A 127938-nucleotide genomic window follows, 5' to 3' on the forward strand; every position below is an offset into this window, starting at 1 on the left:
GGCGCACTGCCCCCCTCAAGGATGCGCAGATTCACCGTATTAAACATGTGTGATCTGGTCCCCCTGTATAGTGCTCTAATGCCCCTGGGCCAAGCTCGCGATATAAAAAACTGCAAGAAGAAAAAAACAGATATAAAACGTACTTACCTTTAATTCTAGATAAATCAATCTTGTTTTTTTATGAGATAAAAAACAAAAAAAATTATTAATAATGTGGCTTTTGCCACGCACATTTGGATGCGGGACAAGGTGCGGGCCATGGTGGAGCGGGGCAAGGTGCGGGCCGTGGTGGAGCGGGGCAAGGTGCGGGCCGTGGTGGAGCGGGGCAAGGTGCGGGCCGTGGTGGAGCAGGGCAAGGTGCGTGCCGTGGTGGAGCAGGGCAAGGTGCGTGCCGTGGTGGAGCGGGGCAAGGTGCGGACCATGGTGGAGCGGGGCAAGGTGCGGGCCAAGGTGGAGCGGGGCAAGGTGCGGGCCAAGGTGGAGCGGGGCAAGGTGCGGGCCATGGCCACGCGCAGTGGGGAGCAGGGCAAGGTGCGGGCCGTGGCCACGCGCAGTGGGGAGCAGGGCAAGGTGCGGGCCGTGGTGGAGAGGGGCAAGGTGCGGGCCATGGTGGAGCGGGGCAAGGTGCGGGCCGTGGCCACGCGCAGTGGTGAGCGGGGCAAGGTGCGGGCCGTGGCCACGCGCAGTGGGGAGCGGGGCAAGGTGCGGGCTGTGGCCACGCGCAGTGGGGAGCGGGGCAAGGTGCGGGCCGTGACCACAAGCAGTGGGCAGCGGGGCAAGGTGCGGGTCGTAGCCACGCACAGCGGGGCAAGGTGCAGACTATGGCCACGCGGAGCGGGGCAAGATGCGGGCCGTGACCACGCGCAGTGGGGAGCGCGGCAAGGTGCGGGCCGTGGCCACAAGCAGTGGGGAGCGGGGCAAGGTGCGGGCCGTGGTGGAGAGGGGCAAGGTGCGGGCCATGGTGGAGCGGGGCAAGGTGCGGGCCATGGTAGAGCGGGGCAAGGTGCGGGCCATGGTGGAGCGGGGCAAGGTGCGGGCCATGGTGGAGCGGGGCAAGGTGCGGGCCGTGGCCACGCGCAGTGGTGAGCGGGGCAAGGTGTGGGCTGTGGCCACGCGCAGTGGTGAGCGGGGCAAGGTGCGGGCTGTGGTGGAGCAGGGCAAGGTGCGGGCCGTGGTGGAGAGGGGCAAGGTGCGGGCCATGGTGGAGCGGGGCAAGGTGTGGGCCATGGTGGAGCGGGGCAAGGTGCGGGCCATGGCCACGCGCAGTGGGGAGCGGGGCAAGGTGCGGGCTGTGGTGGAGCGGGGCAAGGTGCGGGCCGTGGTGGAGCAGGGCAAGGTGCGGGCCATGGTGGAGCGGGGCAAGGTGCGGGCCATGGTGGAGCGGTGCAAGGTGTGGGCCATGGTGGAGCGGGGCAAGGTGCGGGCCAAGGTGGAGCGGGGCAAGGTGTGGGCCATGGTGGAGCGGGGCAAGGTGCGGGCCAAGGTGGAGCGGGGCAAGGTGTGGGCCATGGTGGAGCGGGGCATGGTGCGGGCCATGGTGGAGCGGGGCAAGGTGCGGGCCGTGGCCACGCGCAGTGGGGAGCGTGGCAAGGTGCGGGCCAAGGTGGAGCGGGGCAAGGTGTGGGCCATGGTGGAGCGGGGCATGGTGTGGGCCATGGTGGAGCAGGGCATGGTGCGGGCCATGGTGGAGCGGGGCAAGGTGCGGGCCGTGGCCACGCGCAGTGGGGAGCTGGACATGGTAGAGACACAGTATAGCTGCAGATTCATTATCTTTTGAATTCTCCCCAGGTGCCAGAATGGATCAGGACATTTTTCAGCTGTACCCCTGTGTGCCGGGGAAGGCGTCGTATGGCTCGGCGATGACATCAACTGCAGTCACAACGTCAGTGGAGCTGGAAATCCGCTTCTGCGCCAAAACGCAGAGTCATTATAAAAACTGGTTGCGGAAACAGAGTGCCAAAAAGATCAAATGTCTTTGAAGCATTAATAAAGAAGAGACATCTATTGGTATGGCAATAGCATACATGTTTTTTTCAAAGAAAACCCCAAATGAATTAACAAATCACAGGGTTACATGAAACCCTGCTGAATAACCAACACTTAAAGGAAGAAAACCTTACACTCTAAAGACCATTCATCAAAACTCTTTGAAGCTATAGTCCATTCATCAGTGGTAAGGAGAGGCATTGCGACAGCAAACGAAACCGATAAAAAGAAGACCAAAAGCTGTTTGTTGAATCACACCATTACATGACACACTGATTGCGCCAATACAAGGCAGGATGATACCAAGCAAGGACTTTCAAAGAAAGAACAAATGAATCAATATTGCCCACTGGTGTGCAATCCAGCGTGAAAGCGAAAACACTCCCGCCCTACCGACCACCCACATTTGGAAATGGATGGTATGGACACACCTAAACAATCCTATGTGGCCAGGCTAAGAGGTCTGTTGAGTCCCAACATAAGGTGAGATAGTGATCACTGGTATATAAAACCAGTACTGAAAAGGGTATAATGATGCTCGAGGGTTACACTCGCTGGTGAGGTCAGAAGGGTGCGACCCACAGACTTTTCACTTATATATGGTTCCCTCGAACCATTTGAGCTGACGAGCTCGGATAACGCATCTTCGTGCCATGAGGGGTACCAGACCTGTAACTACTTCGGCAACCTACCCGGCAAACCCTGAAGAAACCTACACTCTGCTGATGAGGAACAACAATTCCGAAACACCGGTGTACAGACTTGGTGCTGCAACTTTGCCTTTACACTTCCAGAGCTACGAAAGGCGTACACGCCTTGAAAGACTGCATCTACCATGATGCTCGAGGGTTACACTCGCTGGTGAGGTCAGAAGTGTGCGACCCACAGACTTTTCACTGAAAAGGGTATACCCCTTACCGCATAGGTCATTCGCAGAGAGCGGAGAACGGGCAGGGAGGTAATGAATCTGCGGCTACACGGTCTCATCCAGATATTACGTTACCGAAGGTAAGTGATTTTTACATCTGATAGAGACATCTAGCCGCAGATACCTTAACTTTTGAATTAAATACCACAGCTATACCCCACTGGTGGAGGGTCTGCGAACTAGTCCTAAAAAAGTTCTCAACGAGAACCAGACGGTCACAACCGACCAAATGTACGGAGGAATAGCAGAACAAGAGATTGGCTCTTAATAGAATCCATGATCACTGTCACATAGGAATACAAATGTACCCTACAGGCCAGAGAGAATCGGCCCTTGAAGGAAAAGGGGGAAAAAGAACCATAAAGAACCTCCTGTCAGCTAACAGACTTTACCCTCCATCTCCGAAGAGAAAGAGAACTTGTTGACCAAAAGGGTTGACTGCAAGACAAAAGATATGTCTGAATTCTGCACAACAATAATGAAATTTCAGAGAAAAAAACTGTCCTGATAAAACCCAAAAGAAGGACTCTCAGAACTTTTCCCATTATAACAAGATGAAATAAAACCTCCACCCTACTGAGAATTTTGTTTGAATAAAATGACCACTCAAAGGTTACATAATGCAATGAAAAGAGACTAAAATTACACTAATAGGTTTGAATGTAATATTTATATTCATCAATTATGCCAGTTGTAAAAAATGTATTTATTTATTTCCACAAAGGTGTATCACCTGGACCTATACATAATATATATAAAAAATTGTTTCACAATAGACTCCGAGTGGTCTAACAACATGTAGAGCATCGCTGGCCCACAGTTACTGTCGGACCGCAGGCATCAACGAAGCCTGCGTCTGCATAGCCTTCAGCGTCATGGTCCATAAGTCTAAAAATGACTCCGAGCCGTGGGCACGTTCAAAATGGTAAACAGCGTTTACAACGCAACTTTTACCACGCACTACCTTTACCACGCAACTTTTACAACGCAATTCGTTACAACGAATTGCGCTGGGGGGCGCTGTAGGATAGGTAATAGTTTAATTTACTATCCAACACCTTCCCTACTATCCACAGGGACTGGAGTTGGAATAGTAAATTAAACTATTCACTATCCAACGCCCCCAACGCAAGTCGTTGTAACGACTTGCGTTGTAAAACGTGCGTTGTAAAGGCATGCGTGGAAAAAGCATGCGTTGTAACGACATACATCCGTTCGAAATACCAAGGGAAAGCGAAAGAAGAAAGGGAGATGATATGTAAAAGGAATCCTTGTTAGCAACAAGCGCATGCACCAACACTTGTGATACGAAACACAATTTGATCACAAGTCCGCCTCAAGAAGAAACAACCATGGACTTGTAAAGAGAAAATAGATACATACCCAAAGACACAGGTAGTGTATAACCTCCAGACAGATGCAAAAAGCACTGTGGGAGAATAACAAGAAGAGCTTCTTATAAAGCCTAAAAACATCAACCATACATTTTATGACTGAAAACAGGTAATGAAACTGCAGCTAGAAGTCTCCATCGGATTGTTTCCGACACTACCGATCACACAGCGTAAGATACAGAGTTCACCCCATCATGTTCCAGGAATGGACAAAGGAATTATATATCCCCTCCACCAGAAACTCTGAGTTTACTCGCACAATTTTCCAAAAAGTGAAGCACATATAATCAAAATGTAGATATGCAGCCCGCCAAGAAAGAGAAAACAACCTGCGCCATACGAAAACAGTCCGAGAAGACTTTAATGAAGGATGAACCACAAGAATACAAGCGTGGGCCCTGAATCCATCATCGCCATAATCAATCTGCACACCACAAGAGCAGTGAGGACATACTACGCTGATTACTCTAACGAGTAAAGACCAGAACGTCCCTATATACCAGACTTACAACTGGCACGAGCAGTCAGGCTTATCGTAGAGGCAGTGAGTGAAGGATTTGCACATAACCCACAGTAATATAGTGAAGGCACCACAAAAGGACACTACACCGGTTAGAAAAACATCCAATATTTTTATATATCTACAACAAGACCAAAAACGATAAAAATCCACCATACAGTTCTCAGAAATCTTCAGCAATCAAAATTGACTTGAAATACAGTCCCTTGAAGTAGATAGCTCTGTCTGGGGGTCATGAACGACAAATCCAAACAGTTCTGGCTGACCGCAGCGTCGCGGGCCAGCTATGGTGTCGAAAAGAACAGTAAAACAGTACCTTTAGAAATGTAGGGCGTGGGCGACCTTTCGATGAGCCCAAAGGGCCGGCGTCGGTTCCAGAGGTCAGTGCAGGAGTCATCGGGCCCTTGAAGTCACACACGTTGCAAATCAAACTCCTCGCAGTTGAAGTCTGGAGCGCTGGCGTTGGCATGCGTCGGGGCTGCGGTGTGAAGTCCAGCAGTGAGGCGTGTGGAGCCCTCAGGTCACGGTGGAGGCAGCGGCTCGGTGACAGTCATCCAGCAGAGTTGGTGAGACCAGGGCTGCGGTGCGAAGTGATGCGGTGTTCGTCGCGGTGCTGGCAGGTCATGGTGAAAGCAAAGTCTTCGTCCTTGCTGAAGCGCTGTCGTCGGCTGACTAACTTGAGTCGACGGCGGGCCAAGGCTGCGGTACGGTGCATCGTGTAACTTACGAGCGGTGCCCTCGAACCACAGTGCAAGCAGCGGCATTGATGTTGGCGTGGAACGGCGTCATTGGGGATACCAAGGCGGTGGCGTGCAGCGAGGCGGTGAGGAGTGCAGTGCCCTCAGTTCACCGTGAAAACAGTGGCTCAGTGGCGGCATCAGGTGGCGACGTTGGGGACACCAGGGTTGCGATGCCGCGGTGCTCTCTGCTGTGCCTTCAGGACACAGAGTCGCAACGGCGTAGTAGATGGCGTTGGGTTGTTTTTTCTTCTGTTGCAGCACAAAACACACAGTCCCTAGTGCTGATGGCAGAAGAATTTGAAGTTGTTGTTGTTCCTGAGACTTCTTGAACAGGGGGCAAGCTCTACCTCAAGCCATTAGATAAACTGAATAAAGAAGTTGTAGAAAGTTCAGTCCAGTCCTTTCACTGCCCAAGACAGAAGCAGCCACTGCAGGCCAACACAGCACAGTACTCATCAAAGTGGCATTTCTTCCTCACAGCTTCTCCAGCTCTTCTTCTTGGCAATCTTCTTGGTCCAAAAGAGTTCTAAAGTTCTGGGGTTTGGCCCCAATATTTATACTCAAACTTCGTTTGCACTTTCAGGCACAGAGGATCTGTGCTTAGTCCAAACCAGTTTGGTCCTCTCTGGCCTAGCTTCCCAGCAGGAGGCGGATGTGAGAAGTTTGCCTGGCATATGCTGTCCACTAATTAAAGTGGGCACCTTGCACCAGTCCAAACAACCCTTATTGATGATTAGGTTAAAGACAACCTTTATTGAAAGCTATCCTAGTGGTAGCTATGGAGAGCAGCCTTCAGGCTAAGTCTTGAAGGAATGTAAAGGAGCTTGTAACCTCCTGAATGACCAAATGAAAGGAGAACCTCACAAGTGTTAATATAAAAATATGTATTTATTACTAAACACTCACTAATAATCTCTTTATGAGATTAGAGCACAAGATACACAATATTAAATCACTAGAACAACAGTAAATAGCACAATACACAGCAGGCTCCAGGGGGAGACCGAACCATATACTAAGAAAGTGGTATAACAAGCACGACTTGACTAGACACAGTGCTTAGAGCACGTAGTATCGCTGGGACCCCAAGGAACCACCCAAGGTAGTGACACAGGGTACCCACAGAGGACGTGTGCAGTGTGAGAACACAGCCACAAGCTCCGTAAAACTCTATGGGAAAGTTGCGGTCTGAATTTGAAAGATTAAGGACACTTAGGAGAGGACTTTGAGCAAACCCTTTCAGACTTAGTAGGTTCTAAGGCCAGCACCCATGTGAGCACCGGAGTACTCGTGTTACCCAAACTCATGGAAGCCGGGTGCATATGTGTCAAATGGTGTCAAGAATCTTCGTCGTTTTCAATGGCGTGAAGCTGCAAATTGCTGCTGCCGTGAAGAGGAAAAGTGTCCAGTGTGATCCAAGTCTGGATCAGAGCTGAGAAGAACCTGAAAGGAGAGGGGACAGAGTCTGGGGCATTTGCCAGGGGCATGATAGACAAATGCCCACCGATGTCGGGTGTTTCAGGTGAGAAGAGGTGAATCTTGACACTGCAGCCACGGGGACCAGGCGACGTCGAGGTCGACCAAAGTCCGCAGATGAGCTTTCCCACAAAGGATTTCGAGTGCACTGGGGGGTGGGGGGTGTCAGTGTCCGGATTGAACACCAACGAGCCTTGGCAACTGTAACCCACGCAGTCAGAGGAAAGATGCTTCGGTGAGGACCAGCAAGGTCCTGGGGACTCTCCAAGCTATGGAGAGTCAGGGCACATCTGGAGCAACCAGGAAAGCCCACTGAAAGTCAAAGTTACCTTCACAGGGACCCACAGGCCAACGGACCAGGGATCGCGAAGGGATCTTGAGAGGAATCACAAAATACCAGCCCACGGAACACTCATGGAGTGTAGGCCGGTAATCTTCGGTGGAAACACTGCTCGGGGTCAAGACTACAAGTAGCCCTAAGCACAGCTTCAGGGGTCGCCGGAAAGCTGATGCTTCCGCAAATGGACACAGTGCCCAGGGGTTCAGGTTGCAAGGTCCCCACAAGGGATATGGGTCTCAGGCTTTCTGAGAGCACTAGTCGACCTCGGGACGCTTAGAAACCCACCTCCTGTGTTGCAAAATTCTTCAGAGTCCTCGGGAGATGCAAACCGGTCAGATGCGTCTTGGTGCCTGCCTTGCAGGGGAGTAACTCCTTTACTCCAAGGGAGATTCTTCAGTTGTCCAGCAAAGCATAGATCGTAGAAGGATACTTGGTTTTTGTAGCAGAGTTTAGTCCAGGTAAAATCTAAAGTCCTGTAGTGAGGGGTTCCTACTTTATACCCAAGGAAGGGGTGGGGCAAACTCTGGGACCCACCTATGGGAGGGTCAGGACAGAGGGGTGGCTAATGTCTCCTGCAACCGGGTTGAGCTGGACTATGCACAGGGACACCAAATGTGCCCCCAGTGCAGCCATCAAAGCACTCGGAGAGTGCCCCCACCCAGCTCCAATACACAAGAGCCTGTCTGGGAGGTGGTCACACCTCCCTGTGACAGGAAACCTATTGTCCAGGCCTCCCCTGCCGGAGTTTCGTCCAGCAGCAGGAGGGCAGACTCATATCTGTGGCTGGCAGCACCCATCTTGTGATGCCAGGGTCGAGAAAGCTGGTACCGGGTAGACCGGTGCCCCACATTAGTGGTTCGAAAATGGAGGAATCATACCTCCCACACCAGTTACTGGTGTGTAGGTATGACACCAAATATGATGTGCTTCTGTGCAGCCGTTTTAAAGTTAGCATTTACAGCAAGGTTATAATGCATAAAGAGAATATGGTTTGGCTGCATCACTAAAAACTCCGGACGATACATTCCGAAGGCTGCAGAGGGGCTCTGCTTATGCATGGGCACCCTCCCACATAAAACCCAACACCCTGCATTCAGGATTGAGAAAGCCTGCCATAGGGGTGACTGATAGGTTTCTATGTGAAGTGATATAAGGGTTTTATAGAGAACCTATATCTCAGTAAGGGGTGCATGCACCACCTTACACAGGTTGCAGTAGCAGACCTGTGGTGTCAGTTTGAGTGGTCTCTCCGGGGTGGCACAATACATGCTGCAGCCCCTGGGAGGCCTCTGGGGTACCTATGCCCTAGTTACATAGTATATCATATACTAGGGACTTATAAAGGTAACGCAGAATCCAATCTGGAGTGTACCTAAAGTACAAGCAATCAATTTAGAGGAGAAAGCAGCTAAGCTGGGGGTCCTGGATAGCAAGATCCCAGCCAGTCTAAGTTGAAAACAGTGAAACATCAGCAAAAAGTGGGGGTAACAATAAGAAGCAGATCCAACTCTCCTACAGCGGAGACAGTATTGTATGCAGCAGACCAGTCCCATTCAGGTGCAAGGAAATCTCCTCCCACTACTCTAAACGAAGCCAAGGTCTATTCAGCCCAGCCCTGACTTATCCAGACTCTCTGGGGCCACTGCACATCCCCAGCCCCTGTCACTCCAAAGCCAGACAGTTAATACACATCCTAGCAGAGGCACACAGGATGGCTAAGCAAGAAAATATCCACCTTCTAAAAGTGGTATTTTCAAACACAGAATGTAAAAAGAACCTTTACTAAAAGATGCATCTTTAGATTTTGAGTACTGAAGAACCGGGCTTTTTAGTACCCAGCGGCGCCAGGGGCACGCCCAAAGTCTTCGGGTTCACCTGTCTTAGAATACAGAGACACGAGGTACTTCTTGGTGGCGTCAAAGATCGAATTTATTGGTTGCAGCCAGAAACAGAGGTCCACGAAGTACAACACCGCGTATATTCGTAGGAGACTGCTCAAATTTGCAAGAACGAGTCATCCCTTTTATGTCAAAAACCCACATTCTAGACAAACACCCATTATTTACAATTTGTCCAATCACAGACATTATTACAGAAGGTATCACATAACGACAAACCCACTTTTCGGTTGTCCAGCCCACCATCAATTATACAGATATACCCAACATTCCTTCTTACATAAGTCGGACAGTACCCATAATAAAAGGACCACAACCCATGTCATAAAAGAGGCCATAAAGCAAACAGATACAGAGCAAGATAAGGGATGTGTGTGTATATCAAACTTTACAATGTCCTGTGCTCTGATCCTTAATCTTGATCAGCTATAGGGCAAAGAACTGGTTCAGCAAGGTCAGCTTCAGGCAACGAGGTCAGTTCACTTGGTTCATCCAAAAGTCAGCACGAACTCGAGCCGACGTGTACGTGTTCCAAGGACTCGTTCGGCCGCAGTCGACGGCCTATGTGAGGGCTACCAAGGAATGGCTGCCATGCACAAAATGGAACCCATGGTCCGGAACGAAATCTCCAAATACATAGTGAATCTGTAGGTCTAGCATGACGAGATCACTCGTACTTGCCAAACTCACTAGTTACGGTTTGCTACTATCAAATTTGTAATGAAACCATGCTGTTTATAAAACGGGTTCAGAATTCACGGAACAACAGTTCAGGCATACAAAACTTTATTTTCCTATCTGGTCCCAATGGGAAGTTATATTTATAAGATGTTATAAATTAACTCCCATGCTTACCTATGGGCCAGATAGCCTTTCAATAGTGAAAAACAATATTGGCAGTATTTCACTATCAGGACATGCCACACACATCAGGGTATGTCCTACCTCCCACACACACTGCACCCTGCCCACATGGGTACCTTGGGCCTACATTAGGGGTGACTCACATGTAAGAAAAGGGAAGGTTAGGGCCCGGCACTTGGGTGCACTTGTCAAGTCGACATGGCAGTTACAAACTGCGCGCAGGCCCTGCAGTGGCAGGTCTGAGTTACCTGAGTTACCTTTTCGGTAACAATATATCTATAATAGATATAGATTAGTTATGGATTCCTCCCCTTAGAATTACCCCCAGGCGTCAGACTAATTCCGGAGAATTGTTTCTTCAGCAGTACCCCTGCGCGTTGATAGGTGGCGCCGGTCAACTCCGCGTTCGTCGTTGGAATCGTGGTCGTCACGGTATCTACTTAGATGCTGCCCTCGCGGGCTGACGTCAGTTCTTTACACGACGATCCACACCAGAAGCGCAGAGCCATGGAAGACACTGACCACAGGTGCACAAGAGTAGCGCCCTGAAAGGGAGTCCCTTACTCCAGAAGTCAGTTTGCAGAACGGGGAGGATAGGTGGGGCGGTGAGGAATCCATAACTAATCTATGTCTCTTACAGATATATTGTTACCAAAGGTAAGTAACTTGTTCATCTGAAAGAGACAATTAGTCATGGATTTTTCACCTTAGAATAGATACCCCAGCAATACCAACCCCAGAGGTGGGTCTGCAAACCAAGTTCACACTAGAAAGTCCTGGAGAACAGAACGGCCAAAGAAGCCTTTTCTCCGGACTTGGCTGCCCAGGCAGCAGTGTTTGGTAAACGTGTGCAATGAAGTCCACGTAGCTACCTGGCAGATGTCATGAAGGGGGACTCCACGTCCCAAAGCAGTAGTGGCTGTCGTTGCCCTGGTGGAATGGGTGTGCAGCCCCACTGCAGGTTCCAGTTTTGCTAAGGAGTAGCAGATTTTGATGCAAAGGACGACCCATTGGGCGATGGTCCATTTTTGCACAGCCCGACCTTTCTTGGCACCCACATAGCCAACAAAGAGCTGGTCATCCATCTGGAATTGTTTTGTGTGATCCAGATAGGAGGAAAGCACACGCTTTGAAGGATGCGGGGGCAGGAAAAAGTTGGGCAAAGTGATGGTCTGTCCTATGTGGAAGAAGGTAACCGCTTTGGGAAGAAAAGAAGGCCTAGTGCGAAGGACAACTTTGTCCGGATGAACAGCCAGGAAAGGAGATTTAGAAGAAAGAGCTTAAAGCTCACTCACCATGTGAGCCGAGCTGATGGCAACTAAAGAGGCAGTCTTAAGAGTCAGAACTCTGAGAAGACAGTTATGTAGCGGCTCAAAGTGACCGCATATAAGATAGGTGAGAACCAGATTCAAGTCCCACTGGGTCATTAAGAAAGGGGTTGGAGGAAACAAGTGAGTAATTACCTTAAAGAAGCGATTTACAATAGGGGACTTGAAAAGAAATGGCTGGTCAGGCAGCCAAAGAAAGGCCAAAATGGCCGAAAGATAGCCTTTGAGAGTGCCCAGAGCAGCACCCTGCTGGGCCAAAGACAGAATGAAGACGAGAACCTCTGAAACAGGGGCAGAAAGGGGATCCACAGCCTTTGCTGTGCACCATGCCACAAATTTGTTCCATCTACAGGCATATACCGTTTTGGTGAAGGGACGCCTGGCTGCCAAGATAACATTACAGACTTTGGGAGGAAGGTCAAAAGCTGTCAACTGTCGCTGCTCAATCTCCATGCAAGGAGGTGGAGGCTGGACAGGTTCGGGTGGAGGACCGTCCCCTGCTGCTGCGACAGAAGATCCTCCCGTAGAGACAGTCTGATCGGAGGATCAATGGCCATTTGTAATAGCTCGGGATACCAGACTCTTTGTGCCCAATCCGGAGCCACAAGAATGACTTGGGCCCGGTCGCGCCTGATCTTCTTCAGCACTCTGGGCAGAAGTGGTGTAGGCGGAAAGGTGTACAGAAGACTGCAACTCCACTCACGACAAAAAGTGTCGCTTAGCGAGTGCCAGCTTGGAAATTCGAACGCGCAGAACTGCTGCCATTGTGCGTTCTCTTCAGTGGCGAATAGATCTAACCAAGGCTCTCCCCACTGCTGAAAGAGACCTTGCACCACCTCGAGATGAAAACGCCATTTGTGATCGACAAAGCACTGACGGGTGAGTTTGTCCGCCCTGGCATTCAGGGAACCTGCCAGGTGTTGAACCACCAGAGATATGCCCTGATGTTCCAGCCTTGTCCAAAGGCGGTAACATAGGGTCCACGACCCCACCACCACCCTGTTTGTTACAGTACCACATGGCAGTGGTATTGTTCATTGTTAGATTTGAGGGTCTCTAGTTGGCACAGGTAGGTACTTGTGACAAATAGGGACCCTTGCATCTAGTCAGAGTGAAGGGAGGATACTCCTAAAATAACCCCTGTCCACCCCCTTGGTAGCTTGGCACGAGCAGACAGGCTTATCTCAGAGGCAGTGTGTAAAGCATTTGTGACCACACACAGTAACCCAGTGACAACACTACAGATGGACACCACACAAGGTTTATTTAAAAAATAAGTATACTTTATATAGATTTACCACAAGACCATTAAAGACAAAAATACACAATACTGTTACTTTAAAATGGCAGTTTTAGCTTAGTTCAGTTCAGTTCTTAAGATGCCACACTTTGCGTCAATGTACCTTACGGTGCGTTGCGCTTCCACGACAAGCAATGTCGCAGTGATGGAAATGCGGCAAAGTTCCGGTGCAAAGAAATAAAGACGTGAAGATCTTCCAGATGTGGCACGTTTCTCTGAGGATGCGAGGAGTCTCGCTTCAATGCGTCAGCTGCAGCGGCGACACCCTTGTTCCGCGATGCGACGGCAACAGCTTTAGCTGCGACACTCTTCTCCGATGTTGCGAGAAGCTTCCGCACGATGCGACAACTATAGCAGCGACATCCAAGATGCGACGGCAGCAGCTCCGACGGCGGCGCACTTCTCCGGCGATGCGCAGCGCTTTTCTCGATGCGGTGCAATACGACAGCTACAGCGCCGACATATACGATGTTAATGTTAATTGCATTTATAAAGCGCTGCTGCAACCAAAAGGTGTCCTGGCGCTGGGTAAAGTGCCTACTGAGGGAGACTAGGAGGTTGATTCTAAATACACCTAATTGGTGAAAAGCCATGTTTTTAAGTCCTTCCTGAAGGCCATCAGGTTGGTCAAGTGTCTTAGAGGCAGAGGGAGGGAATTCCAGGCTATGGCTGCATTAGCGATAAAGCTTCTGCCGCCCCAATTGGCTTTCTTCGTCCGGGGCATAACAATCAATTTGGCCTCCGTAGAACGGAGTGTTCTTTTAGGTGAGCACTATTGGAAGTGTTGTTTTAGGAATTTTGGTCCTCTTCCGTGCAGTGCTTTGAAGACCAAACACAAGGCCTTAAACTTAGTTTGCTTCCTCATGGGCAGCCAGTGTAGCCTTCTGAATGAACCTGAGATCAATGCATATTTAGGTGTTCCAGTAAGAAGTCTGGCCACTGAGTTCTGGAGAATTTGTAGTTTATTCATTTAGCCTTCTTGTAACTTGAGGTAAAGACCGTTACAATAGTCTAATTTAGACATTACTAGTGCAGTTATTACCGTTTGTTGTGCCTCTTTAGGAATTAGAGAAATACTTTTTTTGCAGGCTCTAAAAGTGAACGAGGTGGAGGATGCCACAGAGTTCACCTGATCCTTGAAACCAAGAGTGTCATCGATCCAAATTCCCAGGTTTTTCACTTTCCTGGTTGGGACTGGCAGATGTCCTAGTGAGTTTGGCCAACAGTTGGGTGTCCAAAAAGCTGGGTTGTTCCCAAATAGCATAACCTCGGTCTTACTGGAGTTTAACTTCAAGCAATTTTGTGCCATCCAGTTACCTATCTTATACATACAATCATAAAATCGGGCAGTGGTGTCTTGTGGTTGTTGTGGTTGGATAGTTACTACGATGTTGGTGTCATCGGCGTATGATGCTAAATGAAAACCATAGGATTCGACGGCAGCAACAGCGATGGCGACACGCTTCTTCCTCGTTGCGAGACTCTTCTCCTGATGTGGTGCAATACGACAGCTACAGCGGCGACACCCTCCCTTGGAGTTGCACCAGCAGCAGCAGCAGCGACACGCTTCCTCTTCGTTGCGAGACGCTTATCTCGAAGCGGTGCAATATGACAGCTACAGCGCCGACATTAACGATGTGACGGCAGCAGCAGCGGCGGCGGCACACGTCTTCCTCGTTGAGTCGCGCTTCCAGCTCCTTGCGACACGCAGTCCCTCAGAAGGCCCAAAACAGCAACAGGCACTTCCAAAGAACTCAGGGGAGCTGGAGGGTGAAGTCTGTTGTCCCTAAGACTTCAACAGGAGGCAAGCTCTTTTCCAAGCCCTTGGAGATCCTTCACAAGTTGAAAGCAAAGTACACAAAGTTCTTTTCTCCGCTCTTTGGCAGTCAGGCAACCACTGCAGGCCAATCCCCAAAGCAACACTTCCGCTTAGGAATAGTCTCTCCTCAGTTTCTTCAGGTTCCTCTCCTCAGCAGAGGTTTCTTCTTGTAGTCCAAAAGTGATCTAATTTCTTGGGATCAGGGTCCCAATATTTATACCCCAAAATCATTTGTTCTCAGAGGTGAGGGGAGAGGGGCCTTTGCCTAGTCCAAACGAGTTCTGGAGCATTCTGTTTACTAGACTTCTCCTTTCCTTTCACAGTGCAGGGCAGAAACATCGGACGCCCCACAGGAGGTGGAGCCAGCATTGTGGAAGGCAGGCACAGCCCTATTCAATGTTCAGGTGCAACTCCTCCCTCCCATCTAGATGCAGATCTCTCTATTCTCCACTGGGCTGACTCATTCTGTCTCCTGGAATCTCCAGCCCTGTCACTCACAAATCCCAGACAAAGGAATACACAACCTAGCAGAGGCAGGCTTGAAAGGTTAGGCAACAAAAAATACCTAATTTCTAAAAGTGGTATTTTCAAACACAGAATGTTAAAACCAACTCCTTTAAAAGATGTATTTTATCATTCTGAGTTCAGGCATACTCAACCCGAATCTCTACCATGTTCTCTGAGTCAGTTAGGATGATAAGAATGTAATAATCTAACTGCCCATTCTAGCCTATGGAGAACAGGTAGCCTTGCAATAGTGAAAAACGAAAATGGCTGTAATTCACTATTAGGACATGCCACACACATCAGGGCCTGTCCTACCTTATACTTACAATGCACCCTGCCCTTGGGCCTACTATATGGGTGACTGATATGAAGAGATGGGAAGGTTTAGGGACTGGCAAGTGGGTGCACTTGCCCAGTCAGCATGACAGTACCAGATTGCACACAGGCTCTGCAATGGCAGACCTTAGACACACTTTACAAGGCTGCTTCTGTGGGTGGCACAACCAGTACTGCAAGCCCACCAGCAGCATTTGGATTTACACGCCCTGGGCACACTTAGTGCACTAGACTATGGTCTGAAAAGTAAACCAAATAGCCAAACATGGAACTACTGATTAATACATCAATTTACAGTAGGGAGCACTTGCACTGTGGCACTGGACAGCAGTGGCACAGTGCCCAAAGCATCTAACACCAGCAAAAATACATGAGGCAACAGCAAAAATGGAAGGGAGACCCACGCCAATGGTGCCAGGTCTGACATCCATGAACACCTGCACTACTCTTCCCCAAACAGAGGGAAGGAATGCCTTTATAGCAAGAAGAATCGCCTGAAGCTCCAGAAAGTTGATGTGGAGCCCGGACTCCTCCAGAGACTAGACACCTCTGATCTCCGCCTCTCCCATGTGGTCGCTCCAACCCAGCAATGATGCATCGGTCACCACTGTGAACTCTGGTTGGTGGAAGGGAGAGGGAACTGCCGTTGCCCAATCCTGGTTTGTTAGCCACACTGCAATTGGCTTGCAGTGCCCTCCGAGATCTGGACGCAGTTGAAATATTCCCATGATGCTGTGCCCACTGGAACTTCAGGTCCCACTGCAGAGCCCACATATGCCACCTGGCATAGTCCACCAGCAGGATGCAGGAGGCCATGAGGCCCAGTAGCCTCAGAGTTATTCTGACCGAAACCCGGGATAGAGGCCGAAAGATCGGAATCATAGCCCGAATATCCCGGCTCGCTGCTCGGGAGGATAAGCCCGAAAGTGCACAGTGTCCAGAACCGCTCCGATGAAGAGAAGCTTCTGAGATATAATCAGGTGTGACTTCGGCACATTGATGGTGAACCCCAGCGAATACCGGAGGTCGGCCGTAGTTTAGAGGTGGGAGACGACAGCCTGGGGCGAGCCCGCCTTCAACAGCCAGTCATCGAGATAAGAAAAGACTGTAACCCCTGATCTGCGCAGATGAGCTGTGAACAACCACGACCTACTTCTGGGACAGGAATGTGCTTGATGGCTCCCTTGGCCAAGAGAGCCATAACTTCCTGTTGGAGAAGGGCCAGGTGATCATCCGGCATGTGATGGAATGGAGGTGGCATAGATGGAGGGGTAGTCTTGAAGGGGAGGGAGTAGCTCCTTCGGACTATCTGAAAAACCCACCTGTCTAACGTGATGTTGAGCCAGTGGGGGAGGTGATGGCGGATCCTGCCGCCCACTGGAGATTGGTGGCCCAGAAAGATCTGAGAAGGAGGGTTTGGAGGCTGCTGCGGAGGGGTAGCTGGTGGACTGGCCTGCCTGCTGGCCCCCTGACCCACGGCGGTGGGATCCACATCCCTGGCCAAGCAGAGGCTGGACAGCTTGCGCAGGCCTGTGGCTCTGGGCAGAATGTGGCGGGGCACCCCTTCCGTAGCCACAAAAGGGTCGAAAAGCAGACTGCGCAGGGAGGGAGGTGGAAGCGAGGCCTAAGGATCTGGCTGTAGCCCTAGAATCCTAAATGCACTCGAGCGCATTGTCTGCCTTGTCACCAAGCAGGCAACGGCCATCAAAGGGCATGTCCAAAAGTGTTGCCTGGACATCACCTGAAAAGCCAGTGGACTTCAACAGAGTGAGTTGGCGGTGTCCAGCCCACACCGGATGACGAACTTCACTGTGTACCTCCCTTCGGCAACAGCACAGGAGAGCACAGCGGAGGCCTCCTGCGGGCACTGTGCCAGCACCTGCGCAACCGTGTCCCACACCGAGGGGGAGTAGTGGCCCAAGAGACATGCAGTGTTCACCGACTGCAGTCCTAGGCTGGAGGAAGAAAACATCTTCTTCCCAAGGTAGTCCAGCTTCTTGGATTCCCTATCAGGTGGTACGTTAGGGAATGTGCCCATGGAAGTCGAGGCTTGGACCACCAAGCTTTTAGGGGTGGTGTTGGGAGAGCAAAATGGGGTCGCCCAGGGCCAGGCGGTGGCATCGGGCATCATCCTATGCAAAGGAGCCCCTGTGTTGGGCTTGGACCAGGTACCCAACAGGATGTCAGTGAGGGCCTCATTGAACGGCAGCAGGGGCCCCCCCCAAGAGGCCACTGCCGGCTGAAGCACCTCAGGAGGTTAGTCTTGACCGCCACCGTAGGAAGCTCGAAGTTTAAGGCCTCGGCTGCCCTATGCAACACCACTGAGTAAGATGCACCCTCAGTAGCCACGATAAGGGAAGAAAGCATGCCACGGTCTGGGGAAGTATCCAGACCACTGCCCTCACCCAACTCCTCTCTCCTGTCCGGTTCTTCCAACTGGTCTGCTAGAGGGACCACAGACCTCCTCTCCCAGTCCTCCCCACCCTCCTCTGGTAGCCACACGGGGCAATAGTGAACACCAGGGGAGAACAATGGTACAAAATTACCGGCCAGGCCCGTCCCGACATTGGCCCGGCTCCGTGTATACATTGAGGAGCTTGGGGTTGACGTCGCTGGGGTCACAACCGGCGCCGTAGGCGGCAGAGTTGTCGTCACCTGATTTGGCGCTGGAGGAGGTGTCACGAGGTCGACCGGCGCCGATCTGGATCCAGGCCTGAAACCTTGGGGGCCCTGTGGCGCAGAAGCTGCCGGCATCGAAAGCCTAGAGCCCCCAACCAAGTCCGCGGGGCTGGAGGGCGTGCCGGTGGAGTCGGGCTGCCAGAAGATGGAATGCAAGGCTTTGTAACAGCTTCGAAGCGGTGCAGGGGTCGCTCTGGCTCCCGTAAAGGGAGGGAAGGCCGACCCAAAAGTCTCAGCGGGCGGACCAGGACGACTACCATCCGCTATCCGCGTCGTGTCAGCCGATGGACGGGAGAACGGAAAGAGCGACAATGCTTAGTCGCCTTTTTTTGTGCTGACACTTACCAAAAGACAAAGGCTTGGATGAAGAGTGGTGGTGACGACTCCCCAACCGGTTCAGCGATCTCCCTCTCACAGAGCTGACTGCCGGGTCTCGAGAAGCTTTCGGGACCGCTCCCGAAAAGACTTCGGGTTCATGGCCCGGCAGTCGGAGCACAACTTGGGGTTGTGGTCGCGCTCCAAGCACCAAAAGGCACACAAGGTGCAGGTCCGTACCCGACATCAGTTTGTGACAGGAGTCACAAGCCTTGAAGCCGGTTCGAGGACGGGACATCCCTGTGTGCACCAGGAGTCAAACGACTCAAAAAGATGTCGACAAAAAGTCACTAAAAGGAGAGTCGAAAAGTGACTTGAGGTACCCCTCTTTCCGGATCTGCACTGGCTGGCGCGAAAAAAGAAAGAACTGACGTCAGCGTGCGAGGGCGGCGTCTAAGTAGATACGGTAATTTCATTCCAGCAACCATGATGCCAACGACGAATGCGGAGTCGACTGATGTCACCTATCGACAAGCAGGGGTACTGCTGAAAAAAAAATTCTCCAGATCCAGGCTGATGCCTGGGGGTAATTCTAAGGGGAGGAATCCATAACTAATTGTCTCTTTCAGATAAAGGATCTCTATCAAAGGGTCTGTGAACCTGTGCACTGTAGGAAGTGACACATTTAAAACTGAAGCCACTTTCTTCAACATGCCTGCAAGGGAGGAACTTGCCTTCATAGGAAGGCCAGGGAGAGAAAGAAACCATGAAATTGGTGAAGAATCCAGGACACTATCCTCCCCCAGAGCAGACAACCGGCTGCCCTCCATCTGAGGCACATTAATGTCGGGAATGGGGTGAAAAAAACCTGCCTCAATCGACACAGGTTGTCTTTCCACAACCTCTTTCCGAGAAGAAATCAAAACCTGTATATTCCCCTCAGTTGGAACAGTCGACTCCGTATCCGACGTCGCACGATGCCTACATGGAGGAGGAGAAACAACTTCGACCGACGCCGGAGTCAGTGTCGGCTGATCGAAGTCTGTCATCGTAGGTCGAGATCCTGAAGGACTGTGGAACGACGTCCCCCGGCACTGATCCACGGACTCCAAAGGCTCAATCATCACCGAGGGCCAACCCTCCGATGGCGCCCCACTTACTTCCTTGTGGCCCAAAGGCGTTCCAGAGGGAAATGGGGTCCCAAAGATGAGGTGCAAGGAATTATAATATTCCCTCATCTGAGCCATCCACTCCCGGAAACACGGGGAGACGTGGTGCGGAGTCGCGTATGACCTCCTCAACGTCACACGGGAGGAGCCATGGGAGACAATGTCTCCATGCGGCGAAGTCTGAAAATGCAGCAACTTCAACCTTCCCTTAGCTTTCGACTTCAACGGAGAACGATGACCTCCAGAACGGCTTCGACTCCTAGATCGATCCTGCAAATACTCTTACGGGACATTGAAGACCGAGTCTGGGAAGCCTCTGAGGACCATAACACGCACGTTGCCATCAACTTCAAATGCCGCTCATTTAGCGACTTTGGTTTAAGCTTCTGGCAGGAACCACAATCCTATGCAGGTCTGTTACTGACATATACAAGCTACAAGACCCACAAGTCTTGAAACCTGTAGACTTAGAAAGGCACACTGCTCCACCGACAACAAAGTTATCGAGGTAGGTAAAAAAAAAAAAAACATGACCCGAGGAACTGCTTCTCCAGATCTGCGTTACAGCACGGAAAAGAAGAAACTGACGTTGGCGCACCGGAGGGGACTAATTTGGCTCCACTGACGTAATGACCGGAACAGACGTCATTGTGGGGCCATACAACGCCGTCCCCAGGCACGCACAGGTGATGCTGAAAGATTTCCAGATCAAGACTGGCACCTGGAGAGAATTCAAAAGTTAAGGAATCTGTGGTTAGATGTCTCCATCAGATGCGTGCTGTGGCCATTCGCAGTGGGAGTGGGGAGAAGGACAAGGTGCGAGGTTTGGCCACACACAGTCAGTAGTGGGACAAGGTACGGGCTGTGGCCACGTGCAGTTGGGAGAAGGACAAGGTGCGCGTAGAGGGACAAGGTGCTGGCTGTGGCCATGCGCAGTGGGGAGAGGGACAAGGTGCCGGCTGTGGCCACGCGCAGTTGGGAGAAGGACAAGGTGCGCGTAGAGGGACAAGGTGCTGGCTGTGGCCATGCGCAGTGGGGAGAGGGACAAGGTGCGGGCTGTGGCCATGCGCAGTGGGGAGAGGGACAAGGTGCGGGCTGTGGCCATGCGCAGTGGGGAGAGGGACAAGGTGCCGGCTGTGGCCACGCGCAGTTGGGAGAAGGACAAGGTGCGCGTAGAGGGACAAGGTGCTGGCTGTGGCCATGCGCAGTGGGGAGAGGGACAAGGTGCCGGCTGTGGCCACGCGCAGTTGGGAGAAGGACAAGGTGCGCGTAGAGGGACAAGGTGCTGGCTGTGGCCATGCGCAGTGGGGAGAGGGACAAGGTGCGGGCTGTGGCCATGCGCAGTGGGGAGAGGGACAAGGTGCGGGCTGTGGCCATGCGCAGTGGGGAGAGGGACAAGGTGCCGGCTGTGGCCACGCGCAGTTGGGAGAAGGACAAGGTGCGCGTAGAGGGACAAGGTGCGGGATGTAGCCATGCGCAGTGGGGAGAGGGACAAGGTGCAGGGATTTGGGCAGTGGGGAGTGGGACAAGGTACTGGCTCTGGCCACGCACAGGGAGGAGCGGGACATGGTGTGGGCTTTAGCCACATGGAGTGGGACACAATGTGGGCTTTAGTCACACAAAATGGGAGCAGGACAAGATGTGTGCTTTGGCTATACCCTGGAAGCATCCAATATACCTCCCTGACCTGCTGTGCAAGGGCTTCTGTACCCCCCCGCAACCTGACCCTACTCCCACCCGGAGGCAGCTGTTCACAGTCAAAGGCCATGTGCAGTTTGTTAATAATAGAAAATGTCTAGTACGGGTGCCCAAGCCTTCAGATAAGGTGTGATGTAAGGGGTATGTGCAAGAAGAGAACACAGAAATGGTTGAACACGTCACTATATAACTTCAAAGGACTGAACATATTCCATCACTATGTGCAGTTCATTAGGTGAGTGGGAAATATACTTAATTTGGTATTGTGCAATTACGTTAAATTTTGGCAAAATGAAACAAATTGCAAATCCATTATTTACCGCCATACTTTAGCACGAAATGCGACCTTCCATCAATTTTTGATGCAAGAGCACATTTTGCGTAAGCGCATAAAACCAAAGCACTATGAAAAGCACCAGTTTGTGTTCTGTTGTTTCCATGCATTCGCAGAATGGCGTACAATTACATGAACGTGCATACTTATGGGAATTTTGCTTAACAAGCGTAGCATGAAATTCCTAGAAATCTGCAAATTACACTGGCGTAATTTAAATTTCACCCAGGCCTACAGTTGACGTGGTGGGGAAATGTGTTGAAGCCACACGCACATGACCATTCCACAACCATGATTTGAAAGCACCCACTGTGGTTCTGTGGCGTGGTACGGAGTAGGACGAGTAAGGAGTTATAAAGGAAAGCCTCAGATACGTAAGTACATTGTTAAGGTACTTTTGTGAGGGGGGAGGGTGGAGGGTCTCTGAAATATAATGAAATGTCAGGATTTAGTTACAAAAGGAGTGCTTTCTTCTCAAAAGACTCTGCAAAACAACAAATCTAGGACCAGATGTACAAAGCATTTTACAGTTGCAAACAATCCGATTCAGGGTCTGCACCCACAAACATATACTAATCCCATTTTATGAGTCTCTATATTTTTACGGACTCCGAAAATGGAATTGGGTCCCCAACCTGTTAAAACACACCCTCTTGAAATACCAAAATTCTATCACATATATCACTGTTCTGCAACAGAAATCAGACTGCAAAGCACTGGAAAATTACTATCTCCCAATAGGCTGTGGTAAGCCATTAGCAAAAGGGAAGGCTCTTTGGGAATGCCAATTGTTAGACCTGTCAGCCCTAGGGTGGTCTTTCCCTATTTTTTTCGCCCTTGCCTCATTTTTCCCTCCTTCTTTTTCGTTGGCCCTTCGGTCTCTGGGCACCATTCCATGGCCAATCCATGTTAAGGTGCAGGTGCTCTCTACTCCCAACATGGCTGCCACTGACCCCTGCTACTGCAGCGTGGTCTTTTTAGGCGCACTCTAGTAGCCAGGAACTGGCTGGAACCCTTAAACAATGTAGCAATGCCAGCCTGCCCATAGCTAGAATGAGGGAAGCTCCTGGAACCTTCTAGAACAGGGGAGGTGACACCCAACTGCCACTGCCAACTGCCAACTGTCGCCATATAAGGAAAGGGAGGGAAACTTCTAGTCAGTTGGGGCATCACTGACCTGGGGGACCCACGCAGGAGATTTAGGCGGGAGGGCCTAGTCAGGGACTTATGCCACTGGGAGTGACAGGATTTAGGTGCTGCCTCTTAAGCCGAGTGAGGTACTCTAGACTAGTCCCCTGATCTGGCCCAGCGGTAGGGGAACCCAGGGACCCTCTTCAGTGACCTGAGAGAAATTGACAAGCCTTCAATTCAAACCCCCCCCCCCCCCCCCCACTTCCAGAAATCACCTCACAAGGGCGCGGAACCATCCAAGCGCCGAGAAGACCACTTGCCCTACAACCAGAGACTGCTGGGGGATCAACCAGGTACTGCTGCTGTCTCCCCTGTGTGCCCCCAGCGCTGACCTGACTAAACTGCTGTATTTCTGACTGAAACGCCATACAAGCGCTGCAACCGGACCCCCCCCCCCCCCCCTGTCAAGCGCTGGGTCAAAGACTGCCTGAATTAGTAAGCGCTCCTACCCTGGGCCCTGCCGAGCTGCTGGGAGTGCCCCACTTCTTGTGAATAGCGCTTGCCTCAGCTGACTGAGCTGACGCCCGAAAACTGCCTCGAGCGCTTCCCTGCTGTGCCCCGCCAGGAGCGCTGAAAGCCCCCCTCAGGCGCGATCCTTGTCAAGCGCTGTGAGCCCTTCCAGCGCCTACCTGCCGCGTCTTGTGAAGCACCAAGGTTGCCCTTCAGCAGCCCTCGTGTGCCAGGAGAGGGCCGCCGGAATTCTCCTCAGGCCTCGTCAGGCCTCAAGTGACCCGCCTTCCGGCCCCAGCCCTCTGGTGTGGCCCGCGCCAGCATTGTGCCCCCTCGGCGGCCCCCGGATACCAGGAGAGGGCCGCCGCTCACTGCGCACTAGGCCTGAAGCCGGGCTCTCCCACATCACGTGAGCGGGAGCGCCGCCGCGTCATCGGCCGCGCCCCCGCCCAAGCTGCGCAGCCATTGGCTGCCACCGCCAAGCCCTTCTGACAAGGCCCGGTGCCCGGGGAAAGCCGTGACTCGTCGCAGAGGGGGAGCCCTGGAGCAGAAGAGCCCCCTCCGACTTGCCCCCCCACCTTCTACTGCCTCGCCCCCGGTGCTCCGTGTCAGCTCCCTGCACCGCGCCGGGCCGAGTGAGGCCCCTGGTCGGGCGGAAGCCCCGCCTGCCTTCCTAGAGCCTTCACAAGGGCCCCGGAGGGCCGAAGACACCAGGTAACACCCAGGGGAGGAGGGCGGAAGGCCGGTCGAGGCCCCGAGTTCGCCCCTCCCCCGGGGAGAAGTGAGACTGGGCCCTGTTGGCCCCAATGTGCCTCAGTGACTGAGGCCCCGAATTAACTGCCTTTGCCTGGGGTTAGGCTTGCCCTGGATTAACTGTTTAGGCCTGGTTACTGGTTATGCCTGAAAACACCTTAAATTATCCTGAATTGGTTCAGCCCAGCCCAAGGGAGTTATCTGCCTTAATGAGAAGAATTGCCTTAATGTAAAGAAGTGCCTGGATGAACTGTTTCTTCTTTTAAGATGCAATGGATTAAGGGTTGTAATGCTCATTCTTACTTCCTGTAATGTTAGTTCATGATTACGCAAACACTCCACTTCATTTGATGAGGAGGTTATTGCAATAGGCTATGGTATTTTCTGAATTACTACCTTTGCTCCTATAGGAAATGCTTTAATGAAATGCTTTAATGAAATGCTTCAATGAAATGCTCTAATGAAATGCTTTAATGAAATGCTCTAATGAAATGCTCTAATGAAATGCTCTTGCATTGATTGCCTTGATCTGAAGCCTATATAAAAGACATTGATTTTCAAATCACAAGTACTGGTGTGGTCTCCATTATTGCGCTCACTTAGTGTCTTAGTGGATGGATGTGTTTAGTAGCTGCTTTACACGAAAGCCCCTGGTTGCCTACCTGCTCGAGCCAAGCTACCCCCCGAAAGAACTGGCGGTCCCAGTTCTTACACCAATCAACTTTTTTTAAATTGATATTTCTTTAAGAAAAGCAGGCTGCATGTATCTATAATGGCCACCGATTGCAGTGACTCGCAATCTGCAATCTACTTCATTAATATTCATGAGGTAGGTCAGAATACAACAAGGTTTGTATTACTTTATCAAACTAACAGCAAGGATGAATTTTGTGTTCTTACCAGTGAAATATATATGTTAATCTATTATTATTATTATTATTATTGGGACATTTATAGAGCGCAGCGATTACGCACACCGGCGTGTCCACGCGCTAAAAGTGGGAGGGGCAGCTAGCAGGGGACACAAAAACTGCGCGGACAATCATTTAGTGTAGAGAAAGGTTTTAAGTTGATGATGATGATGTTATGGTGCTTTTTCTGTGTGAATGTTTTAAAAATAATTCTTTGTGTTGCAGTATCCAAAGTATGCATAATTGTTGTGACACCACTATTCCTACTGTTATATATTTGTATGCCCTGATGAAGCATCAACGAGTGTCACGAAACATGTTGGTAAAGCCTCCTTGTGGCATGAGACTCTGATGTAACAAAAAATTGTTTGGTGATTTGACCTAGAGCACTGATTGGAATTTCTTGAAGAAACATATTTCACAGTATACCCATAAAGTTTTTGGTGCCTCCAATAGCCGATTTCCAAATCTTCACACAGTCCAGCAATAGTCCACTTCGTAACTTGTTAACCTGTACCAGCTTGCCCAGATAGAATCCTCTTTCTCCCAAAAAGGTAAAGTCTCCTATGGATTCCTTCAGTGATCCACTACACCTTCCATTACCTTCAACGGTACAAGGAACCCCTCGGATCCCTATTCAGACATCAAGAACCATCACTACCCCAAAATCTCCTTAGCACAAGACCACCCCACGCTAATCTAGAACTGGATGTCACACATCTACAGTAACCCCTTCCGTGCGGGGGTAATTCCCCCGCTGTGCTGGGGGGCGGGGGGCGTGCGCAGCGCCCGCATGCTCATGACGAGCTCAGCTCGTCATGAGGCACGGCGCTCGTGTGCTCATGACGAGCTCAGCTCGTCATGAGCAGACCCGCTCCCGTGGAACGCTCAGCACAGCAGGGGAATTATCCCCGCATGCGAGCGTTCCACGGCTCATGACGAGCTGAGCTCGTCATGAGCACCGGAGCGCCGTGCCTCATGACGAGTTAAGCTCGTCATGAGCATCGATGTGGTTAAGCTCAACCTGGCAGAGACTGAATTCCTCATGTTCACTAATAACAACGTACAGATTCAAGCTTGCTTAATCAGCAATAATATAGACAGTCCCCTCTCCCCCCAGCAGCTGGCCACAGCAAAATCATCACACAATGAACACATCTAGTGTCAGGTGCCAGCGCGGTCTGCTAAAAAAACTGAAAGGCTACCTTGCGTAAAGAGATTTCAGAATAGTGCAATCCTTCATCGCCAACAATCTTTATGGAGCCAACATGCTGTTAAAGACCCTTCTCTGCATCTCCTTGGCATCCGGGAGTTGATCCTATCTGCTGCAAGATGTCCCATCAAGGGGATGAAGACGACTGACCTCATTACCCCAACACTGAAGAAACCATACAAAGGGTCCACTCCGAACCAATATCATCTTCAAGACTAACTGCACAACCTACAAGGTGACCCAAAAGAACACCCCTGCACACACCTGACCGAGAAAGTAACCTTCACACGGAGGGCCTGGCAATTTGAACTGGACTGGCCGTGATGGAGTAGGGTAAACACTGATTTGCAAATGTTTGGGTCCAAACTGAGGTGGCATGGGGCAAAAGAACAATGGTTTGGGGTGCTATCTAGAGTAATGGACAGTAGTGAGACTTATTGTAAACATTCCTCCCATCGCCTTTGGTGTGTTTGCTTAAGTAGGGGGGCCATCAAAGGCCTTGCATGGGCACTAAAAAAACATGGGGACATGGGAAAAGTCCTTGGGGACAACACAAGCCATAGCTGGCTCAGGGAAGGGGTTGTAAGATCACTTCTGTATCACAGTCTACCACCAGAGACACCTTGTTACTCCTACAATGACCCACACAAAGCTCCTGGACAGGTTTAGATTGGCCCACTCTTGTGTTCACCAGTGAAAACCCAGGTTTGAAAAGAGGAAAGGCCCGCATAGCAAGGAGCATGATCTCATCGCTGGAGCCTCCTATAAACTGCCCATTGCCACACACCCTGGAATAAAACATTGAGTTTCTCTGAAATGAAAAGCACACCATACGAGAGAAGAGTTTAATGCTCTGAACTGTTCTCAAGATTCTGCAGTCTTAAGGAGTAAGACTCGTTACAACCGTACAGAGACGTTTTGAGCATCGCAGGCAGATTTCGCTCCCTCCACACTGCACCACAGGCCGATGCCTGGCAGGGAAGGCGCTGGAGTCCACAGAACAGGGGGCTTAAGTCAGCAGCACCCTCCCAGGTGGAAGCAGATCCAAGTGTTCCGCAGGAAGGACTGGAGGAGCATGATATGTTCAGATGCCACAGTCGTTCATAGGGGAACTGCGCCTGTTCCAGGAATGCAGGAGAGAGTTGATTCTTCCAACACTCCTCTTCCTACTCCACAACACTCTTCTTTTACTCGCACTTGGAGAGATCAGGCATCTAACGCACACATGCACGCGGAGATGCACACACTGTGTGCAGAAACAAGGACAATCACACACCCGGGCCTGCCTGCCACTGGCTCTCAGGAACCGTCAGGACAGAACACTCACTCCACAGGAGAGGACAACTGAGCCCGATGCACAACATCGCCCAGGAGACGCTTCCAATGAAGGCACATAGAAGGTCTGCTCGCAATGCACTCACAGCCGCCAGTCAACCGCACGCGTCACACAGTGGGTAGACTCCTGGGTATTTAACGGAGCCACAGGGGGACTGCTTGACCTAGCCAGAGTCAGTGCAATACAAGCCTGCCCATACCTTCGACAAAGCCAGAACTCATATGTCTACGTGGAACCGAGCGCAAGCGGCCTACATGAGGTTTGCGCGCGCTGCGACTTAGAACCTTGGAGCACGCATACATGTATAGTCACCCAAGCACACCTGCTTCTCTCGTCCATCGGCCAGCATTAGTCTCTGCACTCCACGCAATCCCTGAAAGAACCCAGCACGGTGTGCTGCAACCTGGCCCCACAGTTTCACGCACAACGCTTCACAGTTAGCCAAGACGTAGAACGGCTGGCTTCAGTGCCTCCGGTGGGCAGTCAACAGGGGAAGTTATTTTGTGGGCAAGGAACGTTATAAATTAACATTGCATATTTTAAATATAAGAAGGAGGTCTTCTGAGTTGCTGGCGACATAATACTTGGCAGATCAGTGTCCTCACAGGAAGATCAAGCTCTCCTGAAGACCCCGTTGCTCCATCTAAGAAGAGAACTGCATCTTCTGGCACCTCACACCACTGGCACCAGTTCAGCGTTTGGCCCCATTTCAGTTTTCTTTTTGGCTGAGAAAGGAACGCGGTCAGTGTCCTCCACTGGAAACCTTGAGTGGGCAGTCCAACGCGTCCCTTCCACACACTCGCCAAACTCCAGGAAGTAGAGTCTTTGCGGACAGTGATGGTCAACCCAAGCGGCCTCTAAGCTTTCATCATACGCTGCTGTCGTCTAAGAGGGGCTTCTTGCCGTCAGAGCCGTCTGCTTGGGCACCGTGGGCATGGCTCTGGGACCCGTTGCTGTGCTTCTTGTGGGCTCCTGGTCGCATCGCCATGTTCGGGTGCTCCGGAATGAAGAGGGCGACGAGGAGCGAGAGGAGAACAGAGCAGGCACCGAAGACGAACGGGGGTCCCGGAATGATACTACTCTGTGAAGAGGAAATCGAACAGAGGTTAAAGAGTGTTACATGGAGTTGAACAGGGAAGAAGAGACAGGGGGTGCAAGAGACAGGGCTCTCTGGAAGGAACACAGCTACATGAAATGAAAACAACAGCCAAGGTAAGTCCTGGAGCGGCCACCCCCAAGTGGAGAGAAGAATGGTGCTGGGGCTACAAGAGGGTGGAAAAGTGAGGTGCTGGGGCCTGAGAGGCCAAACCCAGGAGTTCAAATGTTTGTTTCGAAAGAACTGAACCAGCCCAGCATCTGTTAGGGGTAGTGGAATGAGAAGTCCTGAGGCAGGGGAGAAATGGACCACAAGACGAGAGAGAATGAGGTGTAGAGTGGGCTGGAAGATCATCTTGGATAATCAAAATTCAACTAAGGGGTGCTTTTAGGGGGGTCTTGAAGTGGGAATGAGAGGAGAGAAAACAGAGAGGTGTGAAATATAAGGATCTGAAGGGAGTCAGTGCGCCAAGCAGTGGTGGAAAGAAGGGGACCAGATCCAAAGAGGAATAAAATGTAAGAAAAAAAAGGAGTGAATGGGGTTTGGGGAATGAGTGATGCTGTTCTGACCGCACAGAAGGAAGGAAGGGGTCTATCAAATGAAGAGTACAACACAGAGAATAGGAGCACAGCAATAGAGGACACGGTGTCAGGAGAAGGAGGCAGGGAAGGGCTGGAGAGAAGAGATTAACCGAATGCTAAATGTGAACCATTGATCGTACGTAGGGTTTGAAAAATTATATTTTGCTTGAGCGGGACAGGAATGTGTCCGGTATCTCATCAAAGGTGTAAACCAAGCTGGATTGGGCAGAATATATCAGAAGATATTTTGCCAGAGATTGGCAGAGCTACACAATATACCTCGTCAGACGGGTTCGCCATGTTGGGTTTCGCGGATTTCTCCTGGGTTTCCACAGCTTCCAGCTCGTTGAGCTCCACGTGGAAGAGGTAAAATACGAAGCCGTACAGCGCTGGGCCCAGCCCATTACAGAGGCCCCGGATCCCTGTAACCATGCCTTGCACCACACCTGCGAATGGAAAGAGAGGCGGCATGAGGAGCTCTTCCAGGAAAAACAGACAGAACGGACGCAAGCTGCTCTTAAGCCAACGCTGCACTCAAACATCTGTGTTCTTCTACCTCACTCATCTGCCCTCCTCATGCGTCACGCTTTAAAAACAGGGCCAGCTTTAATCCGGAACGGTATTTTAATGGGCATCGCTTCTGCAAACACCTTAATGTATCCACCGGTTCCTATCCTCTGGGACAGGTAAGTGCTCTAGTGTGAAAAAGCCCTCTCTGGATCACTCTACGAGTGACGAGCATTCTCCACCAACGATATACCTCGGTCTGGGAATTATTGCACTGCTCGCCAATTCAGATATGGGGGTGGCAGCAGGAGGCTCTCTCTGCTCCCCCTCTTCCAAGGAGAACCTTCTCCGCTTCAGACAAAAGACCTCAGGAAAAAGCCTGACGCGTTACTAGTGCTCACAAGAGGAATCCAATGTGCGCCCCTCTTGTGCAGAGGTTCACCTCACACTGAACCCATCTCTCTATGAATGGAGGCAGCCATACATTACTACCCTGCGCACACTGAGCCATACATTACTACCCTGCGCACATGAAGCGTTGGCCTGGTCAAACTGAACCCATCTCTCTATGAACGGAGGCAGCCATACATTACTACCCTGCGCACACTGAGCCATACATTACTACCCTGCGCACATGAAGCGTTGGCCTGGTCACACTGAACCCATCTCTCTATGAATGGAGGCAGCCATACATTACTACCCTGCGCGCACTGAGCCATACATTACTACCCTGCGCACATGAAGCGTTGGCCTGGTCAAACTGAACCCATCTCTCTATGAACGGAGGCAGCCATACATTACTACCCTGAGCACACGGAGTGTTGTCCTGGCAGCAGGTACCCACCTTGCTGGTCCGGCAAAGCATTCCTCGACACAATGGCGCTGATGGCTGGGAAGGTGATGCTGGACATCGCTGCGACAGCTCCAGCTGCCCACATCATCCTAGGAAAAAAGAAATGCAGTGGCATAAGCAGTTGTTGCAGGGATTCTGCACATATACAGAACTATGTGCAGGAAACCAGGACCCCGGTGAGTAGTGGTGTACCAGAAAACCAACCTTGGTGCCCAGAACCCCAATCCGACTAGCTATAGTGTCTCATTCGTTCTCCGTACTACAGCGACGCTACCAATGGTTAGAAATCCTAGAACATGTCACTCCGTCCCTCTCAGGAATCGCGGGAAGAACAACACTCTTTCGTTCAAACACTCATACTTGTCCACAACGTGAGTAAACAGACACAATATAGTTTAAAATGTTTATTTTAACTAACGTTCTCTATAATGCAGCAGACGAGCCAATACTAACAGCAAAATGCATAAGAACAATATTATCAGCATGGTTACAACTCCATAAAGCACAAAAGGGGAAATTATATTATAATGATACTGGAAACAGGACTACAGCGCCTCACCACTCTCCCGGTGCTATAAGCTAGTTTATTGTAAGTATAGAAAATCTCTAGGCTTTGTCAGGGGGTCCCCATACCTCCAGGTTTAGATGCAAGGAATTACACCTCATCTCATTTCAACTGTGCTTGCACCTTTGATACTTTCTCATTGGTCACTCAATACTGAGGTTGGTGCCAAGACAGGGGCACTGTGGCCACAATGGAAACCCGAGGCCTTCAGTACCAATACCCCATAATTCACTGCAGCTGCTTTCATACAGTCACTAAAAAACTCTCCTCATTAAGTACCTGCATACCTGGGGTTAAACGCGATATAAGAAGAAAAAACAACGTTCCGGCCCTCTATCAGTTTAGAAGCTCTCGTAAGTGCTCCAGAGCTCGCCACGTGGCTTTCAAGAGGACATACAGAAGAGTAGACGCACAAGAAGGGGATGGCTGGGCCAGCTGGACAGCACACTTACCACGGCTGGGAGCCAAAGCCGTACCAGGCCAGCTGCAGGATCTGGAAGCCCAGGCCCAGCAGGATGGTGTTCTTGTTTCCTATGGAGCGCATCAGAAGTCCGAGCACCACGGTCTGGAAAGAGAAGAGGAGCATTACAGAGGAAGAACGGATGCAGGAAACGTTACACGTGAGAGAAGGAAGAGAAGCAGCGGGGGCATCAAAGAAAGAGTAAAAAAGGAATCAGTGTCAAAGGGATGAAAGGAGGTGACAAAGGAAAATAACCAGTGGGGAGCAGAGGGAAGAAAAGAGCCCACCGAGGAGCAAGTGGATTTTATCCAATGGAAGCCGCTAGCAGAGTTTGAAGGGTGGGGACTGAACCCCGCCAGCGCCTGGACACCCATGATCTACTAGCTCGAGGATGGGGCCTTTGTCACGCACAATAAATGTAAATTGTAAATTGATACTTGTATAGCGCACTACTCACCCGCAAGGGTCTCCAGGCGCTTGTACGAATACCGCTGTGGAACCCATCCTGGCTTTCCCTGTGAGGTGTCCACTCCTGGGCACCCCCAAGGTGAGGCCAGGCATCCTTAGCGTTGTGGGGGCCGTTGTGGAGATTAAGCAAGCTATTGCCCAGAGTTGAAGAGTGGGACTCCATGATTGGAATAGGCACCGAGGCGAGAATTATCAGGTCCGTGGAATTTTGAGCCCAAGACCAGCCGAGGCGGGAATCGAACCCTGGTCCCGGGCCAGACCTCTGCATCAGGGTCTGCCACTCTAACCATTGAGCCACACTTCTCCACAGTGGTCTCTCTAACGCCCAGCAGTCGGCTGAAACATGTGAAATAGGATGATAAAGCTTGTGGAGGAGTGGTTGGTCCCAACTGTCTGCCTTCATGAACAGGGCTAACGTGTGAGAAGTGTGCGCTGGAAATCACTGGACAATGCACGCTTTAGCCACCTCACACTGTTCTTGTAGCGCTGCAGCTACAGGAAGGAAACAATATGTCGCTATTTGCAGCTATAGCGCTTGGAGATGGGTGGTTCATAAATAGCGCTAATGAAACGCAGGTAATCACAATAAAACACAGATGGAAGGTTTTATTTTTAGTTTACAGTCTCAGTCTCCTTGTTGATTATTATTGGTAACGATACAGAGGTGCCAAGCAGTCGGGAAGACGAAGATGTGGGGGACGATGGCAGCAGAGAGAGTGGACGAACCTGTAACTGGAGCACTGAGAGGGGGCGACTATAAGAGAGTGAAAAAGGAGCAAGTGTTCCCCAAAAGATGAAGGAAGGAAGCACAACTGTACCTGTGCAAGTATGGAGAGGATCCCGACCACACCGATGAAGATCGCCACCGTCTCCAGGGAAAACCCCAGCACCTGCAGCGGAAACAGAAGGAGAAGACTGTGAAGGCAAAGCTCCTGTCCCAAGAGAAGCAGCTCAGAATGAAGCCCATGGTCAGCACCTCAAGTAATATGAGCCTTGGGGTGAGTAGTTAAAAGCTGGGTTGGATTTGCATACCAGCAGCACACTCCATCCCATGCAGGAAAAACCCTAATACCACCCTTATCAGCCCCTCTCCATTCACACATCAGAGAAAGACAGAGATGAGAACCCCTTTCAAGGACGGGGAGGGGGGGGAATCACTGAACCAGGAGGCTTAAAAAACAATTTGAATACCCATCCATTTCACTGTCTCTGTGAGATCACCATCTCTCACTGTCTCTGCTTCCTGGGTGTGCATCCATCTCAGGGTCCCTGCCCCCTGGAAGCCCACCCTTATGTGTCCCTGCTCCTTGGGTGCCCATCCATCTCAGTGTCACTGATCTTTGGTAGCCCACCCATCTCGCAGTTTCTCGGATCCCCTGAAGCCCGCCCACCTCGCAGTTTCTCTGAACCCCGGGAGCCCACCCATCTCTCAGTGTCACTGATCTTTGGTAGCCCACCCATCTCGCAGTTTCTCGGATCCCCTGAAGCCCGCCCACCTCGCAGTTTCTCTGAACCCCGGGAGCCCACCCATCTCTCAGTGTCACTGATCTTTGGTAGCCCACTCATCTCTCAGTTTCTCTGATCTCCCTGAAGCCCGCCCACCTTGCAGTTTATCTGAACCCCGGGAGCCCACCCATCTCTCACTGTCACTGCTCCCTGGGAGCCCACCCACCTCTCACTGTCACTGCTCCCTGGGAGCCCACCCATCTCTCACTGTCACTGCTCCCTGGGAGCCCACCCATCTCTCACTGTCACTGCTCCCTGGGAGTCCATCCATTTCTGTGTTCCTGCTCTCAGGGGGCCCATCAATCTCAGGTTCTCTGACCCCCCTCAGTGTTCCTGCTCCCTGGAAGCCCATCTCTTTTCTCTGAGTTTCCCTGCAGCCCACACCTTCTACCCCACGGGCATCTGTACCAAGGGAGCCAAACGCGGAGCCGGGGAGACCAAGCATTCGTGTGGAGACATCCCTTCCAAGTGAGATCTGTCCTCACCTTCAAAGCTGCAGAGTGGGGTCTCACCAAAGAGCTCACAATGCAGAAGGGAACTCTGGCTGAAGGAAGCCGCAGTGCAAGGAAAGGCCAGGTCTTCCACCTCGCAGCCGGCTTCCTGACACGAGCGCTAGCATTCAATGACACAATGATCTACAGAGGTTAGCCCACAAATGAAACACACATCTGTTATAGCAAGGCATATGCCACGGGGACACGCCGGTGTGCGTAACCAGGCACTTTATAAACTTCCCTATTAATATTATTATTATAAGTACAGCGATCTTCACCTGTCTCAGGTAGAGGAAGAAGCTGGAATACTGCCCGGCTTCCGGAAGGTAGGAAAGAAACACTGTGATGCAGATGAGAAGGACTGTGGAGTCCTGGCCGACTTTCCGCAGAGACTGAAAACAAACAAATAAGAAACACCGGAAATAAAGCACTAACCAAACACAATTACAGCTTTTCATTTAAATAATGTAATACAAATGAAAAAAAGACTCCCCCCATCTGTCCCTCTCAGCCCTTTTATGGGGCAGAGCAGAACAGTCCCGGGGTCCAGATTTCTAAGCCAGGCCCCACACCTTCCCCCGCTTGCCTCGTCTAAGAACCAGCAGCACGCGGAAGCAGAGTCCGGGGATCACTGAATCCATTTGCTTGATAAGATCCTGTCAATGGATCAATTTTTCTCTGTCATTCTGAAGCCACCCTCTGCGGGAGGCGCTGAGCTGCAGCAGACCAGCACCATTGATCCACCAGCAGACGCTCAGGGCTGGATCTTTCCATCTCGGTCTGGCCTAGGTAGATAAAGCTGCAGCCGCGGAGTGTTGTCCAGGATGCGATAACATTATTGGATCGACTGTGTGTGCAGGTGCCCGTCGCTGCGCTTGGGTGTAAACTGGTGTGGTGAGCAAAAAACACGAAGGATTAAACCCAGATCTGTGACTGGAGGGAAATGTTTGATTTGTTCAGCATTCCGCCCATCATTTGTTCTTTTAGCACTGGTCACCTGGAGTAGACCGGGTATGCCCAGACACGGGTCTCTTGCTCGCTATGCGGCTGGACTCAAGCTAATCTGGCTGTTGAGCGGTAATACCCCGAAATCAGTGCCAAGATGCTTGTTTTCTTGTCCAACGAAGAGCTGCTCTGGCTGTTTGGGTTTGACTGTTCCCATGAAGAGCAGGGTCAAGGCTAATTTTCATATGGCTGAGTCCAAACTGGGGTGGGGTGGTGTGGCGAGGAGAAAAAAAGATGGATTAAACCCAGTTCTGTGACTGGGGGTGAATCTTTGCATTGTTCAGCATTCTGTCCATCATTTGGTCTTTTTACTTTTGTCGTCCTGAGCGGGAAGGGTATGCCCAGACATAGGTCCCGTGCTCACTGTGCCACTGGATTCAAGCTAGCCTGGCTGATGAGGGGTGATACTTCAAAACCAGTCCCAGGATGCTTGTTTTCTTGTCCAGGGAAAACATAGTCTGGCTGTTTGGGCTGGACTGTTCCCATGAGGAGCAAGGTCAAGACCTATTTACAAGACTGGGTCCAAACTGGGATGGTGTGGTGGATAAAAAAACGAGGGATTAAATCCAGATCTGTTGACTGGGGGTGACTGTTTGCATTGTTCCGCATACCGTCCATTATCTATTCTTTTTGCATCACAGCTCTTAAAGCATAGCACAGGGACAAAGGGGTGTGCAGAGATGAGAGCTCAATCATCTGTTTTAAGAGCCGCCCCAGCATCTGTCTGGCACAGACCAATGAAAGGGTCATGCGGTTTACATACTGAGAGCTTGAAGGCCTACTCACCAGGGCCTCCTAGCTGCTGGTAGCTCAGTCGTCTACTGCTGTAGGATTCAGCCACCTGCCCACGGGGAGCTAAGCAACCAGCCTAACATAGCCTTCAGCCGCCTGCCCACAGGGAGCTCAGGACCAGAAATAAATTTTCCTTTTTTCAGTAAGACAATGAAGAAGTGAATCTCTTCTTGGGGGTCAGAATAAACTCCAACCTTTGTGGACAGTGAATAATGGCACACCTGTTTAGTTTTTTGTTTTGTTTTTAGATCAAATTGTTAATTTTTTCAACAATTGGTGCCTATTAACTCATGTAATCCAAGGTAGCACGTGTGTGCACTGAGCTCCATGGTGTGGAAGTAGAATTAAGCTCTGGTTATCCTGGGTGCTGCAGGATGCCTACTTCTAGCAATATCCAAGAGCATTTGACCACATTGTTGGAAGGGAAGATATGAGTGACAGATGCAGAGGACTGAAAGGGAGGGTGCGTGGGGCTTCCCTTGAAGGGAAACCTGTGGTGAGTAGTGGAGAGGATTACAGAATTGTCAGTGACAGAGGAAAGAAATAGAGAGAGAAGTAGAGAGAGAGAGAGAGGAATAGAGAAGAGAGAAAGAAAAGAGAGAAGAGGAGAGAGACGAGAAGAGGGGAGGGAGAGAGAGAGAGAGAGAGAGAGAGAGAGAGAGAGAGAGAGAGAAGAGAAAAGAGAAGAGAGACCGCCAGCAAGGCAGAAGGTGTACGTATGAAGTGCAGCAGGTCGTCTGCAATGAGGAACTGTGCATCTCCGCGACAAGTCAAGGACTGCCATAGTTGACGTTGAGTGGCTTTTTGTGCGAGTGCATGTGAAAGACGTGAGGAGGCACCTCGGTGCAAGTGGGGGAGAGGTTATGGTCATGAATGCTGTGTGACTAGGAGGGAGCAAGGGTTCGGATGTCCTAAAACCTTGCCGCGGACCCTCGCAATGAGAGTCCGCACTGCTCAGCGAGACCCCTTCATTCCTAACGTGGACTACAGTGCTTCTGCTCCTAACCAGAGTTGTTTGGTCATCCTGCACTCCAGCACCCTGGACTCCTTACCGCGAAGGGGTCGGCCTGCTCCCAGGAGATTGGAGCGCCCCAGGACACAGGGCGCATCTCTTCTGGTAGGGACTCCGGGACCACCAGCACAATGAAACAGATGTCCAGCAGGGCCACCACCGAGGCCAGCAGCACCACCAAGGCATCGCCGTAGGCACGCGAGAGGCAGGCACCAATGGCTGGACTCGTGACCAGACTGGCAGCAAAGGTGGCCGACACCTAGGGCAGGAACAGAATGAATAATTGAATGAATAATTTATTTGATTCAGTTCTCTTACGAGAACAATAAATTTATACACGATAAAAGTTACAATTTTGCTAATAAAATTATCACATTAATAAAATTTTTAAAAAGACTTAAAAAAGTTATACATGTTAATACACACAAATTAATTGGATGGACCATTGGAGAGGGAAATCAACATCTGGACCGAATTTATATTATATATATATTATATTATATTATATATATATATATATTATATTATATTTTGATCGGGGTATTGTATCTGTTCCTGTCTGCAACAACGATCTCGCTTGGACATACAAACAGAACCTGTTCTAGATCGTGCACCCCACCTTTGCATAAGTCACAGAGATTAGTCCCTCCTAGAAAAATACTCATTGCATGTGAAAGAGATCCTGAACCCACCTCTGCTACTGGTGCACGACAGCAGCAATAACCAAACCATTACATGAACATTGGCTACAAATAGCAAGATACGTTACAAAAGGCTTTAGGACTAGCATTACAACCCATTAATGCTTCGCCATTTGTACCCCAATGCCAACCATGTGTGTTGGAGGTGCCATGGCAGACAAGGAGATACTTTACACAGAAGCTGGGAATGCCAAATCTAACACCCCACAGGGAGAAACTAGCAAACGCTCTAAAGTAAATATTGGGAGATCACACGAGATCTGATCCCCCGGGTGTGGCAGATGAGCTTGAGATAGAAGGGTCTTTCAAGCTCTGATGGGCATTTAGCACAGCAATGCAGGGCGCCAAGAAAAGGACGATTGCATGTCAGTGGAAGAGGGAAGTTGGCCCCCAACTGCTCTCCTGGCACTGGAGACTCTGGAATATCCTGTTTTTGAGTAATTAATAAGTAATCTTGCCAGAAATAATGCAGGTCGAAGGCACATGGAAACCACCGCTAGATTATTTGCTCCACGGTCTCGAACATTATCTAAATGTTGGACATGGCATTCTTAAGAGAACATCCCCAAAACTTATAGGTTTTTGCTACATTCTAGTCTTCGCCTCCTATCTGTAGTGACCCAAAAACTCAGAACCTGTTCTCACGGTACTGCAGTGGGAAGTTGCGAGCACCCTCCCCACAAGGGATAGGAGCGGGGTGCTTGAATAAAATTAGTAAAGTGTCGTCCCTGGGAGAGCCCTATGGAAGCATACACCATATACCCAAGGCGGGTACAGCATTGGCAAGTCAGGGGACGTGGCACTGATTATTATTATTATTATTTATTATTTAATGTTTTGTAGAGCGCGTAGTAACCCGTGAGCATCCCAGCGCTGGAACCTAGAAAATCAAGAGGGAGTGTCAGCCAAGAAGACGGAGAGATCAGGGAAAGAGAAGCGTTTTCAGTGATTTTCTGAAAAGGAGAAGATTCGATTCCATTCTCAATTTCCTGGGAAGAGTATTCCAGTGTTTAGCCGTGTTTACAGAAAATCGTCGTCCCCCCAGACCGGGCTTTCTTCACTCTATGGACAGTAATGAAATTCTCGTGGTCCGACCGGAGCGATCTGGTGGCTTTGTAAGGAGTGATGAGGTTTCTGAGGATGGGGGGGGGCCTTTGTTGTGAAGGAGTTTATGTGCCAGGCAGAGAGCTTTGAACACAACTCTTTCTCTGACTGGCAGCCAGTGAAGTTGCCCCACAAGACTCGCCGGCCCAATATGTCTCCTACTCAGCTTGGCGTCGGCACAGGTGAGTAAACCCAGATGGGGGAGTCCCCCTACCGCCAGTGCGGCCCTAAGGTATGTCCCGAGGGGTGATGCTTGGGGTAGGCAGGTTGCCAGGTAGGGGCCCGAGTAGGACTGCTGCTGAACAGGAGAGAGCCCCTATGTGGGCTCCCTCTACCGTCTAGGTCAGTCTCCCTCAAAGGGACACCTTCCATAGATAGGCCAGAGCCTTTCCCCACCCTGGGTGCAGTGTGGAAGGGCGCCATGTTTATTACATCTAGTAGGAACCAGAGCTTGACTTAGGGGAGTGAAATGGATCGTCCACCTGTCATGACAAGTGGTGGGTGCGCTAGCACCAAAGATGTGCTGGGCCATGTCCGGCCTGCGCCCTTGCACCAGTGATGTTTTTAGACCTCGGCCACCAGCCTGTCAGGATGGGAGGGTGTGTGCAGTGGCACCACAGGAGTGCCTAGCGTGAGTCTCCACCAACAACGGTCGGCTGGATAGTGCCCCGATACCACGGGTGTCTCGGAGACCCAGGACGCCGGCCTGCCACGTTAAGCCGGTGTGCGTGCTGGTTCTCGTATGGAGCCTTAAGGCTCCGGGCCCTTCCCCTATGTACTGCCGTGTGAAAGTACACACACCCTCCCAGCACATGCTAGGAAGTGGTGCGGACATGATGTTTGTAAACGTAGGCGGGCCTGCCATTGCAGCCTGGGTGCGCACGTACACCTCAGGTGAGGTTAACCTATGTGTCTGACCTGTTCTGGCAGGCCGGTGAGCGCACTCGCACGGACTGCATCTTTCGCCTCCACTAGGATGGAAGGTGAAGGGCTGGGCAGGCTCTTATGGTGTTTTGCTGCCCAGGTAGGAAGGAAGACCCGGGAGGGTTCCCCTACTGAGTAGGCTTGCTCTTCCCTTAAGTTAGCATAGGAAGGGGTCGCTTGTATCTCAGGCTGCACTAAGGGGTTGCAGTTGCGCAGCCTCATGATGTGTCCTATCAATGGATTGGCTAGGCCACACCCGCTTCAATCGTAATGGTGAGCTTGGCATATCTTGCGTGGAAATGCCACTTTATGGAAAGTGATACAGAAAAGGGGGTGGTGATGAACAGAGTGTCTGAATTAAGCAGACCACTCTTACCCAGTCCAAAGATCAGGGCTTGATCCATCACCGTTATTTATCTCACTGCCCCATCCCAGCTCAGAACCTGGCTATATGCAAATTAGTCTGTCCCTGGCCCAGTGCATCATGGGAACAGGGCAGACCAAACTACCAAGCCAATTCTTCACCAGAAAGGAGACAAGCTACCGGGGACCGGTTTCTGGCATTTCAGCCTCTTCGGCCCGGCTTGCTTGAATCCTGATGGAGCAGTGAGAAAGGGACTCATGTCGGAGTATACCCTGCCACACCTATAGTGGCCAAAAACGATACAGAAAAGGGGGTGGTGATGAACAGAGTGTCTGAATTAAGCAGACCACTCTTACCCAGTCCAAAGATCAGGGCTTGATCCATCACCGTTATTTATCTCACTGCCCCATCCCAGCTCAGAACCTGGCTATATGCAAATTAGTCTGTCCCTGGCCCAGTGCATCATGGGAACAGGGCAGACCAAACTACCAAGCCAATTCTTCACCAGAAAGGAGACAAGCTACCGGGGACCGGTTTATGGCATTTCAGCCTCTTCGGCCCGGCTTGCTTGAATCCTGATGGAGCAGTGAGAAAGGGACTCATGTCTGAGTATACCCTGCCACACCTATAGTGGCCAAAAACGATACAGAAAAGGGGGTGGTGATGAACAGAGTGTCTGAATTAAGCAGACCACTCTTACCCAGTCCAAAGATCAGGGCTTGATCCATCACCGTTATTTATCTCACTGGATCTAGCCCTGATCTCTTGACTGGGTGAGAGTACTCTGCTTAATTCAGAGACTCTGTCCATCACCACCCCTTGTTGTAAATAACTTTATGGAAAGTGGACATTTTTATTCATCAAACTGTTCATGTGCCAGGATATCTAGTGGTAGTCAACACCGGAGGCCAGGGGGAGCACATGTGTGCATTTCCCTGCGACAGCCTTAAACCATTGGGCGTGCAATTGAAGCAGCCGACCTCGGCCATTTGCGGGTCTGGTGGAATATATGGAGGGAGGCAGAGATTGTGGCACCCGGCCTCTGGAGCCAGATCATGGCCCCCCTAAAGATAGAGATATGCATTTCGAGGCCTCGTGGCAGACAGGACGCACATTTAGGGAACACATCTGTGGTTTAAAGTAATATCCTTTGAACCTTCCCCCAACTTCAAAAGCCCAAGTGGGTAGAAATACTGGGTGCCACCCCAGGAGGAGAAGAGATCAGCTTGTGGAGACGCAGCACCGGAGACCCTGGTCTGCATGGCGCACATTGCCAGAATGCTCTGTTGTACAGATGGAGGATACGCGTCTGCGTGCCTTCCTGAATAGTGGCTGGCATGGGCCAACGACCTGCTGACATGTGGCACCCTGAAGTGGGCTACCAAGGACCAGTCGGCTGGTCTCCTATTCTCTTGGAGGTCTCAGGGAGTTTACAGAACTCGTACGAGGGGCCCACACCACCTATTGGCGACATCTGGCGAGTGGTGCCCTCTAAGCGGCCACATTGCCTGCTGAAAGCTGGTAAGAGCTGTGTGAGCTTGAAACTACGTAATCCTGCCTGGATTCTGGATTGCCTAGTGCGGAGCTCAAGAAGTTTCCAGCATCTATGGCAAAGTTATTCCCGCTTTGCAGAACCCTTGGCAAGCATAACGGTCTTGTTGGTGGTGAGCAGATTTACTGGTTGCGGGATCCCACGTGACCTGCGTTGTCGACTGTGCCACATTTCTAATGTGTGCCACTCCGACTGCATGCGCATTGCGTGCGGTGTCCGATTTCCAGGTTGTGATTCTCGGAGGTGGGGGAAGCACCCTTTGCAGAGTTTCATTCTACCTCTTGAAACCTTGCTGCACTTGCGCCTGTGTGTGTGACCGGAAACAACTGTTACATCGGACATCAAGAGTGCCGGACCTAGAGCCCAGATTGTCAGGGCACAACCCAGGTCAACATGTAACCGACGGGGTATCCCCACAAGCCGACAGTTCACTACTTCTTCCCTCACTGCCCGCCTCGTGGTGGACCTACTACCGCCCGCCAATCTGGCCCTTCCGAAGTCTTTGTGGTGCCAGGAAGGAGTGAGAGGAATAGACTAAGCTGGAGGGATGATTCCGGGAAGGTTCGGGAGCAGGTCAAAAGACTGCATGCCACCCCCCTGCTTTGCAGAACTGGGCGGGTGCCAGAAGGCCCTGGCGGATGCCCGTTTGTAACAAATTGTTGCTCTTTGCACGTTTCTGGTTAGCAACTTATTGGTGAATTTCCGAAGTGGTGCCAAGACGTCGATGTTTACCTCTTGTTTATGCTTACTGTCACTCCCCACCAGGTTTCTGGGATCCCAGACCTGGTGGGACCTCAGCCATGAGAGGCCTTGTGTCCAGAGGGAGGGGCTGGTGAACTTTCATTCAGGGTGTCTGGGACAGTGGGGGGTGGTGGGGTGAGAATAGAGTGTGGCCGGAGGTTTGGAGCTACATGGTCTGTGGAGTGTTACCTATTTACCTGTGTGGTATCGGTGGCACCGAATTAGGGTGTCGGTGCGTGTGAAAGTACCCCTAAGGACCGAGCTGGTACTTGCCGCATTGCGTAGTGGTGCAAAGTGAGTATTAGTGTGCAGCAGTAACTGCCCGTGAAATCCCTTTGCTTCAAAACACCGGGCAGCGGGTTTGGTTTATGAGTTGTTCTGGTGCCCCTAGTGTGCTGGCTGACTGGTTCTGGTGAGCCTGCCACCACAGATGAGATTCTGACACCCAGGGGTGAGGGCCTTTGCTCTCAGGAGGTCAGGAACAAAGCCTGCTCTGGCAGAGGGTGTTTTACACCCCCTCCAGCAGGACCCCTAAATTAGCATTCCAAAGCACAGAGCTTCAAAGAGCCCACCGCCTTTGACATGCAAATTTGGCTTCCCTCTGAGGTGAGGGGATGCAACACCCCCTCCCCCGACCAGGGCCTATTTGGCACCTGGACAGGTGGGAAAATTAGAAGTCAGAGAGGCGTTTTCCTTCTCAGTCTTGTTCCACCCCAAAGGTGGGCTACCTGATGTGGACACGAAAATGAGGAACTATAGGAAAGGGTTTTGCCCACTTCCCACAATAAGTGGTCATATAGGGGGCATAGTGATGCCAGGATTAAGTAGACCATTGGCTACTACCCTACACTCCCCCAAATCTAGTATTCAGGGTGGCCGCCGGCACAAGGAAGTCAGGAAGGAGGACCCTGGAGAGCTGCAAAAGTGAGAACAGAGAACCAGCAACTGACTTGGCACCAACCTTGCTGGCCTGCCTGATGTTCCCGACAATTGCGCCAAAAAACAACTCGTCCTGCAGCTACTGTGCCTCCAAAAGCCTGGGAGGATTGCCAATCCTTCACCCAAGACAAAGGAACTGCCATGGAGGGCTCCGCTGCAGGCACCCCAGAAGACCGGCAAGGACTACAGATCGCTGAAAACCTGACACGGGAATGTTCCACTGCACCTGTACCTCCTAGCCTCAGTCTAAGTGGGCCAATGGTGCTAGTGTGGTCCCCAGACCCTCCAGTGACAAAGCTCACCTTGGGTTTGCAAACAGTGGACTATTTGTCGCCTGCAGCCTCTTTGTGCCGACCCACTCTACAGCGAGTGTCTCCGGTGGTGAAAACCCTCAGAATACCTCTGCATCCGGCCGCCTTGACCCGCGGATAGGAGAGCCAAAGGTGTCCTCATGTCCCGAGCATTGCGAGACCTGAGCCCCCTGTTGGTTCAGCCAGACTGCTGCCCCCCAGTCTCAGCTTGCCCCGTACTCACCTTAAGTCCAGAAAATTGGTCCCGTACGTCACTATAAAAGTACCTGTAAGCAGTATATGTCTTTAATCCATAGGATAACCTTACTGCTTCACATATAGCACGGTCAATTTTTTAAAACTGTTAAAATTGACAACTCGAAACGTACTTAACCGATTTTGATGATCTTGGTGCCTAAAGTAATATAAATCTTATTTTCATAGATTGGTTTGCATCTCCTTATTGAGGCGTGTGAGTCATTTATTGACTGTTTGTGTGCAGTAGACGTCTAACACTCCTCTAATAAGCTGAAGGCTGCTCGACCACACTACCCCTACGAGAACACCTTGGGATTGCTAAAGCAAGCCCCTCTCCACTTTTAAAGGATATCTGGACCCTTTGCACAGTAGATTTCTTTTTGGTACGCTACATAAAGAGCCAGTGTTCTAGGGATGGCAGGAGAAAAGGGGTTTGTAGGTATCTAAAGCTAAAATTCTGTGATATATATATATTACAAAAGACTTCTTCACATAAGGTAGGTCGCACACATGGGTCAAACAAAATTCTTGTATTTATTTTTTTGCAAATTCCATAAGGGCCAGAACGGGGGGGGGGGGGGGGAGGGGGGGCACCCTACGCATTTCAGTCTCACAGAGACCTTGTTCATAGGTGAATACTTACATGGACTGGCTCTGCCGCTTCGGGACCGCACCGCCCTAGAAGCGCCACAATATCCAGCGCAGGCGAGCCATTTGAGGAGTATGTATGTGTGTGTGTATATATATATATATATATATATATATATATATATATATATATATATATATATATATATATGTATATATGAAACAATCCCATTTTTCTCTCGCCTGGAGCCCAGTCACGGATACCTTTGGCGCAGAAATGAAGAGGAGACCCAAGTGCAGGTGAGCAGTTTTATTAAGTCGTGGGGAAGGCGCACCTCAGCATAAAGTTTCGGCCTTCACAGAGGCCTTGGTCACATGATATATATATATATACACACACACACACACACACACACACACACACACACACACACACACATCTGGCTATCGAAGAAGACCGCTTGGTCGAAACGCATCGCCAATAAACGATTCCTACACGAGTGCGAGTCTTTTGTGTTTCCAAAGATAGTTGTGGGGACCTTTTCTGACATATATATATATATTTATATATATACAGATACACACATTATATATAATGCAATATGTCTACTTTCTAATGCTTTAAACTTCATTAAAATACCTTTAGGCAAAAAGAGAAGCAGTTAGTCTTCTTCCCTCTTATTCCTGGGAGAACCAACATTTTCCATATCCCGCAGTGACCTGACACTTATGCACTCACCAAGCCGTATGCGGTGCTGCGCTCATGTTCCTGGGTGATGTCCGCAACATATGCAAAAATGACAGAGAAGGTGACAGCAAAAACCCCTGACATGGAGATGACAGCAAAGTACCACCTACAGAGAGAAAAAGAAAAAGACAATTGTAGATAAAGTAAAACCACCCTCCCAGAGCCTCATAGCCTGGCCCTGGGCAAACATGGGGCAATCCACAGGCGTCACACTCCACACAAGGCCCAGCACCTCCACTTCGGCCTCCCACTGCGCTTCTTTCCACTGTCAGTTCTTTATCCCTTCTCCAAAAGAGAAACTTTGTTCCCGTCTAGTTTATAGTTCGAATGACCCAGAGAGCAATCAGAAAACTGTACTGCAATGGTACCTTCAGTATATAAATAACTACTGTATTTTCTGGCGTATAAGAGCACTGGGCATATAAGACGACCCCCTACTTTTCCTTTTAAAATATAGGTTTTGGGCTATATTCGCATGCTTATTAAATGACACCGGCGTATAAGACGACCCCCAACTTTTGAAAAGATTTTCAAGGGTTAAAAAGTCGTCTTATACGCCAGAAAATACGGTATATATATATGTTCCGTAATAGCACTATCGGGGATTCCTCCCCCCCCCGTGTTTGTTACACAACATTGATCCAAATGTAGTAGCAGAGCACGTGTGTCCTGGAGAACATCTGGTGCAAAATGTACAATAGTCTACCAGAGAATGATGTGCATTGCTCAGGTCGATCTGCCAGGCGGGATAACTCATGATCCCCACATCCACCCATGGAAGAAGCCCCCTTCTCTTCATTCTACTGGGGGTTCCCTTTGGCAGCGTAGGGTTAGGTTTGCACCTAAGCGGGGTGTCTTTGCACAGTGAGCAACAATACTGCACCATTTACAATGCCCTGAACTGTGTGCACCGCTGCACTCACTCCCATAATGGCGCAGCAACCCCTGCTCTGTACAGCGGTGGGAAAACGTCCTCACGCTGTGCAGGTTTGGAACTTTGACCCCCCTCATGTGTGATGCAACCCTACTGTGTCCTGACTCAAAGCGCTGACATTGTGACTGGTGCACATGTCCTGCCAGCATTTGAGGCTACTGAAGAGGGCCACAGCCCGTCTGTCCCTAAGGTCAATACTCTAACTCATCAAACAGGTGTCTTCTTCTAGATTGTGCCCAGCAACCAGCCTGCCATCTTACAACCTGGAAAACAGGATCACAGGGGCTGCAAGGTCGCACACAAGACCACAAGGACTCCCTGCAGACAGCGAAGACGCCCCTGAAGACTACAAGGACTCATTTACAGACCACAAGGACTCCCTGCAGACAGCGAAGTCGCCCCTGAAGACTACAACAGACCACAAGGTCTCTCCGACTGAACCAGTCGGCTCCTTCATGGAACACAGGGACTCCTCCAAGGACCAGGAGGTTTCCCAACAGAATGCAAGGTCTCTCCAGCGGGACCACTGGCCTCCCCCGCGGGACCTTTGGCCTCCCCAGCGGGACCACTGGCCTCCCCAGCGGGACCACTGGCCTCCACAGCGGGACCAGTGGCCCCCACAGCGGGACCACTGGCCTCCCCCGCGGGACCACTGGCCTCCCCAGCGGGACCACTGGCCTCCCCAGCGGGACCACTGGCCTCCACAGCGGGACCAGTGGCCTCCACAGCGGGACCAGTGGCCCCCACAGCGGGACCACCGGCCTCCACAGCGGGACCACCGGCCTCCACAGCGGGACCACCGGCCTCCACAGCGGGACCACCGGCCTCCCCAGCGGGACCACCGGCCTCCCCAGCGGGACCACCGGCCTCCCCAGCGGGACCACCGGCCTCCCCCGCGGGACCACTGGCCTCCCCCGCGGGACCACTGGCCTCCCCCGCGGGACCACTGGCCTCCCCCGCGGGACCACTGGCCTCCCCCGCGGGACCTTTGGCCTCCCCCGCGGGACCACTGGCCTCCCCAGCGGGACCACTGGCCTCCCCAGCGGGACCACTGGCCTCCCCAGCGGGACCAGTGGCCTCCACAGCGGGACCAGTGGCCTCCACAGCGGGACCAGTGGCCCCCACAGCGGGACCACTGGCCTCCCCCGCGGGACCACTGGCCTCCACAGCGGGACCACTGGCCTCCACAGCGGGACCAGTGGCCTCCACAGCGGGACCAGTGGCCCCCACAGCGGGACCAGTGGCCTCCCCAGCGGGACCACTGGCCTCCACAGCGGGACCACTGGCCTCCACAGCGGGACCAGTGGCCTCCACAGCGGGACCAGTGGCCCCCACAGCGGGACCAGTGGCCTCCCCAGCGGGACCAGTGGCCTCCCCAGCGGGACCACCGGCCTCCCCAGCGGGACCACCGGCCTCCCCAGCGGGACCACCGGCCTCCCCAGCGGGACCACCGGCCTCCCCCGCGGGACCACTGGCCTCCCCCGCGGGACCACTGGCCTCCCCAGCGGGACCACCGGCCTCCCCAGCGGGACCACCGGCCTCCCCAACGGGACCAGTGGCCTCCCCAGCGGGACCAGTGGCCTCCACAGCGTGACCAGTGGCCTCCACAGCGTGACCAGTGGCCCCCACAGCGGGACGAATGGTGTCTACAAAGTGACGAACGGTGTCTACAAAGGGACGAGCGGTCTCCACAATGGAACAGAAGGTTTCTCCAGTCACAATACCCCATTCACCTTTAAAGTGCCCCATGATCAGAGGTTGTTCATATCATTCTAAAATGCGTCTACTTAAACAACTCAATAACATTGGTTAATCATTTGACTATTGATAAAGTTTACAAGCAGCTGACCACATCAATTGATTTTCTGTCTGATGACTTTACCAAACCACTAAGCACTGGTCTTGGCCATATGTGTTATTGTACATGTTTAATTCTCTACAATGCTGCAACAAATAACAAACAGGCACCATTCACTAAGGCCTCATCGTTCTCAAGCTTCCCAGAACCCTCCCAGTTTATCCAATCACTGCTCACAGCCACGCTCTTCCTCCTTTTCTTCCAATGGCTGCTGACTGTGTCCCACTTCTACCCAATCACTGCTCACAGCTCCAAAGCCCCATACCCACACTCTGCTGACAGACGCCCTTCACTTACCTTCATGTAACCAAGAATCCCTTCTACTCACCATGGGCTGATCTGCATCAGGGGGATGGGCGCGCAGGTAAAGAAGACAGTAAGTAGGAGGAAGGACTTCCTGCCCCAGACATCGGACAATGCCCCGATCAGAGGGGCACTCAGGAACGACAACAGGCCCTGGAGAGAGACAGAAAGCACACGTCATCGAGTTTGCCAACCCCAGTGTGTAAAGTAACTCTTGACTATGCTAGCACCTATAATCTGCCCCTCAATACCAGCTACTTCAGAGCTTTAAGGACCAGTCTCGAGCAGATGGTACAAGACACTCAAAGAAGCACAGACTTCGGGTATTTTTATAGCTTGAGATTACTTTGCATCAAAGTCTGAAGTGTGCCCACTCCTCTAGAAGTGCATTTCTACATACCACTGGGCATCTGATCACATGTGCCCACAGATGCCCCCGCGTAGGTACTTCAGGCATTACCTTGACTCCATGGATGAGGCCATTCATCAAGAAGGTGTGCCGAGGAAAGGTGGTGTGCAGCACCTGGGAAGGAACACATATCATCAGCCAACCCTTAGAGATTGCAGTGCATTATACCTGGGCATTTTAACCACACTCCATGCATTTTAACCACACTCCACGCATTTTAACCACACTCCACGCATTTTAACCACACTCCACGCATTTTAACCACACTCCACGCATTTTAACCACACTCCACGCATTTTAACCACACTCCACGCATTTTAACCACACGCCACGCATTTTAACCACACGCCACGCATTTTAACCACACTCCATGCATTTTAACCACACTCCATGCATTTTAACCACACTCCATGCATTTTAACCACACGCCACGCATTTTAACCACACTCCACGCATTTTAACCACACTCCATGCATTTTAACCACACGCCACGCATTTTAACCACACGCCACGCATTTTAACCACACTCCATGCATTTTAACCACACGCCACGCATTTTAACCACACGCCACGCATTTTAACCACACTCCATGCATTTTAACCACACTCCATGCATTTTAACCACACTCCATGCATTTTAACCACACGCCATGCATTTTAACCACACTCCACGCATTTTAACCACACTCCATGCATTTTAACCACACTCCATGCATTTTAACCACACTCCATGCATTTTAACCACACTCCATGCATTTTAACCACACTCCATGCATTTTAACCACACTCCATGCATTTTAACCACACGCCATGCATTTTAACCACACTCCACGCATTTTAACCACACTCCATGCATTTTAACCACACTCCATGCATTTTAACCACACTCCATGCATTTTAACCACACTCCATGCATTTTAACCACACTCCATGCATTTTAACCACACCCCCACATGAGCTGTTAACAAATTAAACAATTATTACTTGACTGTAACAAACATGTGCTGTTGGCTTGAGAAAAGTTAGCATGGTTTCCTTGGGGCCAATCTTTTTTTTTAAAGAAACAAACAATGGAATTTTATTTTAGTTGCATTTTTAATTCACTCAAATCAAGGCAAAGGCTACAAATGCCTCCCCTGGACAACAACTTCAACGGTCAAAGGTAGGAATCTTAAGCGACACACAAGGAGAGTTCAAAGTACCACGGCTTACAGGTGTCCAAACAAGAAAAGGAAAGATATCAGGTTGTTTCCTACAATCCCAAGGCTGACTGAACCTCTTCTTGGCTCAGTTGGTTTGCACAATGATGGACTATTAAAGGCAGCAGAATCACTGCATAAGAAAGTGAGTTTCCTCCTCATGCACAGAAGTGTTGCCATCCCATACATACAAGCACGTGTTGAGATCCCATGTGTACAAGTATGTGTTGCCATTAAACGCGTACAAGCACGTGTTGCAACTCCACGCGTCCAAGCACGTGTTGCAACCCCACGCGTCCAAGCACGTGTTACAACCCCACTCACAAGCATGTGTTGCCATACCACACGCACAAGCACACGTTGGCATTTCATGAGCATGTGTACATTATCATGGCTTAACACGCCACTGGCATCTGCATCATCCATCGGTTTTGCAATCGAAGTTTCTACCTCTTTGCCTACGCCTACGCGAGTTGCCCCTTGGTGGTCAGTCCTGCTAGTAAGGCTCAGGGCCCACATGTTCACACTCACAGGCTACAAGGTGTCCATATTCTGCATTTCAATGTAAACATCAAATTGTGGAAACCCACAAAGTGATTCACGGCTAAGATACTGAGTAAAAGAATAGCTTATGGAGAGTACAAGGCATCGCTTAATGTTTAACCGTGCCGTCTCTGAATGAACTTGAAGGCTATTCAAGGAAGAAAAAACCCCGACTAAGCCTCCTGAAGGTGGCATCAGCCATCACCACCCTGACCCAAACCCATGAACATGGAAGGGGGGGTTGTAATTGGCACAAACCAATGTTCTTTCCCATACAGGCCAAACATCTCAATGCAACACCCAATGAGCACTACTAATAAATGCAGCGCATAGTGCTGAAGTGAAATAAAAGGAATTCACAACTTTCTTCTTTGTCCATGGGTCCAGGCTCTCAGAATGTAACGGAAACAAATATTTTGCATTAATTTGACATATGGAATCTAAAAAAAAATGTTTTTACCTAAGAGAAGAGAAATCCCAATCCTACGCCAGACAAATCGTTTCTAAATTTGGCATAGATAAAAGAGAAACATTTAAAAGAATTATCACTTTATGTTAAGGCTGTGCATTACATGAAATGAACAGTCTTAACAGGGTCTGCTCTCTTTATAGCCCAGAGGTGGTTGTGCTTCGGAGTCTATCAAGCAAGGGGTTTGATTTGGAAAATAATATGGGAGAGTGGAAGAGCACAGACTTGGGCTGCGACTCCCGGCTTGCGGCCACGCGAAGCCTGCCCATGACAGCAGCACCCACTGGAAGTATCTTCTGGGCAGGCCCAGCATTCTATCTCCCCAGACCTGGAGCACCAGTGTGTGTACACACATTCCCAACTCCCATCGCCGAATACAGCAACCATAGTTTGAAGGGTCTGTAAGGCCTCCAATCTTGGACGCTCCACCACACAACAAATGCAGCCTCTGTGACAGTTTCTGCCAAAAGCTACAAGGTGTTGTTTGTAATCCAAATGTGTCCAAGTTCCCAAATATTCTCTTTAAATAGCGTCCAAGATGTAGCCGTGTGTGGAGCTTCCAGTTTAAATACTGCGGGTGTGAAGCCGGGCGACGCTGAAGCTCTTTGGATTGCAGGGTCCTCAATTCTCAGCGGCGTTGGTCGTCGCAGAGCCCATCTTGCTCGATTCTTACTTTTCCGAGGTCAAACATATGAACACAACAGATAAAGTATATGATATATTTTAGAATGATATGGAAGGAATTCAGGATAAAGGGATTGTGTTGAAGGTTCTTGGTATCCCTTGAGGAATAGATACATAGACAGACAGACAGACTGGATTCATGGCAGTGGAAATAATGATGGCCATATAACATGTCATTTACAGCAACTGTACTAATAAACATGCATTCACACATTTATTATGTTCTGAGTAAGCACTCTCAGCTCTGGGGGCCCTCCCTGTCCCTGCCTACCAGGTGAAGAGCCTTGGCTTTTGGCTAGACTCCACTCTGTCCATGAAGCCTCAGGTCGCCACGGTGGCCTCCTCGTGTTTTGCCGCTATGAGGTGGCTTAGAAAGATCCTGTGGATAATTCCGTTCGTTGCTCAAAGTACCGTCATCCAGGCTCGGAATATGTCCAGGTTAGATTATGGTAACATCTTATATCTAGGAGCGGACAAGTCCGTGATCGGGCACCTCCAAGTGGTTAGGAACTCGGCTGCCAGGCTCCTGTTACGGCTTCCTAAACACTACTCCGAGTCCGGCCGGCCTTCTTCACGACCTCCTCTGGCTCACCGTGGAGAAGTGTATCACTTTCAAGGCACTATGCTATATGCACAAAATGCACTCCAACTCCAGGCCTAAGTATATGCAAAACCTTGTCTCTCCCTACCACCTTCCTGACTCTCTACGTTCCAGTAACCAATCTCTGTTCATACAGCCAGATTCATCAACGGGAATTCGGCTCGCAAAGGGCCAGATTGCGGGCGCAATTTTTGCATTTTGCATTCATCATCCCAAATGCAAAAAACGCAAATTGCGAAATCGGTAAATTGCGAGGAATTGCATTTAAGGAATCTCTATTTGAGATTCCTTAAATGCAATTCATGAACCATTTTTGAATTGCGAAATCGCTATTTTTGGCCGCTATTTACCGCGAAGTCTGACTTCGTGGTAAATAGCGAAAACTTAGAAAAATGCACTTTAGTGCATTTTTCTAAGTTGTATGTTACACACACACATGTCCTTTGGACATGTGTGTGCGCAACATCAGTCTACATTTACATTTCAGGGGTGCTACAGGGTGTCCTTTGGACACCCCTGGCACCCTTGAAATCGTATCCTTATTTGCGATTAGCAAATTGCTAATCGCAAAATAAGAAATGACTCCCCATTCATTCCTATGGGCCTTTGGCCCATAGGAATGAATGGGGAGTCATTCCTTATTTGCGATTAGCAATTTGCTAATCGCAAATAAGGAAGCCGTAGAAATCGCAAATAAAATTGCGATTTCTACATGAATCCCGTTTTGCGAGTCTTTATTAGCGATTCCTTAATAATCGCTATTAAGGACTCGCAAAACGGGACAAAGATGAATCTGGGGGATAGTTCCTAGAGTCAGGTGCACCCGGATGGGCGGTCGCTCCTTTGGGGCCAGAACTATGGAACGCGCTCCCGGATTCTCTGCGATGCTGCACCGCTCACCTTTCTCAAGGAGCTGAGAACCTGGTTATTCTGAGGTCTCTTCTTAGAGCTCTCTTGCCCGCGGCTTAGCGCTGGGAAACCCTCTGGGTAGCCATGCACTCTACAAGATCTAAATAATATTAATAATTACTACAAGGCAAATGTCAAGTTGGAGTTTATTGCCAACAGTACATGAAAGGGACATAAGAAAAACTTTTTTTACTGACTGAGCGATTGGACGTAAAACTATTCAACACAAGGACATCGCCCTCCTAATAGTCAGATACCTGCTGAGTGTAATTTTAGAGTGAGGCACCATTTTAACCTTTACAGTCCTGGTTTTGGTTAAATACATTTGTAAAACAAATAAACATGAACAAATGCCATGGCATAAACCATTTATGCAGAAGCACAGAATACAATATGTTATTTATTGCCATGGACATAGGCAGGTCATCGTGACTCATTTGCGGCTTCGCCTCGCGAGTGCGGGGATGGGCCGTGACTCAAAATTATGGTGATGAATGGCACATTACACTCTGTCCATTTATGAATATAAATACATACAAACACAGCCTCGAAGCATGCGCTTAATGAGATGACAATACAACAAACTTCAATGTGAAATCTTGGCACTGTGGTTATAGCCATTCCGGCCTGTGTTTGACCAATGTCGCCACCACTAGACTAACAGAGGGGCGTGCAAAGTTAGCCCACGGCTGCCAGATCCAGGCCGGGTTTTCAGGTTATCCACATCGCATAGATTTACCAACCATGAATATTAATGGTAATCTAGGTTGCCATTGGTGATCTTAAAGTCTGGCCAGGGTTTGGAACTTAGTTGACCAAGACTGGAAACCATTGCGGAAGAAAAACCAAGCTGACCCTGGGCAGGAATGTCTGGATGCCTGCCCACGACACTAGGCAACAGAACCCTCACGCTTTATGACAAAAGAGAGAAAACAAACACTACTTACCGATAACATGGGGGTCGTAAGTAGACCCCAGGCAAAGAACTCCAAAAATATAACAACCACCGCATGGTAGACGCTGGGCTCGCCAATCCCCAGCCGCTGGGGAGGAAGAGGAGAGAGAAGCCATTAGTGCAATATATGGATTACAAGCGACATCGCTGAGCACAGGCAAGGTACACATAGAGCCCTTAGAGGGAACTCTTACAAGAAGCAAGGCAGCCACAAGACCTCTGCTCTGGCACTCATGTCTGGTTACAAATTCTAGTGTGAACCTCAAATCAACACAATGACTTATAAAATGTTTACATTCATTTAGGGAATTAGGCTCTCTCCCGACTATAGATAAAGTCTAACTTAGCAACCCCCCTCAGGTCCACACCTTGAGTTTCTTATGTCCAAGGGAGGTTTAAATACCTCAAAATAATATCAATTCAGCTGATCCCCCCCCATCACGATTTAAGCGTGACAACCTATGGCTAGAAAGCTGCCCGTAACTCCAGGACTTTCTCCCCAACTACCTGAAGACAGGTGAGGTGAGTTGTTCCAGCCTAAAGAGTCAAAAACATGCAGACAAAAAAGAAAGCTAGGGGCAACCATCAAAGTATTTTAAAGGTGATTACACACTCCAGGGGAGCTTTGAGAATTGACCAAAATCAGGTTTCCAGTATATGGGAGTTTTCAGTGTTTCAATGATGCTTGTTGCTGCTGAGCCCTTCCTGGGGTTGGGTGCAGGGGCCGATTCCGAGGTATGCCCCAGCCACTACTGCCTGACTGCGATGAGTAAGCTCTGAGTAAGTCATCCTGTCTTTGCTTTCACATGGAGCGGGCATCAAGCCAGAAAACGGTGATCAGACTGGCCCGGGCTGGTCAAGCACCCACAGCTCACTACATAAAATGCCAGTCCCATCAGCAGCAGGAGTGGGTCTGCTGCCCACACACACAAGGTGGATTGATTGATTGATTGTGGGTTTCTAAAGCGCTAGAATCGACTCCCGAAGGAGTATCTCTGCGCTGTAGACCGCTGGGGAACCCGTCCTGGTTTTCCCTGTGAGATGGTCCCTTTCTGGGTATCTCCAGGGTGAAACCAGGCATCCCCGGCGTCTGTGGGGGCCGTTGTGGAGATGAGGCAAGCTTAATGCCCAGAGTTGCCGAGTGTGATCCCTGGTTAGAGTAGGCACCGAGGCGAGAATTATCGAGTCCGCTGACCCTGATCCACGACCCTGCCGTGTCGGGAATTGAACCCTGGTCCCGGGCCGTTCTCTGCTTCCGGGTCTGCCGCCTCTAACCAGTGAGCCACACCACTCCACAACGTCAAACCTGGGCGTCCTCGTCTTTGTTCTTGCGGGAACAGGAGTCTGTCCTCAAGATAAACTCCCAGGGCGTCCATTCACCAGCGCCATGTGAGAGTCCGACCATAGCCGAGTCACATAAACTAATAATCTGTGGCTCCCGGTGACAGCCCAGGAACGTAGGGCTGGCACATGTGCAACCTTTATTCCCACAACCACTGAGGCCCACTGGAAGCTCTGACCGATTGCTTAGCGTAAATTCCTAGGGTAACTTCAGAAAGTCACAATAAACCAATGCAATTCTAGTACCAGGAGAGACAAAGACAAATAAGTAAAAAAATAATTATTTATTGATAATGATATATTCTGTATTTCATAGTTAAAACTAGAACAAACCACATCAGTCTCTTAATTCGTACTCAACAGTCATAATATATACATATACACCTGAAAATTCAGTCAAATCATTATGTATATGTCCGATATGTTTTTTATCTTTTCCTCACAATTATTGTTTAAACGTTTTCCATAGATGAGCCTTGTATATGGGCTTTCAATACAAAGGTGTGCATCTGTGTCGTGAAGCGTCTGCAGCGTCTGGGAGGTGGTATTAGAATTGCATTCGTTTATTGTGACTTTCTGAAGCTGCACTAGGAATTTACGCTAAGTATTATTTCCCTGCCTAGAGGTACTTCCCATTAGTAGCAGGGGGCCCTGTACCTTTACAGCTCTGACCGACTGGCCAGAGACCCACCTCGCCTTCACATTGGAGTATCTTACACCCACCGCTGTGACCTGCACACTGGCACAAGACCCAGACCAAACTCAACGCAGCAGGACACCTCCTTTCGGTTGTATGATCACACACCCTTCGCTACAACACTCACAGTTCTCGGAAATGACAAGTCAAGGGAAGAAACGTTGCCGTAAGAGCTGCCATAACTATTCTAGGGCATGCTAATGTAAGATGGGGATTTTTTATCCTCTCGAAACGTATTTACAGCCCGAGGTGGACCGATCCATCCAGCGGATGGAAGAAACGCTTGACATGAACGGGTCAGGCCTTCTAGAACTTGTCACTATTTACTCTACAGGCGGCGGAAGACCATGATAAGGCAGGAAGCAAGCTATCCGCTGGGAGAGCTGCAGGAGCAACTGGAGGTCCGCTGAGTGGCGGGTGAGCAATGACCAGAAAAACTACCCCCCAGATTCATCATTGTCCCGTTTTGCGGGTCCTTAATAGCGATTATTAAGGAATCGCTATTAAGGACTTGCAAAACGGGATTCATGTAAAAATCGCAAAAAAATTGCGATTCCTACAGCTTCCTTATTTGCGATTAGCAAATTGCTAATCGCAAATAAGGAATAACTCCCCATTCATCCCGATGGGCCTAAAGGCCCATAGGAATGAATGGGGAGTTATTCCTTATTTGCGATTAGCAATTTGCTAATCGCAAATAAGGATGCGATTTCAAGGGTGCGAGACACCCTGTAGCACCCCTGAAATGTAAATGTAGACTGATGTTGCGCACACACATGTCCAAAGGACATGTGTGTGTGTAACATACAACTTAGAAAAATGCACCAAAGTGCATTTTTCTAAGTTTTCGCTATTTACCACGAAGTCCGACTTCGTGGTAAATAGCGGCCAAAAATAGCGAATTTGCAATTTAAAAATGGTTAATGAATTGCATTTAAGGAATCTCAAATAGAGATTCCTTAAATGCATTTAAGGAATCTCAAATAGAGATTCCTTAAATGCATTTCCTCGCAATTTAGCGATTACGCAATTACCGATTTTTGCATTTGGGATGATGAATCCCAAATGCAAAAATTGCACTCGCAAAGGGCCAGATTCGCAGAATCTGGCCCTTTGCGAGCCGATTTAACAATGATGAATCTGGCAGTACTTCTCAAAGCGGGGTCCCCAACGTGTCTCACCAGCACTTCCTTTAACGGAGAAGTTAAGAGATGAGGGGGATGCAGAGTAAAACAAATTGTAGAAGATCCCTCAGTATAATCTATACGGGCGCCGGGGTCTGCCATCACCACAGACCTCCCCTGCCAAGAGTCTGTCATTCTGTGGCATTGAACTGCCCCTTCGCCAGACCTAGAACAGGGCCTCGCCTCCTAGACCAGCTCAGCGACTGAACCCAAGCACTCCTTGGAAGCCACCTCAGAGCTCTGCGTTGACCTATTTTTGCTCAGGATCCACCTCCCTTCATTTTTCTGTACTTTCTGCTGGCACCGCATGGTTTATGCATGAACAGCATAACAGCATCCACAAGACAAGGTGCTCGGCCATTACTGCAAGCACCAGTGGTGAAGCCCGCCGTCTTCAAAGACACGCCTTCGATCTCAATCATTCCCTGTGGCTTCTGCGGTGAAGCAGAACGATTGTAAGCTCTTTGTTAATTCTAACGAATCTGAAGGAAATGAGATGGGGCTTATCCCTCTGTTCTCATTTCCATCGCTCGGATGAACCCCGAGCACTACAGAAGTCGTGTGCCACCAGGGTGGCACCACCGAGCCCCCGCCACGGTGCCACACAGCATGAGGAGTCTCAGGAGTTGTATGCCTCACACAGCTGAAATGACACACTCCCTTGGTGTAAAGCCATTTCACCTCCTCTCGGTCACCCCTTTGTTCTTCTTCAATGCCTGGGAGTGATCGGGGGAGCAATATTCCAAAGGCCAGCGGTCATGGGGTACTAGTGGCCAGAACACCGTGCTGCCTGCTTGTCAGGCTACAGTCAACCAAGAGCAGGAGCCACAGATAGTACCTCATGGATTGGTAATCTACGAAAAGCAACTCGATGAAACAAGCTTGCAGCGCTCGAGTGCCCTTGGTGGCAGGAAGAAGTGAAGACAAAGCCTTGTGATCACAGGGGCCTAGAGCACGCGTGTGATTCACCTTTCGATACCTTTATGCTTTAATCAAGGATATAGGTTTAATAAAATTGGCATTCGAGTCCAGCTTTTTGCTTGTTTTGCAGCTTCTGCCAGGAACCCCAGGTCTTCCTTGGCTGCAGTTGGTTGTTAGGCCGCCCCTGTGCTGCTGCCCCCCAAAGCTGGAGGAGCATCAAACGAACTCCAGGGTAGACCTTCCCCAACCACTGCTTGAGGGCGGGCAGAGCCTCGCTGGGGCAGTCGCTCCAGAGGACAGAAGTGGCCGCCAGTCTGGTGAGGACGATGGAACCAATCCTGGACACAAGCAGCGAGTCTGCCCGAGCTCATGACCGAAGGGCTGGGAGGACCCCTGGAGATACTGAGACTGCCACAACGAACCCTATGCATGGGAAGCCATGTCCACGAAAAACAGACTTCAAAGCCGTCTTATAAGACAACAGCCTCCAAGGCTCAGACTGACCAACGCATGACCTACGAAATACTCCCAAACACGAGAATCAAGCAGTGGTGATTGCTAAGTCCAGCCAGGCGCACTTCTCTGCACCTCTAGCGTGCTCGGGGGAGGGGCTGGACAGGGAGAGTAAGTGGAGGCCAAAGGAGGTGTGGGGAAGCTGCTGAGATAAGAAGATCGAGGTTTTGGTCGTCTATGTTTCGAGGTCTATGATTTGCCGTCAATGAGTTCACGTGTTATCGATATGAGCAGATAATTGTACTTGGGGCCTGCTTGAGTAGAAGTCCAGCACAGCTGACAGATGGGACAAGGTAAGCAGTGCTGACTCCACTGGAGGCTGCACAGGTAAGAAGGGGGCTGATGGGAGCAGTGCTGACTCCACTGGAGGCTGCACAGGTAAGAAGGGGCTGATGGGAGCAGTGCTGACTGCACTGGAGGCTGCACAGCGAAGAAGGAGGCTGCTGGAAGCAGTGCTGACTGCACTGGAGGCTGCACAGCGAAGAAGGAGGCTGCTGGAAGCAGTGCTGACTCCACAGGAGTCTGCACAGGTAAGGAAGCTGCTGGAAGCAGCGCTGACTCCACTGGAGGCTGCACAGGTAAGAAGGAGGCTGCTGGAAGCAGTGCTGACTCCACTGGAGGATGCACAGGTAAGAAGGAGGCTGTTGGAAGCAGTGCTGACTCCACTGGAGGCTGCACCAGGAAGAGGGAGGCTACAGGAAGCAGTGCTGACTCCACTGGAGCCTGCACCAGGAAGAGGGAGGCTACAGGAAGCAGTGCTGACTCCACAGGAGTCTGCACAGGTAAGAAGGAGGCTGCTGGAAGCAGCGCTGACTCCACTGGAGGCTGCACAGGTAAGAAGGAGGCTGCTGGAAGCAGTGCTGACTCCACTGGAGGCTGCACAGGTAAGGAAGCTGCTGGAAGCAGCGCTGACTCCACTGGAGGCTGCACAGGTAAGAAGGAGGCTGCTGGAAGCAGTGCTGACTCCACTGGAGGATGCACAGGTAAGAAGGAAGCTGTTGGAAGCAGTGCTGACTCCACTGGAGGCTGCACCAGGAAGAGGGAGGCTACAGGAAGCAGTGCTGACTCCACTGGAGCCTGCACCAGGAAGAGGGAGGCTACAGGAAGCAGTGCTGACTCCACAGGAGTCTGCACAGGTAAGAAGGAGGCTGTTGGAAGCAGTGCTGACTCCACTGGAGTCTGCACAGGTAAGAAGGAGGCTGCTGGAAGCAGTGCTGACTACACAGGAGTCTGCACAGGTAAGAAGGAGGCTGCTGGAAGCAGTGCTGACTCCACTGGAGGATGCACAGGTAAGGAGGAGGCTGATGGGAGCAGTGCTGACTGCACTGGAGGATGCACAGGTAAGAAGGAGGCTACAGGAAGCAGTGCTGATTCCACTGGAGGATGCACAGGTAAGAAGGAGGCTACAGGAAGCAGTGCTGATTCCACAGGAGGATGCACAGGTAAGGAGGAGGCTGCTGGAAGCAGTGCTGACTCCACTGGAGGCTGCACAGGTAAGAAGGAGGCTGCTGGAAGCAGTGCTGACTCCACAGGAGTCTGCACAGGTAAGAAGGAGGCTGCTGGAAGCAGTGCTGATTCCACTGGAGGCTGCACAGGTGAGAAGGAGGCTGTTGGAAGCAGTGCTGACTACACAGGAGTCTGCACAGGTAAGAAGGAGGCTGCTGGAAGCAGTGCTGACTCCACAGGAGTCTGCACAGGTAAGAAGGAGGCTGTTGGAAGCAGTGCTGACTCCACAGGAGTCTGCACAGGTAAGAAGGAGGCTGCTGGAAGCAGTGCTGTCTCCACCGGAGGCTGCACAGGTAAGAAGGAGGCTGCTGGAAGCAGTGCTGACTCCACAGGAGGCTGCACAGGTAAGAAGGAGGCTGCTGGAAGCAGTGCTGACTACACAGGAGTCTGCACAGGTAAGAAGGAGGCTGCTGGAAGCAGTGCTGACTCCACTGGAGGCTGCACAGGTAAGAAGGAGGCTGCTGGAAGCAGTGCTGACTACACAGGAGTCTGCACAGGTAAGAAGGAGGCTGCTGGAAGCAGTGCTGACTCCACTGGAGGCTGCACAGGTAAGAAGGGGGCTGTTGGAAGCAGTGCTGACTACACAGGAGTCTGCACAGGTAAGAAGGGGGCTGCTGGAAGCAGTGCTGACTCCACAGGAGGCTGCACAGGTAAGAAGGAGGCTGCTGGAAGCAGTGCTGATTCCACTGGAGTCTGCACAGGTAAGAAGGAGGCTGCTGGAAGCAGCGCTTACTCCACCGGAGGCTGCACAGGTAAGAAGGAGGCTGCTGGAAGCAGTGCTGACTCCACTGGAGGCTGCACAGGTAAGGAAGCTGCTGGAAGCAGCGCTGACTCCACTGGAGGCTGCACAGGTAAGAAGGAGGCTGCAGGAAGCAGTGCTGACTCCACTGGAGGCTGCACAGGTAAGGAAGCTGCTGGAAGCAGCGCTGACTCCACTGGAGGCTGCACAGGTAAGAAGGAGGCTGCAGGAAGCAGTGCTGACTCCACTGGAGGCTGCACAGGTAAGAAGGAGGCTGCTGGAAGCAGTGCTGACTCCACAGGAGTCTGCACAGGTAAGAAGGAGGCTGTTGGAAGCAGTGCTGACTCCACTGGAGGCTGCACCAGGAAGAGGGAGGCTACAGGAAGCAGTGCTGACTCCACTGGAGTCTGCACAGGTAAGAAGGAGGCTGCTGGAAGCAGTGCTGACTACACAGGAGTCTGCACAGGTAAGAAGGAGGCTGCTGGAAGCAGTGCTGACTACACAGGAGTCTGCACGGGTAAGAAGGAGGCTGCTGGAAGCAGTGCTGACTACACAGGAGTCTGCACAGGTAAGAAGGAGGCTGCTGGAAGCAGTGCTGACTCCACAGGAGTCTGCACAGGTAAGAAGGAGGCTGTTGGAAGCAGTGCTGACTCCACAGGAGTCTGCACAGGTAAGAAGGAGGCTGCTGGAAGCAGTGCTGACTCCACTGGAGGCTGCACAGGTAAGAAGGAGGCTGTTGGAAGCAGTGCTGACTCCACTGGAGGCTGCACCAGGAAGAGGGAGGCTACAGGAAGCAGTGCTGACTCCACTGGAGTCTGCACAGGTAAGAAGGAGGCTGCTGGAAGCAGTGCTGACTACACAGGAGTCTGCACAGGTAAGAAGGAGGCTGCTGGAAGCAGTGCTGACTACACAGGAGTCTGCACAGGTAAGAAGGAGGCTGCTGGAAGCAGTGCTGACTACACAGGAGTCTGCACAGGTAAGAAGGAGGCTGCTGGAAGCAGTGCTGACTCCACAGGAGTCTGCACAGGTAAGAAGGAGGCTGTTGGAAGCAGTGCTGACTCCACAGGAGTCTGCACAGGTAAGAAGGAGGCTGCTGGAAGCAGTGCTGACTCCACTGGAGGCTGCACAGGTAAGAAGGAGGCTGTTGGAAGCAGTGCTGACTCCACAGGAGTCTGCACAGGTAAGAAGGAGGCTGCTGGAAGCAGTGCTGACTCCACTGGAGGCTGCACAGGTAAGAAGGAGGCTGCAGAGAGCTGTGCTGATTTCACTTGAGGCTGCACAGGTAAGAAGGAGGCTGCTGGAAGCAGTGCTGATTCCACTGGAGGATGCACAGGTAAGAAGGAGGCTGCTGGAAGCAGTGCTGACTCCACAGGAGTCTGCACAGGTAAGAAGGAGGCTGATGGGAGCAGTGCTGACTCCACAGGAGTCTGCACAGGTAAGAAGGAGGCTGCAGAGAGCTGTGCTGATTTCACTTGAGGCTGCACAGCGAAGAAGGAGGCTGCTTGAAGCAGTGCTGACTCCACTGGAGGCTGCACAGGTAAGAAGGAGGCTGCTTGAAGCAGTGCTGACTCCACTGGAGGATGCACAGGTAAGAAGGAGGCTGCTTGAAGCAGTGCTGACTCCACTGGAGGATGCACAGGTAAGGAGGAGGCTGATGGGAGCAGTGCTGACTGCACTGGAGGCTGCACAGCGAAGAAGGAGGCTGCTTGAAGCAGTGCTGACTCCACTGGAGGATGCACAGGTAAGGAGGAGGCTGATGGGAGCAGTGCTGACTGCACTGGAGGATGCACAGGTAAGAAGGAGGCTACAGGAAGCAGTGCTGATTCCACTGGAGGATGCACAGGTAAGAAGGAGGCTACAGGAAGCAGTGCTGATTCCACAGGAGGATGCACAGGTAAGGAGGAGGCTGCTGGAAGCAGTGCTGACTCCACTGGAGGCTGCACAGGTAAGAAGGAGGCTGCTGGAAGCAGTGCTGACTCCACAGGAGTCTGCACAGGTAAGAAGGAGGCTGTTGGAAGCAGTGCTGACTCCACAGGAGTCTGCACAGGTAAGAAGGAGGCTGTTGGAAGCAGTGCTGACTCCACAGGAGTCTGCACAGGTAAGAAGGAGGCTGCTGGAAGCAGTGCTGACTCCACTGGAGGCTGCACAGGTAAGAAGGAGGCTGCTGGAAGCAGTGCTGACTACACAGGAGTCTGCACAGGTAAGAAGGAGGCTGTTGGAAGCAGTGCTGACTACACAGGAGTCTGCACAGGTAAGAAGGGGGCTGCTGGAAGCAGTGCTGACTCCACAGGAGGCTGCACAGGTAAGAAGGAGGCTGCTGGAAGCAGTGCTGATTCCACTGGAGTCTGCACAGGTAAGAAGGAGGCTGCTGGAAGCAGTGCTGATTCCACTGGAGTCTGCACAGGTAAGAAGGAGGCTGCTGGAAGCAGCGCTGACTCCACCGGAGGCTGCACAGGTAAGAAGGAGGCTGCTGGAAGCAGTGCTGACTCCACAGGAGTCTGCACAGGTAAGAAGGAGGCTGTTGGAAGCAGTGCTGATTCCACTGGAGTCTGCACAGGTAAGAAGGAGGCTGCTGGAAGCAGTGCTGACTCCACAGGAGTCTGCACAGGTAAGAAGGAGGCTGCTGGAAGCAGTGCTGACTACACAGGAGTCTGCACAGGTAAGAAGGAGGCTGCTGGAAGCAGTGCTGACTACACAGGAGTCTGCACAGGTAAGAAGGAGGCTGCTGGAAGCAGTGCTGACTCCACAGGAGTCTGCACAGGTAAGAAGGAGGCTGTTGGAAGCAGTGCTGACTCCACAGGAGTCTGCACAGGTAAGAAGGAGGCTGTTGGAAGCAGTGCTGACTCCACAGGAGTCTGCACAGGTAAGAAGGAGGCTGCTGGAAGCAGTGCTGACTCCACTGGAGGCTGCACAGGTAAGAAGGAGGCTGCAGAGAGCTGTGCTGATTTCACTTGAGGCTGCACAGGTAAGAAGGAGGCTGCTGGAAGCAGTGCTGATTCCACTGGAGGATGCACAGGTAAGAAGGAGGCTGCTGGAAGCAGTGCTGACTCCACAGGAGTCTGCACAGGTAAGAAGGAGGCTGATGGGAGCAGTGCTGACTCCACAGGAGTCTGCACAGGTAAGAAGGAGGCTGCAGAGAGCTGTGCTGATTTCACTTGAGGCTGCACAGGTAAGAAGGAGGCTGTTGGAAGCAGTGCTGACTCCACAGGAGTCTGCACAGGTAAGAAGGAGGCTGCTTGAAGCAGTGCTGACTCCACAGGAGTCTGCACAGGTAAGAAGGAGGCTGCTGGAAGCAGTGCTGACTCCACAGGAGTCTGCACAGGTAAGAAGGAGGCTGCTGGAAGCAGTGCTGACTCCACAGGAGTCTGCACAGGTAAGAAGGAGGCTGATGGGAGCAGTGCTGACTCCACAGGAGTCTGCACAGGTAAGAAGGAGGCTGCAGAGAGCTGTGCTGATTTCACTTGAGGCTGCACAGGTAAGAAGGAGGCTGATGGGAGCAGTGCTGACTCCACTGGAGGCGGCACAGGAAGCAGTGCCGACTCCACTGGAGGCTGCACTGGGAAGAGGGGGGCTGCTGGAAGCAGTGCTGACTCCACTGGAGGCTGCACACGAAGCAGTGCTGACTCCACAGGAGGCTGCACTGGGAAGAGGGGGCTGATGGGAGCAGTGCTGACTACACTGGAGGCTGCACAGGTAAGAAGGAGACTGCTGGAAGCAGTGCTGACTCCACTGGAGGCTGCACAGGTAAGAAGGAGGCTGCTGGAAGCAGCGCTGACTCCACCGGAGGCTGCACAGGTAAGAAGGAGGCTGCTGGAAGCAGTGCTGATTCCACTGGGGGCTGCACAGGTAAGAAGGAGGCTGCTGGAAGCAGTGCTCGCTCCACCGGAGGCTGCACAGGTAAGAAGGAGGCTGCTGGAAGCAGTGCTGACTCCACAGGAGTCTGCACAGGTAAGAAGGAGGCTGATGGAAGCAGTGCTGACTACACTGGAGGATGCACAGGTAAGAAGGAGGCTGCTGGAAGCAGTGCTGACTCCACAGGAGTCTGCACAGGTAAGAAGGAGGCTGCTGGAAGCAGTGCTGACTACACAGGAGTCTGCACAGGTAAGAAGGAGGCTGCTGGAAGCAGTGCTGACTACACAGGAGTCTGCACAGGTAAGAAGGAGGCTGCTGGAAGCAGTGCTGACTCCACAGGAGTCTGCACAGGTAAGAAGGAGGCTGTTGGAAGCAGTGCTGACTCCACAGGAGTCTGCACAGGTAAGAAGGAGGCTGCAGAGAGCTGTGCTGATTTCACTTGAGGCTGCACAGCGAAGAAGGAGGCTGCTTGAAGCAGTGCTGACTCCACTGGAGGCTGCACAGGTAAGAAGGAGGCTGCTTGAAGCAGTGCTGACTCCACTGGAGGATGCACAGGTAAGAAGGAGGCTGCTTGAAGCAGTGCTGACTCCACTGGAGGATGCACAGGTAAGGAGGAGGCTGATGGGAGCAGTGCTGACTGCACTGGAGGCTGCACAGCGAAGAAGGAGGCTGCTTGAAGCAGTGCTGACTCCACTGGAGGATGCACAGGTAAGGAGGAGGCTGATGGGAGCAGTGCTGACTGCACTGGAGGATGCACAGGTAAGAAGGAGGCTACAGGAAGCAGTGCTGATTCCACTGGAGGATGCACAGGTAAGAAGGAGGCTACAGGAAGCAGTGCTGATTCCACAGGAGGATGCACAGGTAAGGAGGAGGCTGCTGGAAGCAGTGCTGACTCCACTGGAGGCTGCACAGGTAAGAAGGAGGCTGCTGGAAGCAGTGCTGACTCCACAGGAGTCTGCACAGGTAAGAAGGAGGCTGTTGGAAGCAGTGCTGACTCCACAGGAGTCTGCACAGGTAAGAAGGAGGCTGTTGGAAGCAGTGCTGACTCCACAGGAGTCTGCACAGGTAAGAAGGAGGCTGCTGGAAGCAGTGCTGACTCCACTGGAGGCTGCACAGGTAAGAAGGAGGCTGCTGGAAGCAGTGCTGACTACACAGGAGTCTGCACAGGTAAGAAGGAGGCTGTTGGAAGCAGTGCTGACTACACAGGAGTCTGCACAGGTAAGAAGGGGGCTGCTGGAAGCAGTGCTGACTCCACAGGAGGCTGCACAGGTAAGAAGGAGGCTGCTGGAAGCAGTGCTGATTCCACTGGAGTCTGCACAGGTAAGAAGGAGGCTGCTGGAAGCAGTGCTGATTCCACTGGAGTCTGCACAGGTAAGAAGGAGGCTGCTGGAAGCAGCGCTGACTCCACCGGAGGCTGCACAGGTAAGAAGGAGGCTGCTGGAAGCAGTGCTGACTCCACAGGAGTCTGCACAGGTAAGAAGGAGGCTGTTGGAAGCAGTGCTGATTCCACTGGAGTCTGCACAGGTAAGAAGGAGGCTGCTGGAAGCAGTGCTGACTCCACAGGAGTCTGCACAGGTAAGAAGGAGGCTGCTGGAAGCAGTGCTGACTACACAGGAGTCTGCACAGGTAAGGAGGAGGCTGCTGGAAGCAGTGCTGACTACACAGGAGTCTGCACAGGTAAGAAGGAGGCTGCTGGAAGCAGTGCTGACTCCACAGGAGTCTGCACAGGTAAGAAGGAGGCTGTTGGAAGCAGTGCTGACTCCACAGGAGTCTGCACAGGTAAGAAGGAGGCTGTTGGAAGCAGTGCTGACTCCACAGGAGTCTGCACAGGTAAGAAGGAGGCTGCTGGAAGCAGTGCTGACTCCACTGGAGGCTGCACAGGTAAGAAGGAGGCTGCAGAGAGCTGTGCTGATTTCACTTGAGGCTGCACAGGTAAGAAGGAGGCTGCTGGAAGCAGTGCTGATTCCACTGGAGGATGCACAGGTAAGAAGGAGGCTGCTGGAAGCAGTGCTGACTCCACAGGAGTCTGCACAGGTAAGAAGGAGGCTGATGGGAGCAGTGCTGACTCCACAGGAGTCTGCACAGGTAAGAAGGAGGCTGCAGAGAGCTGTGCTGATTTCACTTGAGGCTGCACAGGTAAGAAGGAGGCTGTTGGAAGCAGTGCTGACTCCACAGGAGTCTGCACAGGTAAGAAGGAGGCTGCTTGAAGCAGTGCTGACTCCACAGGAGTCTGCACAGGTAAGAAGGAGGCTGCTGGAAGCAGTGCTGACTCCACAGGAGTCTGCACAGGTAAGAAGGAGGCTGCTGGAAGCAGTGCTGACTCCACAGGAGTCTGCACAGGTAAGAAGGAGGCTGATGGGAGCAGTGCTGACTCCACAGGAGTCTGCACAGGTAAGAAGGAGGCTGCAGAGAGCTGTGCTGATTTCACTTGAGGCTGCACAGGTAAGAAGGAGGCTGATGGGAGCAGTGCTGACTCCACTGGAGGCGGCACAGGAAGCAGTGCCGACTCCACTGGAGGCTGCACTGGGAAGAGGGGGGCTGCTGGAAGCAGTGCTGACTCCACTGGAGGCTGCACACGAAGCAGTGCTGACTCCACAGGAGGCTGCACTGGGAAGAGGGGGCTGATGGGAGCAGTGCTGACTACACTGGAGGCTGCACAGGTAAGAAGGAGACTGCTGGAAGCAGTGCTGACTCCACTGGAGGCTGCACAGGTAAGAAGGAGGCTGCTGGAAGCAGCGCTGACTCCACCGGAGGCTGCACAGGTAAGAAGGAGGCTGCTGGAAGCAGTGCTGATTCCACTGGGGGCTGCACAGGTAAGAAGGAGGCTGCTGGAAGCAGTGCTCGCTCCACCGGAGGCTGCACAGGTAAGAAGGAGGCTGCTGGAAGCAGTGCTGACTCCACAGGAGTCTGCACAGGTAAGAAGGAGGCTGATGGAAGCAGTGCTGACTACACTGGAGGATGCACAGGTAAGAAGGAGGCTGCTGGAAGCAGTGCTGACTCCACAGGAGTCTGCACAGGTAAGAAGGAGGCTGCTGGAAGCAGTGCTGACTACACAGGAGTCTGCACAGGTAAGAAGGAGGCTGCTGGAAGCAGTGCTGACTACACAGGAGTCTGCACAGGTAAGAAGGAGGCTGCTGGAAGCAGTGCTGACTCCACAGGAGTCTGCACAGGTAAGAAGGAGGCTGTTGGAAGCAGTGCTGACTCCACAGGAGTCTGCACAGGTAAGAAGGAGGCTGTTGGAAGCAGTGCTGACTCCACAGGAGTCTGCACAGGTAAGAAGGAGGCTGCTGGAAGCAGTGCTGACTCCACTGGAGGCTGCACAGGTAAGAAGGAGGCTGCAGAGAGCTGTGCTGATTTCACTTGAGGCTGCACAGGTAAGAAGGAGGCTGCTGGAAGCAGTGCTGATTCCACTGGAGGATGCACAGGTAAGAAGGAGGCTGCTGGAAGCAGTGCTGACTCCACAGGAGTCTGCACAGGTAAGAAGGAGGCTGATGGGAGCAGTGCTGACTCCACAGGAGTCTGCACAGGTAAGAAGGAGGCTGCAGAGAGCTGTGCTGATTTCACTTGAGGCTGCACAGGTAAGAAGGAGGCTGTTGGAAGCAGTGCTGACTCCACAGGAGTCTGCACAGGTAAGAAGGAGGCTGCTTGAAGCAGTGCTGACTCCACAGGAGTCTGCACAGGTAAGAAGGAGGCTGCTGGAAGCAGTGCTGACTCCACAGGAGTCTGCACAGGTAAGAAGGAGGCTGCTGGAAGCAGTGCTGACTCCACAGGAGTCTGCACAGGTAAGAAGGAGGCTGATGGGAGCAGTGCTGACTCCACAGGAGTCTGCACAGGTAAGAAGGAGGCTGCAGAGAGCTGTGCTGATTTCACTTGAGGCTGCACAGGTAAGAAGGAGGCTGATGGGAGCAGTGCTGACTCCACTGGAGGCGGCACAGGAAGCAGTGCCGACTCCACTGGAGGCTGCACTGGGAAGAGGGGGGCTGCTGGAAGCAGTGCTGACTCCACTGGAGGCTGCACACGAAGCAGTGCTGACTCCACAGGAGGCTGCACTGGGAAGAGGGGGCTGATGGGAGCAGTGCTGACTACACTGGAGGCTGCACAGGTAAGAAGGAGACTGCTGGAAGCAGTGCTGACTCCACTGGAGGCTGCACAGGTAAGAAGGAGGCTGCTGGAAGCAGCGCTGACTCCACCGGAGGCTGCACAGGTAAGAAGGAGGCTGCTGGAAGCAGTGCTGATTCCACTGGGGGCTGCACAGGTAAGAAGGAGGCTGCTGGAAGCAGTGCTCGCTCCACCGGAGGCTGCACAGGTAAGAAGGAGGCTGCTGGAAGCAGTGCTGACTCCACAGGAGTCTGCACAGGTAAGAAGGAGGCTGATGGAAGCAGTGCTGACTACACTGGAGGATGCACAGGTAAGAAGGAGGCTGCTGGAAGCAGTGCTGACTCCACAGGAGTCTGCACAGGTAAGAAGGAGGCTGTTGGAAGCAGTGCTGACTCCACTGGAGTCTACACAGGTAAGAAGGAGGCTGCTGGAAGCAGTGCTGACTCCACAGGAGTCTGCACAGGTAAGAAGGAGGCTGTTGGAAGCAGTGCTGACTCCACAGGAGTCTGCACAGGTAAGAAGGAGGCTGCTGGAAGCAGTGCTGACTCCACAGGAGTCTGCACAGGTAAGAAGGAGGCTGTTGGAAGCAGTGCTGACTCCACAGGAGTCTGCACAGGTAAGAAGGAGGCTGTTGGAAGCAGTGCTGACTCCACAGGAGTCTGCACAGGTAAGAAGGAGGCTGCTGGAAGCAGTGCTGACTCCACTGGAGGCTGCACAGGTAAGAAGGAGGCTGCAGAGAGCTGTGCTGATTTCACTTGAGGCTGCACAGGTAAGAAGGAGGCTGCTGGAAGCAGTGCTGATTCCACTGGAGTCTGCACAGGTAAGAAGGAGGCTGCTGGAAGCAGTGCTGATTCCACTGGAGTCTGCACAGGTAAGAAGGAGGCTGCTGGAAGCAGCGCTGACTCCACCGGAGGCTGCACAGGTAAGAAGGAGGCTGCTGGAAGCAGTGCTGACTCCACAGGAGTCTGCACAGGTAAGAAGGAGGCTGTTGGAAGCAGTGCTGATTCCACTGGAGTCTGCACAGGTAAGAAGGAGGCTGCTGGAAGCAGTGCTGACTCCACAGGAGTCTGCACAGGTAAGAAGGAGGCTGCTGGAAGCAGTGCTGACTACACAGGAGTCTGCACAGGTAAGAAGGAGGCTGCTGGAAGCAGTGCTGACTCCACAGGAGTCTGCACAGGTAAGAAGGAGGCTGTTGGAAGCAGTGCTGACTCCACAGGAGTCTGCACAGGTAAGAAGGAGGCTGTTGGAAGCAGTGCTGACTCCACAGGAGTCTGCACAGGTAAGAAGGAGGCTGCTGGAAGCAGTGCTGACTCCACTGGAGGCTGCACAGGTAAGAAGGAGGCTGCAGAGAGCTGTGCTGATTTCACTTGAGGCTGCACAGGTAAGAAGGAGGCTGCTGGAAGCAGTGCTGATTCCACTGGAGGATGCACAGGTAAGAAGGAGGCTGCTGGAAGCAGTGCTGACTCCACAGGAGTCTGCACAGGTAAGAAGGAGGCTGATGGGAGCAGTGCTGACTCCACAGGAGTCTGCACAGGTAAGAAGGAGGCTGCAGAGAGCTGTGCTGATTTCACTTGAGGCTGCACAGGTAAGAAGGAGGCTGTTGGAAGCAGTGCTGACTCCACAGGAGTCTGCACAGGTAAGAAGGAGGCTGCTTGAAGCAGTGCTGACTCCACAGGAGTCTGCACAGGTAAGAAGGAGGCTGCTGGAAGCAGTGCTGACTCCACAGGAGTCTGCACAGGTAAGAAGGAGGCTGCTGGAAGCAGTGCTGACTCCACAGGAGTCTGCACAGGTAAGAAGGAGGCTGATGGGAGCAGTGCTGACTCCACAGGAGTCTGCACAGGTAAGAAGGAGGCTGCAGAGAGCTGTGCTGATTTCACTTGAGGCTGCACAGGTAAGAAGGAGGCTGATGGGAGCAGTGCTGACTCCACTGGAGGCGGCACAGGAAGCAGTGCCGACTCCACTGGAGGCTGCACTGGGAAGAGGGGGGCTGCTGGAAGCAGTGCTGACTCCACTGGAGGCTGCACACGAAGCAGTGCTGACTCCACAGGAGGCTGCACTGGGAAGAGGGGGCTGATGGGAGCAGTGCTGACTACACTGGAGGCTGCACAGGTAAGAAGGAGACTGCTGGAAGCAGTGCTGACTCCACTGGAGGCTGCACAGGTAAGAAGGAGGCTGCTGGAAGCAGCGCTGACTCCACCGGAGGCTGCACAGGTAAGAAGGAGGCTGCTGGAAGCAGTGCTGATTCCACTGGGGGCTGCACAGGTAAGAAGGAGGCTGCTGGAAGCAGTGCTCGCTCCACCGGAGGCTGCACAGGTAAGAAGGAGGCTGCTGGAAGCAGTGCTGACTCCACAGGAGTCTGCACAGGTAAGAAGGAGGCTGATGGAAGCAGTGCTGACTACACTGGAGGATGCACAGGTAAGAAGGAGGCTGCTGGAAGCAGTGCTGACTCCACAGGAGTCTGCACAGGTAAGAAGGAGGCTGCTGGAAGCAGTGCTGACTACACAGGAGTCTGCACAGGTAAGAAGGAGGCTGCTGGAAGCAGTGCTGACTACACAGGAGTCTGCACAGGTAAGAAGGAGGCTGCTGGAAGCAGTGCTGACTCCACAGGAGTCTGCACAGGTAAGAAGGAGGCTGTTGGAAGCAGTGCTGACTCCACAGGAGTCTGCACAGGTAAGAAGGAGGCTGTTGGAAGCAGTGCTGACTCCACAGGAGTCTGCACAGGTAAGAAGGAGGCTGCTGGAAGCAGTGCTGACTCCACTGGAGGCTGCACAGGTAAGAAGGAGGCTGCAGAGAGCTGTGCTGATTTCACTTGAGGCTGCACAGGTAAGAAGGAGGCTGCTGGAAGCAGTGCTGATTCCACTGGAGGATGCACAGGTAAGAAGGAGGCTGCTGGAAGCAGTGCTGACTCCACAGGAGTCTGCACAGGTAAGAAGGAGGCTGATGGGAGCAGTGCTGACTCCACAGGAGTCTGCACAGGTAAGAAGGAGGCTGCAGAGAGCTGTGCTGATTTCACTTGAGGCTGCACAGGTAAGAAGGAGGCTGTTGGAAGCAGTGCTGACTCCACAGGAGTCTGCACAGGTTAGAAGGAGGCTGCTTGAAGCAGTGCTGACTCCACAGGAGTCTGCACAGGTAAGAAGGAGGCTGCTGGAAGCAGTGCTGACTCCACAGGAGTCTGCACAGGTAAGAAGGAGGCTGCTGGAAGCAGTGCTGACTCCACAGGAGTCTGCACAGGTAAGAAGGAGGCTGATGGGAGCAGTGCTGACTCCACAGGAGTCTGCACAGGTAAGAAGGAGGCTGCAGAGAGCTGTGCTGATTTCACTTGAGGCTGCACAGGTAAGAAGGAGGCTGATGGGAGCAGTGCTGACTCCACTGGAGGCGGCACAGGAAGCAGTGCCGACTCCACTGGAGGCTGCACTGGGAAGAGGGGGGCTGCTGGAAGCAGTGCTGACTCCACTGGAGGCTGCACACGAAGCAGTGCTGACTCCACAGGAGGCTGCACTGGGAAGAGGGGGCTGATGGGAGCAGTGCTGACTACACTGGAGGCTGCACAGGTAAGAAGGAGACTGCTGGAAGCAGTGCTGACTCCACTGGAGGCTGCACAGGTAAGAAGGAGGCTGCTGGAAGCAGCGCTGACTCCACCGGAGGCTGCACAGGTAAGAAGGAGGCTGCTGGAAGCAGTGCTGATTCCACTGGGGGCTGCACAGGTAAGAAGGAGGCTGCTGGAAGCAGTGCTCGCTCCACCGGAGGCTGCACAGGTAAGAAGGAGGCTGCTGGAAGCAGTGCTGACTCCACAGGAGTCTGCACAGGTAAGAAGGAGGCTGATGGAAGCAGTGCTGACTACACTGGAGGATGCACAGGTAAGAAGGAGGCTGCTGGAAGCAGTGCTGACTCCACAGGAGTCTGCACAGGTAAGAAGGAGGCTGTTGGAAGCAGTGCTGACTCCACTGGAGTCTACACAGGTAAGAAGGAGGCTGCTGGAAGCAGTGCTGACTCCACAGGAGTCTGCACAGGTAAGAAGGAGGCTGTTGGAAGCAGTGCTGACTCCACAGGAGTCTGCACAGGTAAGAAGGAGGCTGCTGGAAGCAGTGCTGACTCCACAGGAGTCTGCACAGGTAAGAAGGAGGCTGTTGGAAGCAGTGCTGACTCCACAGGAGTCTGCACAGGTAAGGAGGAGGCTGCTGGAAGCAGCGCTGTCTCCACCGGAGGCTGCACAGGTAAGAAGGAGGCTGCTGGAAGCAGTGCTGACTCCACAGGAGTCTGCACAGGTAAGAAGGAGGCTGTTGGAAGCAGTGCTGACTCCACTGGAGTCTGCACAGGTAAGAAGGAGGCTGCTGGAAGCAGTGCTGACTCCACAGGAGTCTGCACAGGTAAGAAGGAGGCTGCTGGAAGCAGTGCTGACTCCACAGGAGTCTGCACAGGTAAGGAGGAGGCTGCTGGAAGCAGTGCTGACTCCACTGGAGGCTGCACAGGTAAGAAGGAGGCTGTTGGAAGCAGTGCTGACTCCACAGGAGTCTGCACAGGTAAGGAGGAGGCTGCTGGAAGCAGTGCTGACTCCACTGGAGTCTGCACAGGTAAGAAGGAGGCTGCTGGAAGCAGTGCTGACTCCACAGGAGTCTGCACAGGTAAGAAGGAGGCTGCTGGAAGCAGTGCTGACTACACAGGAGTCTGCACAGGTAAGGAGGAGGCTGCTGGAAGCAGTGCTGACTCCACTGGAGGCTGCACAGGTAAGAAGGAGGCTGTTGGAAGCAGTGCTGAATCCACAGGAGTCTGCACAGGTAAGGAGGAGGCTGCTGGAAGCAGTGCTGACTCCACTGGAGGCTGCACAGGTAAGAAGGAGGCTGCTGGAAGCAGTGCTGACTCCACAGGAGTCTGCACAGGTAAGAAGGAGGCTGCAGAGAGCTGTGCTGATTTCACTTGAGGCTGCACAGGTAAGAAGGAGGCTGATGGGAGCAGTGCTGACTCCACTGGAGGCGGCACAGGAAGCAGTGCCGACTCCACTGGAGGCTGCACTGGGAAGAGGGGGGCTGCTGGAAGCAGTGCTGACTCCACTGGAGGCTGCACAGGAAGCAGTGCTGACTCCACAGGAGGCTGCACTGGGAAGAGGGGGCTGATGGGAGCAGTGCTGACTACACTGGAGGCTGCACAGGTAAGAAGGAGACTGCTGGAAGCAGTGCTGACTCCACTGGAGGCTGCACAGGTAAGAAGGAGGCTGCTGGAAGCAGCGCTGACTCCACCGGAGGCTGCACAGGTAAGAAGGAGGCTGCTGGAAGCAGTGCTGATTCCACTGGGGGCTGCACAGGTAAGAAGGAGGCTGCTGGAAGCAGTGCTCGCTCCACCGGAGGCTGCACAGGTAAGAAGGAGGCTGCTGGAAGCAGTGCTGACTCCACAGGAGTCTGCACAGGTAAGAAGGAGGCTGATGGAAGCAGTGCTGACTACACTGGAGGATGCACAGGTAAGAAGGAGGCTGCTGGAAGCAGTGCTGACTCCACAGGAGTCTGCACAGGTAAGAAGGAGGCTGTTGGAAGCAGTGCTGACTCCACTGGAGTCTGCACAGGTAAGAAGGAGGCTGCTGGAAGCAGTGCTGACTCCACAGGAGTCTGCACAGGTAAGAAGGAGGCTGTTGGAAGCAGTGCTGACTCCACAGGAGTCTGCACAGGTAAGAAGGAGGCTGCTGGAAGCAGTGCTGACTCCACAGGAGTCTGCACAGGTAAGAAGGAGGCTGTTGGAAGCAGTGCTGACTCCACAGGAGTCTGCACAGGTAAGGAGGAGGCTGCTGGAAGCAGTGCTGACTCCACAGGAGTCTGCACAGGTAAGAAGGAGGCTGCTGGAAGCAGCGCTGACTCCACTGGAGGCTGCACAGGTAAGAAGGAGGCTGTTGGAAGCAGTGCTGACTCCACAGGAGTCTGCACAGGTAAGAAGGAGGCTGCTGGAAGCAGTGCTGTCTCCACCGGAGGCTGCACAGGTAAGAAGGAGGCTGCTGGAAGCAGTGCTGACTCCACAGGAGTCTGTACAGGTAAGAAGGAGGCTGTTGGAAGCAATGCTGACTCCACTGGAGTCTGCACAGGTAAGAAGGAGGCTGCTGGAAGCAGTGCTGACTCCACAGGAGTCTGCACAGGTAAGAAGGAGGCTGCTGGAAGCAGTGCTGACTCCACAGGAGTCTGCACAGGTAAGGAGGAGGCTGCTGGAAGCAGTGCTGACTCCACTGGAGGCTGCACAGGTAAGAAGGAGGCTGTTGGAAGCAGTGCTGACTCCACAGGAGTCTGCACAGGTAAGAAGGAGGCTGTTGGAAGCAGTGCTGACTCCACAGGAGTCTGCACAGGTAAGAAGGAGGCTGCTGGAAGCAGTGCTGACTCCACTGGAGGCTGCACAGGTAAGAAGGAGGCTGCTGGAAGCAGTGCTGACTACACAGGAGTCTGCACAGGTAAGAAGGAGGCTGTTGGAAGCAGTGCTGACTACACAGGAGTCTGCACAGGTAAGAAGGGGGCTGCTGGAAGCAGTGCTGACTCCACAGGAGGCTGCACAGGTAAGAAGGAGGCTGCTGGAAGCAGTGCTGATTCCACTGGAGTCTGCACAGGTAAGAAGGAGGCTGCTGGAAGCAGTGCTGATTCCACTGGAGTCTGCACAGGTAAGAAGGAGGCTGCTGGAAGCAGCGCTGACTCCACCGGAGGCTGCACAGGTAAGAAGGAGGCTGCTGGAAGCAGTGCTGACTCCACAGGAGTCTGCACAGGTAAGAAGGAGGCTGTTGGAAGCAGTGCTGATTCCACTGGAGTCTGCACAGGTAAGAAGGAGGCTGCTGGAAGCAGTGCTGACTCCACAGGAGTCTGCACAGGTAAGAAGGAGGCTGCTGGAAGCAGTGCTGACTACACAGGAGTCGTGTGGTAAGAAAGAGTACTCCCAATTAATTTCAGGTCCCGAGGGGGGAGAAACAAACCAAGCAGAGAAGTATACAACCTCAAATATGGACCTATATTTCTTTTAGCATTGAATAAATCTTAAAATATTAGAAGCGGATGCCAAAGAGGAAAGTTTCACAATATTATGAAAACATATATGTTTATTATTTTTTTAGAAAAATATTTCATTAAAAGAACTTACATGCATCTGTACAACTTAACATTTTATCGTCAGTCAGAAATAATATTTATTTCTGACTGACGATAAAATGTTAAGTTGTACAGATGCATGTAAGTTCTTTTAATGAAATATTTTTCTAAAAAAATAATAAACATATATGTTTTCATAATATTGTGAAACTTTCCTCTTTGGCATCCGCTTCTAATATTTTAAGATTTATTCAATGCTAAAAGAAATATAGGTCCATATTTGAGGTTGTATACTTCTCTGCTTGACTACACAGGAGTCTGCACAGGTAAGAAGGAGGCTGCTGGAAGCAGTGCTGACTACACAGGAGTCTGCACAGGTAAGAAGGAGGCTGCTGGAAGCAGTGCTGACTCCACAGGAGTCTGCACAGGTAAGAAGGAGGCTGTTGGAAGCAGTGCTGACTCCACAGGAGTCTGCACAGGTAAGAAGGAGGCTGTTGGAAGCAGTGCTGACTCCACAGGAGTCTGCACAGGTAAGAAGGAGGCTGCTGGAAGCAGTGCTGACTCCACTGGAGGCTGCACAGGTAAGAAGGAGGCTGCAGAGAGCTGTGCTGATTTCACTTGAGGCTGCGCAGGTAAGAAGGAGGCTGCTGGAAGCAGTGCTGATTCCACTGGAGGATGCACAGGTAAGAAGGAGGCTGCTGGAAGCAGTGCTGACTCCACAGGAGTCTGCACAGGTAAGAAGGAGGCTGATGGGAGCAGTGCTGACTCCACAGGAGTCTGCACAGGTAAGAAGGAGGCTGCAGAGAGCTGTGCTGATTTCACTTGAGGCTGCACAGGTAAGAAGGAGGCTGTTGGAAGCAGTGCTGACTCCACAGGAGTCTGCACAGGTAAGAAGGAGGCTGCTTGAAGCAGTGCTGACTCCACAGGAGTCTGCACAGGTAAGAAGGAGGCTGCTGGAAGCAGTGCTGACTCCACAGGAGTCTGCACAGGTAAGAAGGAGGCTGCTGGAAGCAGTGCTGACTCCACAGGAGTCTGCACAGGTAAGAAGGAGGCTGATGGGAGCAGTGCTGACTCCACAGGAGTCTGCACAGGTAAGAAGGAGGCTGCTGGAAGCAGTGCTGACTACACAGGAGTCTGCACAGGTAAGAAGGAGGCTGCTGGAAGCAGCGCTGACTCCACCGGAGGCTGCACAGGTAAGAAGGAGGCTGCTGGAAGCAGTGCTGATTCCACTGGGGGCTGCACAGGTAAGAAGGAGGCTGCTGGAAGCAGTGCTCGCTCCACCGGAGGCTGCACAGGTAAGAAGGAGGCTGCTGGAAGCAGTGCTGACTCCACAGGAGTCTGCACAGGTAAGAAGGAGGCTGATGGAAGCAGTGCTGACTACACTGGAGGATGCACAGGTAAGAAGGAGGCTGCTGGAAGCAGTGCTGACTCCACAGGAGTCTGCACAGGTAAGAAGGAGGCTGTTGGAAGCAGTGCTGACTCCACTGGAGTCTGCACAGGTAAGAAGGAGGCTGCTGGAAGCAGTGCTGACTCCACAGGAGTCTGCACAGGTAAGAAGGAGGCTGTTGGAAGCAGTGCTGACTCCACAGGAGTCTGCACAGGTAAGAAGGAGGCTGCTGGAAGCAGTGCTGACTCCACAGGAGTCTGCACAGGTAAGAAGGAGGCTGTTGGAAGCAGTGCTGACTCCACAGGAGTCTGCACAGGTAAGGAGGAGGCTGCTGGAAGCAGTGCTGACTCCACAGGAGTCTGCACAGGTAAGAAGGAGGCTGCTGGAAGCAGCGCTGACTCCACTGGAGGCTGCACAGGTAAGAAGGAGGCTGTTGGAAGCAGTGCTGACTCCACAGGAGTCTGCACAGGTAAGAAGGAGGCTGCTGGAAGCAGTGCTGTCTCCACCGGAGGCTGCACAGGTAAGAAGGAGGCTGCTGGAAGCAGTGCTGACTCCACAGGAGTCTGCACAGGTAAGAAGGAGGCTGTTGGAAGCAGTGCTGACTCCACTGGAGTCTGCACAGGTAAGAAGGAGGCTGCTGGAAGCAGTGCTGACTCCACAGGAGTCTGCACAGGTAAGAAGGAGGCTGCTGGAAGCAGTGCTGACTCCACAGGAGTCTGCACAGGTAAGGAGGAGGCTGCTGGAAGCAGTGCTGACTCCACTGGAGGCTGCACAGGTAAGAAGGAGGCTGTTGGAAGCAGTGCTGACTCCACAGGAGTCTGCACAGGTAAGGAGGAGGCTGCTGGAAGCAGTGCTGACTCCACTGGAGTCTGCACAGGTAAGAAGGAGGCTGCTGGAAGCAGTGCTGACTCCACAGGAGTCTGCACAGGTAAGAAGGAGGCTGCTGGAAGCAGTGCTGACTCCACAGGAGTCTGCACAGGTAAGGAGGAGGCTGCTGGAAGCAGTGCTGACTCCACTGGAGGCTGCACAGGTAAGAAGGAGGCTGTTGGAAGCAGTGCTGACTCCACAGGAGTCTGCACAGGTAAGGAGGAGGCTGCTGGAAGCAGTGCTGACTCCACTGGAGGCTGCACAGGTAAGAAGGAGGCTGCTGGAAGCAGTGCTGACTCCACAGGAGTCTGCACAGGTAAGAAGGAGGCTGCAGAGAGCTGTGCTGATTTCACTTGAGGCTGCACAGGTAAGAAGGAGGCTGATGGGAGCAGTGCTGACTCCACTGGAGGCGGCACAGGAAGCAGTGCCGACTCCACTGGAGGCTGCACTGGGAAGAGGGGGGCTGCTGGAAGCAGTGCTGACTCCACTGGAGGCTGCACAGGAAGCAGTGCTGACTCCACAGGAGGCTGCACTGGGAAGAGGGGGCTGATGGGAGCAGTGCTGACTACACTGGAGGCTGCACAGGTAAGAAGGAGACTGCTGGAAGCAGTGCTGACTCCACTGGAGGCTGCACAGGTAAGAAGGAGGCTGCTGGAAGCAGCGCTGACTCCACCGGAGGCTGCACAGGTAAGAAGGAGGCTGCTGGAAGCAGTGCTGATTCCACTGGGGGCTGCACAGGTAAGAAGGAGGCTGCTGGAAGCAGTGCTCGCTCCACCGGAGGCTGCACAGGTAAGAAGGAGGCTGCTGGAAGCAGTGCTGACTCCACAGGAGTCTGCACAGGTAAGAAGGAGGCTGATGGAAGCAGTGCTGACTACACTGGAGGATGCACAGGTAAGAAGGAGGCTGCTGGAAGCAGTGCTGACTCCACAGGAGTCTGCACAGGTAAGAAGGAGGCTGTTGGAAGCAGTGCTGACTCCACTGGAGTCTGCACAGGTAAGAAGGAGGCTGCTGGAAGCAGTGCTGACTCCACAGGAGTCTGCACAGGTAAGAAGGAGGCTGTTGGAAGCAGTGCTGACTCCACAGGAGTCTGCACAGGTAAGAAGGAGGCTGCTGGAAGCAGTGCTGACTCCACAGGAGTCTGCACAGGTAAGAAGGAGGCTGTTGGAAGCAGTGCTGACTCCACAGGAGTCTGCACAGGTAAGGAGGAGGCTGCTGGAAGCAGTGCTGACTCCACAGGAGTCTGCACAGGTAAGAAGGAGGCTGCTGGAAGCAGCGCTGACTCCACTGGAGGCTGCACAGGTAAGAAGGAGGCTGTTGGAAGCAGTGCTGACTCCACAGGAGTCTGCACAGGTAAGAAGGAGGCTGCTGGAAGCAGTGCTGTCTCCACCGGAGGCTGCACAGGTAAGAAGGAGGCTGCTGGAAGCAGTGCTGACTCCACAGGAGTCTGCACAGGTAAGAAGGAGGCTGTTGGAAGCAGTGCTGACTCCACTGGAGTCTGCACAGGTAAGAAGGAGGCTGCTGGAAGCAGTGCTGACTCCACAGGAGTCTGCACAGGTAAGAAGGAGGCTGCTGGAAGCAGTGCTGACTCCACAGGAGTCTGCACAGGTAAGGAGGAGGCTGCTGGAAGCAGTGCTGACTCCACTGGAGGCTGCACAGGTAAGAAGGAGGCTGTTGGAAGCAGTGCTGACTCCACAGGAGTCTGCACAGGTAAGAAGGAGGCTGTTGGAAGCAGTGCTGACTCCACAGGAGTCTGCACAGGTAAGGAGGAGGCTGCTGGAAGCAGTGCTGACTCCACTGGAGGCTGCACAGGTAAGAAGGAGGCTGCTGGAAGCAGTGCTGACTCCACAGGAGTCTGCACAGGTAAGAAGGAGGCTGTTGGAAGCAGTGCTGACTCCACAGGAGTCTGCACAGGTAAGAAGGAGGCTGTTGGAAGCAGTGCTGACTCCACAGGAGTCTGCACAGGTAAGAAGGAGGCTGCAGGGAGCAGTGCTGATTCCACTGGAGGCTGCACAAGTAAGAAGGAGGCTGCAGAGAGCTGTGCTGATTCCACTCGAGGCTGCACAGGTGAGAAGGAGGCTGCTGGAAGCAGTGCTGACTCCACCGGAGGCTGCACAGGTAAGAAGGAGGCTGCTGGAAGCAGTGCTGACTCCACAGGAGTCTGCACAGGTAAGAAGGAGGCTGCTGGAAGCAGTGCTGATTCCACTGGAGGCTGCACAGGTGAGAAGGAGGCTGCTGGAAGCAGTGCTGACTCCACAGGAGTCTGCACAGGTAAGAAGGAGGCTGCTGGAAGCAGTGCTGATTCCACTGGAGGCTGCACAGGTGAGAAGGAGGCTGCTGGAAGCAGTGCTGACTCCACAGGAGTCTGCACAGGTAAGAAGGAGGCTGCTGGAAGCAGTGCTGACTCCACAGGAGTCTGCACAGGTAAGAAGGAGGCTGTTGGAAGCAGTGCTGACTCCACAGGAGTCTGCACAGGTAAGAAGGAGGCTGCTGGAAGCAGTGCTGACTACACAGGAGTCTGCACAGGTAAGAAGGAGGCTGCTGGAAGCAGTGCTGACTACACTGGAGTCTGCACAGGTAAGAAGGGGGCTGCTGGAAGCAGTGCTGACTCCACCGGAGGCTGCACAGGTAAGAAGGAGACTGCTGGAAGCAGTGCTGATTCCACTGGAGGCTGCACAGGTGAGAAGGAGGCTGCTGGAAGCAGTGCTGACTCCACAGGAGTCTGCACAGGTAAGAAGGAGGCTGCAGAGAGCTGTGCTGATTTCACTTGAGGCTGCACAGGTAAGAAGGAGGCTGATGGGAGCAGTGCTGACTCCACTGGAGGCGGCACAGGAAGCAGTGCCGACTCCACTGGAGGCTGCACTGGGAAGAGGGGGGCTGCTGGAAGCAGTGCTGACTCCACTGGAGGCTGCACAGGAAGCAGTGCTGACTCCACAGGAGGCTGCACTGGGAAGAGGGGGCTGATGGGAGCAGTGCTGACTACACTGGAGGCTGCACAGGTAAGAAGGAGACTGCTGGAAGCAGTGCTGACTCCACTGGAGGCTGCACAGGTAAGAAGGAGGCTGCTGGAAGCAGCGCTGACTCCACCGGAGGCTGCACAGGTAAGAAGGAGGCTGCTGGAAGCAGTGCTGATTCCACTGGGGGCTGCACAGGTAAGAAGGAGGCTGCTGGAAGCAGTGCTCGCTCCACCGGAGGCTGCACAGGTAAGAAGGAGGCTGCTGGAAGCAGTGCTGACTCCACAGGAGTCTGCACAGGTAAGAAGGAGGCTGATGGAAGCAGTGCTGACTACACTGGAGGATGCACAGGTAAGAAGGAGGCTGCTGGAAGCAGTGCTGACTCCACAGGAGTCTGCACAGGTAAGAAGGAGGCTGTTGGAAGCAGTGCTGACTCCACTGGAGTCTGCACAGGTAAGAAGGAGGCTGCTGGAAGCAGTGCTGACTCCACAGGAGTCTGCACAGGTAAGAAGGAGGCTGTTGGAAGCAGTGCTGACTCCACAGGAGTCTGCACAGGTAAGAAGGAGGCTGCTGGAAGCAGTGCTGACTCCACAGGAGTCTGCACAGGTAAGAAGGAGGCTGTTGGAAGCAGTGCTGACTCCACAGGAGTCTGCACAGGTAAGGAGGAGGCTGCTGGAAGCAGTGCTGACTCCACAGGAGTCTGCACAGGTAAGAAGGAGGCTGCTGGAAGCAGCGCTGACTCCACTGGAGGCTGCACAGGTAAGAAGGAGGCTGTTGGAAGCAGTGCTGACTCCACAGGAGTCTGCACAGGTAAGAAGGAGGCTGCTGGAAGCAGTGCTGTCTCCACCGGAGGCTGCACAGGTAAGAAGGAGGCTGCTGGAAGCAGTGCTGACTCCACAGGAGTCTGCACAGGTAAGAAGGAGGCTGTTGGAAGCAGTGCTGACTCCACTGGAGTCTGCACAGGTAAGAAGGAGGCTGCTGGAAGCAGTGCTGACTCCACAGGAGTCTGCACAGGTAAGAAGGAGGCTGCTGGAAGCAGTGCTGACTCCACAGGAGTCTGCACAGGTAAGGAGGAGGCTGCTGGAAGCAGTGCTGACTCCACTGGAGGCTGCACAGGTAAGAAGGAGGCTGTTGGAAGCAGTGCTGACTCCACAGGAGTCTGCACAGGTAAGAAGGAGGCTGTTGGAAGCAGTGCTGACTCCACAGGAGTCTGCACAGGTAAGGAGGAGGCTGCTGGAAGCAGTGCTGACTCCACTGGAGGCTGCACAGGTAAGAAGGAGGCTGCTGGAAGCAGTGCTGACTCCACAGGAGTCTGCACAGGTAAGAAGGAGGCTGTTGGAAGCAGTGCTGACTCCACAGGAGTCTGCACAGGTAAGAAGGAGGCTGTTGGAAGCAGTGCTGACTCCACAGGAGTCTGCACAGGTAAGAAGGAGGCTGCAGGGAGCAGTGCTGATTCCACTGGAGGCTGCACAAGTAAGAAGGAGGCTGCAGAGAGCTGTGCTGATTCCACTCGAGGCTGCACAGGTGAGAAGGAGGCTGCTGGAAGCAGTGCTGACTCCACCGGAGGCTGCACAGGTAAGAAGGAGGCTGCTGGAAGCAGTGCTGACTCCACAGGAGTCTGCACAGGTAAGAAGGAGGCTGCTGGAAGCAGTGCTGATTCCACTGGAGGCTGCACAGGTGAGAAGGAGGCTGCTGGAAGCAGTGCTGACTCCACAGGAGTCTGCACAGGTAAGAAGGAGGCTGCTGGAAGCAGTGCTGATTCCACTGGAGGCTGCACAGGTGAGAAGGAGGCTGCTGGAAGCAGTGCTGACTCCACAGGAGTCTGCACAGGTAAGAAGGAGGCTGCTGGAAGCAGTGCTGACTCCACAGGAGTCTGCACAGGTAAGAAGGAGGCTGTTGGAAGCAGTGCTGACTCCACAGGAGTCTGCACAGGTAAGAAGGAGGCTGCTGGAAGCAGTGCTGACTACACAGGAGTCTGCACAGGTAAGAAGGAGGCTGCTGGAAGCAGTGCTGACTACACTGGAGTCTGCACAGGTAAGAAGGGGGCTGCTGGAAGCAGTGCTGACTCCACCGGAGGCTGCACAGGTAAGAAGGAGACTGCTGGAAGCAGTGCTGATTCCACTGGAGGCTGCACAGGTGAGAAGGAGGCTGCTGGAAGCAGTGCTGACTCCACAGGAGTCTGCACAGGTAAGAAGGAGGCTGCTGGAAGCAGTGCTGATTCCACTGGAGGCTGCACAGGTGAGAAGGAGGCTGCTGGAAGCAGTGCTGACTACACAGGAGTCTGCACAGGTAAGAAGGAGGCTGCTGGAAGCAGTGCTGACTACACTGGAGTCTGCACAGGTAAGAAGGGGGCTGCTGGAAGCAGTGCTGATTCCACTGGAGGCTGCACAGGTGAGAAGGAGGCTGCTGGAAGCAGTGCTGACTCCACTGGAGGCTGCACAGGTAAGAAGGAGGCTGCTGGAAGCAGTGCTGACTCCACAGGAGTCTGCACAGGTAAGAAGGAGGCTGCAGAGAGCTGTGCTGATTTCACTTGAGGCTGCACAGGTAAGAAGGAGGCTGATGGGAGCAGTGCTGACTCCACTGGAGGCGGCACAGGAAGCAGTGCCGACTCCACTGGAGGCTGCACTGGGAAGAGGGGGGCTGCTGGAAGCAGTGCTGACTCCACTGGAGGCTGCACAGGAAGCAGCGCTGACTCCACAGGAGGCTGCACTGGGAAGAGGGGGCTGATGGGAGCAGTGCTGACTACACTGGAGGCTGCACAGGTAAGAAGGAGACTGCTGGAAGCAGTGCTGACTCCACTGGAGGCTGCACAGGTAAGAAGGAGGCTGCTGGAAGCAGCGCTGACTCCACCGGAGGCTGCACAGGTAAGAAGGAGGCTGCTGGAAGCAGTGCTGATTCCACTGGGGGCTGCACAGGTAAGAAGGAGGCTGCTGGAAGCAGTGCTCGCTCCACCGGAGGCTGCACAGGTAAGAAGGAGGCTGCTGGAAGCAGTGCTGACTCCACAGGAGTCTGCACAGGTAAGAAGGAGGCTGATGGAAGCAGTGCTGACTACACTGGAGGATGCACAGGTAAGAAGGAGGCTGCTGGAAGCAGTGCTGACTCCACAGGAGTCTGCACAGGTAAGAAGGAGGCTGTTGGAAGCAGTGCTGACTCCACAGGAGTCTGCACAGGTAAGGAGGAGGCTGCTGGAAGCAGTGCTGACTCCACAGGAGTCTGCACAGGTAAGAAGGAGGCTGCTGGAAGCAGCGCTGACTCCACTGGAGGCTGCACAGGTAAGAAGGAGGCTGTTGGAAGCAGTGCTGACTCCACAGGAGTCTGCACAGGTAAGAAGGAGGCTGCTGGAAGCAGTGCTGTCTCCACCGGAGGCTGCACAGGTAAGAAGGAGGCTGCTGGAAGCAGTGCTGACTCCACAGGAGTCTGCACAGGTAAGAAGGAGGCTGTTGGAAGCAGTGCTGACTCCACTGGAGTCTGCACAGGTAAGAAGGAGGCTGCTGGAAGCAGTGCTGACTCCACAGGAGTCTGCACAGGTAAGAAGGAGGCTGCTGGAAGCAGTGCTGACTCCACAGGAGTCTGCACAGGTAAGGAGGAGGCTGCTGGAAGCAGTGCTGACTCCACTGGAGGCTGCACAGGTAAGAAGGAGGCTGTTGGAAGCAGTGCTGACTCCACTGGAGGCTGCACAGGTAAGAAGGAGGCTGTTGGAAGCAGTGCTGACTCCACAGGAGTCTGCACAGGTAAGAAGGAGGCTGTTGGAAGCAGTGCTGACTCCACAGGAGTCTGCACAGGTAAGGAGGAGGCTGCTGGAAGCAGTGCTGACTCCACTGGAGGCTGCACAGGTAAGAAGGAGGCTGCTGGAAGCAGTGCTGACTCCACAGGAGTCTGCACAAGTAAGAAGGAGGCTGTTGGAAGCAGTGCTGACTCCACAGGAGTCTGCACAGGTAAGAAGGAGGCTGTTGGAAGCAGTGCTGACTCCACAGGAGTCTGCACAGGTAAGAAGGAGGCTGCAGGGAGCAGTGCTGATTCCACTGGAGGCTGCACAAGTAAGAAGGAGGCTGCAGAGAGCTGTGCTGATTCCACTCGAGGCTGCACAGGTGAGAAGGAGGCTGCTGGAAGCAGTGCTGACTCCACCGGAGGCTGCACAGGTAAGAAGGAGGCTGCTGGAAGCAGTGCTGACTCCACAGGAGTCTGCACAGGTAAGAAGGAGGCTGCTGGAAGCAGTGCTGATTCCACTGGAGGCTGCACAGGTGAGAAGGAGGCTGCTGGAAGCAGTGCTGACTCCACAGGAGTCTGCACAGGTAAGAAGGAGGCTGCTGGAAGCAGTGCTGATTCCACTGGAGGCTGCACAGGTGAGAAGGAGGCTGCTGGAAGCAGTGCTGACTCCACAGGAGTCTGCACAGGTAAGAAGGAGGCTGCTGGAAGCAGTGCTGACTCCACAGGAGTCTGCACAGGTAAGAAGGAGGCTGTTGGAAGCAGTGCTGACTCCACAGGAGTCTGCACAGGTAAGAAGGAGGCTGCTGGAAGCAGTGCTGACTCCACAGGAGTCTGCACAGGTAAGAAGGAGGCTGCTGGAAGCAGTGCTGATTCCACTGGAGGCTGCACAGGTGAGAAGGAGGCTGCTGGAAGCAGTGCTGACTCCACAGGAGTCTGCACAGGTAAGAAGGAGGCTGCTGGAAGCAGTGCTGATTCCACTGAAGGCTGCACAGGTGAGAAGGAGGCTGCTGGAAGCAGTGCTGACTACACAGGAGTCTGCACAGGTAAGAAGGAGGCTGCTGGAAGCAGTGCTGACTACACTGGAGTCTGCACAGGTAAGAAGGGGGCTGCTGGAAGCAGTGCTGATTCCACTGGAGGCTGCACAGGTGAGAAGGAGGCTGCTGGAAGCAGTGCTGACTCCACAGGAGTCTGCACAGGTAAGAAGGAGGCTGCAGAGAGCTGTGCTGATTTCACTTGAGGCTGCACAGCTGAACAGGAGGCTGCAGGGAGCAGTGCAGATGTCTGCATTTTCAAATTAAAATCATAAAGCTTGTTTGCCATCTCTGGCAGGCATCACGAGACCGTTTTCTCGCCTGGGAAATTGCCAATTTGAATATAAGCACTTTAGTCATCTGCCTTGTGTCAATATTGACTGCTGGCAAGGCCAAAGGGGTTGTTTTATCTCCAGGGGAAGGACGCCTGTAATGTTGGAGAGATGCGACCTCAGATCGAGCCTTTCCACCCTATAAAAGTATTACAAAGTTTGAAAACCAGGGGGCAGATGTACAAAAAGAACACAGTTGTAAATGCTGCCATTCGCAAAATCACAAGGTTTGCGACTCTTTTTGAAATATACAAACCCATTTTACGAGTCAGAAAACTTTTTCTTGGTCATAACATGGGTTTTGCGACCCACACTTGATCACATTTTGGAAGGGGTGTGAAAGGGATATTCTTTACAAACTGCGGTTCGATAGGGTATGTTTGGATGGCTTGTGACCGCCATTCCGGTTGCAAACCATTGAATAAAGTTACAGACTACTCAAAGGGGGTAGCAAAAGATCCGCAAAGGGGAGGGGTCTGTTCTGTGATGCAATCACATGTATGGTGGTCTGCTGTCCCATGCAGGACACCATCCCTGCGTCTGCAAACAATACCAGGGGGCTGCAAATTGTGATCTACCTTATGAATATTAAGTAGGCAGGTCATTTTGAGAGCTTCTGCAGAGGGCGATTTTGTGTGCTGATCTAACACGACACGAGGCACTCTCGACTGGCCGCAAAAATCTTGAACACAATTTGCAACCACTATTTTTAGGATCGGCAAATATTTGTATGATTCAGCCTGTGTGCTATTACGCCCGTTGGTAAAAAGCAGAATTGCATTGAGTCAGAATCTGCTTTATCCAATTAACATGCATTAGGCAGGCTGCAAACCTTCAAATTGACCATAATCACAGAGATGGTAGCCCTCAAAGGGCTGGAACCAGTTGGAAATTGACCAAGCGAACATTGACACCGAGAAGCATTGCCGGGCCTGAGCGATTGTCGCCGCCGGTACTTGCATTTTTGCGGGACCACTCCAAGTATTACTGCTGGCCCATCTAAGCTTAAATTAAGTTAAAGATGGAAAAAGAATACCCCGAACAATTCAGACCTGCAAGGGATCTGCAGGATCTTGAACTCTCATTGGCAAATACAGGCACCACTGAGAGAACTCGACATTGCAGGAGTCCTTTTACAGGCCCACCTGCCAACATCAATCTCCACAGGTTAGCCGGGCTGGACTCACTAGGAGGCTGCCTTCCACCCCCACTTACCCCGTACGGTCCTGATGAAGACCCGCATAGACGCCTCAAGTGCGTTACTACAGGGTTGAAACGTCGACAATATCCCAGTGGACCAATTCTCTAAGGAATCTGAACTTAATACTGACGATTGTAGTTTACAGAAAACATTTGTTGTGATATAAATATTGGTCACATCCCTCCCTCTCTCCCTTCTTTTCCTCACCAATACTGAAAATTGACATTGTATATTGCACTGGCACAAATTGCACTGAGCACCAACTGGCACAAATTTTACACTTGGCCCACCGCTGTATAGAATTGACAGCCTTCTACTTCTTCAAATGAAAGAATTTATAAATGAAAATAATGTATAAAATATCTTGCAATATCGCAGATGGTTTGGATTCTCATCGTTTTTCATTAATAATTTTGCTCTGATTTTCTCACCCTACAATGAATGAATAATATTGTGTGCAAAAATATGAGATAAGTAAAGAAATATAATGCACCCGAATGAACCAACTGTTTATAATAACTGTCTTACTGCCCAGGTTCATAGGGTCACTGGGTTACCCCATTTGTTACTTAGCCTTCAAAAGGCAGCAGATCATAGCGTCTGTGATCGATGTTCAATAAATTTAACTATTTTTTCCTTAAAGGAATCGGAATACATTTTAGAAAAAAATGTATGTTTCTTCATGAGCAGGCAGTAGTCGCCTGGCCCACTATCCACTCTTCACCAAACTTTTTTTTGTTTACATTAACAAATGGCAAGGGTTTCCATAACGAACCTTTTGCAAATGGATTACCATCTCCTTTGGTGTATTGGTAAATTTTCAACGTTTTGCAACCAGATTTTAAAGTAAGTCAGTATATCTTTATTTGTACGATTTACTAAAACCATTACAAAATTCTCCATAAAAAGACAATGTAAGCAAATGAACTGAAAGCGATAATCTTGCAATTTGCTCCAGTTTATTAAAATTTCAATGTTTTTGTCCCATAATAAATCAAAAGACCTTTATCCATCTGTAATGAGTCAGCTGTACCCTGTGTTGACACTAAGATTTGTGTCACGGTAAATCATTTTTCTTTTTCTGCGACAGAAATTGAAACTATAATAAACTGGAGCAAATTGCACGATTGTCTTCGCTTTACACATGCATAGTGATATGTGATATATTGGAAAAAAAAGCCCTGAAGAAATCCATTTCACGAACGAAACGCGCTGACTAAAGGCTGTTTTTATGAATATGGATTAATAGAAGAAAAATAAAAAAGATACTTAAAAGCTGGACGTTTTGGACTAATTTTGTCTTTGTAGGCTTGGACTTTATAGTGACAAATTAAAATCTTCCAAAAAAGGGTCAAAAGTCAAGTCTTCTAAAACTCCATCATTCATGGAGATACGATGTCCTACAAAACTTAAGTGAACACAATAGGCATCAAATGTGTCTCCAAGCCGACAATCTGGAACAAGGAAATCAGGACCAGCCACTACTACAGCCAAGTAAAAGAATACAGACCCTCATAATCGGAAACACGAGCCAAGGTAGCAAGCGCTCCTAAGGCCGTCAACCGGACACAGGAAAACAGTCTGCATGATACAAAATAAGGAGAAGCCTGAAATTCTCAAAATCCCCTTAGACACTCGAAAGCAGCACCTGGGGTAATGTCGTTCAATACCACACAGAAAATCCCGCAATACCGGTAGAAAAATAAAAAGATCAGACTGCAACTACCAATATGCCTTTGCTGGTTGATGGTAACACTTGGCACACAAGAACACAACAACAAGATGTATACCGCTGGAATTTAAAAATCAATGCACGTCACAGGTTGCCATTTTCCAAAGGAGAGGGTCAGCTGCAGCTTTGGGAGAGAACTTGGACTATCAGGCCCTAGACGTTTGTAGGTATCAAGGGTTGTCCATCCTAGTGAAACCCAACCCCTCCTAAGTCCTTGGGGGTGTTTTGGAGACTCTATGTCATATAGACTGTCTAGGATCTTTTAAGTGATGCAGCCAATTTCAGAGGAGGCATTTAGCAAAGCACAGTGATGAAGGGTTAAAATCACGTTCTACCATCTGATCATCAAGAAAAGTATTTTATCAACCTTAATAGCATTAGGGCCATACGGCCCTAATGCTATTAAGGTTGATAAAATACTTTTCTTGATGATCAGATGGTAGAACGTGATTTTAACCCTTCATCAACAGACACTGAGTGTGATACATTCAACCTTCTAATGTGAAATTAGATGGCGAACGAAGACTGGGTCTGGCCCCACCCTGGTAGTGAAAATGACAGCTGTTGTATCTACGATATTCAATGAGGGACTCACTCAGAGGCCCTCTACACTTCTCAGGAAGTAAGTGTAGCCCAGTGGTTATAAAACCTTCTTTCTATCAGGGCTTACACACATGACCACACTGTGTGATCATGGCCCAAACTACTACAGTTGTCATAATTGAAAGGAACCAGAAACATCCCATCCTCGTCGCCAGTGATAAAATTCAGGCACAGGAAAGGTTAAAGGTAACTTTCATTGACACCCACCAGGGAGGCAAGTAGTCTAACCAAAGGCCAGGCTTCATCTGAACTTCACTTGACCAATAACATTCTTTCCCTGACCAGTCACATTCCTAATAAGGAATGCTCACCCTTAAAGGAGAAGATACAACACATACTACATTCCAAAACACTACAGGCCTGATTACAAAGCAGGCGAAACAAAAGTAACTCAAGTTTGTGTGCGTTCAATTTGCTCCACCCGCTTGGTAGTGGATAGTTTTTTCTGCACCTGGATTTACCGGATGTGGAAGAACTGGACCTGCTTTTCCAGCCGGAAAAATCAGTTTAGATTTTGGCAGCAGCCGCCAAGTGTGAGCTGCTTTTTATAACAGGGAAAAGCAAGCAATGCTCCCACTACTAGAAGAAAAAAGATGCTGGCTTCCCTCACACTCTGACATGCATTTACTACTTGCTCCGAGCAGGGGGTACCTTTATGAGGAAAACTTACATGGAGTGGCAAATTCCACGTGGTTTGACTGCCGGAAAAGTCAGCCATGCAAAGTAATTTCCCCCTTCCATGGGATTACACCCATAATTGCATGATAATTGGCTGATTTTACTGCAAAGTAATGGTAAATCCGACCAGTAGCATGCAACTCGTGAACGCCTCTAACCAGAACAACACGTCTTTAAAACGAAAGCTGTGACATCAGAAATACAAGAGTGTGTTTGACTTCGCCAGCTTCCATGGCCGACTCACTATTGCTTTAATGTAAGTTTAGCTCCCTCGCTGTGCCACACTATGTGATAGTGTGCACATTACTTCCTGTCTCTGTGTTTGAGGACCCAGAATTGTCAAAATCGGGAGTTAAAAGAAAGAGGCTAAGTGTCAGGAAGGTCCACTACATAAACAATCCCACTGGACAATTTACAAACCATTTGTTAAGATGTCCTACACCATTTTTTAGCATGGGAGGAAAAGGATATCAACCTTTTAAGGGAAAAAATATTTACTAGCGCCTTTTAATAACATTATCCTTATGCTAGGAAATCCACCCTGCCCTTTTAGCGGTTCATCTAGTCTCCCGTAGTCTAGGGCCGCATGTACCTTGCTGTTGACTCCTACTGACCCTCTACCCGCCTCGCAACCGACCCCAAAATGCCGCAGAAGGTTTCCCCTCCCCATCACCTCTTGACAATACCATCTGGCATCACACTGTAAGAAGATACTCCTGGTGCACCTTACCAGCCTACTCCAACATAACTCTCCCTGCTGTTCCCACATACACCATTCCACCCCTCCTTCCCAAACACACTTTCACCAACCCAAATCCCTTTGCTCCCACTTATGGTGACCCTCCCAGGATAACAGGACTATCTGTCCTGCACTCCTCACTGTCCCTTCCTGGTGACCCTCCTCTTTACTGTTGCTTTACAGCCCCTGCCTCTTTAGAGTAACTTCCCCAGGGGTGGCAAGTTGAGAGGATGGCCACCCTACTCTTTTGTCACCTTCGTGCTGACGCGGATACTTCTGCCCGTTTCTCTCTAGCCACTTCCCTGCTATGCTTCTACTTTGAAGAAGCCTTCTCATGCCAGCTCCTCATTTTACCAACCCTGAGCATGCCTCCCAGTGTTCCTGCCCCTCTCCTTGAAGGTTGCCTTCAGTAACACACAGAAGGCCAGCACTCTGCGTGCCAGTCGCCCTCATTTTTTTAGGAATCACCTGTGCCCCTCACTACCCCTCTTGCCTAATGATCCAATCAGAAGCGGTGCCAAGTGGCCCATGTCACATGTGTCACTTTCAGTCACCAACAGGGTACACCTAGGCTCAAGGCAGAAGTCCAGCCTTTCTGAGGGCTTCACATGGGACCACTTGGGAGTCCCAACATCTGCTCTTCAGGCGCCCCCCCTCTGAAGCTTTCCCACTCCTGAACCCTGCTCCCTCTTGACATGCACCAGCCCCTCTTCACACCTCCTCTGCAGTAATGCCCCCTTCCCTCCATCGCTGCCCCACTTGCCCTGAAGCTAATACCCTGACCCTCAATGGATCCGCTCCGCCTTTTATCCTATGATCCATGACTGCCCTGGCTCCTCTGTGAAGAGCCACATCCATCCCACAAACTACCCACACAGATGCCCCTTTGAGGAACTGCTCCCCACAAGATGCCTTCTTTCATACCCCGGCACCCCACGCACTGCCCTTGAGCTCCTCACCTCACTGATGCCCCATCAAACCATGTCCCCACTTATGACCCATCTGCCCCTGGTGCCCCATCTGACCCTGGTAAACACCTGACCCTGGCGCCCCACCTGCCCCTGGTGCCCCATCTGCCCCTGGCAGCCCACCTGACCCTGACATCCCATCTGACCCTGACACCCCACCTGACCCTGACACCCTACCTGTCCCTGGCGAACACCTGCCCCTGGTGCCCCATCTGCCCCTGGTGCCCCATCTGCCCCTGGTGAACACCTGACCCTAGTAAACACCTGACCCTAGTAAACACCTGACCCTAGTAAACACCTGACCCTAGTAAACACCTGACCCTAGTAAACACCTGACCCTAGTAAACACCTGACCCTAGTAAACACCTGACCCTAGTAAACACCTGACCCTAGTAAACACCTGACCCTAGTAAACACCTGACCCTAGTAAACACCTGACCCTAGTAAACACCTGACCCTGGTTCCCCATCTGCCCCTGGTGAACACCTGCTCCTGGTGCCCCATCTGACCCTGGTGCCCCACCTGACCCTGGTGCCTCATCTGCCCCTGGTGCCTCATCTGCCCCTGGTGAACACTGGCCCCTGGTGCCTCACCTGCCCCTGGTACCCCTTCTGCCCCTGGTGCCTCACCTGCCCCCGGTGCCTCATCTGCCCCTGGTGCCCCATCTGCCCCTGGTGCCTCATCTGCCCCTGGTGCCTCACCTGTCCCCGGTGCCTCATCTGCCCCTGGTGCCCCATCTGCCCCTGGTGCCTCATCTGCCCCTGGAGCCTCACCTGCCCCTGGAGCCTCACCTGCCCCCGGTGCCTCACCTGCCCCTGGTGCCTCATCTGCCCCTGGTGCCTCATCTGCCCCTGGTGCCCCATCTGCCCCTGGTGCCCCATCTGCCCCTGGTGCCTCACCTGCCCCTGGTGCCTCACCTGCCCCTGGTGCCCCATCTGCCCCTAGTGCCTCATCTGCCCCTGGTGCCTCACCTGCCCCTGGTGCCTCACCTGCCCCTGGTGCCTCACCTGCCCCTGGTGCCTCACCTGCCCCTCATCCCCCCTGTGATGACTCAGCTCCCTCCAGTCCTCCTCCTCTCTGGGGTCTCAGTGCCCCCCTCCTCTGGTGCCCCCCTGCTCTCAGTGCCCCCCTCCTCTATCCCCAGCCCCTCACCGCCCCCCCCGAGGATGAAATGCGGAGCTCTCTCTCACCGGCCCCCCCTCCTTGATGATGACCCTCCTCCCCAGCAGCGTGCTGCGGCTCGGCCTCTTCTTCTTCTCGCCGGTCATGCTGCGGGCCGGGCGGGGGTCATGCCGGGCCGGGGGTGGGGGGTCTGCCCGGAACGCCGAAGCCAGCTGCTGCTGCCGCTGCCAGGACGTCTCCCCTCGGACTACAACCGGAGCCCCGCCCACACGCCTGCCCCATTGGCTCCGCAGACGCTCAGTCACCTCCCATTGGCCACCTCCACTATCACTCAGACCAGCCCTCCGCGTCCCATTGGCTCAGGGACCGGCAGGTTTAGAGGGCCGCGGCTCCGCCATCTTGGAGGTGGCAGTGACGGGCACCTGTGTGAGGGAAGCCTGGGTACCGACCCCCTTCGGCCCCATCTCTGCCCCCACCTGCACGTGTCTGATCCCAATCAGCAGGGAGAATACCCCCTCTGATGACCCATGTGGGCGATGGCGTCCCAGAGGCTTCCATGCTAGAGCTTGCTGCCAGCTGTCAGTACTAGGCCCGCCCCTAGCTCTCCATTGGACGGCCAAGCTACGATCCTGCTCATCATTGGTCCAGGCCACTGCCATTTACAGTGATAGGACTCTGTACCCGGAAACGGTTACAACAGAAGTCACAAACAATGCGTAGGCAGGCCACGCCCCCGCCCAGGCTCCTCCCTCGACCTATGGGAGGCCCCGCCCTCTGTAGAACAGGCTCTCATGCATCTGCTGTGGTGTAGAAGAAGCCCTCCCTACTCCTCCTTCTTACAGGCTCTACTCACAGTAGTGTGCACGCCTGGTTGTGTTAAAGCTGCTTTCAAAAAAGAAGCGTTTTGCATTTTATCTCCCATAGGTTTTTTTTTGCTGTCTGCTGCAACAAACACTATGGAATGTAATTACAGAACACATGCCTTTATTTTATTTAATTTTTTTTTTTTTTTTTTTTACAACAAAAAGACAATAACACAGACCCCGTCTCTCCCTCCCCGGTCGAGCAGATCAGAAAAACAAGAAATTGGCCACTTGAAAACCATTGAAAGCTATACAAAACAATACTGAAAAGGAAGATTTACAGGTTAAGTTGATGCATTAACATTCAATTTCGTGAAATTGCAAAGTTGAGTTGCAGTTTAAACAAAACAAACTGGTTACTACTGTATAAATCATTGCATTTTAGACCATTCTATTAAGGGAAGCCAGATTTTTTGTCCTTTAATCTGACTCTTCCTGCCTTTGTTTTTGTATATCGCCATCTCTAAATTAAAAATTGCTAACAATCTTGCAAACCATTGTTGATATGATGGGGCTATAGGATCTAACCAAGCCGAGGCTATACATATTCTCATTACGGCCATCGAGATAAAAATCAATTCGCGACCGGCTTTGTGGTTAGCAGGGTTTGTAACACCCAAAACTACAGTTTCATCTGATAGATTAATCGTTATTCCAAGGATCAAAGTCAGAAAACGTGCAATATTTGTTTTAAGAGGAGTTAAAACGGGACAGGAAGAAAAAATATGTATACAGTCCGCATTTTGTAGATTGCATCGAAAACAGCATGTACCTCTCCCACTACCCCATTTGGATATTTTGTCCGTGGTATAATACATAAAAAAACATATTTTATAGAATTGGGTTTGAAGTTTAGTAGACATGAGAACCGTTTGAGATAACCCATATGAGTGTTCAAATTCCTCAGAGGAGATCGAGATTTTACTTTGCCACTTCTGGATGATTTTTTGAATATCATCCGTAAGATATCTCAGTAATAGAGAATATACCTCCCCGATCTTGAGCTTTTTCTGTGAGTGGCTTAAAATGTCGGCTATGTCTATTTTACACATGATACCCTCTCCCATTGTATGTCTTGACAAAAAGTCTCTAATCTGTAGATATTTAAAGAAGTCTTTCCATTCCAGATGAAACTCATCCCTCAAGGTTCCGAAGGAGTGTAGCCCCTCTGAGGAGAAAAAACATCCCAGATGAGCGATCCCAACCGCATTCCACCTATTAATACAGCTATCTTTAAAGATGTCCGGTAGGGGGTGATTATTTTGAGTTGGTGTATAATAGGATAAATGACCTAAACCTACCATCTTCCTCACAGATTTCCATACCTTAAACACTCCTATAAGCGTTTTTAATCTCACTTTTTTGTGATAGCTATCGAATAGATATCTCCACAGATAGCCTGTGCTGTTATCCCCCAATATTATCCGGTGAATTGATGGGGTCTCATTAACTTCCCCTACCTCTATCCCCTCGAGATGGTAGAGTTCCTGATTATATAACAAGACTGTTGCCCAGTAGTCTGTTTTAAGATTTGGGAGCGCTAGACCTCCTCTTTCTTTGGGGAGCGTCAGCAGTTTGTATGAACGGCGGGGTTGTTTGTATGACCAGATAAAGTTTGTAAAGATACGCTCCATTGCCTTAAACCAACGGTCTGAAATTTCAAGATTAATAGCTCTGAATATATACAGTAGCTTTGGAAAGTAGACCATTTTTAGTGCGTTGACCCTTCCAATCAATGAGAGGTGTAAATTATTAATACGGTGGAGATCTTTCTGCATTTTATTCAATGCGGGTTTCAGATTTAAGTCGACAAGTTTTTCTAAGTCAGATGTGATGGTCACCCCTAGGTAGGTAGCAGCTTCTATTATACGCGAGTCCGTCATATCACAGTTATTATTAATAATAATCTGTGTTTTTCCCTCCTGGTTTAGTGCATACCCTGAGATTTTTCTGAATATTTTGGCCTGTGACTCAATAGTAGGCATAGCCAAGTTTGGATTGGACGTAGCGATGGCAATGTCATCGGCATAAGCGAGGGTTTTTGTTAGGTAGCCTTGTGTCGATATAGGGGCTGTGTTCCTACTGCCTTCCAGTCTACGAATAAACAGATCAATATAGATGGCAAACAACAATGGGGAACAAGGACATCCCTACCTAGTTCCTCTCGTAATTATCAATTCTTTAGAAAGGCAGCCGTTAACCATTACCATGGCCCGTGGATTATTATATAGCTTTTGGATTGCCTGTATAAAAACCTGTTTGAATCCCACCCGGGACATGGCCTGCCAGAGGAATTGCCAGGAGACCCTGTCAAAAGCCTTCTCGGCGTCGAGTAAAATTAGCGCCATCGGGTCTCCTGCCACCTGAGTACTGTTGAATAAGCTGATTACCCGTCGTGTATGATTTGTGGTTTCTCTCCCGGGGATAAAGCCATGTTGGATATTGGATATGAATTTATGAATAATTGTTGAGATACGATTAGCCAGTAGTTTGGAATAAATTTTTGAATCAGCATTTATTAGAGTAATAGGGCGATAAGAGCCCAACTGGTCCGGGGGCTTGTTTTTTTTCGGAAATATCACAATTTTTGCCCTGGACCATGAATTTGGAGGCTGTCCTCCTCTAAATACATGTAGGCATAGATCTAACAGTATTTCTTGAAGTGGGTCCAGAAATGCTATATAAAATTCTAATGGGATAGCATCTAGTCCCGCTGCCTTCCCACGGGAGAGATCCTTCACTGTTTTTATTATTTCATCAAGATTGGGGGGCTCTTCTAGACTTTCCTGATCTTCTACGTTTAATTGCTTACAGGTATCTGCTTCTAAATATTCGGTAGTCATGTCTTGGTCTATTTCTCCCTCCTCTGTATACAGTACACTGTATAAGCGCCAGAATGCTTCTCTGATCTTCCCTGAGTCAGTTACTCTACCTTCTGTCGGGTCATCGATCTCGAGTATGACATTCTGTGCGGTCTGCTGTCTCATCTGTATAGCTAGCTGCTGCCCCATTGTTTCGCTAACTTCATACATTATTTCGCGATGGGCTGTAGCTTTTTTTACTGCCTTAATGGTGTATTCATTTGTGATTAATTCTCTGGCTATTGCAACCTGTTGCTGGATATTATCTATTTCCTCTATATTGGAGGGACCACTTGTCACCCTTATAAGATCTTCTTCCACCCTCTTGAATTCGTCCTGTAACAGTCTTAGGGATTCTCTAGCACGTTTGTTAATCCTAGAAGAATATTGTATAGTTTCTCCCCTAATTCCTGCTTTTAGGGCATCCCATACAAAGTTTACTGTTGTGCTTCCTTTATTTATTGCTAGGAACTCAAGAATCCAGCTTCTCCTGTGATTGCAGTATTCGTTCTCAAGTAGCAAAGATCTATCAAATGTCCAGCCTTGTTGTTTCTGGGTTAAAGAAGCTGTATCAACTGTACATACCAGGGGGTTATGATCCGAGAGGACACGAGGTAGCTTTTCTAGTTTAAATAACGATTTTAATGAGTTGGAGATTAAAAAGTAATCCAGCCGGGCATGTGTCTGGTGAGGGTTAGAATAAAAAGTGTAGCCAGGATCATTAGAATTATGATTCGAAATCTGCCTCCCATCTACCAACCCATGAGTGATACATAACTGCTTGATAGCTCTAAAGATCCTTGGTTTTCGGCCCCGATATTGCCAATCGTCTTTAGTTGACCAGTTATGTGGAAGATTTATATTGAAATCACCACATATTATGACTGGTAGCGGCCAATTGGTAAGCTCATTAGATAAATAATTAATTACTGAAGGGTCATCGTTATTATTTCCGTAAATTGAGCAGATGGTCATCGTTGAAGATTGCCCTATCTGAAATTCTGTAATAACCCATCTGCCAAATTTATCCGATTGTGTTCTGGTAAATTTAATCCCTGCACCTTTAGCTAGAAGAGCTACCCCTCTAACCCGGCCCCCTTGTGTAGTTGCACCAATCACGTTGTACCCAAGAGATCTCAAAATATGTGATTGTGACCCTTCAATATGAGTTTCTTGTAGGCATACTATGTTGGCACCCATTGATTGTAGACCCACTGCCACCATCTGTCTTTTTTTGATATCGTTTAAACCGCAAATGTTTAATGACAGTATTTTTAACATCCCCATCTATATATCTCTTTTTTGTGTTGATTTTGTGAGTTTTTTCCTTTCCATTCCCTAACTAGTTTACCCGAGATGTATCTGACCTGCCCAGCCTTCCCCCCTCCCGTTTTCCCTCCCCCCACCCACCACCACCTTTGAAGGTTACCTGGTCCTGCTTCGGCAAGGGGTGTGACGTCCGCGAAAGCGGGCCCTGTGATCTGGGCAAATTTTCTTAACATAGTTAGTATGCTTATCTAGTTACATTTAAATCATGACCTAGATAATCTGATTTTGTTTCAGTTTTTAGATTTACCTAACCTGGTCATCTAACTAACTAATTATCCACATTTCCCTAAAGAATATTTTTTAAGATCAATACATGACAAAAATAGTTAATTCCGCTTATCTATTTCTACTTTCAGTCCTTTTATCAAGTTTATCTTGTTTCACATGGTTACTGGATCCTGTCCCTGAGATTTCATGCAGGTAGTCCTCCGCTAGTATTTCACTGGTAAAGCTTCTTGTGGAGCTCTTATATATGACTTTCAGGCGTGCCGGGTTTTGCAAAAATACTTTTGCTCCAAGTTTCTGAAAGGGTTCAATTAGCTGGCGCATTTTCCATCTTCGCTCTACTGTTGCGTGTGCGAAATCCGGTCTGGCAAAGAATTTGAACCCCTTATGTTCTCGTTGAGTATTAGGCCTCGCAAGGTCATAAATTGTTTCCCGGAGAAGGAAATTGACGAAGTAGACCAGCATTGCCCTTGGATACTGATTTTACTTGTTATGACGTTTTGCTAGCATCATTGGGTATCGATGGACCCGCTGTATTTCCTTTTCCCAGTCCCAGGCTTCCAATTCAGGAAATGACGTTTTTAAAATGTTGATCATTGCCCCTCTTGCGTCTTCTCCCTCAAAGTTTTCTGGGATTCCAAGAAACCTTAGATTATTTCGTCTCGATCTATTGTCGTGGTCTTCCACTTTGGCCATGAGATCCCTTATTATTTCATCTTGATCTTTTTCCTTTTTCTGCAGCAAAACAACGTCTGTTTCAAGATTTTCGGTGCGAGTTTCCACCATTACCATTCTCTTGGACATTTCGGAGCAGATGCTACCTACTTTTTTCACTGCTCCTTGTAATCTTTCGATAGCAATATGATTCCTTTGGCTGTCTTTCTTTACATCCTCATGAAAAATTTTAATCGAGCTGAGAACCTGGCTCAGCGAGGGTTCTTTCGATTTTTTAGACAAGTCTGTATTCTCTTGTATTTCAGTATTATGGCCTGATGCTTCTCCCACTGATTTAGTCCTTGGGCTTTTGCGAGAAAAATTAGGCCTATCTTTGGTGTAGTCCGAGTTGTTACCAGGATCTGTGGTTTCTTCATTCAAAAAATGTTGTTCTTTTTTCTTTTTTGGTTTTTTTCTCCCCCCATTTCTTTTTTTCAGTTTTTCCCTGAAATTGATTTCACTATCTGTTCCTGAATCATTAGGACCAGAGATCTCCAGAGATACGGTGCCCCTTTGCGCGCTTGATTCTCTTGAATTGCTGGCTTTGCTAGAGTCACTTGAGATAGACATCCCTGTTTCGTATAGATCAGAGTCGGAGTTTTCGTCGGAGAGAGAGTGATGAGAGAGGCGCCGTTCATTCCCGGCTGAAGATACTTGAGTGTCGGAAAAGGGATGTGAGTCTATTTTTGGGTTCAAGTTTTTTTGGTCAATTTGTTGGTATTGCTCTCTTTGGTTAGACGTTATTATGCCCATTCCTGAGGGTGCCAATGTCTCTGTGCTGTTCATATTGCGATCAGCATTATTGATGCCTTCGCCTTGACCTATAGTAAGTCTTTCTTCCAGATTAGTTGGGGGAATACTTTGAGAATCCTTGCAGCTTTCATTCCCCTTATTAGTGTTCTTGGTCTGCCTCTGGTTCTGAGTCGACATATTTTCAGTTATTGGCACATCATTCTGAGAATCCCTGGGCAGGGGGCTGAATATGTTGGAGATTCTTGGCTGGGATGTTGCAGGTAGGACGGTATTCTTTGCAGTGGCTTTTACATTTTTTATAGTCTGTAGCCTCTGAGCTTTTTTGGCCAATAGTTCCAGTTTGGCATCTTCCTCTGTTTCACCCCCTGTCTCTTTATTGCAACCCGCCTCTTTCTCCTTTTCTTGGTCTTTCTCTTTCTCCCTCTCCTTTCGTTTAGCTTTTTCCTTTTCCAGTTTTTTTTCAACGTTTTTATCTTTGATTTTTCCTTTTTCTTGAGTCCCATTTCTTGCCTGGTCTTTTACCAGGTCTCTTTCTTTCTCTTTTGCTCTGACTCCTCTAGTCTCAGGGCCTCTATGTCTGCTATTTGTATGCAGTGTGGGTGCCAACTCGTTTTCCGTTTTTTCAAAATTCTGGCGGTCTCCTTGATTTATGATGTGCTCTTTATCTGTCTCTGTGTATGGTGCCTCTTGACGTGTTGGTGTCACTCCGGGTGGTAGAACACATGCCTTTAAACTAGAACTGTAATCAGTGTAGGATCTGCCATCCGTTTGGACTAACTCTATTCAGTAATTGTCTGTAATATTACAAAAACGTTACATTTTTGTGCTATTTTGGCAGTACAATGCTGCAAATGGAGTCTGTTTAGAGAAACGTATTTGGTTGGTAAAAGTCTTTAACCTTTTCCTTGCCATCTTGAATTTGCAAGATTGTCTGATTTTATGGTAGAAAACATACATATGTAGTGACTTGGGAAGCACGATGAGCATTACTGAGCTGACGAAAGGCAAGGGCAAGCAATGTGGAAAAAACGACCTGTCAACAAATTGAACTAATGGTGTCAGTGTAAGTCAGGTAGTTCAAAATTGCAAAATCACTCAAATTCACTCTTTTAGGCGCTAGTTTAAAATATGCTAATGCGGTTAAGGTGCCGTTTTAATTGAAAAGGTGTGTTTGAATTTGCTTATAACTGTTGTAGTATGTGACAAATCTACTCAAAGTCCAGCTGGCATTTAATAAATTTAGATTACTGTTGTTGGCTAATGAGGGGTGAAATCCCAAAACTGGTCCTAGGATGCTTGTTTCCGGTCCAGGGAGGACCTGGCCTGGCAGTTTGGGCTGGACTGTTCCCATGGGGAGCAGTGTGAGAAGTTGGCCTGATGTGCAGTGTTCACTATTCTAGTGATCACTATATATCAGTCCAAACAACCCTTATTGATGATTGGTTGTAAGTCAACCTTATAGACCAGCTATCCTAGTAGCATGGATACGAGCAGTCTAAGGCTAAGACTCTAGAGGGCGTGTTAAGCCAGCTGTTTTACCATCACATTACCCCTTGAACACCCAGTGAAAGGACACCACACAAGTGTTATGAAAATAAACAATGTATTTATTAGAATCACAACAACCCTGTACTCTTTATGAGGACAGGGTGCTAGGCACACAACAAAACTCTTACGAAAATACTTTTAAGTTAGCACGTTACACAAATGCCCGGGGGGCACGGAAAACCATATACACTAAAAGTGGAATGCGAATTACTAGCAGGTAAGTAACAGTTCTAATAGGCTTTGGAATCGCTAGGACTGGACTAGGGAATCGTTAGATTACTACTAGGAGGCCCAGGGGACTCGGGTGCAGAGTGTGCACTCTCACGCGGGATGCGGGACAAAGTCTATGGAGGCTAGTAAAGGCAAAGTTAGTGTTCACGGGCGAACCCGACCTGGTAGGAAGAAAACGACAGTGGATCCTGACCCTTGGATAGTGAGGCTATGCTGGGACACCGGAGTGCCGAAGTTACCTAGCCCAGGGGCTGCAGCTGCATAGGCCTGAAAAGACGTCGGGGATCTCGTTGCCGGACCGGGAGCCTGGAAGGAAGAAGTTGCTGGCAGGCGACCAGTGAAGGAAAGTTCGATGGATCCAAGCCTGGATCAAGGAAGAAGAAAACCTGAAAGCAGAGGGGACCAAGTTCTTGAATCACTAGCCAGTGATTAAGTGGGCACCAGGATGGCACCGGGCGAAGTCACCGCAGTCAGGTGAGTGGGCGCTGCTGGGCTCTGCAGTCTCTCGGACCAGGAGGCGTTGTCGGCGACCAGGATGGAGGTGCGAGCTGTCCCACGAAGGATGAAGTCGTTGGCGTCGAAGTTACCCAGGATTGGGCAACAAGCCTTGGCTAATTCAAGCCCACGCGGTGGACTCAAAATGGCGTCTTGAGTGGACCAGGAGGGTCCAGGGTGCTCCTCTTCTGGGAGGGAGCAAGGGCCAGTCTGGAGCAACCAGACCAGCGGCAGAATTGTCGTCGGGCGTCGTCAGGAAGGCCACAAGCCAACGGGCTAGTAACCAAACAACGCGGTGAGCAGCGGAAAGCAGAAGGGCCCCACGCAGATCGTGGAGATGCTGGGGGGCTGCACTTCGGAGCTGGAGCTGCTCAGAGTCGGGGCTTCTCGGACCCCAAAGCACTCACCAGTGGAATACTCGGCGGGCTTGCTGTGCAGAAGTCGTGCAGTCTTGGCGATGGCCGGTCCCTCGAGGTCTCGTCGCACCCACGGTTCTCAGCTGTGCTGTAGAGGTGGGTAGAGGTCAGAGGTGCCAGGGAAGCCGGGTCTCGTCGAGCTGGGCAGTCGGATTCCGGAGGAAGGACGTGCAGCAGACCGCAGTGTTCTGTAGATGGTGCCTGCGGGTGCAGGGTGACTACTCCTTAGTCACAAGGGAGAAATCTTAGGAAGAAGTCTTGAGTTCCTTTCGCAGAAAGTAGTTTCAGGATTCAAAGATGATCTGATTTGGAAGGGGGCCAGTCTCTACCTTTATCCTGTAAAAAGGGGCTGGCACGCGACTAAGTCCTGCCCTATGGGTGGGACTAGGAGGGGGGTGGTTACACCCACTTCCTTGGCGGGCTTTTCCCCAGCACAGGGTCTGGAGTGACCCTGGAACTGGTTCAAGCCGGCCTATGCACAGTGAGCACCGGGGTGCTACTTGCAGTCACCTTCCTCTAAAGCCCTGCCTACCTACAATACACAAAACCCTGTCTGGGACGGTGCTGGCACCGCCCCTGGCAGGAAACCCTTTGTCCTTATCTCCTGCTCTGGGAGGACTCCCAGCAGCAGGAGGGCAGACTTGTGTCTCGGTGGCAGCATCCATTTTGTGGATGCTAAGGCTCTGTCTGACGTTTAACCGGGTTATAGGTTACAGGCATGTCGTGTCCCTCTAGAAGGGTGGAATGCTAACCCCGTCGCCAGAATTGGCGAGGGGTTAGTATTCCAAGTCGTATGACACCTTACTCGACATGTTTTGATAAAGCGATACCAGAGTTGGCACATAACCGCGAGGATTATAATGCACTTAAGAGTATATGGTATGCGATATCATGGAAACGGCTAAGGGATAGATCCCGAAAGCCGCAGACAGGCTCAGCTCATGCCAGAGCACCATCTCACACGATTCCACGCACTCTGCCTTCAGGTTTGTTAAGGCCTGCCATAGGAGTGACTGATAGGAGATCTGTGTGTCCATTTTAGGGTTAGATATAGGTATACTATATCTAAAGCAAAGGGTGAGTACACCACCTTGCCCCAGCTGTCGTGCAGCCAGTTGTGTCAGATTTAGGTAGTCAATCCAGGGGTGGCACAATACGTGCTTCAGCCCCTGGGAGACTTCTGGGTGCACCTCAGCCCTGGGTACAGGGACTTGGAGAGGGCCCAGTGCCAATTCAGTACCTGGGTACAATTTGGATAGAGAGAACAGCTAGGCTGTGGGTCTGATTAGCAGGCCCACAGCCAGGGAAAGTCGTAAACCAGTGCAGCAAAAAGCAAAAATCTGGGTGATCATAGGATTGCAGACCCTACTCTCCTACATGACCCCCCCCCAAACTTTGGGACAATAAACTAACCTTGACCAGGTGAGTCTTCTTGCTCTAAGTGGAAATACCTGGAGAGCCCATCAGCATTGCTGTGATCAGTCCCAGGTCTATGCTCCACTGTAAAATCCATCCCCTGTAGGGAAATGGACCACCTAAGCAGTTTGGGGTTTTCACCCTTCATCTGATTTAGCCACAAGAGGGGCTTATGGTCTGTCTGAATGGTGAAGTGAGTGCCAAACAAGTAGGCCCTCAGCTTCTTCAGGGCCCAGACCACAGCAAAGGCCTCCCTCTCAATAGCTGACCAATTTTTCTCTCTGGGTGTCAACCTTCTACTAATGAAAGCAATAGGCTGATCATTACCATCAAAATTCAGTTGAGACAGAACAGCTCCCACACCCAACTCAGAAGCATCTGTTTGGACAATGAATGGCTTGGAGTAATCTGGACTCTTGAGGATAGGTGCTGTGCACATGGCCTGCTTTAGGTCATTGAATGCTTTCTGACAGCTTGCTGTCCACTGAACTTTCTTTGGCATCTTTTTGCTTGTCAGGTCATTAAGGGGGGTCACTATGGACCCATAATTTCTGACAAACTTCCTATAGTACCCAGTCAGGCCCAAGAAAGCTCGAACCTGAGTCTGGGTGATTGGAGGAGTCCAGTCCTTGATGGCCTGTATCTTACTCTCCAGTGGCTGAACCTGGCCTCCACCTACAAGGTGGCCCAGGTATACAACCTGTGACTGCCCTATCTGGCACTTGGTGGCCTTGATAGTGAGGCCTGCCTTTTGCAGGGCCTCTAACACTTTCCTCAGGTGGACCAGGTGATCCTCCCAGGTGGAGCTAAAGACAGCAATATCGTCAAGATAAGCTGCACAGAAGTCATCCAGCCCAGTGAGGACTTGATTCACCAACCTTTGGAAGGTGGCAGGTGCATTTTTCAGTCCAAAGGGCATTACCACGAATTGATAATGCCCTCCAGGGGTAGAAAATGCTGTCTTAGGTTTGGCTTCCTCAGCTAACCTGATTTGCCAATACCCAGCTGTCAAATCAAATGTGCTTAAGAAGTTGGCAGAAGCCAATCTATCTATAAGCTCATCTGCTCTTGGTATTGGGTGGGCATCAGTCTTAGTGACTGCATTGAGGCCTCTGTAGTCTACGCAAAACCTCATCTCTCTCTTACCACCCTGGGTGTGAGGCTTTGGCACTAGAACTACTGGGCTAGCCCAAGGGCTATCTGAGGGCTCAATGACTCCCAGTTCCAACATTTTCTGCACTTCAGTTTTGATGCAGTCTCTAACATGATCAGGCTGCCTGTAGATTTTACTCTTGACAGGCAGACTGTCTCCAGTGTCAACATCATGGGTGCACCAATCAGTTTGGCTGGGTGTCAGAGAGAACATATGTCGAAAGGACTGCAGAACTTGCCTGCAATCCTGTTGCTGATGTTCAGTGAGGCTGCCACAAAAGACAACACCATCAACTGACCCATCATCAGGATTCTGAGTGAGCAGGTCTGGGAGAGGGTCACTCTCTTCCTCCTGTCCCTCATCTGTGGCCATGAGCAAGCTCATGTCCTTCCTGTCAACATATGCTTTGAGCCTGTTAACATGGAGCACTCTGAGAGGGCTCCTGGGAGTTCCAAGGTCCACCAAGTAGGTAACCTCTCCCTTTTGCTCAATGATGGTGTGGGGCCCAGACCATTTGTCTTTCAGAGCTGCTGGGGCCACTGGCTCCAGCACCCACACCTTCTGTCCTGGCTGGTACACAGTCAGTACAGCCTTTTGGTCATGCCAAGCTTTTTGAAGTTCCTGGCTGGCCTCAAGGTTTTTAGATGCCTTCTCCATATACTCAGCCATCCTGGAGCGGAGACCAAGTACATAGTCCACTATGTTGGTTGCAGGCTTTTTGAGAGGTCTCTCCCATCCTTCCTTCACCAAACACAGGGGTCCTCTTACAGGATGCCCATACAGAAGCTCAAAAGGGCTGTAACCAACCCCCTTCTGTGGGACCTCTCTGTAAGCAAACAGGAGGCAGGGGATCAGGACATCCCATCTTCTCCTAAGAGGTTCAGGTAGTCCATGAATCATCCCTTTCAGGGTCCTGTTGAATCTCTCAACAAGCCCATTGCATTGTGGATGATAGGGTGTGGTGAACTTGTAGTTCACACCACACTCCTTCCACATGGCAGTCAGATATCCTGACATGAAGTTTGTACCTCTGTCAGAAACGACCTCCTTAGGGAAACCCACTCTGGAGAACACTCCAACTAGGGCTCTTGCCACTACAGGGGCTGTAGTGGTCCTAAGGGGAATAGCCTCAGGATACCTGGTGGCATGGTCCACCACCACCAGTATAAACTTGTGTCCTGATGCTGTCTGGGGTTCCATTGGACCAACAATGTCAATCCCCACTCTTTCAAAGGGAACCCCCACCACAGGTAGTGGTATGAGGGGGGCCTTTGTTGTGCCACCTGACTTGCCACTGGCTTGGCAAGTGACACATGAGCGACAAAACTCCTTGGTATTCTCATTCATATGGGGCCAGTGAAAGTGTGAGACAAGCCTGTCCCAAGTCTTTGTCTGACCTAAATGACCTGCAAGGGGAATCTCATGGGCCAAGGTGAGAAGGAAACCTCTCAGAGACAAGGGGATGACCAGCCTCCTGGTTGCACCAGGCTTGGGGTCTCTTGACTCAGAGTACAGGAGTCCATCTTCCCAGTATACCCTGTGGGCACCTGTGGCATTCCCTGCAGCCTCAGCAGCAGCCTGCTGTCTGAGGGGTTCAAGGGAAGGGCAGCTCAACTGTTCCTTCCCCAGGTCTGCTCTGGAGGGTCCCCCTGAGCCCAGAAACTCAACTTGATCAAGTTCAAGCTCTTTAGGCTCAGTTTCCCTCAGCTCTGCTAGATCAGCCTCCTCAGAGACTTGATCCTCAACCTGGGGCAAGGGGGAAGGCAAAGCCTTACCCTTACTGCTCTTCTTCTTGGGAGGTGTCTGGTCCATAATTTCAGGATCCAGCACCTGTTCAGTGGGGCATCTTCTGGCCTGTGACCTAGTCACAGCAAGCACATGTGCTGGCAAGCCTAACATCTCCATGTGAGTCCTCTGCTCCACTTCTGACCATTGTGATGACTCCAAATCATTGCCCAACAAACAATCAACTGGGAGGTCTGAACTGACTACAACTTTCTTTTGTCCCTTCACTCCACCCCAGGAGAAAGCTACAATTGCCACACTATGACTAGTAGTGACATTGCTGGCATTGGTCACCAGGAAATCAGTACCTGGCATGATCTGTCCAGGGTCCACAAAGTTAGGTGTCACCATGGTGACACTGGCACAAGTGTCCCTATAGGCCTGAGCCATTTTGCCATTAATCAAAGGTGTCTGCCTGTATTTGCCCAAAGTATTGGGACTTATTTCAGGGGACATATCCATATCCCCTGTACAGACAAGGACAGCCTGAGTGAGTGTGCCAACTAAGTTGTCAGACCCCTCAGTACCCAAGGTTAACCCAACTAATGCCTTGGGAGTGACACTACCACTACTGACTGTACTAGGGGGTGCAGTTGCTTTAGGAGCTGTAGTGGCAGGAGTTTGTCCTCCTCCTCTTTTGGTGCACTCACTAAACCAGTGAGATTTACTTTTGCAGTACTGGCACCACCTTTTTGACTGGCCTTCTTGAGTCTTCTTCTTCTGGGAAGCCTGACCCCCACCCTCTTTGGTTTGTTGGGGACCTGGTGAAGACTTCTGGTCATTTTGCTCATTCTTAACATTACCCTTCTGGTCTGCTTTCTTCTGACCACCCTGGTTCTGGTTCTGGTTCTGCTTGATCCTTGTCCTGACCCATTTGTCTGCCTTCTTTCCCAATTCTTGGGGAGAGGTCAGATCTGAATCAACAAGGTGCTGGTGCAGCAACTGGTTCTGACAATTGTTCAAAATTTGTTCTCTCATCATTAGATTATACAATCCTGTGTAATCTGTAACCTTGCTACCCAGCAACCAGCCCTCCAAAGCCTTAGTGGCACAATCCACAAAATCAGACCAGTCCTGAGACTGAGTTTTCTGGGTGTCTCTGAACAGCAACCTGTACTGCTCAGTGGTTAAACCAAACCCATCAACCAGTGTATTCTTCAGGACCTGGTAATTGTTAGCATCCTCCACTCTTGTAGTGAGGAGCTTATCTCTACCTTTACCATCAAAGGAGAGCCACAGTATAGCTGCCCACTGACTCTGGGGAATGTTCTGCACAGTGCAGGCCCTCTCCAGAGCAGCCATCCATTTCTGGATGTCATCCCCTTGCTTAAAGGGGGGCACTATTTTAGTCAGGTGTTTAGTATCTAAACCCTTCTCTCTATCTCTTGGGAGATTGCTGCCACCAGTGGGAGCTAGCCCACTCATCTGCTGCTCTCTTGCCAGGGCAAGCTTCTCTTTGGCCAGGGCAATTTCTTCCCTTTCAATCCTCAGTTCAGCTTGTCTCATCCTAGCTTCATGCTCCTTTCTCTGAGGGGAAGTAAATCTCCTCTGTGGAGGATTCCTTCTCCCCTGAGAAGAGGCATTAGAGTGCAGAGATCTATTGGAGTCCCTAGAAAGAGATCTATCTCTCCTAACTCCAAGGTTAGGCCCACTTCGGGTTAGTACTGGGGGGCCCCCAGATCCTAGCCCAAGTAAGTCTAAGTTGGTCCTAGTTAGCCTTCTGACTACCTCAAGACCCTTGTCTACCTCATCCCCAGAGAGTACCTCCTCATCCTCCTCCTCAACTGCTGAATCAGTGTTGGGGAGGTCTGGGTCCCCAGAGGTTCCCTCTAAGGCTGGCATGCTCTCATGTAACTGAGAGAGCTTTCTGGCATCATATGTCTCTAAGAGACCTATCAGAAAGGGTAGGGTGGGGTTAGACCCCTGTTTCAGTTTCCTGGAGACACAGAGTTGCCTCATCTCCTGAAAATTGAGAGCTGCATATCTTGAAGTGACCTGTGGAGGGTCAACACTGACCAGGGGAGTCTCAGCAGAGTCCCCCTGAGTCGACATGCTTTTCTAGTGAGGTGTAAGTGGTGCACTTACCTACACTATATGTTTGCCTACTGATCCCTTGCTAGAGTTGTAGTTTAGGGTGTGCTAGGCCCTAGGAGCTACAACAGCTGGTTCAGTAGAACTCAGAGTATTCTAAGCTAAGTTATATGTACCTTTAGTACTTATGTGATCTTTCACAAGATATTCTTAGGGCATGTGTGGTAAAACAACAGCAAGCTCAAATCCCAACCGCTGCTCACCAATGTGAGAAGTTGGCCTGATGTGCAGTGTTCACTATTCTAGTGATCACTATATATCAGTCCAAACAACCCTTATTGATGATTGGTTGTAAGTCAACCTTATAGACCAGCTATCCTAGTAGCATGGATACGAGCAGTCTAAGGCTAAGACTCTAGAGGGCGTGTTAAGCCAGCTGTTTTACCATCACATTACCCCTTGAACACCCAGTGAAAGGACACCACACAAGTGTTATGAAAATAAACAATGTATTTATTAGAATCACAACAACCCTGTACTCTTTATGAGGACAGGGTGCTAGGCACACAACAAAACTCTTACGAAAATACTTTTAAGTTAGCACGTTACACAAATGCCCGGGGGGCACGGAAAACCATATACACTAAAAGTGGAATGCGAATTACTAGCAGGTAAGTAACAGTTCTAATAGGCTTTGGAATCGCTAGGACTGGACTAGGGAATCGTTAGATTACTACTAGGAGGCCCAGGGGACTCGGGTGCAGAGTGTGCACTCTCACGCGGGATGCGGGACAAAGTCTATGGAGGCTAGTAAAGGCAAAGTTAGTGTTCACGGGCGAACCCGACCTGGTAGGAAGAAAACGACAGTGGATCCTGACCCTTGGATAGTGAGGCTATGCTGGGACACCGGAGTGCCGAAGTTACCTAGCCCAGGGGCTGCAGCTGCATAGGCCTGAAAAGACGTCGGGGATCTCGTTGCCGGACCGGGAGCCTGGAAGGAAGAAGTTGCTGGCAGGCGACCAGTGAAGGAAAGTTCGATGGATCCAAGCCTGGATCAAGGAAGAAGAAAACCTGAAAGCAGAGGGGACCAAGTTCTTGAATCACTAGCCAGTGATTAAGTGGGCACCAGGATGGCACCGGGCGAAGTCACCGCAGTCAGGTGAGTGGGCGCTGCTGGGCTCTGCAGTCTCTCGGACCAGGAGGCGTTGTCGGCGACCAGGATGGAGGTGCGAGCTGTCCCACGAAGGATGAAGTCGTTGGCGTCGAAGTTACCCAGGATTGGGCAACAAGCCTTGGCTAATTCAAGCCCACGCGGTGGACTCAAAATGGCGTCTTGAGTGGACCAGGAGGGTCCAGGGTGCTCCTCTTCTGGGAGGGAGCAAGGGCCAGTCTGGAGCAACCAGACCAGCGGCAGAATTGTCGTCGGGCGTCGTCAGGAAGGCCACAAGCCAACGGGCTAGTAACCAAACAACGCGGTGAGCAGCGGAAAGCAGAAGGGCCCCACGCAGATCGTGGAGATGCTGGGGGGCTGCACTTCGGAGCTGGAGCTGCTCAGAGTCGGGGCTTCTCGGACCCCAAAGCACTCACCAGTGGAATACTCGGCGGGCTTGCTGTGCAGAAGTCGTGCAGTCTTGGCGATGGCCGGTCCCTCGAGGTCTCGTCGCACCCACGGTTCTCAGCTGTGCTGTAGAGGTGGGTAGAGGTCAGAGGTGCCAGGGAAGCCGGGTCTCGTCGAGCTGGGCAGTCGGATTCCGGAGGAAGGACGTGCAGCAGACCGCAGTGTTCTGTAGATGGTGCCTGCGGGTGCAGGGTGACTACTCCTTAGTCACAAGGGAGAAATCTTAGGAAGAAGTCTTGAGTTCCTTTCGCAGAAAGTAGTTTCAGGATTCAAAGATGATCTGATTTGGAAGGGGGCCAGTCTCTACCTTTATCCTGTAAAAAGGGGCTGGCACGCGACTAAGTCCTGCCCTATGGGTGGGACTAGGAGGGGGGTGGTTACACCCACTTCCTTGGCGGGCTTTTCCCCAGCACAGGGTCTGGAGTGACCCTGGAACTGGTTCAAGCCGGCCTATGCACAGTGAGCACCGGGGTGCTACTTGCAGTCACCTTCCTCTAAAGCCCTGCCTACCTACAATACACAAAACCCTGTCTGGGACGGTGCTGGCACCGCCCCTGGCAGGAAACCCTTTGTCCTTATCTCCTGCTCTGGGAGGACTCCCAGCAGCAGGAGGGCAGACTTGTGTCTCGGTGGCAGCATCCATTTTGTGGATGCTAAGGCTCTGTCTGACGTTTAACCGGGTTATAGGTTACAGGCATGTCGTGTCCCTCTAGAAGGGTGGAATGCTAACCCCGTCGCCAGAATTGGCGAGGGGTTAGTATTCCAAGTCGTATGACACCTTACTCGACATGTTTTGATAAAGCGATACCAGAGTTGGCACATAACCGCGAGGATTATAATGCACTTAAGAGTATATGGTATGCGATATCATGGAAACGGCTAAGGGATAGATCCCGAAAGCCGCAGACAGGCTCAGCTCATGCCAGAGCACCATCTCACACGATTCCACGCACTCTGCCTTCAGGTTTGTTAAGGCCTGCCATAGGAGTGACTGATAGGAGATCTGTGTGTCCATTTTAGGGTTAGATATAGGTATACTATATCTAAAGCAAAGGGTGAGTACACCACCTTGCCCCAGCTGTCGTGCAGCCAGTTGTGTCAGATTTAGGTAGTCAATCCAGGGGTGGCACAATACGTGCTTCAGCCCCTGGGAGACTTCTGGGTGCACCTCAGCCCTGGGTACAGGGACTTGGAGAGGGCCCAGTGCCAATTCAGTACCTGGGTACAATTTGGATAGAGAGAACAGCTAGGCTGTGGGTCTGATTAGCAGGCCCACAGCCAGGGAAAGTCGTAAACCAGTGCAGCAAAAAGCAAAAATCTGGGTGATCATAGGATTGCAGACCCTACTCTCCTACAAGCAGGTTTAAGACTGATTTGTATATGGCTGAGTCCAAACTGGAATGGCAAGGTGTCTGTACTGGGGGTGAATCTTAGACATTATTCAGCGTTCTGTCCATCAATTCTTCTTTTTGTATTTGTCACTCTAAGTGTGACAGGGTATGCCCAGACATGACTGCCTTGCTGACCTGTTGGTGCGTGTGGTGAATCTCTGCCCTGACTGCTGCTTTTCCTGATAGCGCCTCGCGGAACCCGCTTCGCGGGTCCCGCTTCGAGGGGTGTGCTGCCGTGGACCTTTGGACCTTTGTACCCCTGAAGTTGTTTGCCCAGGTGGAGTCTGCAGCGGGAGTGTGTATGCGTGGGCAGGGCTACGAGCTGCGGGACCGGGACTACCTTTCCCAGGAGTCCCCGCCAGCCCTAATTGCGATCATCTGGGCCGCTCTCCCTGCCTGCCCCGCCCCCATTAACGAGAGTCCCTATATCATCATTCTGCTACACCCGCTGCGCGGGAGCGTCCCGGGAGAAGCCCGGGACAAGGGCGGGACCATCTGTGGCCATCAGGGGCTGAAGGAGGCTGGGCTGGGCCCACTCTCTGACATTGCGCAACTGCTTTGGGGTCACTGAATACACGTGTAAGCCATTCTGACATTTTGACTTGCTTCACTCTTAACTCTCAGTCAAAGTCTATTACTGTGGCCTGATAAATTGTGCTTTTGCTTAACATTGTTCTTCCATTATTAAGTATATTGCCTGTCAAGTATGTCTTCCCCTCTGACTACCCCTGTCCAAAGCTCCCCCCAGCCCGAGTTGGGACTAACAATCTTGGGTCCCCTAGACAAATATTTTAGTCGGGCAACCCAAGATATCGATAAGGAGATTGCTTTGGCGGAGCGACGCGCGGAGCGTAGGCTATCTATCGTATTCCTTAATATTCCCTTAGAGAAACGGCCATCCTTAGGATTCCCGGCATTGGTCCCTCCTCTATCATCTCTAACCCTGCCAGCGGTACTAGAAACGCCCTATGCTTTTCCCAAGTCACCGGGCCCATCGATTAATTTTCCTGCGGGTGACGATAGGACCATATTGGTTTCTACCTCGCCTATTATATTAACTGATTTATCAACCAGTGAGGTAAATACTACCAAATCGATTGTGCCATCTCACGTGGTCACTAACAAACCGTGCACCAAAAGGAAAAGATGCATTGCCCCGAAGTAGTGCTATCTTCCCAAACATCCTAATAAAATGAGGAAAATTGGATTAGGCTTGTGCACCCCTTGTGAGCCTAATGGGGTTGGCTCCGATGGGGTTAAGATCATTAGTGATGGAGTTACCCCGGCTTGTCCTGCATCTATCCTTAGTGACCCTTCAACGGTGGGATCGGCCGAGACCCAATCTCCTGCTCCACTACTGTTCGTCCAGTTGGAAAGGTTGATGAGGTCTCTCTTGACTCCCATTGAAGAACGTGTCAAGAGACTAGCCAATCGACTTGACCACTTCGAGCAGGCTACCCTTGATAATTTCTTTTCCACCAAATCATTAATCAAGTCCTATCCTAGGGTGGGGGATAGCAATAATCCTCCAAAATTAGGTAGGCTGGCAAACAGTGTCTCTGCTGCTGAGCCTCTCCCCCCTCTAGTCACTACTAATAATAGGCCTCGGCCAAAGGGTCAAGTACCTAAGTCTAACTTATACCCGCCGGACAGCCGGGAAAGTCATAAGCTCCATCCCAAAAAGTCCCCTGATGTTGTAGACACGGGTAACAAAGACAGCTCCAAAACCAGCAACCGTGTAATGAATAATTCCCAACCCCCACCAAGCATTCCAACATCCCGCACTGTTGTTCGAGCCCCTGGCCCACCTGTTACACAACCCCCACCAAGCATCCCAACATCCCGCCCTGTTGTTCCAGCCCCCGGCCCACCTGTTACACAACCCCCACCAAGCATTCCAACATTCCGCCCTGTTGTTCGACCCCCTGGCCCACACGTTACACTTCCCACGAGGGCTCCTCGCAGGACACCACCTATGAATCTCCCTCCAGATTCTTATCCCTTCGTTGCTATCCTCACCAATGTGCCACCTTTGCAGATCGGGCAAAGAGAATCCTTCCAGATGCTGAAAAACAAGGTAATGCACTGGTTAAGGATCAATAGACCATTGCCCAGGGAAGTGGATGGGCTGATTATTGGAGTAAGAAGGACAGAGTGGATAGGTTGTACTCCCAAGTGTTTGGAGGGGGATTGTATTGTCGTTAATTTCCAGGACTCCAGGGTGGTACGCTTGATCACGAGACAAAATTGGGGTATACACAGTGCTGGAATTGGTGTTGTGGACCTTACATTCTTCTACCCAAGACCACCAGGTATTCAATTTGGCATAGTTCCTGAAGCAGGTTGCTTCAACAACCCCCCCTCTCCAGGATTTGTTCCCTTCACTGCACCCTTTCAACGGGGAAACTATTGTAATGTACCAACGTATAATTGTTTTGAAGTGATGGCAGATCCAGGGTGGGTCCATTGACCAACTGGAAATAATTCCCAGGGTCGGGGCTATGACGAATCTAAATCTGATTATACCATCAACAATTGGGAATATATGAATCTTTGGGATATATGTGGGGAATCTGCATTAACTTTTTCGTTAACCGAAAATGTGGAGCCAAATGAAATCAGCACTAGCGGGGAAACTGTGAATTTGGAGGCAACATGTGGGGAGTTCCTCTTAATTACCGGGGTATCTGTAAATGAAGATCTAATCACAACTAGTACTGTTGACACTCTGGAGGTTGTGCAAAATAATGATGATACAAATCTTGATATGGAGGGGCTTGTAGGAAATTCAACACGTCATTCTGGGGTGTTTACAAGAGCAGCCCCTATAGAAGGTCCCTGCTTAGGGAAGTTGGTCTCATGGAACATCGCGGGGTTGAGTAGCAAGCTGAAATCCCAAAATTGGATAGACTTCATCAATGGTTTTGATATATGTCTATTCCAAGAGACATGGGCCTGCGATCCTATATTCCTTCCTGGCTACCTAAATTTTGCAATCCCTGCTAGCAGTGGCGGCAGGGGCCGACCAATGGGAGGACTTACAATTTGGATACGGCAAAGTTTACATGCAACAATCAAAGTGGTGGATTTGGGTTGCAAGGATATCCAAATGGTAAGAATAGCATCAGAACACTGGGGAGGGATAGACATTTACAACATCTATGCCAGGGGCAGTACCATAGGGAATTCCCCCATTTTAGAGGCTTTGTCTACTTTTTTGGAAATACAGTCCTTGGGAAATAAAGTTGTAGTAGCCGGTGACCTAAATAGGACTTCCGAACCACTGGATAGCTCCGATGTTCCTTTGGGGCAAGAGGAAGACATGCAGTGGGACGTCCCTATTTTAAATCTGGCACCGGTTAAGCGATGGACGAAAGACATATTACAACTGAATGCCATTTGTTTGGAACAGGGACTAAGAGCCCTAAATGGGAGAACGAAGAGCGATAGGGAAGGCGCCTGCACATTCGACAATGGTCGATACCAAAGCCGGATAGACTATGTCCTTTGTAGCCTAAACTTGTGGCAGTTGGTATGCGACATGGAAGTTAAGAGCAGATTGGAGAGTGATCATAATCCTCTCTGTGTGCCCCACAGGTGGTGGTTGGACTCAACAGGGAATTCTCCATCGACTGATGGCCCATTGCCCATTATGGCCAATGACATGCGCAGACTTCAATGGCCGAGTGTGTTGGCTAATGCAGAATCTATGGCATTTATAAGCTCAAAGGTAGATATTGCAATCACTGCTATGGAGGATGCAAACCCAGTAATTCCTGGGTCTAGGGAAATAACTGACATACATGACAGGCTCTTCTCCCTCTTAAAACCGCACTTCATGAGGCCCCGCAACACAAACAGGAAACAACCACTCAAACTAGCTGGGTGGTTTAACCACCAGTGCCGGGCAGCCAGGTTAAATTTGGGCAGAGCAATTAGGAAGAGGGACAGGGCAGCGATCAGTGGTGCCAGGAAGGACTACAAGGTTAGTATATCCCTAGCAAAAAAAACATGGGATGAAAAGCATTGGGTTGAATTAAAGGAGGCTTCGGGGGCTAAGGACTCCAGGTTATTCTGGAATATTGTTAAGTGGGGTAGAGGTGGAACCCCAGACAAACCCGATAACAATGTCGCTGAGGGTGCCTGGGTGGATTATTTCAAACCCCAATATGCTGAGACTGCAGAGTTTAAGGATGTGGAAGCAATTTCGGCTGTATTCCCCACTGGAAACATATTTACCCTCAAAGAAACCGAAGTCGCAATACACGCTGCTCCCGGGGGCCTAGATGGTGTACCCTCTGATGTTTTTACTAACGATAAGGTGAGGTGGGCCAGATATGTATTTCTTTTGGGAAATGCTATAGCAAAGGGAACGGCTGTCCCTGAACTATGGAAGGGAGCAACCATCATACCGATATACAAAAAAGGGGATCGGTCTCTCCCGGTCAATTACAGGCCGATAAGCTTGATTACCACCATCCAAAAAGTGGTAGGGAGGATGGTGGTAAATAAATTAATGGATTGGGTTGACGAGAACAATGCCCTGTCCCCTTATCAGGCTGGGTTCCGGCGGGCAACGAGTACAATCGGCCAGGTGTTTCGCTTTGCTCTGCTGCAGTGGGGGACGGTGGTGCTTGGCGAGGGCAGCCTGTATGTTGCTTTTGTTGACCTGCGGGCTGCCTTCGACCTGGTCCCAAGGAGAAAGCTCTGGGCAGTTCTGAGTGAAACAGGTCTTCCGGCTGAGTTACTTACCCTGATAATGAGGTTGCATGAGTGTAATTTCGCCAAAGTCCAATGGGGTATGAATGGTGAATCATCTGCTGACTTCCCGATTGAGCGTGGAGTGCGGCAGGGGTGTGCAATGGCTCCCCTGCTCTTTTCCCTATTTATTAATGGGATAGTGGCCCGGATGCTGGACGCCAGTGTAGATGCGCCTTCGTTGGCGGGCCTCAGGGTTCCGATTCTGATGTTCGCCGACGATACGCTAATTCTATCCAAAACGCCGGCTGGCCTCCAGCGAGCTCTGAATATTTTCGATCTCTTCTGTGGGGAGCATGGCCTAGAAGTCAACTTGGGTAAGACCAAGTTGATGGCCTTTACATCAAAACGTAGACCCCGGCTGAAGATATCTTTGAACAACTGTCACCTTGAGGTGGTCAGTGTATTTACCTATCTGGGGATACAGATTGCAAACAACTCAAGATGGTCTCAGCACATAGAAAAGGCGGTTCTGAGGCACCAACAGATCTCGGGGGCACTTCGGGCGGAACATAAAAAGTCGAAGACTAAGCCAATAAAACCGGTCTTGGCTGTATATGACGCCAAGGCTCTTGGGTCCACACTTTATGGGGCAGAGCTTTGGGGATTCGAGAAGCTCCTCCCTTTGCAGCTATCTGAGAATAGATTTCTTAGGGGAATGACAGGACTCCCACAGAGTACACCACTAATCCCACTAGGTCTTGATTTAGGGAGAAGACCAGTTAGCGACCAAGCGAGGTTGCGCCCGATTCTTTATTGGAGACGCCTCTGGACTTCTCCGGAGATCCGGCACTACGCAGATGGATTCTTGGCCATAATTAAAGCTGATACTTTCCATAAGATAGTTTGGCTAAAAAATCTCAGGACTGCCTTAGGCGTTCTTGGCCTTTCAAATCTATGGGATAATCCATCTGTGGAACCTTTCCCAAGTAAAAATACGATAAAAAGTCTATACTGGGACTGGGTAGCTGGAAGACTCTGGCAAAAAACGAGATCTGATACCATGACGGGGCGCTTTCTTGAAGTCAAACAATGTCCTGCATTAGAACCATATTGGGACACTATCACTAGCCCAGGGGATAGGAAACTTTTCTTCCAGCTAAGATCAGGTGCCCTTCCTCTGAGATCACTGACGGGTAGGTGGAGGAGCTCCACCACCTCCTGCTGCCCAGTTTGTGGTGTAGCAGATGAAAGTATAGGTCACTTCTTATTCATGTGTATAGCTTATAACACCCCAAGAAAAGTTTGGTTAGCCCCTGTCTGCAGAAATCTAGGGGCAATTAGGGGTGTTGAGGCATTACGAATACTTTGTACCTCCACCGATATGCCTGTTGTCATAGCAACAGCAAAGTACCTAGGGTGGGCATGGTCCATTAGAAGGAGGGCAATTTTTACTAATGTAAATTGATTTGGGTACTCTTTGTGGGGTTTGTGTAATTATACATCAAAGTTTCTTATTGGTTACGTCTGCACAACTGTTTTAAATTTTTTTGTATAATATGAATTTTTTTTTTTAAATGATGTATTTTAAATGTATGTTTGTGCTTTTATGAGTATAATTCTCGAATAAAGCTTTGATGATGACTGCTGTGCTAGCCAGGTCACTGTAATCAAGCTAACCTGGCTGATGAGGGATGATACCCCAAACCTGTCCCAGGATGATTGTTTTTTGGTCCAGGAAGGCCCTGGGCTGGACTGTTCCAATGAGGAGCAGGGTCAAAACTGATTTCCATATGCCTAGATCCAATCTGGAATGGCATGGTAAACTTAAAAATGGATTTAGGCCCAGATCTCTGCACTGTGGTTGAAAGTTTGACATTGTATTGTTCAGCATTCTGTCCATCAGTTGTTCTTTTTGCATTAGTTCCTCTAAGTAAGACAGGTATGCCAAAATGTGGGTCCTGTGCACGACATGTCCCGGAGTCAAGCTAGTCTGGCTGATTTGGGGGGGGGGAGGTAATACCCTGAAACTGGTCCCTGGATGCTTGTTTCCTTCCATCCAGAGAGGACTTGGCCTGGCACTTCGGGCTGGGCTGTTCACATTGGGAGCAGGATGAAGGCTGATTTGCTTCTGGCTGTGTCTAAACTGGAGTGGCATGATGAACACAAAAACAGTGGATTTAGTCCCAGATCTCTGTATTAGGGGTGAATGTTTGACATTATTTAGCATTCCGCCCATCAATTGGTCTTTCTGTATATCTCGCCCTAAGTGGGACGGGTATGCCCAGACGTGGGTCCCGTTGTGCTCGTCATGCCACTGGAGTTAGGCTAGCCTGGACGATGAGGGGTGATACCCCAAAACCAGTCCCAGGATGCTTGTTTCTGGGCTAGGGAGGACAAGGCCTGGCAGTTCGAATTAGACTGTTCCCTTGGGGAGCAGGGTCAAGACTCATTTGCATATGGCTGGGTCCAAACTGGAATAGCATGGGGAGCATGAAAACCATGGATTTAGGCTCAGATTTATCTAAATAGGTGAATTTTTTACCTTGTTCAGCATTCCGTCTGTCAATTGTTGTTTTTGATAATGTTCATTCAGGCACTTAGAAATGGGAACTTTGCAAGACGGACAAATCCAAGATGGGGTGCTAGATTTTGCATCATCAGCATCATGGGAATAAAATTCTTTGGTAGACCTAGAAAAGGGACATTGACATGGTCTACACCAGAAGACATTCAGGTCCATAAGATTGTTTTCAGACGTTGATGGGGATTAAGGCCAGGACCTTAAATAATTGTTGCACAATAAAAAAAACTGAAATTGGGTTTGAGAAATGGAAGCCTCTGAAGGATGCTGAACATGTAAAATAATTTGTGTCATGTGCACTGTATTAAAAACAAAAGCTCTTTTGCTCTATTACATGCATCATTTACCAATTAAAGACAACAGAACTCAAAGAAGATCCCTTAGGGACACCACAGGAGACAAGATATAATTGAGATTGGCATGGAGACAAAACAACTGTCTGCTCTTCCCTGCCTCCCTTCGCAGTGTCTCTTCACTGTATAGTTCTCTTCTCTGTCCCTCCCCCTTCTCTCTTCACTGTCTCTCTTCACTGTATAGTTCTCTTCCCTGTCTATCCCGTCTCTCTTCTCCATCTCTCTTCAGTGTATAGTTCTCTTCCCTGTCTATCCCATCTCTCTTCTCTGTCTCTCTTCACTGTATAGTTGTCTTCCCTGTCTATTCCGTCTCTCTTCTCTGTCACTCTTTACTGTATAGTTGTCTTCCCTGTCTATCCCGTCTCTCTTCTCTGTCTCTCTTCACTGTATAGTTGTCTTCCCTGTCTATTCCGTCTCTCTTCTCTGTCTCTTTTCACTGTATAGTTCTCTTCCCTGTCTATTCCGTCTCTCTTCTCTGTCTCTTTTCACTGTATAGTTCTCTTCCCTGTCTATTCCGTCTCTCTTCTCTGTCACTCTTCACTATATAGTTCTCTTCCCTGTCTATCCCGTCTCTCTTCTATGTCTATCTTCACTGTATAGTTCTCTTCCCTGTCTATGCCGTCTCTTTTCTCTGTCTCTCTTCACTGTATAGTTCTCTTCCCTGTCTATCCCGTCTCTCTTCTCTGTCTCTCTTCACTGTATAGTTGTCTTCCCTGTCTATTCCGTCTCTCTTCTCTGTCTCTTTTCACTGTATAGTTCTCTTCCCTGTCTATTCCGTCTCTCTTCTCTGTCACTCTTCACTATATAGTTCTCTTCCCTGTCTATCCCGTCTCTCTTCTATGTCTATCTTCACTGTATAGTTCTCTTCCCTGTCTATGCCGTCTCTTTTCTCTGTCTCTCTTCACTGTATAGTTCTCTTCCCTGTCTATCCCGTCTCTCTTCTCTGTCTCTCTTCACTGTATAGTTGTCTTCCCTGTCTATTCCGTCTCTCTTCTCTGTCTCTTTTCACTGTATAGTTGTCTTCCCTGTCTATCCCGTCTCTCTTCTATGTCTATCTTCACTGTATAGTTCTCTTCCCTGTCTATGCCATCTCTTTTCTCTGTCTCTCTTCACTGTATAGTTCTCTTCCCTGTCTATTCCGTCTCTCTTCTCTGTCTCTCTTCAGTGTATAGTTCTCTTCCCTGTCTATTCCGTCTCTCTTCTCTGTCTCTTTTCACTGTATAGTTCTCTTCCCTGTCTATTCCGTCTCTCTTCTCTGTCACTCTTCACTATATAGTTCTCTTCCCTGTCTATCCCGTCTCTCTTCTATGTCTATCTTCACTGTATAGTTCTCTTCCCTGTCTATGCCGTCTCTTTTCTCTGTCTCTCTTCACTGTATAGTTCTCTTCCCTGTCTATCCCGTCTCTCTTCTCTGTCTCTCTTCACTGTATAGTTGTCTTCCCTGTCTATTCCGTCTCTCTTCTCTGTCTCTTTTCACTGTATAGTTCTCTTCCCTGTCTATTCCGTCTCTCTTCTCTGTCACTCTTCACTATATAGTTCTCTTCCCTGTCTATCCCGTCTCTCTTCTATGTCTATCTTCACTGTATAGTTCTCTTCCCTGTCTATGCCGTCTCTTTTCTCTGTCTCTCTTCACTGTATAGTTCTCTTCCCTGTCTATCCCGTCTCTCTTCTCTGTCTCTCTTCACTGTATAGTTGTCTTCCCTGTCTATTCCGTCTCTCTTCTCTGTCTCTTTTCACTGTATAGTTGTCTTCCCTGTCTATCCCGTCTCTCTTCTATGTCTATCTTCACTGTATAGTTCTCTTCCCTGTCTATCCCGTCTCTCTTCTCTGTCTCTCTTCACTGTATAGTTGTCTTCCCTGTCTATTCCGTCTCTCTTCTCTGTCTCTTTTCACTGTATAGTTCTCTTCCCTGTCTATTCCGTCTCTCTTCTCTGTCACTCTTCACTATATAGTTCTCTTCCCTGTCTATCCCGTCTCTCTTCTATGTCTATCTTCACTGTATAGTTCTCTTCCCTGTCTATGCCGTCTCTTTTCTCTGTCTCTCTTCACTGTATAGTTCTCTTCCCTGTCTATTCCGTCTCTCTTCTCTGTCTCTCTTCAGTGTATAGTTCTCTTCCCTGTCTATTCCGTCTCTCTTCTCTGTCTCTCTTCACTGTATAGTTCGCTTCCGTGTCTCTTTTCACTGTAGTGTTCTCTTCGCTGCCTCTCTTCTGTGTCTTTCTTCCCTGTCTCTCTTTTCTGTTTCTCTTCCCTGTCATGTACAGTTCCTAATGCCCAGATGCTTCAGTGCACATGTGCTAAATACTAATCATAACGATGATGATGATGACACCAATAACAGTAATACATGAGGCATGGAGGCCATGTGTGTATGATGCTCACGCACTCCTTCCTGCAGCGCAGTGAACCATGAACAAAGACACACAACCCTGCTGCAGGGAGCTCTGCTCTCATTGAATCCTGCTCCATTCTGAGCTCGTCAGGCTCTGATGACGTCTCACCTCAAAGGTGTAGAGTGTAAGGATCCCCCTTAATGACCACCAGAACGCTGATTAGGGTTTGCAGGTAATTTGTTTATTGTAAATATAACACAGAGAAGAGCGCCGGGCTAACAGCTCCGATCGCGCTCTGAATCGCTCTCTCTGGCGCGAACCGCTGTTCGCGCATGCGCACAGCGTGCGCCGTGTCCCCAATGCGTGTTACGTCACACACATGCATCAGCGCGGCTAGAGCGCTGACACCACATATCCCTCATTTTACACCAAAGGAAAGTTCAAGTCCAAAGTCAAATGCTCATTCACTCAAAGTCTCTGAGGTGTGCAGGTCTGACTGTCACTCTTCCCGCGCGCGTGCGCCTTACCGGAGTGGAGGCTTCTTGAACACCCTTCGCCATGGGGCTACTCTCTCTTACTCTCTCCTGGCATTGTTCATTCTTCCGGGGTGTCACTTCTTCCTTGGCTGATGACTCGCTCACACTCGGCTCACTCAGGTCTCTACTTTCTCTGCACGCACCATCCTCCTCCTGGCTTCCATCATAGGATGCACTTCCTCCTGCTACACCTTCTAGTTCCTGGACTGGAGGGCTGCCGTTTTTCTCCTCTGGCCATTGCACAATTTTGTTTACCTTCGCCATGCGATCCTGGGACCATACTTTGCAGTCGCTGAGAAGTGCTGCTCTGCTGTACACCTCTTCCATTTGTAGGGGTGGGCTGTACGCGCTTTCTCCTTTTTTTCTCAGTACCGCCTGCTTGACTCTCACCCACTCTCCCTTCTCCAGAACCGACTCTTTCACCTTTTTTCTCTGATTGTAATGTTCCGTGTATACTTTCTGGGCCTTCTCCAAATTGTGTTGGACTACAGCAGGTGACCATTTACTGGTAATTGTCTTCTCCCTCCATACTACATTGTCTTTCGTGAACGGGTGTCTGCCCCTTAGGACCTGGAAGGGACTATATCCTGTTGCGGTAGGGGTGATTCTGTATGCCCACAACATTTTCTGAATCTCTGCTTCCCTGTCTTTGCCTTGCATGATGGCCGCTTGGATTGACCCCATGAGGACTCGGTTAAACCTCTCCACCTGTCCGTTGCTCGCTGGGTGATACACTGAGGTGTGCTTGGATTTTATGCCGTTCCTCTCGGTGTATCGGTGCCACTTATCGGATGTGAATTGCGGACCATTGTCTGTTAATATCGTCCTAGGAATTCTTTCCCTTAGGAACACCGAGGTTAGAAACCCGATCACCACCTCTGAGTCCATCTCCTCTTGAACATGCACTTCAGGCCATTTGGAGTACTTGTTGATAATGGCACATATGTATTTAGCTGTCCCATGGCCATCTAGTACGGGCCCTAGTATGTCCACCGCCAGATCCTCCCATGGATTGCGGGGCTGCTCAAATTTCCCTAGCGCAGGCCTCAACGGTTTGAGCACTTTGTCTGACTCCTGGCATTGCCTGCAGTCTCTAACATGTCTCCCAATCTGGATATCCATTCCTGGCCACCAGTACATCTGTTTCACCCGTGATTTGGTCTTCACTATGCCCAAGTGACCCTCATGTAGCAAGTTCAGCAGGGAAGGGATCAGCTTCTCCGGTGGCACCACCTTGTCATTTCGGTATAGGAAGACACCCGAATCACACATTGATAATTCTTCCCTTATTTCATACAGTCTCCGGGGTACTTCCTTCAGTCTTGTTTTCTCCGGCCACCCTTTTACAAGATTCCTCTTAACTTCTGCCAGGTGCACGTCTTCTTCGTACGCTTGTTCCCATTCCTGCAAGCTGATGGCCTTCTCCGCATCTTCCATCACCGCTACCATCTCCTCGTTCTCCGCTATTGGCCCTGCTTGGGTAGTCAGCCACCTTGTTACGTGTCCCCGGGATGTACTCTACATCGTACGTGTATTCTAGGAGCTTCAGAGTCATCTTTGCGATCCGCGGGGTGGCTGTGTCGTGCCCGCAAGAGGTAAGCACTTTGACCAAAGGCTTATGGTCGGTCTGAACGCGGAACCTAGTTCCCCACAGGAACTGTCGGAACTTTCCCATGGCCCAGGTGACAGCTAGCATTTCTTTTTCAATCACGCTGAACTTTTGTTCCGTGTGTGACAATGCTCTGGACGCAAAGCTGAGTGTTTCCACGGTCTTGTCATCTCTCTCCTGTGCCAGGACCGCACCCAAACCTTTCTCGCTGGCGTCCGTGGTGAGAATGGACCTTCCTGCGGGATCGTGCCCTTGCAGGGGCACTGCCTGGCTGACGTTCTTTTTGAGCTCCTCAAACTCCTTCTGAGCTTCATCGTCCCACTGGAACGTTGTCTTGTCTCTTACCAGTTGTCTCAACTTGTGAGTTTTTGTTGCAAAGCGTTGGACGAATTTGCTATAATACTCGGCCATTCCGAGGAATGACCGCACTTTGTCTTTGTTGGCTGGGGCTCCACTGTAGAGTGTAAGGATCCCCCTTAATGACCACCAGAATGCTGATTGGGGTTTGCAGGTAATTCGTTTATTGTAAATATAACACAGAGAAGAGCGCCGGGCTAACAGCTCCGATCGCGCTCTGAATCGCTCTCTCTGGCGCGAACCGCCGTTCGCGCATGCGCACAGCGTGCGCCGTGTCTCCAATGCGTGTTACATCACATGCATGCATCAGCGCGGCTAGAGCGCTGACACCACATAAGGCACTTCTGAAAGAGCAGAACCGCAAGTGACATTCTTTTAAATCAAAGAAGCTTGGGTTGGGGCTGCCAAAACGGGGTGTTCGCAAAAGGGACATGAAATGTTCCTGGTGCATTTTTTGAAGAAGTACTTTTTGGCATTCATGCTTAGATAAGAGTGAAAGATGGCATTCCCTTGGCATCATATAGGTGCATTATTCGCAGCAATCACCATAGTTAATTCTTTTATCTGCTGCTCTTCCAGGATTGAGAGGTTTGGCAAGAGTTCATGGACCCTGAGAGCAGAGGGTTTCCTCGGTTTGCGCTCACCTGTCCAGACCCTGCTCCAGTCAAGTGTCACTTGACAGTCCGAGTAAGTAGGGCAGAACTTGCAGCTTTCCCAGCTACTACAATAATGTTTTGAAATCCCCACATGTTGTTTATTTATACCAGTTGGTGAGTGGCTCCTCTAGCCAAGTCTATCTGGTATGATTGAAACCCAGGCGGGATCAAAGCAGGAGAAAGGGCGGGCCCGAGTTTCATCCTTCCCAAGTGTGTCAGAATCCACAGTGTCCGCCCGGAGGCAGCACAGGAAGAGGAAGGGGTGGACGGTCTGTGCACTGGAGGACAGCACTGTCTCGTCTCTATCATCCCCTGAGCTGTGGGTACATTTGTAAATGAATGAATGCTCACAAGACACACGCGTTATGATCTTACTAGAATGGTTTTCCTCCTACATAAAAAGTGGCCCTTTCGAAAGTGGTGTGGGTGTATCTATCGCTGCCCCAAGTATCTGCTGAGACACGAACACAGGAGGATGTCAGTGTTGCAAACTCTGACTTAGTGGATGAAATGCACAAACATGCACACACACATGTGAAGCAGAGCGCACAGGCCCGTGAGGTTTACTTCCACAATCCCCCAGTCTGATTTCCACCGGATGCAGCCAGGCCCCGGCTGATCTGACCCCCCCCTTGCCCTAGACCTGCAGGCGACAGATGGCTGCCGGCTCGGCCCCGTCATGCACCGCGGGAAGCAAGCAGAGTCCTGGTATCCTCATTATGGCAGGAGCTCCAGTACCCCCCCCCCAGCCTCACCCACTGCGACTAATGACCGAGGCAGAGCCGCCAGTGCAGGCATGAAGGACTTACCCCTCTGTGGGGTCACCAACCCCCTCCTGCCCCCACTGCCCCTCCCACGGGGACACTAGGGTGCCAGCCGGGCACGCGAGCAGGGCTACGCGCCAGGGTGTCCCTCGCGGTTGCCATGTGTGCCAGGGATGCTTTGTTGGACAGGGGTGACGCCGTAGGTCATCGTCTTAAGTTACCCGTATCCCTGTATCCTCTTTCGCCGACATCGCTGGGGACGTTTCTTCGGGTCCTTCATTCAAGGCTTCGGGTGTCAGCGAGCAGAGGTATTATTGTCGCTGCCGGGCTAGTGCAAGATCTGTTCTGCTCGTTTGAGGTCCACCAGCCCAACTGAGCCATCCATCGACACTCCAGCAAGCGGGTAACCGCACTGAGGGTCGTCTGAGGAGGGCGCTGAGGTCCTTCTGATATCGTCAGCAGACCAAGACTGCTGCTGAGGGCCTCACGTCTTCAGCAGCAGCTTGAGAGCCGAGGTGACCGCCTGTCCACGTCCACGCAGGCCTGAGGGTGAGGTGGCCTCCACCCCTCCTTGACTCCTTGACACCCAGTGACTGGAGGTGAAGGTCTCCAGACAGTGGAGACGAGGAGCTTCTTGACCTCAGCGGCTCGAGGCTTCAGACGAGGACCTTACCACATCACAGACGAGGACCTTCTTGACCTCAGAGACTCAACACTTCAGGTGAGCGCCTCTCCACATCACACACGAGGACCTTCATGACCTCATAGACTCGACACTTCAGGTGAGCGCCTCTCCACATCACAGACGAGGACCTTCTTGACCTCAGAGGCTAGATACTTCAGGTGAGCACCTCTCCACATCACAGACGAGGACCTTCTTGACCTCAGAGACTCAACACTTCAGGTGAGCGCCTCTCCACATCACAGACGAGGACCTTCTTGACCTCAGAGGCTAGATACTTCAGGTGAGCACCTCTCCACATCACAGACGAGGACCTTCTTGACCTCAGAGGCTCGAGGCTCCAGGTGAGGACCTCTCCACATCACAGACGAGGACCTTCTTGACCACAGAGACTCGAGGCTCCAGGTGAGGACCTCTCCACATCACAGACGAGGACCTTCTTGACCTCAGCGGCTCGAGGCTTCAGGTGAGGACCTCTCCACATCACAGACGAGGACCTTCTTGACCTCAGAGGCTAGATACTTCAGGTGAGCACCTCTCCACATCACAGACGAGGACCTTCTTGACCTCAGAGGCTAGATACTTCAGGTGAGCACCTCTCCACATCACAGACGAGGACCTTCGTGACCTCATAGACTCGACACTTCAGGTGAGGACCTCTCCACATCACAGACGAGGACCTTCTTGACCACAGAGACTCGAGGCTTCAGGTGAGGACCTCTCCACATCACAGACGAGGACCTTCTTGACCTCAGAGACTCGAGGCTTCAGGTGAGGACCTCTCCACATCACAGACGAGGACCTTCTTGACCACAGAGACTCGAGGCTTCAGGTGAGGACCTCTCCACATCACAGACGAGGACCTTCTTGACCTCAGAGACTCGACACTTCAGGTGAGGACCTCTCCACATCACAGACGAGGACCTTCTTGACCACAGAGACTCGACACTTCAGGTGAGGACCTCTCCACATCACAGACGAGGACCTTCTTGACCTCAGAGACTCGAGGCTTCAGGTGAGGACCTCTCCACATCACAGACGAGGACCTTCTTGACCTCAGAGACTCGACACTTCAGGTGAGGACCTCTCCACATCACAGACGAGGACCTTCTTGACCACAGAGACTCGAGGCTTCAGGTGAGGACCTCTCCACATCACAGACGAGGACCTTCTTGACCACAGAGACTCGAGGCTTCAGGTGAGGACCTCTCCACATCACAGACGAGTACCTTCTTGACCTCAGAGACTCGACACTTCAGGTGAGGACCTCTCCACATCACAGACGAGGACCTTCTTGACCACAGAGACTCGAGGCTTCAGGTGAGGACCTCTCCACATCACAGACGAGGACCTTCTTGACCACAGAGACTCGAGGCTTCAGGTGAGGACCTCTCCACATCACAGACGAGTACCTTCTTGACCTCAGA

General features: G+C 51.0%; 1 protein-coding gene across 1 annotated transcript; it reads right to left on the reverse strand.

Annotated features, from left to right (window-relative positions):
* Positions 1–26980: 26980 nt before the first annotated feature.
* LOC144799427 (hippocampus abundant transcript 1 protein-like) lies at positions 26981–93703 on the reverse strand. Its single transcript, XM_078670720.1, has 12 exons — positions 93179–93703; positions 53890–53985; positions 48589–48651; positions 48154–48281; positions 45025–45139; positions 36865–37083; positions 34294–34407; positions 32834–32905; positions 31540–31652; positions 30514–30611; positions 29442–29608; positions 26981–28566 (listed from the first exon to the last, which is right to left on the reverse strand). The coding sequence occupies exons 1-12, from the start codon at positions 93254–93256 to the stop codon at positions 28354–28356; spliced, it is 1476 nt and encodes a 491-aa protein (XP_078526846.1). The 5' UTR covers positions 93257–93703; the 3' UTR covers positions 26981–28353.
* Between the last annotated feature and the right edge of the window lie 34235 nt (positions 93704–127938).

The sequence above is a fragment of the Lissotriton helveticus genome, chromosome 12, assembly GCF_964261635.1.
Source record: "Lissotriton helveticus chromosome 12, aLisHel1.1, whole genome shotgun sequence".
Taxonomy (NCBI): Eukaryota; Metazoa; Chordata; class Amphibia; order Caudata; family Salamandridae; genus Lissotriton; species Lissotriton helveticus.

What these genes read in the sequence shown, in the direction of transcription:
- LOC144799427 (XM_078670720.1), bottom strand. Translation starts at nt 93,256, where the DNA reads ATGACCGGCGAGAAGAAGAAGAGGCCGAGCCGCAGCACGCTGCTGGGG. An exon ending in CTGATGCAGATCAGCCCATG is followed by an intron (nt 45,140 to 48,153) that starts GTGAGTAGAAGG and finishes TTCTCTCTGTAG; the next exon opens with GTGGTACTTTGCTGTCATCT. An exon ending in TCCTCTCCATACTTGCACAG is followed by an intron (nt 31,653 to 32,833) that starts GTACAGTTGTGC and finishes TTCTCTTTCCAG; the next exon opens with ACCGTGGTGCTCGGACTTCT.